This window comes from Amphiura filiformis, chromosome 5 (genome assembly GCF_039555335.1).
Source record: "Amphiura filiformis chromosome 5, Afil_fr2py, whole genome shotgun sequence".
In the NCBI taxonomy this organism is placed as follows: domain Eukaryota; kingdom Metazoa; phylum Echinodermata; class Ophiuroidea; order Amphilepidida; family Amphiuridae; genus Amphiura; species Amphiura filiformis.
Genome location: NC_092632.1, coordinates 10,208,298 through 10,330,193, shown reverse-complemented (window position 1 = coordinate 10,330,193; position 121,896 = coordinate 10,208,298). Strand labels below are relative to the sequence as shown.

Genomic DNA, 121,896 nt, shown 5'->3' with positions numbered 1-121,896 from the left:
ATGTACTGCCAAATAATAGGCCTATATGTTGCATATGTTTGGAATGAGATTTCAAACTTAAATTTTAGAGTGAACATTTTAAATCTTTGTTTTCAACTGGAAAGGATTTGTCCCTAATTTGGGACGGCAAAAGATTTTTAAAAAAATGAAAATCAATCCTTTCTACTGAAAATTCAATCGAAAAAGATTTGCCCCTAACTAAGAGAGCGGATTTGGGGTACAGCGATTTTTGTACAAAAAAAAAAAAAGAAAGAAAGAAAGAAAGAAAGAAAGAAAGAAAGAAAGAAAGAAAGAAAGAAAGAAAGAAAGAAAGAAAGAAAGAAAGAAAGAAAGAAAGAAAGAAAGAAAGAAAGAAAGAAAGAAAGAAAGAAAGAAGAAAGAAACCACCAGAAAAAGTGAAATAGCGCCCTCCTAATTTTTAGAATAGAAACGTTTTTAAAACCGCTGAAATTCTCATAAATTGAAATTATCAGGAAATTATTGCATGGTGGTGTGGTGCCACACCGCCGTGGGCGATCGCTATTTGGAAATTTACGATCAGCGTCTGGCGTCGACTGCTTGCTTGTACTGGGCGTATTCTGCTGTGACTTGGGTAAGTCTGGATGTTAAATTTAGCTTATTTAGCGTCTATTTTATTTGTAAAGAGGAGATAACTTATTGTATACATATTACGTTTCTTATGTGACATAAAACTCGATTGCCGTTCACTGATTCAACATATTTCATGCATTATTTTGCCCATATGACTGCAACAACAACAACCAGTCTTGCAATGTACAGAATGCATACTGCACAGCTCTGCACAAACACAGCAGACGCTAGCCCAACCCACTTGAACATGTACACTCACACGCGCTGAGTATTGACATAGCGAAATAACATGAATGAATTGATTAAAGAGATCTCATGAACGATTGTGCCATGAATATTTTGATGCATTTTGTTTTACAGGTACTCTAGTTCAACTTCAAGATGGCCCATTTTAAACAAGATTTTGATGAGATCAAAAGAAAATGTCTGCAGAACAATGAGTTGTGGGAAGATCCTTTATTTCCAGCTGTTGATGAGTCCATATTTCACAGCCAGAAACCTCCCAGGCCATTCGAATGGAAGAGACCAACGGTAAGATTATAGAGGATTTAGAATTTTACAGTGATTGAGCATTTTTAATACTGTCGTAATTATAGGCGTATGATATAAATTATCAGAGCAATTTAAAAATAAATGTACGTAGGGTTTTGTGTTAGCTATACGTAACCTATCTATTCTTTAGTACCGCTACCGGTATAACATTTTCCTGTAAACTTTTGAAGAGAGCCTAAGCATACATTGCGTATTTACAGCGTTAAAACGCACTTGTCTCTGATTGGCTGCTGATGTGATCTGTTGTTGCCGAGTGGTAATTTCTGAATGGAATAGAACGTCTTTGACTTTGGCCGTACCGGTACTCATTGTTTTTTATTATATATAACTCATACAAAGTTTCTTGTCATTTGATTGGCCAACTACCGTACTATTGATTATTTCCGCTATTTTTAGCGGCCAGTCTGCAAAAGGACTAATGCACTCCGCGTCAGTGCAATATTTATTTTTGCATTGCACGGACGCGGAGCTACCATAGCAACGCTGCGGGAGCATATAGCGCGAGTTTTCCACCTCGACTCGCCAATTATAGGTTCGGGTGTTGCTGCTAAAATAAATATGCATTTAGATATCTTTTAATTTATTTTGTTTTCCTGGTAATTTTTAAAATTAAGTGGAAGCAAAGGAACATTTTTATGATAAAACAAATATTGAATGTTTTTATTCGTTCAATGGAAAGAATATTTTCATGAGGTGAAATATGAACTGTTCCATTCAACTCGGCAAAGCCTCGTTGAATGGAACAGTCCATATTTCACCTCATGAAAATATTCTTACCATTGAATCATAAACATTCAATATTTGTATATTGTTAGCTCTGATTCTGTCGGTCGGCATGACGTCACTTGCAATAGACCGCTTCTTCCCATTGGTTGCTTTTGCCGAGGCCGAGATTTGGCTGTTCCATCTTGCCCCCTCGGACACGAAGGGGATATACTTACCGTTGCACTCAATGGGGGAAATCACAAAACATACCAAATAAATACCTCTTGGTGAAACAATTCCATAAGTTTGATTTCTAACCACGCAGGGAATCATGCTAATCATGGAAATCAACTTAAATAATTATCAAACTCAAAAACAAGACAAATTGGTATTTTCTGTGCTGAGAAAATTGACTTGAATTGAAATTCCCTGTACCAATAGGGATTTGGCGAGAGTATCCCCTTTGACATGAGAAATGGGTGAGTGCAATTAAATGGAACAATATTAATGGCCAAGAGAATCATGGTAGTACGCGCTCATCAAACAAGGTTAATGTACCGGTAATTTAGTCTAGTCCCTGCATTTTGTAACTAATTTGGTTTAAAAAAAATAAAACCATTGTAAAATGATATTTTGAATTGATTGATGGGCGATTTCTGATTGTTGAGGCCTACTAGAAATATAGAAATAAAATTTTATTTGCATGTGTACTGAAATTCCAACCCAATTTTACACAAATTTGAATCTAACCAAAAATAGTAGCCTATCTATCAAAATGAAAGAAAGTCAGGGCAAAAAATAAAATAAATGTGATTTCCAACAACTTCATCAGGATTTTGACACAGACGATTATTGATTAATTTTTTCCCAAAGTGGCATAATTTTATTTTTTGCACCACCAAATAACAGGGATGGGCAGGTTACCGGAAACATTAATTTATTTTATTTTGGCCTGATATTATACTGGCATACTGATTTAGTAAGACCGATACAGTACGTTACCGTATTTGACCAGCAGATTTGGGGCTCTTTACCTAAATTTTTTTATAAACTAATAGGCCTATAAATTAGTGCCCACTGTAATCCTAAAGTTCTAACTGGCTTGTTTTACAGATCTATCTGTTTTTAAAGCACCCCTTTTTAAATGCACTTTTAGATTTGGCATAAAATTGAAGGGAAAAAAAAGGATAAAAATGCCTACAGGAGTACGGTACAGAAGCATTCTGATTTTATTTAGGAAGATCATGCATTCCCAGCTGTTGCCAAACTCCATTGATTTCACAGCCAGAAACTGTCACTCCCTGGAGGAGACCAGAGGGATCACTCTGAGTAATTATATAAACTTCATTGTTCATAGGGTACTTATCTTTCTACTATTCTAGTGCAATTTATAGGCCTACTCCACTTGCACTGTATGTGTGACAAAATCCAGTGGCGGCTGGTGTTAGATTGTTGACTTGGTGCAAATAGGCGTGAAGCGCCGCCCGGAGCACTTGTGCGACGCAGGGGGGTGTCTGAGGGGGGGATGTGCCCCCCTCAGAAATTGAGAAATTTTGAAAAATGAAGTTAAAATGGTGCGATTTGGTGCATACTTTTAGAGCAAATTAAAAAAACAAAAACGTCTGGAATATGACAAACACTGAACATATAATAATAGGTTAATTGATTCTTCAAATAAAACTTACCTTATGATAATGTCATCATGTATAGAAATGTGATTTTGAAACAAATAGTCGACAGTAGTCATCTTGAAATTGAATAAATTTGTAAATTGGCTTGCAGAATACTAGTATATCTTGAGCTACACACTATAGACATGCTAGCTGGTATATTACTAGTTTCAATAGCATTTTTGGTGTATGATGCATGCATTTCACACCAAAAATATATAGGGTGCTATAAGTTCTTGCTTAGTGCTTAGTAGGTCTGCACGAGGATACATTATTATACAGGTTTAGTTTGAACAATATTTTGACATAATTGTGGCACTGACTCACCCTGAATGATCACACACCATGACACTTCAATTAAACTTAATCCAAAACCTTGAAACCACAATAACTTTCTTACAATAAACCACAGATATTCCATCTGTGAATAAACAAGCTGATGTCTATAGACTCCACAGAAACCTCAACTTTTTGACTATTGAGTACGGAAATTCTTCTTGACTCTGTGGGCCACATAAGATGTTGAACTGTGTTGAAGATTATGAAAAAGAGGAGCGAACCTATTTTCTGCACCACGGTGTAGTATAGGGGTCGCATAGAAGCTAATGGAAAAGTTTTATAGTCATTGCATAGTGGGTTTATGTGGGAGAGATAGCAACTGGAGGAGCGAAACTGGAATCTGAGCCATTTTGAGGTTGCCAGTTTACTTCTAATTATGCACTGGACAAAAACTTAAAAATCCCTATGATACAAGGGTAAGACTCACAGAATAAGCTAGAATAGCCATTTTAGTGGAATTTGTAGGGTTTTATTGTTTTTTAAGTAACATGATAATTACATATATTTGATCACATTATTTTTTGGAATTCTAGGGTGGTGCGCTGCACCACCATAACCGTATCAAGATCCGCCCCTGACAAAATCTGAGATTTTAGTATCTAGAACAACGCAATTTCAAATTAAATTCATAAAAAATATTTGTCTAATTTGATTGCTGATATCTTTTTTGTTCACAAGAATCATTGATGTCTAAACTACTGTTGCTTTTTAAAAAAACTCGGACAAAGTTGTACAAACGCCTCATCACTGATTGCCCGGTGTCTATTGCAAACTGCACAGAAGCTCCAACCTTAGTGAACGTCTGCCTAGTAACAGATTTGCGTAGCGTGATTGATGTATCGTGGGTGCGTTACAGCGTTACATGTGCATAGTTCAGGTGGTCATACAGTACCCTTGTGGAACATGTTTTTTGTTGTTTGCGAAGTATAAATGATTGATGGTCGATAGTCTGATACGTACATTAATTGATGAGATAGGCACTGGAATAGTAACCCGGAATAGTAATTTTCTTTGTTTTACCTCATTTGTTTGGCTCACAGTCACACTAGCTCACATATTTTGTAAGGGCATTTTGGCCCGAAGGCTCACCTTTCATGAATGTATTTCAAAGCTGGACTTCAAACCCCAAAGCAAGCCAAGGGAAATCCTTGCCAAGTCAAGTTGTAGGTTCCTTTCTTAAATGCCCTAGCCCTCATATGAAATTAAGATACGAATTTTGACACACTACAATCTTGGAACTATTATCCTTGGAACGCTTGGTACACTCTGTCGAAATTCCGTGCAGAATTTCATATGATCATGGAAATGACGTATATTTTACCTGGGAACAAGCTACATCTACAACAATGATTTACCCTTCCCCTCTCCCCATCAATCAATGTTGGAAGTTGGAACACATTGGGAAACCGCTGAAGACATTGGCACTTCTCAACATTGAACGGGGGAGAGGGGGTGCGAGTTTTCCGTTGTTTACACGCAAGCTTTCCTTTCCAAGACTTATTTCGATGATTGTAGCTAGCAACTTGTTTATGTAGACACATAGGATGTATACACCAGGGGAGAGAGTGCAACATGTATTTCTCAGGGGGCAAATTGTATTTCGCAGGGAGCATGTATCTGTATTTAACAGAGGGCACAACTGTTACAGGAGGGCACATCTGTTACAGGAGGGCACACGCCAACAAATATTCACTGTGGGGCCTAACATGTTGATACCTTGATAACCCAACACAAATCAAAACAAACTCCCAAGGGGTTCTTTGCTTAATTCAGATTAAATTTTGCTAAATGCATGGTTATTGAGTACCTCATATTGAACGCTATTGAAAAATTGCCTTAAAATGTTTGATTTTGAAACTTATATCATTGTTCCCATCTAAAAGCCATAAAGAGGTATTTTAACCAGAGGGAATGACCTAAATTGAGAGCTCTCTGCACAAGTATACTGAAAGCAAACAAAAGAATTGAAAAGATGGAAGGTTTTCTTTCAAAAGTTTACAAAAAGAGTTTAACAAGATTGACCCCCTCATTTTATAGGAATTTTGTTGATGTGTGTAGATGTGAAAGGCATTTTGTGATTTGTTGATTCCACAAACCACAAAGTTGAGTGGGTGTTGGGAGCAGGGTCAGACAACCCAGAGGTGGATTTTAATGTGGGTGGGGATTTCTGTAAACTTGTTGTGCTGGTTCTGCACAATTTGTGTGATTTTATTTTTGAGGGGCCTAAGAGAAACATGTAAAAAGCCACAGAGACTTGGCTGAAGTCAAGATACTATCTATTTTCCTATTCCGATTCAAACACTTCCTATAGGAAGTAGTTCACCGACTGATTTCACTCAGTGATCCTGATATCATTGATAGGCCTATTAGTACAATGTAATACTTCAATGAGATTAAGTCTAGAATATATGCAGGTCTTGTGGTTTATAATGCCCAAATCCAAAGTGTGAGGAATATTTAAACTTAGTATGCTTGAGTATGGCTTAATATTCACATTCATGGATTTCAATTCATTCACTTTGGCCTATTCTTTTAAATTTTCAAACTGTTATCATTTGAATGGGATAATCTTGGAATTTAATATTTTTTGTTCAACAGTCTTGCAATTTGTATGATTGCTTCTAGCACTGCATTGTAAAACAATATTAATTTCAAGTCAGATGATGAAAAAAAAATCCGCCATTGATCCTTCAATACAGCAGATGAATGACATGATACATTATAGTCTAGCACCGTGACACCGATATCCAATGCCAATATTATAGTTGGTTTTATGTTTTATAGTGGATGGACCTGAATGTGACCCAAGAAATAATATACCACAAACTGATAACATGTGCGGAGATGTGTCAATTGAACACTACTGTAGGCCTACACTTTGCAATATTACATCATCATAATTGAGCAGGTTATTTGCTAATGATCTGAGGCTTCCTCTACCTACAGATCATAATAATGAACCGATGATCCAATTCATGACCTTTATTGAAAATGTCAATCATTTCAGGTCAGTTGACCCCTGGTGCTGACCTGGCCTTACACTGAAATAGCTTCAGCTGCTACAGGCAGTGTGCGTTGCAATTAATGTAGTATAGCAGGTAGACAAGTGTATCATCTTCTTTACACCTGAAGTGCAAGTGCATTATTCCAAATCGAATGGGTGCATGTTTGTCTTCCGGTTTGTCTAAAATGGTACTAGATCTACATGTAAACTAGTTTTATCATGAGATGATTTAGTGGCATTTCAAGTGTAAAGGCAGTTGTCAGGTGTAATGCTAAAAGTTTAATTAAACGTGTAAGCCCATGGAATATAAATTAGTACTGTATGGATTTTGAATTGTTTGTGTGACAGCATGGGCCTTAGATGATCGTCAATTTGTTGGTATTTGCAAATGCTGAGAAAATTAATAGGGGAGATCTCCCCTTCCCCTATACATTTGTAGCTTGTACTTGTAAAACAATGTTACCTTGCCATTTCCCCTTCACATAGCTTTGCCTTAGCACTAGCAGACCATGAAATGCCAATGATGTGCAAGGCATCATAGATAGCTAGACCTCATACATTTTCAGTTTGGAAAAAATAGATTAAAATATTTGTGTCATGATCTAGATCTGTGTACATAGCGCTTGTGAACACTTAATTTTTGTGTGGTCCACCTTTTCATACCCTTAAATTTACATGAATTTGAAGCAGTTGAAGTTATGAATTTAAAACAGGTTTGACCCGATCAGTAGCCTCATCCCCCATGTCTGGCATCAAAACCGAGATTTTGGTATCAATATATTTCTCACCTTTTGACACCCGAGATATGTATCATTTAGATGGTGTGAATCATGGTGAATTGTGGTGACAATAACGGTATGTTCACATATGAGTTGCAGTTATCCAATGTATATGTGGTATTTTTTTTATTTGTGGTCAAAGGTCATTAAGGGGTCATTTCCGGTATAAAACGAAATACTTTTAAATGAATCTTCTCCTACAAATTACTGAGGACAGTGACACCACTTGCACACATGCATTGTTATTACCCAGTGCCAATGTGGTGTACACAGATTTGGGGTCAAAGGTCATTAAGGGGTCATTTCCGGTATAAATCCGAAAAACTTTCAAAAAAAATTATTAGCTAAGAAAAACATAGGAGAGTGATGGTATGTTCACACATGAATTGTGTTTTCCCAATGTATATATGGTATTTTTTTATTTGGGGTCATAGGTCATTAAGGGGTCATTTCCGGTTTGAGACAAAAAACTTTCAAAATGCCCCTTCTGCCACAAATAACATGGCAAAGTGGTGCCACGTACACACATACATTGACATTTGCCAATGTCTATGGGGTTTTCATATATTTTGTGGTCAAATGTCATTAAGGGGTAACAACACGGCTGTGTTCGTGGTCTTAGACCACAGCTAAGTCTAGTTAATACTTGTACTTCAAAGGGAAAATCTTAAAATTAGCCGTCTGAACTATCTGTGCGGTTAAACCCAAAATGTCCAAACTTCTGTGGTTTTTTTTCTCATTGCGCATTGAGCCGCATTCTCTATGTGCATTTATATTTAGGCCTACTACTACATCCATACATGTAGGCATTATACAATGTAGACGAGAAGCAAATATTCCCAGTTCATAAAATCAAGGTCCCATACAATTCTTTTTGTTAAATGAGAGAATGCCTTGATACTACCACGCCCCCTCATTTTACTTGGTAAACTGGCTTTTTGCTTTAAAATTCTCTCATTTCATTCAGTCAAGGGCAAAGATCAAGTTTTATTTGAACTGCATTTTGAGCTCTGTTTGAAGTGCCAGTTTTGGTTATTTTTGTTCTACAATGAAAACATAGCCACTCAAGCATCATGAACATTTCTATTAATGGTTTACTAATACTACATTGTATACAACAGATTTTCTTTGTACCTCTGTGTCTGTGTGATTTGGTTTGGGGTTTCGCTATGGTTACCACCATATGGTTGCTATGGTTACCATTATTAATTAGCCTTGAACCAGTAAAGTACACCCAAATATTCTGTGGGAATATGGAATTGTGGTTTATGTGTGGAAAAGTCCCAAAAATTCAATATTTGGCTCAGTAATGCCTTTATTAGGCCCTTGAAACTCAAATTCTGTTTCCTGTCACCCCACTCACGCATTGTGAAATTTTACCCGTGTTTGTGAACCAATTTTAGTGTTCTTCAAATTGAAAATGGGCCACATACACTTCAGTAGCAACAATTCCGTCTTTCAAGGGTCTTACCATTGTAGGGAACATCCAAAATTGATCTTGATAGTCAACATTTTTAGAAAACATTATCACTTTGAGGAATCTATTAAATTTAGCATATTACCAGAAAGTTATGCATCATAGTGTTGTTTTGTGCTTTTATTTTAATTTTACACAGTTTATTCAGTGTAATGTGCGGTGGATAAAAATATATTTGTTGTTGGAGTACTGTAGGATATATTTTTAGAAACGTGTCACCAATGTTTCTGCTTCTTTATTAAAGCCCTCAATGAAAATGTGCTTTCACTTGATATAATTTTTTGTTCCTTTAAATCTGGGGTATGTGAATCAGATGCCATGGGTGGTGAATATGAAGTAATAATACCAGCGATGCGGAGGGAGCGTGTCTGTCTCCTGGGGTTCAACATGTTAGCTCCCATAATTTGCTCAGTTCTCGCCCAGGTGATTTCATCTTCCACTGCATTGCACATTAATACCTATTACCAGCCTGTTTGTTGGTATAATTTTATAAATAAAGTACAACTACATCATGTAACAACAGCAAAACTGGACAACAGCAAGCAGGAACAAAAGCTGAGAAAAGTCTTTTTGAGAATTTTGTTTTGTGAATAATTGATATCAGAGAAGTACTCTTGAAAGAAATGGTAAAATTAAGAATTTACTGAAAGTGGCAACAGAAAACAAGCATTTCTGCACTTGTATACGTACTGCTTTACTCAGTGCCCATATACATGTAGGCAGTAATATTGCTGGATATCTATATAATGTATTATGAGACAATAAAAACTGGAATGCAAGAAAAAGCTTATTGCACATATCTCATAAATGATGAATCTGTGTTGAATTTGTTGAAAAGTGTAATTAGTTTACAATAATGGTCTAATTAAATTTTTTGATTTGAAAATAAAATAATCTACTGTTAATCCTGGATCTAAAGCCGACAGATAATTAATTGAAAGGAATTTGAAATTTATTGAGAATAATTAAAACAACAAATAGATTTGGACTCGTTATTTTATCATAATTATATTATGTTTTACAAGCCCTTTAGTGTAGTGTGAATATAGATGAGTTATTCCAGCCTCTCAAAACACCCTCAAGATCTTGATTTGGAAAGCTGTAAATAATTAATCAAGTTTATACCATTTTTGCATCATTATTCATGATACACCTGACCTGGCACTTAATTTAAAGTAACCTCTAGCTAGTAATAATCCAGCAAGATAGCAAGCACGACCCAGTATCTCTTAGCCCCTATGGATGTAATCGGTTTTTTTGGTCGGTCGACCACACCTTATCACTGAATATGCGGATGAACTAACAGGATTGAAAATTATTATAATTGTGTGGCATTTACTGCCTTGGGCAGCATCAGTATACTTAGTACATGCTTGTATATGTAACTCAATACAATATTTTTGTAGTATTTCAGTAGCAATATTTTTCTGATTATAAATGTTGTGGACATTATGTGATTGTGGGTAGCCTTATTCTGTAATAAAATTTTGATTAGGCAGCTGTCAGTTTTCATGGCCAATTTAGTATCATGCATATGTGATGCCAGCTTGCATTTCATATGTAAAATAAATTGTGTATTTATACCTACATCAGTACATGTACCAGTGTAGCCCATTGTAAGCATTTAGCATCACTGTGATTTAGCATGATATAATTGCATCTAGCATAGCATTTGATTAGCATATTTATGTGTTGTGACCATGGTGTGTTGTAGGCCTCCCCAGAAATTATGCTGCTTTCTGCTTTCGTGAGATATCCTTCACTATCTAATCTACACTACTATCTATGGTTAAAGGGAACATTAAAAAAAAACAGTTTAGAAAATAAGTGACTTTACAAATGTGCAACTTCATATTTGTACAAGATTATTTCATTATTATTTTTTATATTATTAATGGAAAGCAAGAAAATTGTGAGAAATCTCAATTTTGATTGGGCAATTCTGTGTTGAGTTGATGCCTGCTCACCATAGTGCACATATCATAGTTTATAGTATTTTGCTGTGTTGTTTATACTATCAAGGGGGAGGGGCTGCTGAACAAGTTGGTGTTTGGTCCATGTCCTTAAAATGAGGTCAAACCACAATTTCCTCAAAAGTAATGGATGCAAAAGATTATGTAAACATTATCTGTGGTGTCAAATAATATTGAGCTGTTGGTGGCCTTGACCTCAAACTCAGTGTGCTAACCAATGCATTAGCTGCCAGGCCAGCAGCAGCTCATCAATAGATGCAATGATATGGTGTGCAGAGCTCACAAATGAATGGATGGCTGGACTGGCCAACACAATACAATAATGATACATGGTATTTTGGCCTATGGGTACTTTTCACCATAATTCTTCAGATTCCTTTGTAATGGAATAAGCGTTTTAAAAATATCTTTAATAGGGAAGGGGCAATGTTGGCAATACCAGGGATACATGTTTAATAGTATTGTTTTCAATAGAAACATGGTAAATTTACTCTCAAGAATACTCCTGGTCCTGGGGCTTATAGTTCCTGACAACATTTGTTTTTTCTAGTGTTGGTCCACAGTGATACATGCCAGGGATACATGTTAAGTTGGGTTTTTTTTAATAGAAACATGGTAAATTTACTCTCAAGAATGCTTCTGGGGGCTTACGTTCCTAATACTAATAGCATGTAGCAGTAGTTGTGTTTCTAGTGTTGGTCCACAGTTTAAATTAAAACTGCATATAGATCTAGATCTATGATAGCTGCATTTGTCAAATCCTTAATCATGTTATGAATTTGCAACTTACCTGGATGCAGTGTAAATGTGTCTGATCATAACAACAACAGTACCCCTTTCTCTTAAATTAAATTCACTCCCTTTTTCTCCCAAACAATCATGCCCAATGCCAAGGATCACTGCAAGCACATAGGAAATGTGAATCTTTGCACTAGCAAGCTATATCAAGTTAAATAGAGATGGAAGGTATGCGTTGAAGAAAAGTGACAGCCCTTAATGCTAGGTACATTGTGTAGGTGCAAACCTTGACAGCAGCTAATTATGTGGACATTTTAAAGAGGCTGCAATATATCCAGGAAGCTCATTCTACACACTTGATTTAATCATCTCAGTTTGACTTAAAAGGACTTTATGCCTGTCGGTGTTTTTTTGACCCAATAATAGCTTCCTTGTTTGTATAGGAATGCCAGGATAACAAGACTTAGAGCTGTTTTAGATCCTACACTTGGGTTATGTGATGATCACCAGAAAATGTGGATGAACGTAAATGCAGGTGGAAAATTGTTCATGAACGTGTTGTTACTTTTCAAATTTGTGTACATTTTTAAATTGAAGGAAATTATTTTGGACAGAAAACACACAATTTCAATGTTAATTTAATGAAATTAAATTAAAATATTTGATTTCAGGACAAATGTTAGCATATCAATTATATTCCTGCAGGCAAACACTTCACACTTACAAAATGGATTTGCGAAATACATGCTGTCTTCACATTAGCAATAAAGCTCCTGAAATCAAGCTATTAAGGTGGCTGTGTACTCTCAGACATGCATGTAGTAAAAGTGCAATAACTTTGTAATTATTCGCATAAAACATATAAAAGTATACATTTTATGAAGGCAAGACATCAATAAATCTTAATATAAATACAGATTTGGGGTAAAACAACAATTTTGAAGAAAATCACAAAAAGTGAGTTTTTGGCAATATTTGTTAGGTACATCATAACAAAAAACACTCTTTCCAAAATATTTTATTTTGTTTTTAGCTCAATCTTGACGCTCCATTCCAAAAACGGTTTTTTATTTTTTGATATTGGCCTTAGTTTTTGAGATATTGACCATATAAGGCATCAAAATGAACTTTTTAAAATTCAAAACGCCTATTTGCACAAAATGATGCCCAAAATCGGAAATAGACCAAAATATAAAAAAATGAGAAAACCGTTTCTTGAGTCGATCATGCTTTTTACGATGATCATATTTGCTTACCTATAGATGCTGTATTTATTGAGTTATCGTGTACCTAAATCGTCATTTTACCGACAAAATGAACATTGAAATAATGGCCGCTTGAAGTTTAAAGTGGTCACATTTTGCACTTTCATCGAATCTCACAGGAGAATGCGACAGCTTTCGTTTTTGAAACTTATATTACGTGAACATCGGGTAAATCCACAGCCCCTTGAGAAGTTTGAGCGAATTCCATTCATAACTCGATATTTAAATCGGGGGAAAGAACTTGAAAAAACACACATTTTATCAGCTAAAACGGAGCCATTTGACCACTAGGTTTTTGTGAAATCAGTGCTTCCGTGGTGTTTCCATAAGATGCGCCGCGCAGGCAGATAAGCGTCGCGTATGCGTCGCGTATTTGTGCGTTAACAAATTGCGCGATACGCAACGCGATGAGTTGTTGCCGCGTGTACCTTGCTGGTACAACAAAGATTTTCTTTCCTTTTCAATTTCAAACACGAGTGGAATAGTGAAATAAAATCCTTAAAATATTGCAGTTGGAGTTTACAAATCTGGATTTTCATTCCTTGTATTTATAAAAAACATAACAAGGTACAAACATATCATAAAAACTCTATTTTGAGAAAGAAACAATGGCTAGAGTACACAGCCGCGTTAATATGGATGTTGAGACAGACAGGTTTGAATATGGCCAGAATGCTCTTGTTTTTAATATGCTGTTTTAAAACTTAAGGGACACTATAAAGTGTCAACATTTACTACTGATTCAGTTTCCGGGCACTTTTCAGTGAATTGAATATGGTCCACAAGTAAACCAATTTATTAACTTTAATCGTATCACATATTTTGGTGCTAAATAGAATCGATGAAAGTGCACTCTCTTTGCCTGAGGAGTGATGAGAGATATTGCTTCATGTAGCAACTGGAAATTGGAACATTATCAAAAATATTATCAAGCACAATATTTTCACAGAAAGATATTCAGCAATTTGAAAATTACCTCGGTAAAGTATTCTTTATTTTTCTCGAACTTTAGTGCATTGCACATTTGTGGAAGAGCTGTAAGAAGAGTAAACATTTTCAAGTGCCAATGTATGTTGAAAGGAAATTCATCATAAAAGTTTTACACACTCAAAAAACATATTTCTTTCATGAGTGGCAAGTATGCTTGATATTTATGGGTTGCAGTATGAATGCAGCATGTCATGCATTCAGATCTCCTACATTTGAAAAATGTCCATGTGCTTTATACAGATACACGATTTTACTGTATAAAAGTGGAAATTTTCACACTGCATTTAATTTCACGTTTTTTGCATTCCAAGCTGCTACTGCAAAAATAACAGTGCACAAATATATTCTTTTTAAGTGTAGTTCAATATATAAGGAAACTAAGAATCACACATTTAAAAATGAGAGACACCATTCAAAATTGGGAAAGTGCGAAAAATTAATCAGATGAAAAATTGCACTTTTACAGTATGTGTGATGCATTTTAATTAGCAGTGATCAGGGCAGTAAGCAATTTTTGTGGCGAATATGTTTTCACCCATTTAAAAATGGCAAGATATGAAATTTGATATGCTATCTCAATCCCAGTATGAGATCTACTAGGTCTATTACCCAGATGGAAAAAGGCTCAAGTCTACATCCGAAATGAATTATCATTTTTAGCCAGAGCATGTATGTGTATCACCATGATCACAGGCATTGAATATAAGTTTCTTGTATAGGGCTTATATATTAAAAATCTACTGTGATACATGAAAGTAGGAATTGAGTGATTCTTTTTGCAGTTCTAACATTTATTTTCAAACTTTTTGTATTCAAATGAAAATGCGCAATTCTTTTCGAAGTTTGATCAGGAATTGCAAATTCAAAACTACTCAGTAAAATTTTATCATCAAAATGCCATTATATATTTGTAGAAACTTTCAAATTCTCTATTGCAGCAAATTTTTATTGTAAATTTGACAAATATGGAACAAAAATAGAATTTTGCTCCAGTTTGTCAAAACTGTCTACTCCAATGACCCCTTTCTTCAAAATTTTATACCCAATGACCCCCTTTTTTCATAATTTTATACCCAATGACCCCCTTTTTTTCATAATTTTATACTCAATGACCCAACATTTTATACCGATATGCTCCTAGTTCCCAACAGTTTCATTGCTGTGTTTATATTCAAAGCAGTCTGAATATTTTCATTATTTATCAACAAAATATCATTTTTTTTCTTGTTTAATGTTCCATAGCTTTTGGCTAGTTGCTTATATAACAACTTTGATTTGAATGGAAGATCTCATATCTTGGGTTTATAGAACAGCCCTACCTTTTATCTCCGATTTGATTTTGAATGGAAGATCTCATATCTTGGGTTTATAGAACAGCCCTACCTTTTATCTCCGATTTGATTTTGAATGGAAGATCTCATATCTTGGGTTTATAGAACAGCCCTACCTTTTATCTCCGATATGATTTTGAATGGAAGATCTCATATCTTGGGTTTATAGAACAGCCCTACCTTTTATCTCCGATATGATTTTGAATGGAAGATCTCATATCTTGGGTTTATAGAACAGCCCTACCTTTTATCTCCGATTTGATTTTGAATGGAAGATCTCATATCTTGGGTTTATAGAACAGCCCTACCTTTTATCTCCGATTTGATTTGAATGGAAGATCTCATATCTTGGGTTTATAGAACAGCCCTACCTTTTATCTCCGATTACAAGTTGATATACCTGCAGTGGGCATAGCTCACATAGAAGCAAATTAATTGCATGGACATCTTACTCTTGATTCAAATCCCAGTTCTATCATGACATGTCTTGATTTGTTCAGGAGGCCAGGGAAGGGGCCAGAATGATTGATTCATTGCCCTTAATTTACTTTCACTCTGTGTGGTAGCACATCTGTATAACAATTTTTGTTTTATGAGAAAGGTTTTTAACACAAGTCAACACATACATAAATGACAGCCAGTGAAAAAATTTCACTGACCATCCAGGATTTGAACCTGGGACCTTCGGATCACCGGACCGATGCTCTACCAACTGAGCTAATGAGTCAGATGGAGAAGAGCACTGATGTTATTATCTATAGGCCTTCAGTTCAATACCCGTCTCTTATTTCTCTGTCTCGAATTTTTGTTTTGTTTTTGAAAGCATCAAGTAAGTTTCCTGGGATTGATCCTTTTTGGTCAGATAGATCCATAAGTAAAGAGGATTAACTATCAGCTTTATCCAGAAAAGGATCAAGAGAAAAGTAAGGCCCACATATAAAAAAATTTAAAAATTATGAAATGAGATGAAGGGGTCCAATTTGTAAACTGTTGAAAGATTCATCCATGCAGTGTATCTTCTCTGGAGACATGTTCACTACACAAATCAACACTGATCAGCAGTGGCGGCTGGTGTTAGATTGTTGACTTGGTGCAAATAGGCGTGAAGCGCCGCCCGAGCACTTGTGCGACGCGAGGGAATGTCTGAGGGGGATGTGCCCCCTCAGAAATTGAAAATTTTGAAAAATGAAGTTAAAATGGTGCGATTTGGTGCATACTTTTAGAGCAAATTAAAAAAACAAAAACGTCTGGAATATGACAAACACTGAACATATAATAATAGGTTAATTGATTCTTCAAATAAAACTTACCTTATGATAATGTCATCATGTATAGAAATGTGATTTTGAAACAAATAGTCGACAGTAGTCATCTTGAAATTGAATAAATTTGTAAATTGGCTTGCAGAATACTAGTATATCTTGAGCTACACACTATAGACATGCTAGCTGGTATATTACTAGTTTCAATAGCATTTTTGGTGTATGATGCATGCATTTCACACCAAAAATATATAGGGTGCTATAAGTTCTTGCTTAGTGCTTAGTAGGTCTGCACGAGGATACATTATTATACAGGTTTAGTTTGAACAATATTTTGACATAATTGTGGCACTGACTCACCCTGAATGATCACACACCATGACACTTCAATTAAACTTAATCCAAAAACCTTGAAACCACAATAACTTTCTTACAATAAACCACAGATATTCCATCTGTGAATAAACAAGCTGATGTCTATAGACTCCACAGAAACCTCAACTTTTTGCAGCAGTGCTGCATTAATTCTGAATTGGCTGGGTATTACTATACTGAAATTTTCGAATGTGAAAGGCATTTTGTACCACTGAAGTTTTTCGTACACATCGATAGCTTTATTAATATAAAGATTGACTTTTGTAGAATTTTGGTTGTGTATCCATTGATTTTATATGCGATTTCATTGAAAGAAGCGTTTTTTAATGCAATGATTTTCAACAACACACTCAACCTGGGCTCCTTGCATGAGGAATATTAGCTACAAGCATTAGCTGAGCATGCGTCCTGTCAATTTCTACTCTCACACCCCTGATTTAGCATAGGGATTGGGCTCGTTTGCATATGCATGAGTTCGTTGAGTTGGTCGTAGCGTCCTTGGAGATAGTACATTTCTAGTAAAATTGTATAGATAAAAAAAAAAAAAAAATGCGTGATGTATTTTAACAATTTAAACGTAGGCCTATGTTTTTGTAAATGTGCATAATTTCCAATCACGTCATGATGGCAACTATCACAGCACAAGTAATAATTTATCCTAGTGTATTGCCCCGGTAGAATACCTTGCATATGCCATAGACAAATTTTGATAACTTGGTTGGTAGACAGAGATGACGTCAGTGGTACTGATTTTGGTTTAGATCTGAAACCATATTATACCTCAGGTTTAGATTGAGAAAGTATAGGCCTACATATCAAGTAATTATCTGGTGGGAATTGTTTTATTGTTGTATTAATTGTGGTATACTGAACCCGACAACCACATTTGAAGAAAATAATTATAACTATGATTAATTTTATCATGGGCTATATTTTTGCCGGCGGAGGAATATGGATTTAGCCTGGGGAGTTAGCTTTCAAAAACTGTATCACGTGTCATTACATGTGGATGGGATGGGTGAAGTTTCGTGTTACCAAAGTATGGCGTGTTACCATTACAACAACAACTTACTTATTTACATAGTACATCCAATCACAGTAATAAACTAGATCTGGTTACAGATCTGGACCTAGCCGGGCTGGAAATGCCAGTCTTAACTTAAAGTTTGACCTTTGACCGGCTATTATGGACATCTCACACCATTAATGGTGCATCACTGTAGCATATAGGGGCTTTATCCGTTTTCCATATGCTGAGATACAGCTACTTTTCCGTAATTTTAAACATTTTTTTGCAAATTTGACGTTTTGACCTCCTTAATGACCTTTGACCCCAATATAAAAAAACCCTCATTTACACCGAGAAAATGCATTGTTACAGTTTAAATTTAAAAAATCTACTATGTTTAGTTATGGAGATAAAAATTCTTGAAGTTATTTAGCTTAAAACCGAAAATGACGTCTAAATGACCTTTGACCAAAAAAATAAAAATACTGTGCATACATCGGGTAACACTAATGCATATATGAAGTTTATGTCACTCTGGTCTGGTTACGTTTTGAGATAAAAAAAAAATGAACATATTTGATGATTTTTGGGTTTTGACCGAAGCGACCCTTAATGACCTTTGACCCCAAAACTGTAGACACCCCAAAGACCCTGGTTAGTAGCAATGCATGTGTGCTAATGACAGCACTCTGCTATGTAATTTGTAAAAACAGTGATTTTTGGAATATTTTTAGCTCTCAGACCGGAAATGACCCCTTAATGACCTTTGACCCAAAATCTGTGAATAAATTATAGACACCGACCAAAGTCAAGTCACATGACCTAAGCATGTCACCATCACATGTTATTTGTGGAAGAAGAAGCATTTTAGAGTAAAAATCACATTTTGCCATTGTCAGCAGGTCAAAGGTCAAATGGAGTTCAATGTCATGTCACATATGGGGACATGGTCAGTGGTGTTTGTGACCAAGTATGGTCAAAAACTGTCAAAGCATAACAGAGCTAGGCGAAACGTGGCAAGTCACGCACGTGTTGCCAGAAAGAAGAAAGATCCGATAGCATCAAAAGACCTAGCCGGTGTCCCGGCTAGGTAACAAAGGTTGTTCAGTCGCACAGTAACAGTGCATGCACGTCATTAGAGGCGCTGTAGTTTAATATGGATATGCAAACGAGATGGCCGGTGACCGTGACTCAACTGTAAATGATTATTCTTCGGACACCTTGACGGATTTTCCCGCAATTGACACACCGTGCTGTAAGCATGGTAAAGTGAACCTGTAAAATGTACCAAATGCAGTTTTTGATATTGCGGTACATGTCAGCTATTTTATGCAATTTTCGGCCGTTGTTTCGGCCTACAGTTTGTTTAGGACTTCTGTGTTGTGGACCATACTATTTTGTTTTTACGAAAGTGATAATTTCTCCATCATTTTGTTTCAGTGAGTTGCTTTATTTATTACTAAATAGCCTATTCGGTCTGGGTATTAAATTGATAGGCCTAATGGCGCAGTGTAAAGGACCATGCGGTTATAAGTTGAGACTCCCAAAAGACTGACGGCGTGACATTTTTCTTGAACAAATGAAATGATAATGATATTTTCAAAATGAATACTTACACCCCTCATAGGGGTCTATGTAAAACAGTCAATTATCAGAATTGCAAGTGTAGTCTAAAAGTGACAAAGAGATATTGTATTCTCTGGTTTGGAATGAGTATTTATGACTGAAAGCAGTTTAAGCAGCTAATTAGCACTAATTAAACCTTTTGAATAAATAATAAGGTCTGTTAATGAAGTAAATTTTGATCACCCTGTATACATAGAAGCAAACATCGCACCCAAAATAAAGTATATTTCTGGTTGGCTTTTTCAATTCAAGCTCTGTTTGATTTTGTGGTCCTCAGATTGAGAAAATATTCCTGAAAAGAAAAATATACCACATGTTCCTTAAAAAGTTCATTTTACACACTGTATATCGCCTAGTACACCCTGAATATTGATTTGAATTTTGGTCAGTTTAATCTCTGTTCTTAATGCTTTCCAGAAATAGGCCTACCTGTAATTGGTTCATAAAATGATATAACTATTCATCGCCAAAATTGAAAACAATGGCCATACCGATGTCAGTCAATGGTATATCCAAACCACAATATGAACCTGAAGACTCGTCATCAGACTTAGACACTATCCATGCTATCAATGAGGAATTGCTATTACCCCATACCACAGTATTATGTTTATAATCATTCCTAGGCCTTATTAAAGGCTCCGACCAGATGCATACAACTGTTTTAACTCATTTATGTTAAGTACAAACTTGAGAATATGTTCTTCATTTTAAGTAAATGTCATCATATGTTATTAAGTATACCAAGAAATGAACTAAGTACTCAGCATATAAATTAATTTGTGCCCTCATTGTGGGTTTTAAGACAAAATAAAATAAAGGAAACAAACATCATTCTCCTTTTTACAGTGTCGTTTCTAAAAGCTCATTTTTAAGCCAAAGGTCCTCTCAGTGAATGTGAAATCCAACATTTTTTCTTCATTCACTGCGCCGTCTTTTTAAAGACATTTCTTGTTGACTATTGAGTACGGAAATTCTTCTTGACTCTGTGGGCCACATAAGATGTTGAACTGTGTTGAAGATTATGAAAAAGAGGAGCGAACCTATTTTCTGCACCACGGTGTAGTATAGGGGTCGCATAGAAGCTAATGGAAAAGTTTTATAGTCATTGCATAGTGGGTTTATGTGGGAGAGATAGCAACTGGAGGAGCGAAACTGGAATCTGAGCCATTTTGAGGTTGCCAGTTTACTTCTAATTATGCACTGGACAAAAACTTAAAAATCCCTATGATACAAGGGTAAGACTCACAGAATAAGCTAGAATAGCCATTTTAGTGGAATTTGTAGGGTTTTATTGTTTTTTAAGTAACATGATAATTACATATATTTGATCACATTATTTTTTGGAATTCTAGGGTGGTGCGCTGCACCACCATAACCGTATCAAGATCCGCCCCTGCTGATCAGTCTCATGATGCATCAAGCATATTACACAACAAAAACAAAATGGTCTATAGTAAGTGTATAAAGTGTTTGTTCGCAAGGAGTGATGAGTATAGAATTATATCCAGCAAGGAATTCAGCGATTCTCTGATTGGTGAATTAACAATTTTCACAGAATTAAATGTGTTTTTATTTTTATATATGCAAAAGCAACAAACAAAAATAAAATTCATACCAAGCAATATCATATTGAGAGCAACAGGGAAGATTTCATTTAAACATTATATTCCTCATATGAAAGAAACTTTACATACATTGGATTGAGAATGAGCATTATAATTTACCTCTGCAGAATATTTTTGGTACACTGAATATGATCGGATCTTTTACTTAAGAGGGATTAATTGGATTTTAGCTGCAATCGGCTTTACCAGGTAATTTCATGCATGTATGATGTAACAAGGCCTTCAGATTTGTCCATACCTGTATACATTTACCATGCATTTATGATGATTTTATGCACATGAATGAATCAAATTGTCAACGAAAATACTTGGTTTGTTTACAGAATCAGATATTAGACTAATCTAAAGACAACATTGAAAGTGAACTTGAAACACGTGCTTGGGCATTTAGAGCCCTGTGGGGCATTGATCTGCTGAACCCTTGGACAAAGAAATAAATAAAGCAAGGCAAATTTGTTCATGTGTTGGTAATTTGTCTCTGTGAGCTTGTAAACATATATCCGGAAATGGAGAAAGGGGTTAAAAATTCCTGAGACCTGGAGAGGGGTAAAGGGGAATATCACCTGTATTATTATGTAGTAGTGCTTTCATGGAACTTGAGATTTAAATGGTTTGGTGTGGATCAACAGATCTAGAACTTGTAAATAGCCAATATACCAGGAAAATGCAGTGATAACCATTAAAGAGTTCACATTGTTTGACATTTTTATGAATACTAAAAGTAGCCTAAAAGTGAAGAATACTAGTAATATCAAGCTCCAATTGTGTTTTTGTATGAAAAATTGACAAAAAGTAAGAAAATATAATAATATGGTCCCTTTTTGGTAAAATCACAATCAAATTCGCTGTAGAAGTGATGTAATAAATCGGATTAACTACCATTAGCAATAGATGAATACAATTTTGACTATATCGCCCTGCACTACAAGCAGGTTGCACTCATCACCTGTGTATGTCTACAATCATAGATTGAATACAATACCAATGTTTTCAAAGATACTAAAATTGAATTGCATATCTAAATCAGCTTATTTCCATGCTTAAATTCATGTTGTAAAAGGGTCTTCATGCATACATCCTGCCTTGAATGTGGCCTTATGTCTTAACCTTGAAAATCTTATTTTCCTTTTGCACAGAACACTGATCATCCAATGCTATCTAGGGCCTCAAAAAAAAAAGAAGATGTTTAGATGAAGATGTGCAATGCAAACCTACTGTCAGAGCCTCTCAACAGTGCATGCTGACACGTACTATTTTCTAGATGACCACTTGGAGACATTCACATCACATATGATGTTAATTTTCAACCGTTGTACTAACACAATGTCCATAGTCAGGACAGGTTTTATTTACAGCTTCTTATTAATATTAACGGAATCAGATAGCAACATTTATACAGTATTTTTTGTGGGACCTGAGAGCACATCAGACATATCAAATTGCATTCTGAATACGAGGATATCAAATATATATTTTTTAATTTGCGATATAATACAACTCTTATGGCAAAATTTGATATTTTTGATATATATAATAGTCCTCGAAGTATAAATCTAATGATATATAATTGTATGTAGCTGCGGTGAAAAGCAGGCCATCAATAGATATACATTTTTTTACCAAAAAGACCTACAATTTTTTGGTGTTTTGGGGGGAAACTCTATATCTTCAAAGATATAAGAGCCCAATAGAGCTGCCACTTGCTGACTGGTGGCGTGACATGGCTCACTTTGCTCACAATATTTGAGGGACGTTTTTGTGACATACGAACTGAGCTAATTCTACACTACATGTACCTCGGTGCAGAGATCAGGTGGCACCGAGTCAGTGATAACACATTCATCCATTCTGTAACTGTGTGGGTTTGTGCCACCTCGCTTGGTACTACCTAATATATTTTTATGCTTCTTTAATATGTTACCTAATACACCAACAATAGAGAAACTCGCAAGTGTATTCTTCTCACTTTTGAACGTGACCAATTCAAAGCACAGAATATAATGTCTATGTTCAAAATGTTTGCAATATGTGGGGGATGTTATATGACATTTATGACTACCTGCATTATGATTTGCTTTTGATTCACAAACAAATGGTAATTTTGAATGTATTGTAGTTTTACAAATTTAAAGGAAAACCCAGGGACTGATTTCATGCCAATGCACACATAACTCATATTCATAATAACAAACAGTCAGTCTGAGAGATGTAGCTATACAGACCAAAATGTGCATAAATCATATGAAATAAAAACTGTTTTGTAGCCTTACTATCATGAATGTAGACCTGGCCTACATTTCACCACTCCAAAGAAAATCACACTGGTGCACCAATGACTAATAAACAAAATATTTTGCAATTTTATGAGTAAAAAATTCTGGCTATTGAATAAATAGGTTAATGATTCAAAAATGTTGTGGTGTTGAAACTATCCACCATCACCACCTACCTACTAACCTACATGACAAGAATACAATGCAGGCTAAAGATGCAATGCAGTGTTCATAATATGCTGCACCAGGTTAACAACTCAAGGATGCAACACCTTAACTACACAGTCACATAAATTTAAAACTCGATCCATAATGATTTAAAGGTATGTTTAAGATCAAAAATTATAATAATACTTTGAAATGAGACCAACTCACTGTCAGCAACAAATACAATGTTGTCATGTTGCATTCTGATGTAAAGTACAGAAAGAACTATAGATAATTTACCAAATTTCTTGCTCAGTTTTTTGCAAATGAACTCTGCTGACACGAGTGACAGGTACCTCACTTTGATGTGATCATGGTGATGGGCTCATCTTTCAGTTCCTCACTAAATTGAATTACTTGAAGAGAATGGTGTTTGAAAAGCATTCCATTTTTGTTGTTGTTGGTATAGTTGTAGCTGTATCCATATGGTTTTGTTCTGATAATTCAAAATTCACATTCATCTGCAATATGTGCTATGTTCATGGAAGGGAAAAATTGAAAACAAGCTTTCAAAATAAAAATCCCTTTAATTTAAAAGGGAATGTTTGACCATATATTACTATAACTTTATGGCAATAACTGAAAATGAAATTATGTATGTAGACGTACATGGTTTTTGGATGTAAGCAAAGTGTAGCCAAATTTAATAAATAGGGGATGTGTAGCACATAGTACAAGTTTGTGATTTTCAATCTTATTTTCTTTCAACAAATGAGTCATGATACAGAAAAGATTTTGCCATTTCTGGTGAAAAAATTGGAACTTCTTTTCAAATACTTGCCCTAGGAGCAGAATAATAGTAGTGATGCATAGAAATAGATGATAAACTAGACAGTCTTCTTGAATGAAGTATGAACCAAGTAGAGGAGCTTCTTGAATTCCTATCACAAATATAATAGGAGTCCCTGAGACTTGCTCTTGTTAATGCAGACTCTGCATTACTAGAACAGAGCCTCTCGCAATTCAGACCAGCCCCAATGGGATGCTATAGATGACTGTCTTGTTATTATTTACTGAAGTGATGTTGATTGGTTAATCTGTCATCATATTCACATAAATGTACATTTGGTGCACATTCATCTTATTGGATCATAGAAATATAGTAGGATAAATGGAGAACATTTTTAGGCATACTTTGTAAACTTAAAATTGATTTTCTGTGACTGAAAAGTGAAGGCATAGAAGATTTGTCATTCCATGGAGCACTTGGATCCAGTTGAGGGTGAATCAGGAACCAGTAAGGGCTGATTTAACATTTATTCAAGTTATTTCCTCCTGATTTTACACCATATATTTTCTGAGGGGACAATCTCTCCATCTCCTCTGGTTAAGAAGCTGCATTCAAGTATAACTGATACTATGTATTAAAAATATGAATCTTACTGTCAAAAAGTGAAGTCAGGGTGCATAATAATGTATTTTCTTATTTGAAATACCAGTACTATTGAATAATGAATCAATATTTGCTTCGAGTCCAGTTGCATGCCAGCAAAGGTGGTTTACAAAATGAAAGTCAGACAGATAAATTTGAATGTCTGATGGTGCTGTGAATATGCACACACATCCCCACACATCTTTCCAAGATGGATGTAGCATCAAACTTTGGGGGACAGTTACATTAGGAGAACTACGACAGAACATATTACCACTAATGGTCTTGCATGCTATAAATTGATACAAAATATGCATAATTGGAGTGGTAGATCTGAAAGGAAATGCATTTAGATGGTAGAGATCTGCTCATTGATAATTTGATGTATACAGACAAAATTTCTTGTTGATGGATAGCTGCTTAATAGATGGTAAAAGCATCAAGAACAGTTAGATGTATAATTGCATTGGTACAGGGATGTAGCCTTCCACAAATTTCAAGGTTGCCGGACATAGGGCACTGGAATGAACATGATTTATTATCAATATTTATCACAGCAAATTATTAATAAAATATCATTTCAAGTTACATCCAAGTGGTGAATGTAAAAATGTGTTCAGGACTTGTTGGATATATCCCGAACGTTACTCTAGCCATTAACCATTACCCTAAATCCTGATCCTAACCTTAAACCCTAAACATAAAATCTAACCTAGGACATACTTCAGACAGTGTGGTATACCATCTAAAGGTGTTAAATTTTACTGGGGTTGTGAGAAAAATATGAGCTTTCTTCTGATACCAAAATCATGAAGCAAAATGGAGGATGGGGCTATCGCTTGGGTCGCACCCCTTTAAATTCCATGACTACATGTAATTCATACATGAAGGTAGAACTGAAATTCACATCCAGGAATGTAAATATGAATAGTGCTTTCAGTCTCGTACATGTATTTGTAGTTGGTCTATTCTCATGTTTTCACTCATTGATGTGGAATGGAGCATTATTAATTTCATAACATTCACAACTACAATCATGTTGACAGTAGAACTGAAGTGGAAAAGATTTTGGCAAAGTGAATTTGTGTGACAATACTAATCTGTAGAATTTTGCAGACTCGCAAGGAAACCAGCCCCCGCTATTTATTTGATGTTCAAAGTGTAATGATATGAAAAAAGTAGGGAATCGTGAAGATATTTCAACATTTCTCATCTATTGTAAATTTGTGTTCTTTCTTCTTGTTATTAAAAAGGTAGTTTATGGTAATGAGTTCTCAAAGAAAGTCACAATCATTTGGAATTTTAGAATTGATTAAGCCCAAACTAACAGTTACATTAAACTTGCAACATGTTGATCGCATAAAGTCAAGAGAAATAATGTGAGAAGTTTTCCTGTGAGCATTTGGATTCTTATGGTACTGTGATCAAGCTTATTAAACATGAAACATTTGACATGCAGAAAGTGAAAATATAACCAAAATTTTAGTGATGACAGTTATTGTTCTTTTGCCCAATTCTCTGTGGAAATAGTGTATAATGTTGTTAAAATGGATTTTTAATTCTTGGGCTTTTGTATTTTAAAAGCTCAAGGATGTAAATCATCTTTATATCAATTAAGTCACTTAACTTTTATTACAGTGAATGTTAATTAATCCCATTGTTTTCACTGTTATATTCTCTCAAATGCATCTCATCTCAAGAATTATTAGAAAGTGTGGGTGCATTTACCAGTGTGTGAAGCATGTATTTTTTGTAGGAAGCATCACAAATATGTGTCTTCCTTTGCATTAACCCTGAATGCCGGCACATGAATCAATTATTATAACACATGTAGGTTGAAAGTGTCAAAACACCTGCATATTTGAAATATCAATATTTGTTACATAGGAAGAAACATGTGGTATTTCGGAAATTTCAAATGTGATTAACCTACTAGATCTCAAATTTATTTACATTTTTTATTATTTTCTTAAATTTGTATAATTAGCATATGAATACTTCAATTTTACACTCCTAATTATTATTATTATTATTATTATTATTGTTGTTGTTGTTATTGTTGTTGTTGTTGTTGTTGTTGTTGTTGTTGTTGTTGTTGTTATTGTCATTACCAGGAAGTGGAAAATAATAAGAATATAATTATGTACATAAATAGGCCCTATCCATATGTTGCCAGGAGGATCAAAAATTGTAAAAGCTACATGTTGGCCTGAATGATAAACAATAACAAAACTACAAGCAAGCAGGAATCTTGCATAAATTCTTGTCAACGCGCTGTCTCCCAGACTACTTCAGAGATTTGTATCTTGCATTATTTCTGATTTATAGTAAGTTTTTGTGAAATGAATGCTAAAAATACACTGCAAGCTATTATAGTTAAGTATGTTCTGCCATGCCATCTTCCATGCAATATTGCGCCTGGTGCAATCCTGCTGATCAACTAGCATTTTATGAGCATCTGCTTTAGCCATCATGATCTTTTGATATTTGAGTAGACAGGGATGCAACTAGACCTGGCATCCATTTATCATAACCCTGGCATGAGAGAAAATTAGACGCTCACATTTAGTCTAATTGATAAAACTTGCCCCTCCCAATTCCCAGATCGCTTCCTATTGTTGTATAAGTATTGTAAGTGTCATTGTAAGGCATATTACTATTAAATTTATTGTCATTATTAAAAGGAAATTTATGGGAATAGGAAAAGCTGTGCAGTTAATGATCCATTTCAGTGTAGTTATTTTTAACACGTTCATGTGCATATACAATGTAGGTAGCAACTATCTTTTTATGTCAAGCCCTCCGAGGTACAGTACATACACATGGTCGCAATTTATCACTATCATCCTGTAGTCCTATTCTAGACCGCAAACTCCTTGTCTGCATGCACATATGATTGGAAACATTCAGGTCACAGATATTATTCATTCATTAAAGGTGATGCAAGTTCTTCAGTTGAAACGAGCTCCCTGTGGCAGCACTGTCATTGAAGCCTGGGGTTTTCCTTGTATGGAAATGGAATTGGTGGTCAAGGGATAGGAAAGGAGGACCTCTATAGGTGGGCGTAAGAGAGGAATGTGGGTCAATCTAAACATGCAAATTGACATGCAAATGTTTATTTACTTGAATCTTGTTGTGGAAACGAGCAAAGTTTGAAAACAAATAGATATTGTCTAATAAAAGAAGGGATGGGTTAATTCATAATTGTACCAGCATATTTGCCAGGTTATTAAAAGTGCAAAAGTTCAGTGTATTAAAAGAATTCCTTTTGTCTACACCAGACTCTGATGAAATATCTATTCTAAATTTATGCTAGGAAAATGAAGGTTTAGGTTCAATTAACTAAAAGTGTTTTTCCTCATGTAACCATAGTAACAAGATTTGCATACTTTATACACTATTATTTTTTGCAAAGGTTTTATTTTCATAAATTTTGCGAGTGGACATACAGGCGTGAAAATAAGAACACTGGAAAATACAGGTTTTTTATATCAAGTTACTTTATACTTACTATAAATTTTGCGAAATAAGCAACTCACCCAATTTCCAAACCCCTACAATGCCAAAGGACATGGTGTCTTAGTATAAATGTGAGTGCAAGCCAGTGCATTCATGTTGATTTGTTGTTTCATGGTTCCATTCGCAATAAATTGACAAAAGAACAAGTTCATCTATATCAAGTCTACCATTTTTAGACATTTTCAAAACTTAGCATATATGGTGCAGTGCAATGCATTTTGTACTACAAATAAATTGTTTAAGCACAAAGAAAATGATGCAGTTTAACTTAATTTATACTGGCAGTAGCAATTTGTATATAATCACAATCTCTTTTGATTAAAATTATTAATAATAATTATTATTTAAAATAATAATCAATAATTAAATGATAATGTTACTAATTATAATAATATTAATAGGAACAATACTTAGTGAGTGATATATTGATTGTAGTTTACCATTTCTATTTTTCCCTGTGCACTGAACTGTAGAACCTTTAATTTCACAAGATAATTGCAAAAATCTGTGTTTTCTACCCATTTATATTTTTGGCAAAAATATGTTGTTTTCAAATTGGAATACTGACGTATTTTTCTTTGTTTGTGTGTTGTTTTACAGGAACTTGTACAAGATGCACAGTTGTTTGTAGGTGGGGCTAGTCAATTTGATGTAGCACAGGGAGAACTTGGTAAGTACTATTTTAATTCCTATATTATTATGTACTATTAATGGTAAATGGGAATAACTAAATGCAGCCATTCCAGGCCTACAGGACATATGAACAAAGGTTGCCTAAATTGTTGATGCTTTGGATTTTACAATGAAATACTATGTTAAGACAAAGCAGCTGTTAAAAGGAGGGGGTTATAATGTATGGTCCCCATCCTGCGGATAAATTGTCGTATCCTCCCACATCTGGAGTGTGAATTTGTTAAGTAAAGCTCAAAAACCACTGAAACAATTTAATTTTTTTTTGCTAAAGCAATAAATGAAAAAAAGGTGTTAAATGCCTTCAGAGTGCCATGCTGCTTTGATGATGATGTTTACATCAGTACGCAATCAGTTCAGCAATGCCAGTGGTGACCAGCAGCAAGCTGATATATTGATCACTCCACCACTTTACCCAAAGCAGTCAACTCAGAGGCGTTGCTGCTCTGACATATGGCACGGGATACAATTTTTGGCCAAGGAGCAAAGAGCGACAACACTAAATGAAGCGTCATTCCGCTTAGCGGCGAGCGGCTTGACAGTATGAAAAAAACAGCATCAGGTCGCTTTTAGTCTCCTCAGCCAGTCTTTTTGTACATCCCTTAATATATAATAATGGGGCCTTAATTTTTAACACAAAATACTCTCTCCAGAATGTAGAGAAAAATTGAGATAATTTGATAAATATTAATATTGAGTAATGCACAGTCTGGGACAACTAATTGTCACCATCATGTTCTGTAACGCAGTCGCAGGCATGGGTTTATGACACTTAAAACTAGTGAAAAACTCTGGTATATTTTATAAATGTTCTCACTTTGACATCTATAAGGTATTTTTAATGTATACCAAAAAAAGAAACAAAAAGACTTTTGTGGTTTTATAATTTTTTTACATTTTCCCTTCATGATTGATTTAGGTGACTGTTGGTTCTTGGCAGCTTCAGCAGGTCTTTCTCTCGACGAGCATCTCCTTTACAAGGTAGTCCCACCAGAGCAGTCTTTCCAGCGCGACTATGCTGGCGTCTTCAAATTCCGATTCTGGCAGTACGGCGAGTGGGTCGATATATTAGTTGATGATCGTCTGCCCACATATTATGGACGTCTCGTATTTGTGCATTCCGCTGAACAGAATGAATTTTGGAGTGCCCTGTTGGAAAAAGCCTATGCTAAGTAAGTGTTTTGGAATATCTACTAAAACTAAAAGAGTGGATTTCCAATGGAACCAGAGAGGTTCAACTAAGAGAGTCCAAACTCAATGCATTAAACAGTATGGGAAATCTGCTCTATTGAATTGTCATGCATGGTGACCAAATTAGTGCACTTCCAGCATTCAAAAGATACTGTGTAAGTTTTTTCACACTCCTCAGACACAACTACTGCATAAATAAAAAAAATACAAATGTGTTCTTTATGTAATGGTCTGTGCTGTAACTCAAAGTCACAAATTTAAGAAAGAGCAATGTAGCTCAAAATTGGCAAAGCACACAAAATTACACACTGCTACAGTAATGAATGTATACAAGTATAGTGCATTACAAAGGTTGCGAGTATACAACACATTACATGAAGAATATAAACAGGCACATACTTAAGTAATTCAACAAGTTTGTTGGAAGCATGGAGACAGGGCAGTAGCAAGCGGGGCAGCCGGGGATGCCATGGCCGCCCCACTTTTTGAGAAATTTGTTATGTTTTTCTTTATATCTTTATTTCAATTTGGTCATATATTTGTATTTTGGCTGCCCCACATTTGTCATGGCCGCCCCACATTTTACAACCTTGCTACGGCCCTGCAAGGAGAAATAATCAGGAGACCGTACATTATTTTACTCTCATTAAGTAACACACAAGCATGGCAGAGTCTGGACTCCATTCTAACCTCTTTGAGTGGATGATAAATCAAGAACAAATTAGAATTTGATTAAGGCAGTTACTATAATTAGGGTTCAGTTTTGTTTTACTTCATGCCAAGCATGCCTCAGGAAAATTGAAAGAAATTTCATTAACTTGTTGTGTGTGGAATGTGTTAATTTTGATTTGTGTAATCAAAGGGAGTTTTTGCAAGAATTGGTGTTCTAGATTTTGAAGCTTTTCATTACCTCCTGCTTATCTGTAGTTCCATGGATCTGCTGCAGTAGGCTGCAAAGTATAAAAATTCAAAAATATAATTTCCTTCTGGTGTTTTTGTATTTTTTTTTTCTTTCTTCTTGTTTTGTGTGTGTAATTGTTACACGTTCATTGACGAGTAATGTAGCATGATGATTAAACCTTGAACTTTGATTATCTGCTGTTTGTATTTTGATAAGTTATTACACATAGTAACCTTCATGGACCATTAATTTGAACAGGCTAAAGGATTACAAAATAATAGAATACAAATGTACCATTTACTAAAAAATAAACAATTTCATAAATAACATAGAATTGTAAAATCAATGCAAGTTACTGTTATAAATGAAACATGTAAAATCAATACTGCAATTTACCATGAGCAATTTACTCTAAATGTTATATTCTCTCGGTCTGAGTTGCTCCTTCTATCACACTTACCCAGGCCCATTTCACACTTCTGTCAAAAGGGACAACATACAGAAATCCCTATGTGTTTGTACTACATGGCCTTTCAGTTCCTGTCAATTTTCTCTGCAATTTCTTTTGTAATATTGGAAGTTAGTTGATTTACCTGATTTTCTAAATCCCCCCATGGAGTGCAGCAGAATCTAACAGCCAGTGTTATGAAGCAAACCAGTGCAAGTGACATCATGCTGACCGAGAGAATGTGTTATGTTTTCATATCTTGCCTAGCCACCATGGTTGAAAATACTTTAAAAAAAATACAATCCAAGAAAATTCCATAATAAGCACAAACTTGTAAAAGGCCAAGAGAAGGTTGTTTTCTTAGGTCACAGTAGGTGTGAAATGTACTCTTAATTGTTTGGATTTCATACCTTTCCACAGACTTCATGGGTCCTACGAGGCATTGAAAGGAGGCAACACTGTCGAGGCCATGGAAGATTTCACCGGTGGCGTATCGGAAGAATTTGGGCTGAAAGATAATGCTGACAAGCGTCTGTTTGGAATGCTCAAGAAGGCCTATGATCGTGACTCCCAGTTGGGTTGCTCCATTAATGCAAAACCAGGTGTGACAGAGGCAAAGCTGCCTACTGGTCTCATCGCTGGCCATGCCTACACCATCACAGATCTGAAGAGGGTAATTGAATATTCATCTATTATATCCCCTGATTTGTTTCATCCAGTTACATGAGCAAACACTTTTTCATTTCACAGAAAACAATAACATGTTAATTGAATGATTCAAACAAGGAGATGGTGAAAAACTTGTTTGGAGAACATTAACATGTTGCAAAGTTTTGCTCTTCAAAGAGGCACAATGAATTAATTTTTAAACATTATATATTTCCTTCAGTTTTCTTTAATCAGTCATTCTTAGTTCCTTTCATTTTGGTTTGATGCATAATTTCTAAAACTCTGACTGTTAAGGAAACTCAGTCTTTAGGTTTAGCCAATCAACAGGTGCCACTCAATTGTAACACAAAATCAAGAACACCTACCCTCGTCCCTGTAGAATTATACATTGTTTTCGTTGTCATTAGTCCATATGTAATTGTCAATAGTAAAGGTGTGAATGTGCATTGGACTGCAAGGGTCCTAGTGTTGCTGTGGATTCGTACCTGCTGTGATACATAGCATGGTCAATGAGCTGTGAGAATTACCTAAGATATACAACTGTTGCAACATTTGAAAATCTACTTATTGAGTAGTGCAAAATGTCAACATTATGTTGTGTTTATTGTACATGTAGGTCACTGTCAAGGGTCAGAAAGTGAACTTGATCAAGATTCGTAATCCATGGGGTCAAGTGGAATGGAACGGAGCATGGAGTGATGAGTAAGTGTACCAATTAAAAAACAAAACTATTTAAATGTTAAAATGTGTCAAATTATGGCATATTTTTGAATGAAGGCTTTTTGAAATGGGGTAAATCAGTATAATTGCGACAAAATGTCACTGAAAATCATCAGATGATCAACTATTAAATACATATCTGTTATCAAACTGTTGTATAAATCACTGGAGCAGTGTGCCACACTGGTTCCCAGGTTCAAAATCTCTGCAGGACCAAGAAAAAAATCAAATCAAATCTTCTCTCCCTGTGGCTCATCTGGAAAAGTTGATGCAGGGGATTCATGATGGACCTCATAACAGTTAGCCAAGAAACATTACAGAAATGTAAGTTCGAATAGGATTTATCCATGCAATTTTGTGATCCTGACATGCCAGTTTTGAGCTAACTTACAATGATTACATGATATGGCATAGGAATTTCTGCATTTTGGTCACTTATGTCTTTGAAAAAAGATGGGGGAGGGTCGTTTGATAGAAGAGACATTTAATAGAGTAGATCAGGGTTTGATTTAACTTGTGTCATGGAGCAAAATGCTTCCCATTTTGGACAACCTGCTTCACAAATTTCAGCTTGTATAGCAATTTTTACAATGTAAACATATGCTAATATTATAAGAACATCACCTAAATAAGGTTTTTGCTAAAAATTTGCTATGCACATTTTTTAAAATAAATCTAACCCTGGAGTAGATACAGTATGTCTAGTAAATGATAGCAGTTGATACTATTTAACTAATTCAGTATTCAGTGAGTAACTGTGTCATGGCATTGAATTCTTAGCTCTGCAGAATGGAATCAACTTTCCGCTTCAGAAAAGAAAGACATGGGTTTGGATGCAAAGGATGATGGTGAATTCTGGTAAGTGCAATACAATAAGCTATTTCAGTTGAAATCCATAAGCCAGGCAGTTAACCCTATTATGCATGCTCCTGGTGGGTCATTTCAATTAACCTTATTGTGCTCCAAGCAGTCCGTATGTGCTGCTATTTTCTAATTTAGGAATCTACTACTGAGTTCAGAAATACTCTTTACAAGAGCTATGATTATAACATCATTCATCAAAGGCAGTAATTTGCTCCTCCCAGGAGCAAACTGCCTGTCCAAAGTGACAGGTGGACAGGTGATTATCTAATGCACTGGTAAAGTGTGTTTGGCTTATAATTGGTGAAAAAAATAAGACTCATAACATCCATGACATAGAATGGTCTGCACACAATTGGGCACAGCACTTAAATGCTAGATGCGCATTGTGAATTTACATGAGTGTGAGTTGAGACTTTATTGACATGTGCAGTAACAAAAAACAAATAGGTGTAGCCAATTATAAGCTTCAACTCTTGATTGGATATTGAATACCATGGAAGATAGAACTTGGCTCATAGGGATTGACGATAAGTGCGGGAGTGTGTTAGCAAACTGAAATGAAGCTAGCATATAAAAGCTGACACGCTCAGATTAGAGAGGTCACAGGTTCGAGCCGAATCCAAACATGCTCTAAGGGCACAGGCACAAGACATTTCAATTTATGTATTTTTTATCCATATAATCTTGACTATTATCAAATACCAGTGGAGATTTTAAATTTTGGAAAACACAAGTTAATCACTTTTTGATATTACTTGTAACAAGTTTCTTGTGATTGATATGTTTACACAGGATGGCATTTCATGATTTCAAACGTCATTATGACCGTGTTGATGTATGCCATTTGGACCCAGAATCCATGTCCAAACCAGGCAAGAAGAAGTGGGTAGCAAACTACACACATGGACGTTGGCAGAAGGGTGCTACTGCTGGTGGCTGCAGGAACTTCCCAGGTATAATAACTACTAGAACCTTGTCTGTTACAATCTGAAATACAAAATAAATATACATATAAATTCATGATACATAGAGATGAATATAGGTAATAAAGCCTTGTATAGCAACATATTCATCTGTATTGGTATATAGATGTACAAATCGAGGGTTGAGAACCAAAAAGCCTTAACTCACAATGAAAACCAATTAAAGGCTTTCTAGTTATCAACCCTCGATTAATATTGATTTAAATACATAATTATTATGCTGTACGTATACATTCAGCTCAAAACACTGGTATGCTAATCCTTAAGGATGCAAAATTACAGTTGAAATACAAAAAATGCAATTTAAACAAGTCAGAGGGAAATTCAATTCAGTATCTTGAATAAGAAAGATCCAGATGTGCTGATTGTGATGTGTAAACTTTTGCTCACAACAAGTTATTCACCTGATTTTTGGGTTGTCATAGCTACAACCTTCTTAAGCAGAGTAATTCACTTCTTGACAGTATACAAGCAATATTGTCAACAATAATAATAATTATATGAAATAGTATGAATGCATATGACTTAAATGTAATTTTTTGCCAGTAACTTAGTAAGGTTGGTTTCCTACTCCATTTAAGAATGTTTTGATATACCAACGGATGACATTGTGTGTGCCTTCCTGCTGCTGCTTGTTAACAGTAATAATAAATCTGACACAAGTAGCATATATTTTTGCATGATCGTGTGGATTTGTAGAATTTGTTCATGCACTGGTATATGTTTGTATAGCTATATCTATTTGGGTCAAATACTTAATGACACAACAATAATTATGAAGAATTCCTAAGATAAGATTGTGATAATGTTTGCAGTCTATACATGTACATGTGCATAGACACACACCCGTTATAGTCATAGTCATAATAAGCCCAGGTCACACACTTGATATTTTGCTATTTAAATTGTAGACTGAATGAATATGCACTAACTAACATTTTACAGAAAAAGTAAGGGCTATTTATTATATGCTGGTACCCTCTGATCTTGGCACTTCATTTCGATGCACAGACTGCCAAAGATCGCAGGCACATGTTGATTGAAAACATGCCAGCAGTCTCAGCACGCTATGTGCTACCGTTACAATCGCACAATAAATTCCCTTGTTTAGGAGCACTTTTATGTGCAGACCCCACCCACACACATATGCATTCCATGTATTGCGCAATTATACAAGCATTTAATGAATTGACTTGATGTTTGTTTTGCCCATGCAGATACCTTCTGGATCAACCCTCAGATTGCAGTAGGGTTGGAGGAGGAAGATGATGATGATGATGATGACGATGATGATGTGCCACCACCAACCACCAAGGGATGTACCTTCATTGTGGCTTTGATGCAGAAGAACAGACGTAAGCAGATGAAGATGGGCATTGGCAACCTCACCATGGGCTTTGCCATCTATGAGGTATGGGCACTAAAGTAGATTTATTGTATGTAAATTGCAGGTGATGTGTCTGTCATGTACAATCTAGTGGGGGTGTGCCAAATCACCAGGGTGTCATGGATTGCAGGAATGCTGTACATTTTAAGGTTTCCTGATGTAGACCGACTTCCTTTGACAAAGCTTTCAAAGGTAGCCTTAGTTGTAGATATTGCCTGCAGTGAGAACAATGCACACTAATCTTTCCTGTTAAGAGAACTGAGAGGGTCAAGTTTAGGTTAAGGATTAGAGTTTGTATGATTTATAAGCAAGTACCCATTAACACCAGAGTGCCTGAAAACTGATCTACTAGTGATGTTCTGAAGCTAAACTAGGATTTGCTATATTTTTACAGGTGTTATTTCACTAAGTGACATATATCTTTTTATTGTATTGACAGTACAAAGGCACAGGGGAAGGCAACATGGAGAAAGATTTCTTCTTGTACAATGCCTCAAAAGCTCGCAGTGCCACTTTCATCAACACACGTGAGATCAGCGGACGCTTCAGACTACCCAAGGGGCGCTTTGTCATCGTACCCTCAACATTTGAACCCAACTCTGAGGGAGATTTCTTGGTCAGAGTATACAGCTTAAAGCAAGCCACGTCACAGTAAGTTGTAATTTCATTATTCTATTTGAGATCCATACACCCCTACCTCTGCACCCAATTTGAATAATGTGACAAATTCCATCCAGAAGCTAGCATTTACACTTTCTTGCAGAAAAGAACAGCATTTGTTTACCTATTTAGTACGTAAGAACAGAAGTGGGGCCATAATTGACCAATTCAATCATCCCACAATTATAACAAAAGACAGGATATCTGGTTGGCGATTACACATCAAAGCTTTGTTTAGTGTGCATGAAGGGTCGCAAAGACTTACCTATGTCACCCATGAACAGGGTGTGCATGTCGATCAGAGTAAGAGAAGGCTGTTCTTCTCTACAAGCTAGTGTAATCTTTCCTTTCAACCCTAACCCAACTATGTTACATCATTTTATTCTTCTGCTTTCAGGGAGGTTGATGAAGAAACAGGAGTAGTAGATTTACCCAAACAAGTAAGTCCAACCAAATCGGTTATCTTGATTAATTTCGACTTTAGATATTGCAGGCAAACTATGATTGGAGACATAGCTAAAGGTTATATGCTATATTCTTGAGATGTAAATGGATATGTTGCAGAAGAGATTATGAAAATTAAAGTTTTTAGATTATCACAGTGGTAGCATCTACAAATGATTGCTGGTAGAACAGCAAAATTGTGCCAAGTTAGGAGATGAAAGTATTTAATGCTGAATGTCATATCTAATTGATAAAGAACAGAAAGATTATTATGTGGAAACAACAGCATACGGTTAACACTGAATATTACTGGAATTATTATTCGTCTTGAATAGTAGTGTAGGTTTAAAAATTTCATGCTCTGTGGGAATGGAATATAATAGAATTTTGTTTTGACCATTGCACTTGGCAATTCCATTCAGTTCAATATAGCCTCCCATTTAAAGAATCTGGTTTATGAGCCTAAAAATGAAACAGATAAACTGCAAATCAATTTGTAATGAGAACAAATAAGTGATTTTTGCACTCAAACATATCTATATGCTGCTTTATATTATATATTATATTATAGCTAAGCTTATCTCATTCAATGCTGAAGAAGCTTTATTCACTTGGTGATGGAAAAAAATGGCAATACTTCAAAAGCTCTGCAACTGCTTCATACAAATAAGAATGTCATATATGACATCTATACTCAATCTGGCTGGAAGTAGGGAGTCCCCTCCCCATCCCCCCCAAAAAGATATTTTGTAAACAAGCTTTCCTTTTAAAGAGTCTGCAGTAAGTATGGGTATCCTAGCCCAAGAGGTGAATTAATATTCTTGTCTACCCTAAACCCTTGCCCCTGTGCTTGATATGCCAAACATCAATCTTGGCCCCTCCACCCGTCCCCAAAAAGGTGAAGGTATCCAAGGGATGTAAGTGTAGTGAGCCAGAACCAATGAGGTAGAAAGAATAGAGTGCCCTGCTCGCCGAATCTGTGAAGCCGGTTTGGGTCCCGGTTTGGGTGCTGTATAGATACACAAAGTTGAACAAATCATGTATTAAAACGCATTAAATTTCTAGTATACCATTGTTTTTATCAAAAATTGCTGAATTATAAAGGCAAACACGCCTGAATCTGGTATTTCAGCAGTGTTGCCACGCTAAACAACTCTACCACTTTACTTAAATTTCGCTTCAGTCGCCGTTCCTGTAGCGCTGCATGGCAACGGCGAATGAACTAGATTTAGGAGCGTGCTTGCCTTTATTATTCAGCAATTTTGTTGATAAAAAAATGGTACACAGTAAAGTTGAATATGCTAAAACGAGTAATTTATTTAATTTTATTAATCCATACATGCTAGAGTAAATTCAATTCCCATTTTAGTTGTATTTGATGCTGATTTTGTTAGGTCCCTTCATTTCATAATGGCTTATTCAGTGTGTGATTGTCAATGAAACGGCAACGTACCAGCTCGAGCTCAGCGATCTATGTTTTTCTACTTCATTGGCCAGGACATTTTGCATTTTATACTTTTATACTATATTTGTAAGCTGTTACAAACTATATTAAAAATATGTGCTTTTAACTGGTGTGCCATATTTTCGCATACTACATTTGAGCTGCCAAAATAGCTTGCCCCTGTTCCAAATCCTGTATGTTACACCTAATTATTGCAAGCTCATCACTCTTCCAATAAAAATATGCTACAAAGATGAGTGTCTTAAAAATGTCATTCTGAACTTCCTGCTTCCAGCTGAACATATATAATAAATTGATATTGCTTCTTTTTATCCACTTATTTTACATAAGATTTCCTTACTGAATTCCCTTGTATCCAAATTGTCCAATGTATTCTAGTGAATCCAACCAAAACGACACCAAATTGACATCAATTTTGATGGTTTTTGCATTCACAGCCAGTACTTCCATCCCACTACCGATATTCAGACGACAGATTTGATCTATATGTATGTCCATTGGATGACAATGTCCAAATTGCAGTTTGCACGACAATTTTGGAGTGGATAAGGCCAATATCCTCAGATTTCAATTTAGCCCCAGACTGATGATGACCCGTGCATGATATATATCCAGTGTGATTTAGACCAATGCCCTTCCCATTCTGCATCTAGCTTATTTTATAGTTCAGTTATTATTAAGGAATGGCTGACTTTTTTCCAATGAACTAGGTAGTGTTTTCTTGACAACAGGAAATGATCTAGTTCATTTAGTAAATCCAGGGAGTAAATCTTATGTCATTATTGACTAATAACTGAACAAATAAATTAGCTACCTTACTGACGACCAATGACCTTATTCTAGTATGCATGTCATCCAGAGTGAAAGAAAAACCAGTTCCTCTCCTTTTCCCAAAAATGATTTAACTTTCTTCTCAAATTAAATATATGGAAACTATCACCTTGCATACAGGCCTTGATCTCAAATTTATGGAAGAAATGACAATTGTACAACATGGTTGAATCTTTAAAGGAAGTGTTCGTCTCAATTTGACCTATTAGGCAATTGTAACATCTGCACTTTGCCCCATAAATTTACTTATTTTACAGCCTGGTCAGCCTGCTGCTCCAAGTGGTCCTGAATTCTCTGGTTTTGTATGTCAACTTTTCTTCAATATAAATTTCCTTCTTATTAATATTGTAGATTTGGATCCCGTTATTAATGTAATTTTAACTTGTTAACCACTTTAAAAGTCCCTGCCGAGTCCCCTTTGGCTGGCTGCTTTTGCATATTTGCTTTAATATTTAATATCAAGCAAAGATACCAATTGTTTTATGTTTGTTGTTATTTGCTTGCTATGACAAATTTGTGGCCAGGTTGGTTCTGCAAAACCAGCAAAGGATGATCCTGGCAAACGAGATGATATGCTGGCCTTAATGGCCAAGGTAACCATGGTAACAGAAGAGAGAGAAAGAGACGGGTTGACTAACTGCCTGCAAATTAACGGAATTGACTGATTTTTTTTCCTTCAGCACGTTTTATCAGACACATCATCAACATCAAATTAGCAATTATCATGTCAACGATCATTCCATTTTCATAGCTTCATGGTTTCACATTAATGTGACACCTTAATTATACTTATTATATCAGAACACACAAATCTAATTGTAAAGAAGTGAATAAATTGTACATTTTTATCTGAAACCTTCTCATTTTCACTGTCATTGTGATTTTGAATATCACCGTTCTTTTTCAAGAATTTAAGTTGCATAGTCCTTTTGATTTACACTATTCTGTCATTGTCTTTGAAATGTTCATTCTTACATTTTTTATAAATGTGTAGATTTAATAGTTTTCTTTATTTCTTAATCTTCAAATTAGTAGTGAGTTGGGTAGGGGCATATAAATAGTTAAGGTTGAAGGAGATAGCAAGTTGGCACATTAATTGATTGATCATAACAGATGATCTGATTTGGGTAGAATTTTATTTACATTGTCACTAGCATGTGCAAAGCGTCCAATTAACTGCATGCTTTACAACATTTTGCTGACTATTAACAGTTTGAACGAAGTTAATGCAGTTAGTTTTGGCTGATACCCACTGACATACAGATTAACGCATACATCAGTGTATGTCTGACACAATAACAGCCTGTGTATGTCGATTAGATTGAATGAGTATCTTTTCTCATATGTCTCATGTCTTGTTTCAATTTTCATAGCAATTTTTATATGCTTTTGTTCAAATGTCTAATCAATGTTATGTATTCTTGTTTTGATTTTCATCTCATCATGTGTTTGTGTTTTTACAATTAATTTTGAATTTACATCTATGCATGTGCTTTCTCATTCATTTTGAAAATCTAGATCCAAATTAGGTTATACAATAACAAATACAAATAGGGAATTAGGATTGAGATGTAATAAATTGTTCTTGATATGGTTAATTACTGAATGTTGAACATCAGACTTAATAGATAGTGTCAGAATGAAAACCGCACTGTTCACACAAATAGTTGATGTGATTCACCTAGGTAGAGTGGGAATTAAAGAGACACACTATTCACATGGTAGTATCAACATAATTGAAGTGAAACACTCTTCACACATAGGTAGAATCAGAATTGAAGAGACACGCTATCCATGTCATTTCACGATACAATACTGACTGCATATGCTACATTTGATATGTGCACAACTAAATATAGCTGATATGTGATCATAGTTACAAGATATGCAATTAACTTTTCATAGCTATCTCATTTCATGACCAAAGAAAAAACCAAAACAAAATTCACCATGCAGTCTTTTCATGACCAACGAAAAACCAAAACAAAATTCATCATGCAGTCTTAATCAGGTGCCTGTTTTCAGCCCCACTTTCTCTGTTCCAGCATCATGTAGGTATAATTGTTACCGTCAGTGTCAATGGGATGCTAATTCACAAAATGTGTTTTTATTGCAGCCGGCTCCAGTTGATCCCAATGACCCACAGACTGGCAAGTTCCGTGAATTCTTCAAGAAATTGACGGGAGATGTGAGTATTTTTGTGTACTCTAAAGAATATGAAATCATAGGATGTTGTTCAGTACTCTGTTGACAGCATTTGTTTGGTTTTATATTTTGACCATGTTATAAATGTGTACTGAAACAACACTGAAATAACTTCCAAATTATTTTAAAAATACTTATCGTAAACAAGCAATTAAAATGGAAGGTACAATCTAAATAGATCAACAGAAAATGTTACCAGTGTTTACCAATGTAATGTACTAAGGCCAAGAAAAAATAATCATCGATCAGTTAGAAAGGTGGCATTTATGCTATAGTGCCTCAAAGTAGAATAAGTTAAATGTCTAGGTTTTCACCTAATTGAAGTAATATACTCCTCTACATCCAAAAAACATAAAAATGTTGATCATTAATTAGACTAGTTTTTCAGTAGCTTTTTACCAAGACTCAACCCTTTTATGTATTGTATTGTGTTTAGGATATGGAAGTTGATGCTTGGGAGTTACAAGAGATATTGAATGCAGCTATGCAGAGAGGTGAGTATACTATAAACAGGTTGTCATGATTACACCAACAAGAATGTTGATTCCAATCAGTTCTGTTCCATGACATTAAGACAAGTTTGTCCTACTTTTGATCAGTACCAAATAGGCAAGAGGTATAACATTGCAAAGTAGATGGAACACAACTTATTGATGAGTTTCATTATTATACATTAGTAGTAAGCAATGCTGAAGACGAGATGGACAGATGTCATGTTTTATATTTGGTGTTACCTACAAGTGTCAAGGAGACCTAAAAACACTAAGTTTGAGTTTGAAAGCATTCAACATATCAATTTACTAGATTTCCTTCCATTTATACCAAAAAAAAGTACAATACAAAAGAATCCAGATGTTTGAGGGCCAGTATATAGCTAGACATTTGGTGCACATTTTGTGACTAGTGAACGCAAAATGCATAAACTACATTTTATTGGATTGTACAATGTATTGATGCATTTTACATAAACCGGTGGCAAAGCACACACACAACATCAAACTTGGTCTGTAGAAGGCAAAGATATGAAATGTGACAAAATTGAGCCATCATACGTTTTAGCATTGCTGTAACATTTTAATATGATTATGTAGTTTACATGCATCATTTGACATTAATTTGCATCATATTTGATTGTTTTCATACTAATTAATTAGTTCCATTTACAGCCTGTAATAATTAGTGTGACCATCTAAGACAGAATGATGTGACTACAGCCTGACAGGTTGCCTCATAGTTATCTATGTATGTTAACTCTTCATTAGATAAATAAACCTAAATCATACTCCCATCCCTCTTTATTAATTCATATACTAATCATATAATATCTAATCTTAGGATCAAAGACTTATGGCTGACTTTGAGGAAAGGAACACGTTGCCATCATATTTAAGTTTGATCAATTCTTTTAAATAAAAAAATTAAAAAATTACGAATTCTTTTAAATAAAAAATAAGCTAACAGCAATTTGTGGAAAGCAGCATTTGGTATTTGCACAAGATATGTTTTAATATTCAAATAAAAATGTGATATAAAAAGGATACATATTTTTTACAAATTTGTTGAAAAGAAGGGCATTTTTTGGTCCACAGTAGGTTGTAAATTGAAGTTACTTAAAGCTGGAAATGAATCTCATTTATTTTATACTTTAAAAATCTTGCAAATGATAAAAGTACCATTCAATTTATGTCATTTGTTGCTTTCCACAAATATTCTTTATGTTGAATATATTTTAAAGTTAAATTGTATTTTCAAATTAAGTTGTAATTTATATAGTTACTAATCTGTAATTGTCTTAATTTATATAGGAAGCAGCAACATCTGCAGTTATTATTAAACAAACAAAAAATGTTTACCCTTTGTATATTAGCAAGTGTAGAGTGAACCAAATAGTTAACAAATCCATAAGCTATGTATCTATCCATTTGGGTAGATTTCCTTGATCTCTGCGTACCAGATTTGTTATTCAATATAAATATAAAGTTTGGAGGTTGCTATTAATCTAGTCTCACATTATGTAAGGGTTTCTGGGTATGATGACAAATATCCCAACATCGATTTTAGGTTGTTCAGTACTTGAGTGAATGTAGTTTGTTGGGCTAATCCTGGTTGTGGCAAACACACTGCCAGGTCAGGGTGGATAGAAAACCTCCATTGGGATGCACACCAGACTAATTATGTGCTTGATAAGGTTACCCAGACTAAGATGTATTAAATCAAGACTCACTCTGTTTGCCAAGCAAACAAACCTCATGGCATGAATGCAATACTCACAGAAATACTTGATACTAGGCTTGCCTAGGCTACGGTAACTTGTACTTACCATAATGATATTCAACAAGACCAGTGGCTAGTTTTGTGTAATAAAATTCAATACAAATGGTTGCATAACTTTTATAAGTTATGTATTCACAAATAGTTCTTGCACAGACACAATAAAATTATTTTAATCCATCTTCAGAAAAATTCCTGTCAGGAATCATGTTCACTCTGGCCTGTTGTTTCTAGGTGTTGGTTTGGCAAAGATCTTGTTTGGTTTTAATGACAAAACCAAAGTTTTGTTTGCTGCTTATAGATTTAATTTAGTTTGTAACCCCAGGAGCAGGGGATAATGCAATGAATAAGGATTATGGGCTTATAAACTGGATACAATTTACGTAAACTGAAAAGAGTTTGATTATATTATCTGAACCAGACATGAGGCTTGCCAACACCAACATCTAGAAACACTAGCCCAAAGAAAACAAGGTTCCTGACAGATTCTGAACAATTCAGAATAAATTGGGGAAATTGTGTTTAACAGATTAAAAATTTGTTGAGTGTAAATATGATATTGTGTTATTAGGAATGAAGGACCATCAATCAGCAACTCATCTATTTGCAATGAACTTATTCTTTTGAATGAAGCTCATATTTGTTTTTCTATAATAAGTACCATGACAAAAGTTGACATAATATTGATAGTGCATAAAATTTGACTTGTAATATTAAATGTTTTCAACTTTGGTATATTTCCAATACTCTTGCAACTTTACACACACCTACAGGATTGTTGATGTTTTCTAAATAAAACTTTCTACACAAGAAGTATCTTTTCTTCACTTCAAATTATCGCACTGCTAGGATACATTTTTTTCCAAAGATTAGAATACAAGACTTTTCCTTTGCTTCTTGCCAAGTGCAAACTTCTACATCTATACTTAATTTATTCGTTCATTTTTCATCAAAAACTTGTCATTCATTCACTCATATCTTACAAGTTGTTTAGATTTTTGTTGCTGTCTATTTTGCAATGTATGTGTTTTCTTCTGTTGGTTTTATTGATTCATTAATTGTTGTCTCACCATTGTCTGTCTGTCTATCTATCTATCCTCCCATCTATCTATCTATCGCTCACTCACTCGCTCGCTCTAGCAGAAAACAACTGCAACTCAAACATCAGACGGTCGTATAACTTCCCAATTCTCTCCTGTTGGAGACAATGGTCATGTAGGTTTTGAAATCTTGCATGTTATGGATCGAACACTTTTCAATTCCATTTCCTTTTAATTGATTTCTATGATTTTTTTCCTTTCCTGGAAAATGCAACAATTTTTTTCCTCCTTAGTGCATGATGCCAAGTTTACCCAAATTTTTGGATCTTTTTCTAGATTTAATTTGACAAAACTCCAAAAACTTAAAATGACTTAAGCAAATTCAAATAAATTAATAAATTTCAACTAATTGAAATAAATCAACATAATACATTTAATAAAGTATCATCCATGATTTAAACTGCTGATTTCAGTGTTGGTAAGATAGTTTAATTTCATTCTGCATAACTTTGGAATTTATGAAACATTGTTAGAATTTAAAGTTTAAACTTCATCAGTGTAATATTTGCACATGGGTTAAACCAGGAAGTATATGTAAAGAAAATAATATAAAAAAGACTAATTAACATGCATGCTTATCAATGTGATTTAATTTAAACCCTCATGTTCTGAATGGAATACTCACAGTTAAGTCATACTTCATAATTCTCTACCACTTTTGTATCATTAAACTAGCGTAAATATTTTGAGGCTGTCAAAAAGCATAAATGTCGCTGGAATTTCAATCGCTCCATGTGTGCTAGCACTTTATTTATAATCATTTTAATTTTTACCTTGTCTAATTAAGTTTAATTCAGTTCATTGAGTTGGTTACTTTACTTTCCCCCTCTTTTACAGATATCTATAGACATATAATTTCATGATATGGTGATTTTATTTTTGTGGTGGAATGGATTTTATACCTGCAGCTTTTTTGTGATTTGAAATATGTCTAATTGATTTTAAATGGATGTAAACATTTCTTCAATTGTGGGAATAAGTTAAGCTATTTTTTATGACTACCTTGTTTTGTCATTGGGTGATTGAGAACTTTTTTAGCATTAATTGGAACAAAAGAATGTGCAGATGTACTCGTGATACCACAAATGATGACAAAAAATAAGGTTTACTCTGAATTTCTTGTGCAAGCTTCTCGTGCAATGGCGAACCGTAGACGTTACAAAAGAAACTACCACACTCCACATGTTTATGAAGGTAGAACACAGGGATATGAGTAGACAGTTTGACTTGCTCTTAATAGATTGCAGAATGTTAGAATATTTAAAAGAAAATTTAAAGACACAAAATGAATGTTGCTAATGATACTAGGCATTAATTAATGCTCTTTTAGTGGCAGCTTGAAAATGCAAGTTGATTAGCTAGACATAAAAATCTTATCATAAGTAATAGCTGGACTTAACCAGTTACTTGCAAAAAAATGTGTCTTTGAAAATATAATTTTATTTGAAGAAATAGCTGCATTTTGGCTAGCTTTTGAACTTTAGAATAGACATTGCCATTAGGAAAAAGCTATGGCTTGCAGTAGCAAATTAAATAAGCTGTTGAAAAGTTATTACGATTGAATGCAATGCTTACCTGCTTTTAAGTTAGCAGATCAGGTTTTGATAATTATTTGCTCACATGGCACAAGAACAATATTGATGAGCAAATGAGCAATATTGAGCTCTTGGGAATTGAAACGCATACTGAGCATGCACAGTTTTGCAGAGCTAAAATAGCATATAAGCACATGTTCTTTTTGTGGCAGTGCAATTATCATATGGCAATGCTTCATTTGCTTGGTGCAGGAGTGTGCATTTAGAACATTAATGAAAGTCTGTAATGGCTCAATAAATTGTAATAGTTCATTTTCCATATCTTCTAACAGTGCTAACAAATGTAGCTTTTCTGAATCGGAAGTATTTGGCTATGATTAGTATAGGTTTTAAGGCTGAATTCAAATCTTTTGCTCCTATTGCTAGAAAGGCTTGCATACATGACTTTTAGCATGTAACTATTGATTGAGATGCGATAAGACAAAAACTCCAAAGATTTTAAGTGATATTTTGCAAGTAAAAATGTACAATTTTAACTAAGTGGTAATTTTTGTGCAGTTGATATTTCACATTTCTGGGTTCACAATTCAAAATGATGAACTGTCTACATGCATTTTGTATGTCTACACATCAGATATTTGTTTCTTCTATATTCAATTTGCCTGCTAGCTAAAAGATGAACAAATAGGTGAACATTGACCTGGCACAAAAATGTCTACTTTATTTATATGATATTGGTAATTTGTTGCAGTTATATTGTTAACATCTGGGGCATCGTTTACTGGGAAATATGTATATATTTTTCAACCACATATATAAAGCAAGCAAGATACATTTTGTTAAAGAATTCAACTAGCAACAATTGAATTGTGCAATTATTTAATTAGATTATATTTGTAACAGCAAATGATTGGCATATCTTTGAGTTCAGAGTAAGACGAAATGATTCACAAAACTTAACACCCATAATTATCTCAAGAAAAATCAAACTTTTTTGAAGGTTTTTATTTGCAACATTTGCATATTATGTGTGATATAATCATCATGATCTGTAATGGTAAAAAAAAGTTTTAAAATGTTATTTATTTGTGTCAAATGATTCTAATTCTAAAACAGATTTATGACTAAAATATATAATATTATTATAGAAAATTTAAATTGTTTTCAAATGTATTTTTAGGGTTATCCAAAGAGAAATAAGATTTGTTAACGAGTAAATATATTGTGATTTTGTAGATTGTGCCATGATTGTATGTTGGCATATTACTACTGCACTTAGTTTTATGATCTGTTGAGCTCAGATAGGGATGCCATACATGCTAGGGATGTTTTTATGATTATACAAGTCTGACTCATAAATACATTGACCTCATTAAAGGCATCTAATGAATTTAACACATGACCATTTTAATCTTGGTTCTTTTATGTAATTGACTTGTTTCGGAGCCTAAAATATTTGATCATATGTGATTATTTAAAACTTTTGGCTTCCTTTATTGATTGTCACTTTTTCAAGTCAACTATTCTATGACATTGTACTATTTTCTGAGCTCTACAATGCACAGTACAACCTTGCACTTACAAAGTAGTGCTTGATCAATCTTGACAGAAAAAATGTTTCCACATGTTATGTAATATTTGCAGATTTGTTGATACACTAACGCATGTTGGTTTTCTCTTTTCCTATATCATCACTGGTTCTACTTCCGCCGATTTCCAAAACAAACAAATTTTACCATCCACGTACATTACTACCTGCATGTCCTACTATATAACTGCGGGCCTGCACCGCCTCATAAAACAAATTCACTCATCGTCCGTACATTCCGATTGATTGACGCGCACTCATCTACCTCCTAAGACTCGAACAAAGTTGGTGAGACACTAATACATGGGCTATGAAAATACACTTATATTATGTCAAATGCTGTGCTATATTTGTAGCTCTTAGTAATGTAGTAGTTAGAAATGATTGCAGTGATGTATGTAATTTGTCATGCAGTAAAACAGTTTGCAATGTGTTAGACTAGTAGCTGTAAGACCATGCACAGGCACATTTTTTCCGCAGGCTTCTGCCATGAGTGTTCTTTGTCTGCTGTTTATACAATCTGCATAGCATAAGAACCTGATGAGATGCAAAATGGGCCGCCAAGTACATTTACTTTATTTATTGCATTGGAAAGATACAAGTTCCTAGCCTCAAGATGGTGCAGTGCAGATTACTTCTATAAACAAGCAAAGAAGAAGTGTTAGAATATTTGAACCAGCTGTGTTTGTGTCTACTCACGACACTCACATCATTTTCAAATGTTTTTTTCCTGCATTTTGTCTTATATGTTCATGTAGCTGGCATCTTTCTTGTCTATGTCTGAGTGTTAACACTTGAATCGTGTGTTTAACTTTCTCAATGTCCCTGTTGAGTACTTCCAGTAACCTGTAGAGTATATTCACTTTGTTTTAGTCATTAATTCAACTCATCTTTTATTTGTTTGTTCCGTGATTTTTTAGCGAACATCTTACATGCTCAGCAGCCAAATGCTATGGTGTCAAGCAAGCATCTTGTAACATGTTTTTGTAGTGTAGTTTCCGTTATACTGACACAGATCATGTTTTGTACCCCATAAACTACATTTCACTCTAATAATAACATTTTTGCAGTTTTAAATAACTTGTTAATAAAACTGATGTTTTATATAGATTCACTCATGTCATTTCTCATGTTGCGTTATATTGTTCAATGTGACTCTTTCGCTCGCCTCATGGTCTTATCGTGTAGACTTAATGCATCCCTTGCAAAGTGTAAAGTTAGTAAATTAAATAACATTCAATACACAAAATGTTCTTGTGTATCAAAAGGGTAAGGCACTTGAACATTTTGTGTACCTGCCTGCCCTCCCATACAAAAAAAGTATCGACAAGTAAATAACAGCAGATATTGTGTTTTATCACGGAAGGGCAGATATGTAGACTGCGTATTGCTAATCTCATTACACAGAGGCGTAGCATCATGTATAGGGACATCAGCGTTGCACGCTCCCCTTCAAAATTTTACATTTGAAAATATCCATTGAAACATTTCCAGTGTCCTTAATCAGCCTCAATGCCCCACAATCTTCGCCTGCAGTGGTATACTAGGCAAAATTTCCGGTGAGGGGAGAGGTCAATTGCAAAATCATCCCACTGACCTGGTCCCAGAATGATTTTACCAGGTCAGGCTGTGTGCTTTCACAAAAAAATGCAATTTTAATACTAAAGTGGCCCAAAATTTGGCTAATTTTGGCCTATAACAAACCCAACTAAATGAGGGTGCACATTGCAAATTTTCAACAATTTTGTCTTGGTATTTTTGTCCCCCAACCCCTGCTTTCCCAGTTGGTATGGTACTGGTTGCCTGCCCTACAATCAGATAACATGCACTACGCCTCTGTCACTTCAACTATCCAAACCTGGATATCACTATGGTTTAATATATGAACTATAACAATATGGGTGGACACGCACATATATCTGTATTAAGGTTAGGTTTGACCACTTTATTGGAGAAGTTCTGTATCATACCATTTTGATATGCAAGTCATGGAACTGTTGCTTGTGGTATGAGAGTATCAGCTGTAAATAAACTGCACTGTTAGTTTGTCATTATATAGCATAAAGTGTGAAGTGATTGTTAGCTGTAGCACTAGATTTTGTAAACAGTTTGTAGCTTTGTAACTCTAAATTATAGATCTATTTGTAGTGAAATTAAAGCAGTCATTAAATTTGTAGCACTGTATATAGTTGATAAAGGTAAAATTGCAGTCCATTGCATCATAGGTAGCTATATAAATAATCATTTGCCTTCATATTAAAGGAGACAAAACACTCATTTAGTGATATGTTTTCCTTAGCTGTGGTAGCTTGCATGAATATTCAAAAGTATCCTTTAGATTGTTGTGAATGGAATATATATCAATGAGCCATTCCCAACTTAGTGAATTCTGTTTGTTTAAAACATGAGATAATATGAGAAAGTTGTCCGCAATTCACAATGAGGAAAGTAAGCAATTGTGATATAATAGTTCTCTTGATTTGGATGGAATTATTTCTAAAATTCTTTTTGGATTGTAAATATGAATATTCATGCAAGTTGCATTTAAAATAAATACATGTTAATTCATAAATAATAACCCACAGCCTCCATCTAAATCCCTTTTCATTTCATGTTAAAATTAAAGTGTTTTTCACTTTCAAAATAGCTATAAATCCTATAATATCCCATTTCATTTCATGCTAAAAATAAATTGTCTTTTTTTGCACTCAAAATAGCTGTTAAAGCCAGGCTAAATAGATGTTTAACTTGGATAAAGTAGCTGTTAACCTGGATAAGTAGGTATTAAACGTGGATAAAGCAGCTGGTAAACTTGGATAAGTGAGCCCTTTTCTCCCACAAGATTGGATTGAGAGCCTAGGGATGATTCACCTTTATGTTGATTCTAATACATGGTTTTATTCTTATTTTTCCAGAACTGAAGGGATCTGGCTTCACTCTGGAGTCATGCAAGAGTATGGTTGCAATGAGTGACGTATCCTTTATCATTGTTACAGGATTTAATATTAAATACTGTGTATACTCAATTATTTGGGAAAGAGCTCAATAGTTATTGCCAAGTCACCCACCAGAAATCTATATCTATATGCAAGGCCTGTCCATAGATGTCTTGAAAGCTTGACAGCACAATACTCTCTCCCAATGAATAAGGAGTGACAAGGACCATAATATTGAGGAGTTGCAAGTGACCTGACTAAATGAGGGGTGTTTAGGGTTTAGGTGTGGGAGGGTAGGGGACTAGGGATTGTATTCCAATCAGGATTGAGAGCCCCCTGATCTAAAACCACTGATTTTTGATTGAGTTGGTAACAGGCCTCAAAATTAAATTTTTGGGGGCATCCATTTTCAAGGCAGCTAAGCAAAGACAAAAAAGGGCACTAAGGCCAACAAGTGATGAAGAATTCCTTGATGTTGGGGTACCAAGGCCAGAACTGAAAAAAAAACCACCCAAAAACAGGCAATGGCCTTGGTGGCTTCCCTGAAATTTGAGTCTGGTTGATAATGCAACCAGTTCATTACTGGTTGAGATTAGCCACTTACAAAGGGTTTTTCCACCTTGGCCTGTAAGTCATGGAACCCTCTACCAGATGCTGCCAAGAATACTCCCTGCATAAGTTAATTCAAGAACCTTTTGCCATCTCAAAACTGCTTATTCATTGTAACTTTAGTTGCCTTGTAATAGATAGATAGTAAGTTGATTAATTTTCAATTTTTATAAATTGATTTCTTGGAAGAATTACTTGATTATTGTATAAAATACCTGACAAACGGACAAACTAGCAGGGATAACCCTGCTAGCCACGCTGGTCGTGGTCGGTGCCGGTCGGGGGTAACCGACAAATGTTTTATTTATCATAAAAAGAGTAAAAAACCAAAAACATTTTTGGGGGTATACCCCTAGCCTATTCCCAGATCCCTTGTGTTTGCTAAAAAGATTGTACCCCAAGCCAGCCCTCTAATTGGATAGTAAAATTAGCCGGCACTCAACTTCAATCAATATGAAAGTTTTTTGTGTGCAATAATTGAGCTCCCTACCAGTGCACTACTCTTACCTCTTTGACTTTTTATGAATTTGATTTAAATTGTGTTTTTATAATTCCTTTTTCTTTTAAATATGTTTTTTTGATGTAGTAATATATTACTTTGAAATTGTACATAGATATATATTTTTATGTTGTATTAACTAATGTGTAAATTTTGATGTTTATAAATTGTAAATTGTGTCGCAATTCAGTGTTTTAATACTGCTATGACATTTAATAAAATATACCTGAAATATACCTGAAATACTTGTGCTAGCTATAACCCTGCAAACTAGCATGGAGGAATAAAGGCAGATTGAAGATTTCCCAATCCATGTTGACAGTAGCAATATGTAGCATGGATACATGAGTGTGTGATGTTCTCTAATGTGGTCACTATTAAGTAGGCCTATATGAATGTGATGATTCCTTGACCATTATTTTCTACCAGGATGATCGCTCTGGCAAACTTGGCTTTGAGGAATTCTTGGAATTGTGGAGGGACATCGGTACCTGGAAGGTCAGTAGCCAGTGGGATCTAATACTTTCACACACACAAAGGACAGTTCAAAGGACATGATGAGAACAATGCATTGAACATAATACTTAAACACAAGAGGAAGCAATGTAAATCTTTACTAAATACCCTGGAATTATTGAAACATTCGGGCCTCATACCTAAATTATTGGTCTAAAGTATATAAAAGTATACATATTTAGAATGGCAAAGACTTGATAAATTCATCTGTGAGATCAAATTTGGGCCAAAATGCTCATTTTTTTAGAAAATCCAAAAAAATGTTTTTTGGCACAAATTTTTTCGGTCAATGTAACTAAAAAATTCTTTGGCCAAACATTTTTTTTCTAATTTTTTAAAAACTAGATAAAAATATCTAGAAACTGTAATTTAATTTTTTTGAATTATGACCAACTTCACCAAAAATATTAGCAATTTGGGCGAATATCAGGAAATGAGCGACAATTTTTGATGCAAATTTCTCAAAGTTGGTCAGTATTTAGGAAAATGATTCAAACAATGCCACTTGGTAAAGTGAAGTTGAAATCGCTGGTTTTATCAGATGTTTTGGTGAAATTTTGAGGTAAAGATGTTTCAAGTATGGTTGAACTATATTTCTGTAATCCTTACCCTTGATGTTGATAAATTTAATGAGATTGCACCCGATTGACCAGCATAATCTTGTTTTCTCATTACAGAAAGTCTTTAAGAAGTATGACAAGGATGGTTCTGGAACTTTCAATGCCTATGAGCTGCGTTCTGCTCTCCGTGCCGTTGGTAAGTGTCAGTGGCATAGCCATGGCTTTTTCAGAGGGGGAAGTGGGCAAGGCAACTTTCAAGGAGGGGATTTGATGAAAAGGTGGTAACAAGTACAAAAAAGGCCTAAAAATCTTACATATAAGGGTGGCCAACATCTCACTGGGGGTGGGGGGAGACACATCAGGGGGAAGTAGCTGCCACTGGTAGGTGTATCTGTATCTGTAGAAAGATTATTTTGTTTTGTGTATCAATTTACAATTGCTGAAAATGTGATTTGAGCCCAGTCAAGTTCACATAATTTAGGACAAATTAGAAAGAATGAGATGCTATACAAGGGCTCAAATTTGATTCTTGTCCTTCCTTTGGAAGCTTGGAGAACTTATAAATGCCCTGGACAGTGGACAAGTTGCAAACATTGGCTCTTTATAAATTTGAGCCTTGTACCAACATTTTACATTTGTCATGTAATTCCTTGAGTAAGATTGAAATCTGACAAAAAACTAGACAAGTTGAAATGATGCTGGGCAAGGTGTGAAACATTGGGCTATTCCATTTGAAATCCATACACCCTATGGAAGGCATTATCTTACTCTTCCACACAGGGAGTGTAGATTTCAAATGGAGTCCCCCAGCTCCATTTGAAATTTACACTCTTTTGTGTGGAAGATTAAGGTCATGTCTTTCATTAAGTGTTTGACCCTTTCCAATGATGGTTTATTTTAGACAGATTTTTCTATACTTTGATCAGCGAAATTAGTGGGTCTCATAGGTTTTTTTGTGGACCAATATCATTATCATAGTGATATTTAATCCTTTATTTATGTGTCTGGTTTACAATATATTGTTATTTTGTTATAAGGTTACAAGCTGAGCCAGAAGACGTTTGGAGCCATGGTGCTGCGTTATGCTGACAAGGAGTCACAGATTACATTTGATAACTTCATTGCATCTGCTATCAAGCTTAAACACATGTTCAGTAAGTACCTTCTCAATATTGCCTCTTTGTTTTTACAATTTTAACCCAATATTGTACGATTTCCTTCACATTTTTAATTTGTTATTTTATACTCAACTGTTGGGAAGGGTTTCTGTCCATTTTAAGCTGAAAAAACAAGGTAAAGTGAAAGAAACTCCAATGGTTATTTTGGCCGTTTAACATTCAGTTCTATGGGAGGACATAAATTCATAATATGACTTTATGTCGTACTTTGCTTTGTTGATCTACAAACACAACAAATTTGAATTATTCCATATAGGTGCAGGTTGGGACATGCTTAAACAAATATGTTGAAAAAATTAACCAATTCCATATGATAAGATCGTACATTATGGCTTTATATGTCAGAGTGAGACTTTATTGTGATGTTTTTATGTATAAAAATTAACTGATAGTTTTGTAATTTTCCATCCTTGCAGCCACCTTCAATGAAAACAAGAGTGGTAATGAAGCCCAGTTTAACCTGGATAAGGTGAGTTTTATTTGCATTATTTTTAGATAGATGTGAAGCATATAAAATTGTGAGCCTTGATAATACTGGAATGAATTCTGGAGGGTTGAGGCCAACCACCACCTGAGTATAATGCTATCAGGGAATTGGCCACAACTCAGGCATAGTAAGTCTGTTTACATTCCCACCATGTAATGGTGTGATGGGGGTGCAGCCATCAAAGCTTTGTGGTAAGGCTGCTCAGTATAATGCTATCAGGGTATCCCCACGACTCAGGCATAGTAAGTCTGTTTACATTCCCACCATGTAATGGTGTGATGGGGGTGCAGCCATCAAAGCTTTGTGGTAAGGCTGCTCAGTATTATGCTATCAGGGTATCCCCACAACTCAGGCATAGTAAGTCTGTTTACATTCCCACCATGTAATGGTGTGATTTACACACCTGAGTTAAGAGCAGCAATGCACTGCTGAGGATTGTACCCACAACTTTGTGATCATGAAGCCTGTCATCATCATCATCAGAAGTATGCTGTGCCCAAAGTCTTCTGTCTTTCATCAGTTGTTGAATCTCTGATGGTTGTAGGCCAATATCACACTTGATGGTGTCAGGGTATTGAAGTGGCCTTCTGCCTCTATTTGGTGTCCCATCAGAAGGGGTCCAGAAAATGAGTTGCGAGACAGGTTGGTCAATTGTGTGAATGCAGTGACGAGCAAATCATAAGCAACATTTTCTGATCAGTGATGACACCTGTGCAGGTGCTTTACTTTGTCCTCTCATCTTGGGATGACTCTGGTTAGACTCTCCTTTTACACCTGCTACACCAATCTGTCAATTATGTAGGTAACAGCAGTTGCTCATCCTTTCAAGTTCTTTCATATTGCATCAATATTAACCTCATTTATTCCTTTTCTTTTGTTTCAACAGTACCTTATGATCGCCATGTATTCATAAGCTGTGCCTACCAAGTTTATCGTCATGGATGCCACACCCCATGATATCGGGTGGATAAGATGCTACCAGTCAATAGACGACTACAATAAGATGCACATTATTTGAAAGAAAACTGTCATGTAGCTAAGAGAGAAAAGCCAGTGGTGGCCCTTATAGTTGACAGCTTTTACATATCTCATTATAGTAGATTTGCTCTTAGTAAAATATATTGTAATATATTTACAGATAAAGATAAGACAAATAATCCTAAACGTATTCACAAACCAATTCCAGTGGTTGGTTTTAATGCATTGGACAGCATTGTTTTAAACACAAAATCAATAAATCTTTTGAAATCTTTACTTTTTTGTACAAAAAAAAATTCTAAAAATCAAAAATCTTTTTAACAATGTAAAGTAACTTATTTCAATAGTAATCATGAAATCCCCAAATGATGATAAAAGTTCACAATAATTGGACAAAAACTTGATTCAACTTATATATTTAAGAAAATGTAAATGTACATTTAATGGAAGTCAAATTTGGTTGTGTTCATATTGTAGTATGCCATCTTCCCCAACCTCACCTTCTTATATACCTACCTGTACCCATAACAATTTGATCTGTCTATTTTTGCTTGTTTTTGTGTGGGTGTCTAGTGCCTTGGAGGGGGGCTGGTGCAAATCCTTTTACTTCTTATTTTTATCTTATAGATAAATACATCAATAAAACCTTGCTGATTTGTTTTATCAAGATGGGAGGTGTTTAATGGATATTATGATCAATCAACTTTTTTGCATTGTTAATAAAAGGAATTTGCTCTAAGGATATCTCAGGTTTATATGAAAAGTCGCCAACATTTGTTCACCCGTAAAAAAACCAACTAGAAGTTTAAGCTTGCTAATGCATCCCCAATCACTATGCACTGGATTTGTTATTTTTCTGTTTTTTCTTCACATTTTTATCTTCAGGTTTATTTGTTTTCATAAAAAAAGAAAAAGTATCTATGTTGTACGATGTTAATAATGATAGTCTGAAATGTTGTGTAAATTATGTCAATATTAAAAATTGCTGACATTGTTGCCATGGAAACCATTGCTATGATTTCTTTACTGGGATAATGTGACCATGATAAGTTATTGATAAAGTGTAGTTGTAAGTTTATTATAGACAAAAGTTTTATCAATTGGAAAACTTCAGTTGAGCTAAGTAAGTGTGTAGAAAAGTGTGCACTATAAATTATTTTATGACTTGTAGAATGGCTATACTATTTGTAGTACCCTCCCTCGCTCCCCCTTCCCCAGTACTAAACGTGCAAGTTGCAATTTGAATCCAATACCTCGTCCATCCTTGCGTTATTTTTGTATGGTGCTGGTGACTTATTCTTCCACTGAAACAATTCTGTGAGTTCCATCCAATATTCAACTTTCATGACATTGTGGCACTACTGAAGTGTTTTATCGTGCATAATGACAAAATGAAACTAATATCGTCTGTGGCATTGTACTGGTGGTCCATGTCTTCAGAAAGTTGACTATTGTTTGCAAGCTTATGAACTGATAAAACACATTCACAGTAATGTTTATTTGTTTTTTAACCTTTGTTAAAAATTTTGAAATGACGAAAATACGTTTTGTACGAAATATTGTAGCGTATGCCAGATAGCAGCTCTAGAGGGAATATAGGGAGTAATGAACAAATGTTTGCTGGTGAGGTACTTTAGGTATCTCTTTTAATTGATTAAAATTGTAAGCTTGCTTTTAATTTTAAAATGTTCTGGGTTTTTTGTTTTGTTTTGCATGTGATGTAGGAGACTCTGTAATCCAGTGTTTCTGCCAAGTAGTTTTACAGATATAACCTATTGTATGTACAAATCAAATTTCTGCTTCCAAAACGGGCCAATATTTAACCAACATGTGAATAATGATATAGTCATTTACTGAAACTTAATAGGCCCTGAATATTTTGATCTTGTGCAAGCAGAGTGCTATAATAGTCTATGTAATACTGCCGTAATATTTATAGTGTATAACGTCAACTCCTTTATAATCTACAGCAGAGATAATTGCTGGTCTTCGATCAACAAAAGCTAATAAAGTCAAATGTCCAAATTGTACTGTGTATGCAGTGAGCCTTCACAGTTAACAAATGCAGTGAGCCTTCAATATGGATGTAATATATTTCAAACTGTGTATGGCGGGGCTTCACCAAGTATGTTTGCAAGCAAGCAACTATGTAGCAAAATAACCCATGCAGTCAAGTGTTCCTGTGATCACTAAAGAATTATATATGAACTGCACAACAGCAAAGAAACAATCCAGTGATATCAAGAATGACCTCAACCTGTTTATTTGTACAAGAACTAATACTCATCCATTGTATAGTGGACTTGTATCGTTATCATGACAGATGTTCAATCAATTTACTGTCACCTGTATTGTCATAAAAACAAACACTGGATACATGTGGACATCTTGATTATCAATGATACTGGATTATTATTACAAATGCAGCTCAAGAATAGCACCATTTTCAGTGTGCCTTCAATCCCTAACTTTCTTTACTATCATATCAATTTATACGAACATAAGAGAACTTCAAAATAGTAAAGTCATCAATGTGTCTATATAGCAAGATAATTTGGTGCTAACTGCTGACTGAAGATGATAAATTTTTAATTGCAAATACTTGTTAACCACACAGTGTAATGATAAGCATAAAAAGTTTATCTGGTTTTTTAAGTATTCCTAAAATTCCATATATCACAGTTTTACAATCTATTCAGACTCACACCTTACCCATTTTTTTCTTTGTTTATGCACTCAGAATAAAAAGTAGATGTTTGCTCTTGCAATATTGTAGCCATAATATTTGATGTTACATTTTAAAGTTAACATTTATATAAAACTCTACAAATGTCAGTATATTATGGTAGTTTACATGCTTTCAGTGGGTGAAGGAACAATAAAGAAAATCTAAATCAGGAAAAAGAATTACTTTTGCTTGACAGTGATGTTTTTTAAGCTTGTTAGTTGTGAAGTAAGCAGGGCTCAAATAACACAAGCCCTTTACTTTTGAAATCAAATGTTACTGGTCTATATATGACACTATCATAAGACTTTAGACTCGCATATCAACAACAGGGTGATATGGCATTGATGACGTCAGCATCAAGTCCACCTTGCCGACTTAGGTGAAAATAATCCCTTAGGCCCACAAGGTATTGTATTAATGGACCTGCAGTGATTTTCACTTTTCGGATTTTTGGCCTAAGGGCCTGTCTTATTTCAAGCATGCGAGATACATACACTTGTAGTTCTTCCTCTATGGGCCGGTGGTTCTTGGGACAAAAAATTATGAAAATGGTCCTTTGTTTTAAAATCCAAAGATGACAACCAAACTAGCCTCCCCTATCTGGATCTTGTGTAGAAAAACATTTTGTCTTAACAGAATTTTCCTTGGAAACTTGACACTTATAATGAGATTTTAATAAATTGTGCACTGCCTACCCTTTTGGGGTTCATCTTTAGTGTTGTTCCTGCTGAGCTTGAAGTCCGGCGGTATAGGACACGCAACACATGACGTACGAGGCTGACAAAGATACAGGGCTCACAGCCCCATTCAAAATAGACAGTTAGCAAAATACAAATGGAAAATTAACATACTTACAGTGGGGTACTTTGTCGAACCCCAACGGTTTTAGAATAACATAATTTTGCTTGGACACCACATAACACATATAGACTTTCATGATTATGTGTTAATCCAATGGCGACGTCAAAAATGGCGAGATCGCATCCGCCACCACCTGCTTGAAGTCAAAGAACCACAGGCTGCCCTCTAGCAATTGGCAATTTTCTATTAGGCCTATTACAGCCATTTCAACATCCAAAATGTAAGACCAGCATCGATATTGTGATAGAATAGGTAAGTCATTGTTTTGAAAAAAAAAGCAGACTCTGTTACTAAATTTGAACTTGATTTTCTTCATTTATTATTAAATAAACTAGAACACATTCAAATAAATTGCATGTGTGCCATAATTCCAGTTGAAATCTATATACCCCTATGGAATATATGGCCTTAATCTTCTTCACATGGAGTGTCAATTTCAAATGGGGTTACCTGAATGGGTGACTTCATTTGAAATCTACACCACCTGTTTAGGAGATTGAGGAGAAGACCCTCAAAATTTGTCAAAATTCTGTTTTTTACACGATTGTATTATATGTATTGTAGTAATCTAACATATCCTGCACAAATCAAAGACTAAGTGATGTAGTTTTGTCAAAATCTGAGATTTTGAATGATGGAAACATTAGTTGAACGCATACGCGGTGTTCATAACACAGTATGTACATGGTGTTCAGGACAGTCATACACACATCAAAGAATCGTACCCTAGCACAACCTTAAACATTTACGATGGAAACATTAGTTGAACACATATGCAATGTTCATAACACAGTATGTACATGGTGTGCAGGACGGTCATGCACACATCAAAGAATCGTTACTCTAGCACAACCGACGGAGTGACATGCATTGGTATCATCGGCGCTGGTAGTTAATTCCAATTTTCTTTGCTTTACCTCAGTTGTTTGGCTCAAAATTAAAAGGGGACATCTGACAGTAAAAGCTAAAATTTTATGGAAAAGAAATTCTAATCTACTTTTTATGGAAATGTTCTATTTTTGAAGTAGTTATGTAACTGGATTAATTACCATAGCAATGGGTGCACACAATCTTTGAATGTATAATTTGAATTACACTGTTCAACAGCATTGCACATAGATGATCATAGAACAGGGATAAAGACCTGGATTGTAATTCTATAGAATTATCACTCATGCCTGAAAGATTAGTACAGGGTGAGTAAAAAAAGTGCAATAGAGCAAAGAATCAATATTTATGTAAGAACCAAGTTCAATTTTCCCATTCTTGAAAGTTTCTATAAAAGTCATAATTAATAGTCGCCTGTGAAAAAATGAAGTCAATCACAACTACTGTTTCATTTTTTATGAGTCCTTTTGCTGCAATACCCAATTTTATTAATTGTCCACAAGGCACCATGTATTTCAAATGAGAGCACACAATGCACAATAAAAGCACCAGCTTTAAGGTTGATTTCTTTGTTCTTTTAATTTCAAACAAACTTTCTTAAGTCCTTCCAGGTTTGGTTTTTATTAAAGATGTCAAATGGAAGTCTATTTTGCTGGTAAAATGACTGTGTATCCCATTAACGTGTTTAATTAAGTATTTAACTAAAAGCCTGTCATAAATGTTCATGTATCCCTACCAGTAAATGTTTCTAGTGTGGACAGGGTTGTGTGGCTGGGCTTTTGAAACCATACCCCAAAAATATACCAAATTGACAAAAAACAAGAGATCCACAAATTTATTCTGTTAAAAAGTCTGGAAACAATTTGCAAATTTTGCTGAAAGTTTCACAAATTTTGCTGAAGAATCTGCATTTTTTCCAGATTGGGGGATTTGAAAAAACAAAAAAACACCACTTTTCTAAACCAGTTTGTCTGAAAATCGTACCCAAAGTTATACCAAAAAAGGCTGAAAATGCACCCAAATTTGATGCACATCGCCGCACCCACCTTTCCACTAAGACCCCCAGGTTAATTCACTCTCATAAATTAGTTTGAACAGAAATATCCTGATTCACTTTTATCTGTAATAAACTTCACTGATAAATTCCATGTTGAGTTCAGCTTCAATTTGCACAACAATTTTCACACCTGACCCATAAACTTACAAATCAATCACCAACTTTAAATTCTAGTGACATAATTATGTTTCTTACATTAATTTACACAGCATATTATTGTGAATTCAAAAACTGAAAATAGTGAACAAAACCTGATCATGGCAGTTTGGTTCACATCAAGGTGACACATGGGGTCATCTTTCTAAAGTAGGCCTATAATATTGGGTTTTTTTCTGGGCACATTTCCAAACAATTACCATACATACCTGACCTCTGGTTTGCACATCCATAATTTGGTGTGATATTAATAACCATTGATGCATACTCTCTCGTATTGATCACTTCACAAAAATAATATGGTGAAATGGTGCCTGGGATTTGTACTGTATTGTTTACATAGCAAATAAATGCCTTGCATAGCATAGTTAGTAATGGTTCTGTTATTTATACCTTTGAACTTTCATTATCAACGTCTGGGAGCATGAAACATAAGTATAATATTGGTACAGTATTGAAAAGGCAGCAGGTATAGCTACAATGGCCTATGATCATGAAGCATCCTGCAGCAAGGTAAGGATTAGGAATAATATTTAGGCTTCACTGACAGACTGAAAGCATATCATTAGGCCTATACTAATATAATAACTCAATTTATCCAACCAAGTTTATGCCCTGGTGGTAACTCAATATTGAATGTGTGACTGTATGATCATTTGCAATTGGCAAAGAATTTTTTTAAAAAGGGGGGAGGGGTACATTTCCAGTTGGATATTTATTGTCAGTGATGCTCACTTTGTAACTGTTTTTATAAGAAATATTTGAATAATTATACCTAATTATGGAGTTGACCAAAACGGGATGAAAATGAACTCTGAACAAAGTTTTGACAAACATTTGTGATGCCATTAACTTCCCTGGTTTGATCCTTGGGTTTGGCAAACTTTGCAGCAACATATTAATTACCATGATTATGGTAAACCATGGAATGTTAAATAACATGTGACATAACTAGGCTTTCACAATCGAGGGGCTTCCTGTGGCTGAGTCTGGGAATGATCTGCTACCAGGGATGCCAAGTGGGGGCCAATATACCTCCACTGACGCATGTACAAATGATCATTAGGGGCTGCTGTGGGCCCTGGTGGTAGTGGCATAGCCAGAGGGGAAGGGGGTAGCTCAGTGGCGTAACTAGGGTTGGTAGTGCCTGGGGCAAGAAACAAAATTGGCACCCCTACGCCCCCTCCAGAGAATATCTTAGGCGCGGGGGTGTGGGAATGGCATATTTTTTAAGTGACACGCCCGGGCACGTTGCCCCTTGCTCCCCTAGTTATGCCACTTGGAAAAGCTGCCCCTAAGTCTTGCCCCCCCCCCCATGGGATGCTGGCCACCCCCTTATTAGCCCATGTTTGACTGAAAGTTGTCTTGCCCCTCCCCACCTGGAACATTTTCACCCCCCCGCATCAGCAGGTTATCCCAGATAGGCTCTATTATTGCATAACCTCCAACTCATTTGTATCATGGTAATTAGTGCCAATCTGGCTTGAAATGTGGGGGACAGTCTGCCTGAATTGTCAAAAAGTGGCTGTAAAGAACAAAAATTTGGTCATTCCCCCTTCCCTCCAATTGATTCCCATGATGATGGGAAACAGGGGGCAAAGCTTCCAGTGCCCCACTACATGTGTTCACACATATACAATGCATGCAGTGGTGTGTGTGTATGTCTATCTGTTTTCAGGTACAACTTCCATATACAGTGCAGCCAGTTTCAATTGATGTCCGTGTCCATGCTGAAGAACGCAAAAACAGACTGTACATTGCCTTCAAGAGGATAGCTGGTGAGGTAAGTTCTGGGAGAGGGGGATGACTTGTAATTCTCATGTGGATATTATGCTCAAAACATTTTTTGAATATCAAACCAAAATATTTTCCCGAGGCTGCCATATATTAAACTTGACATATTTTGGTCATGTTGCACTTTACACAAAATAGCAGTTATTTTGCATTTTTTAACTGTCAGGTCCTATCAAACCAATTTCAAAATGGGGTGGGGGAAGAAATTTTTGCGATATCATGAGGTTAGGAGGGGCCTGATTATAGGTTAGGAAGGACCTGATTGACCCATGTGAAAGCCCTATGTCTTGGCTACATGCAATCTCAGGACTGTAGGCCATCATAGGCCTTCAAACAGGGCCTGTGAGGCCATATAGCAACAGGGCAAAACAAAAAAATGTGTTTTCTGACAATAATTTCTGTAGTGAAATCTCGGACTGTCCTGTTTTCTTGGGTACTTAACTGTGTGCCAGCTAATTACATCATGATCATGATCATGGTACTTCCCCACCAGTCATGTAATCAGAAACATGTGGTGGGTATACTTACCCCAAGTGCGAACACTCTCTGGGCTCCCCTATTAGACAAACAGTGTAATAACTGTTCCTTTTCCATGTTTTCACAGGATAATGAAGTAGATCCATGGGAACTTCAGGAATTACTGAATACTGTCGTAAAAAGAGGTTTGTTAAACTTATCAATACTTATTTTTATTTTAGTAACACCTCTCCTCAAGTCTCTTCACTGGTTGTCTGTTGCCCAAATTACTCTCCTTCAAATACACAAAGCTTTCTATCTTTCTGTTCCATCATAAAATATTATGTCATTCAACATTCTATTCTCTTCATTCAGACACTGCTGTTATTTTTGATGTCCCTCATCCGTAGCGATTACCTGGTGATTGGGCCTTCTCTATTGCAACCCCCGGCTTTGGAATGAATAACCCACTCCGGAGCCCACTAATATCCGTAACCAGGACATCATCACCACCTTCGGATGCCTTCTTAAATCTCACCTCTCCCCCTGCTAGCAGTTTTCTCTATTCACTATGAGCTTCTAAATGCCTATACCAAAAAGTAATTACCCCACTTTATTACAAGATAAAATTCAAAATCTACGCATCAAATTTAAAAACGACAACGACAATGATTGACTCAAACTTGTGGAAATTTTAAAGAGATGTAATCTTTGTTATAACATTGGTTTTTCATTTGTTTTGTTTTCAGATCCTGAGTTATGGGACAATCAATTTAGTTTGGATGCTTGTAAAAGTATGGTGGCAATGACCGATGTATCCTTGTAGACAATACTCAGAGGCGTATCCAGGGTGGGAGCCGGGGGACAGTAATCCGACTACACTACCGTGGCTGGAAATACTGTACTAACCAAAGCTCTCAAATTTTAAAATGTCAAGAAAATTTTATACAGACAAAACATTTTGTCTTCTTTTATCATGTTTTTAAATGGGGTAATCAAATTCCCCAAAAGATAATTTTCTTTAAAGCCCCACAAATTTCCCAGGAAAACAGCAGAGACAGCAGTCCAGTCCATGGTCTGGTAGTAATATACAAATACAACATGTTTTGAGAGGAAGTTGTCAAAACTACTGGTCCTGAGGTGTTGGATGATTTGACTACTTCCCGACATGTCAGTGGAGGGATGTAGTCAAATCATCCAACACCGAGGGACCAGTGCGTATCATGGAATACTTCCCGAAATGTAACATGTTATATTTGTTTTACTATATATACCTCATATAAATATTTTCACTAACACAAGTAAAAGTAAACAAAAGTCAAAACACGCTGCTACTGGACAGCGTGCCGACTGGCATGGTGAATAAGCTTAATAATTTGCTTACCTGATTTTATTGTAGGATATCTGTTCAATCAATTTATATTTTTCTAATTTTCTTTTTAACACTCCATAAATAACATTTTGTTCCAAAAAACGTCAAATGCGCGTGCATGTTATTATCCATTGGTTATCTTGGCAAAATAACTGCAGCAGACATTAAATGCATCTGCAGAACTGCTGTTGTGTAGCATAATGCTACGTCTGAACTAGGAACGGTGACACACAGAATGAGACACCATGTGGAAGTTTATACTACTTCCCTGTGTGCACGTAATTGCACAGTCGTGTGAAGTATTCAAAATACCATACTCTGATACTGGTGTTATTAACCAATAAGATGTCTGGATTACCTAATAAATATTTATGAGGTATAGTAACATGAGTTTATTTCACCTTGAAGGCATGGACAATCTTGCAAAAATGGGCTAACTTTTCCCTAGGGCATCTGATATTACTTGTATCTACTGGTCAGTTTATACTCACATTTCCGCATCTGTTTTTTGAAAGTGCTGCTTTAAATCGAAAGCATGAGTGCATGAAATGATACCAATATACCACTATTCATATGATTGTACTGAGCACAACTGGGGCTGTGATTTCCCAAACTTGCCAACCATATTTTTCTAATCGTTCCCACTTTCTTTAACCATCTAAGTATAGGCTGACAGATCAGGGAAACTTGGTTATGAAGAGTTTGTGGAGCTATGGAAAAGCATCATGGCATGGACGGTAGGTTTATTTTCTATCAAGGACAAGATACACTCACCAGTGTTCCCTGAAGGATTTCAGTTTGGGCCAATTTGCTAATTTTTCTCCCAAATTAGGCCAATGAGCCATAAAAATTCAAATTCTTCTTTTTTCCCTTAACTTCTTGTCAAATTCTTTTGGCCAATTTCTCAACTTGCTAAACCAATTGAGTGCTATGGCATCTTATCACCATGATCACTTCATATAATTATTTTACAAATGCTATTGAAGTTTGCTATGCTCTTCAGAATATATGCTCCTCTTTTTCACTCTTTGCAGAAAATTTTCAAGCAGTATGATCGTGATAACTCTGGAACTTTCAGTGCCAATGAACTACATTTGGCATTTAGTACTCTTGGTATGTTTTCTTTATTGTTTATTGGTACAATAGAACAAACAGAAAGACTTTAATCATCAGGCCAAAATTAGACTTTAGTCTCTGAGTGTTATATCTTCAAAATATCCCAACACCTAAATCTAGAAAGTGCTTTATTGAAAAGTGTATAGACCATTCCTATAACCGGCACCTTCCTGCCATTGATGGGGTGAACATTGAAAACAAGGTCAAGAAGGGTATTATGTGATTGCAAAATAATAAAATAATCATGTGATACCCTTCTTGACCTCACTTTCGCTACCTATCAGCGTGTTTATACTGAGCACCTCTCGTTACTGCGCTTTCACCTTCACCCGCATTTTAATCCTTTCACCTTCATCAAGTCGTTTCTACTGTGCTGTAAATGCAGGGTAACAATTCACTACCCACATATTTAGTGGGGAAGGAGGAAATCCTTCAAGGTTAGAATTTGGTGTCACCCGCAAAGTCATCACCTGAACTGTTTTTACTGCAAAGGTTACCACATATTCATCACCTCAAAAGGTGGTTGATGGATTCACTCGCATCACCCCAAATTCACCACAACCGTTTGCTCAGTAGAAACACGCTTTATGAATGAATCTATATGAAGAAATTTGTAGCAGTGTAAAGTTGCTCCTTTTCATGTTTTATATTACCAGGCTACAAGTTGAGTGGAACAACTTTTAAAGCTATGGTGCTACGTTATGCTGATAAAGACTCGCAAATAAAATACAACAGTTTCATTGCTGGTGCTACCAAGCTCAGACACATGTATGGTGAGACTTTTTTTTCTTTTGTCTTAGACCTTTAAAATTCTAGTGTAGACTTGCTTAACTGTGTCAGCTGTGACAAAGATTATTTTAAAAATGCTACAGCAAAATGTAATAAAATAAAAATTCTGGTTGTTTTGAAGCTGCTGTAATACCAGTCTCTTTGCAATCAATGGCCAGTGGCTGACATGTGAAGTGTGGTCGGACTTCCAACATACAGTGGCAGCGCCACTAGAATTTTTTTTTTGGGTGGGGTAAAATCATAAAATGTGGTATTCCCCTTACCAAAAAGTGTGATTTTCTGTTCTGACTGGAAGGACAGCCCAAGCTAATATGGCTAATATGGATGGCATGGAAGGGGATCAAAACTTTGTGTCTTTGTAGGGGTTGGGTTTGACCTCTAAATAAATTATATAATGCCTTAACATTTTTGACACTCCCAGAAGATCTTTTTCTATTCCACAATTATAGGATTCGTTTTCTTTTCTTACAGAAATCTTTTACAAACATGTCGGCAAAGACAAAAAGGCAACATTTGGATTTGACGATGTAAGGAAACTTCTCTCAAATTAGTATTATAAGAAACAGCAAATAGCTAAGATAAAATGATCAGAAGCACACACACCAAAAGAATATTAAACAAACATATATGCATTATTACAATTCATTTCAAATTTAGAAGGTAGCCTAAATATTAAAAAGGCTTCACCCTAGCATGACATTTTAATATTTTGAATGACAACTGCTGATTTTTGTTTCATACAAATGTACAAAATATACTATTAAATCTTGCAATGTTTTCCTTATCTTGCAGTACATACGAGCTACCATGTATTCATAGCTTCAACCATGCTACAAGGTGCATTGCAATGGTTCATCAGAAACACACAAGCAGCAGTGAATTTAAATCAGTCTTAAATAGTCATGAAAAGCTGAATCATTTGTGACTTGCAATCTCAAAGCCTGATCTTTATGCCATCTTCTGTGCCAAACGTGAGCTTATAATGGAATGGTGAAGAATTTCTAAAAACTATGAAGTGTTATGTCCTGTGATAAATTTTGTGTGTGCCAAAACAGTTTTCAAACTTTGCAGCTAAATTTCAGCTTTCTTATACAAACATGTACATATGTGACCCCTCGGCACAACTGAGCCCGGATGTCGCCAGTGCCACTATTGAGATATGCTCCATCGAACTTAACAATAAACAATAAGAAACAAAGGATTTATTGACTGTTTTATTGATTTTTCACTACTTAAATGTCAAGTACTATAGACATGACATACATCATTTTAAAGCTAATTTCAAGCAGAATATTTTGGTTGAATATCTCAAAAATGATGATTGGCGACTTCAGGGCTCAGTTGTGCCGAGGGGTCACATATTACTACATTTCCATGCAAAAAATGCTAGCCTGCAGAGATAAATGCAACAGGGTAATATTGAAAGGAAATCCTGCTGATTACATCAATGATTTACAACAGCTTAGAAGAGGCAGAGAGCTCTTTGCTACATCATGGTGTTGAAACGAGTTATTGATGCACGTGTCTCTTTTAAGGTCAGAGCGCCATTGTCGCTTGCCTATCTGGACTGTTCCAGACATGGGCGAGATGATCATAGAATTCTTTAGCCTACAAATTCGAGAGATCATGGAGGTATATAACCTCCATGAAAAGATGATATAAGTATATTTCTGAGTGCTTCTTTTCTTGCTGGATATTTGAGTTTTGGGTGATTTTACACAGGAAGAGAGTCCAGATAAAATATAATAATGACATGTAACATAAGAAGGATTAGTCCAGCATATAATTTCTGATTATAACAGAAGTTAAACATTAGTCCAAAAGTATGTTGAGCATTGAACAACTTTAGAATAGTGGTCCCTATCCCAAACAATCCTAACCTTAATACCTGACCCCAAATCCTAACACTAATTTCTTGTGATAGTGGTAGTTATTCTAGTTTTGTTAGCACCAATATAGCACATGCAGGGGTCATTTATATGGATGCATACCCCTGGGTTAATATATATATTTTTTTTATAGTTGCATTTATATTCTTTTTATGTAAATATATGCAGCCAAAAAGTTAAGAAAAACTAAATATCAATACTAGGAAATAGATGACACCCTCAGTCTACATCCCTGAAGGTGGCACACCTGCCTGTTATATCCACATCTGGTCTGCAGGGGAGTCATTATGCTGTCTGATTAATTGTGTTTTTGTTCATTTGAATATTTTATTTTTGCTTTGTGCTTAGATTTTGTTCTTCAATTCAATATTATAAGGAAGATTTAGTTGATCTTGGGATTTTTACGTTAAAGCGGCAGAAATTAATTACTGACTGTCATGTACTTTTTACGACAAATCTAACTGTATATTAAAGCCATATTATAACATTTGCTGAGGAGGATGCCCTCACTGAATTTTTTTAATTCATTTTTTCACACGATTAAATTGTACTTTATTAAACCAATATAGCCTGCAAAAATCAAGACTCTAGGTGCTGTAGTTTTGAATAAAACGCCGGATTCTGCGCTTTATTATTACGATGGAATTATTAGTCGAACGCATACACGATGTTCATAACACACAGTACGTGACAGCGTGCGGGACGGTGATATACACAACAAAAGGTCGTACTATAACATGACCGAAGGAGTAGCACGTATTGGCGACATGTGCGCTGGTAGTAAATTCAATTTTCTTTGCTTTGCCGTAGTTGTTCGGCTCAAAAATAAAAGGGATATATCTGACAGTAAAAGCTAACATTTTATGGCGAAGAAATGCTTATCTATTTTGTTTGAAAATGTTATAATATGGCTTTTATTAGTATTTTTCATGCAACTTCAAACATTCATGCTTGTGTTTAGTTTCGATAATTAACACAATAACAATTAATACAATAAACAATGAAACTTATACACTACAGAAACAGTTTTGCAAATTTTTGTTTTGTCCAAGCTAAAAATTTACAAAAAGTATGAAAATTAAAATAGTGTAGACATTGTAGTGTCATCATTTACTTTCCAGTATCATATGGGAAAAAGTGGCACTTAGATAATCCATTATACGATATCTTGATTACTCAGAAAACAGGACTGGGAAAAGAAAAGCAATTCTGGAAAAGTAGATACTATTTTTTTCTGGGAACATAATATGGTTTTGTTACACAATCTTTCTGTATCATCATACATTTAACCAAGTTTTCTAATTAAAATGTGCAATAAAATAAACAACAAAAATATGACATGAGTTTTTGTGTCTTTGTTTCTTAGGTTTTTTAGATACAATGGACACCTTGGGAAAACTAACATTGTAGCAACAAAAGATAAATGGTTAGACCAATGAGCATTCTGTTCTGTTTATGATTCACCAGAACAGAATAAATTATTTGTCTCCAAGTTTGTGATGATTCTCTGGGTGGTATGGTAGTGTGATTATATTGTCATTATTGTGGTACTGATGATGGAACATGATGAGCTAATAACACAACAAACACAAAATGTTTTGCAGTAAAGATTTCAATATCGGGTTATATGGACCATGGACCAGATCGTGTCACATATATGCCTCTAAATGAGGGTGTTTTTTTTTTGACAAAAGGTAGACACCCTCCACAAAAACAATATTTGGAGTTCGAGCAATTATATTACCGATGTAGGGTTCTATAAATAAATATTATTGTAAAGCAATCTATTGGAATGTTTTTGTGGAGGGTATGTGCCTGTCTTTTATCTATTTTTGTAAAAAAATAATCCTCATATAGGCATATATGCTTGTTGAAGGAATTCTATGGTTGTCCAAGAATAGGCCTTATTTATTTTTTGATATCAAATTTGGCCTAAAACACAATTTTTCATAGAATTTATTTTTTCAATTTTTTTCAACTGCTGTCATTTCAACAGGAATGATTGCTCATGTGTTATGTACAAGTGACCTACAAAATGGTACTAGTGGCGGTGATTAGGCCAACTAAATGTTATAATTAATTTCAATGTACTGTTTACATTTTCAAAGAAATATTTTTATCAAACTGATAAGATTGTTTACACAGACCATGTTAATATAATTCACGATGAATGAAAATGTGATAATCTACAACTTTAATATGTGTAGGTCATAGTCCATACGCTCCTTCTTGTGGCTATAGTGACATCGTTAATCTCAAACGTCCAATGTATAAATCAATATTTGTTGAATGGCTAAGACTCGTGTATACCATTTGCATTTAAGTTTAATTATCTATGAGATGCTAGTATTTGTTAATTAATATCAAACCATATGACCTTTGACCTCATGGCACATGTAATGAGTTGAAACAAAACAAGGAGGACTGACAACAGGTCCCGGGAGCTAGTATCATATCATCATGGCACAATACAGGGTAAGACAATGCTAATTATGTTCATATTAATTTTCTTCCTCAAATCAAACTTGTATTCAAAAATTTCAAACAGTACTGAAAATGTTCATTAACAGCACAGCAGGGTGGCAAGTAACAATTTCACGGATATACTATTTTTCACCCTGATGTGGCAGTGACATCAACTTGTTGAGGCAGCTGCGTCTTTAAGCGTGTGCATGTTTATGTCAGCCCTTTGAACGAATGACAAATTGAATCTGCACCCAATGAAATATGCAATGATATCACTGCCACATCAGGGTGACATGTAAATGCCCCGGGGTAAATGCCATTTATATCTCTGTCATATTTCCTACTATAACATCCATCACATATTTGGAAGATGCCTGTCATGTCAATTTGACTCCTTTTTATAGAGGATGTATTTCTCACTCTTTGAATCATTTTTCATTTTTGTCCACTAACTTCATTTTCAATCATCTACCACCCAATAACAACTTCTATTGATGTATATAGTAAGAAAAGTCACATATTGATCAAATTCATAAAATTGCTGCACAATTTCTGAATTTCTCTGTCCCTGATAGTATTATGTTCTAGTAGGAAAAGGTACACACTTTTGAAAGCCCATTACACAAAAGATATTCGGAATGTGAGAAACTATTTGTAACCCTGTATATTTTAGGTTGTTCATGCTTTTCTTTTACAGTCAACAGGCGATGCCAAAAAAGACAGATTTTACCAATCCTTCAAGCAACTGGCTGGAGAGGTAAGCTCATTAAACTAAATCCAACACTCTAAATATGTTGGCTAGTAAATTACAAATAAAAAGATCAATTTTGCTATATCTGATGCAAAAAATAATGCCCGTTTTATAAGGTAGAGATGGAGGAAGGAGAGAGGATTGGGCACTATCTTATTCTGTAGGCCATAATAGCATGAATGTACAAATTTGCTCTAAATCGACATGATATCATTCCTAATAGTATACACCGTTTGACATAGGCCATTCAAAACTACAACTATATCTGCATCTCTGTGTTTACAATTCAGGACAATGAAATAGATGCTTGGGAGCTGCAGGATCTTCTGAATTCTGTCATGAAAAGAGGTAACTACCACCCACCTTAATAAATTCAAAGTGCCATTGTGTAGATTTTAAAGTAGTTGAAACACATGTCCCAATCAGACTTATGTCTGTATGAATTAACACTATGTTTTGCAGATTCCTTTTACAATCATTAGTCATACTGCTAACTATCCAGCGCATATTATTTTGCATGAGGTCCTATGCACATGCTTGACGTCATACACATATGTGACTGTCCTCCGTAAATCCCTCGTAAAGTCGGCAAATTGTATTCTGAGTTACAGTGCAAAATGTGCATAAAGGTTGTATACATATGTACCTCGATTTGGTGCGACATGTTTCTCATTTTGCCAGTCAAACACCTAACTAGCATTAATCCTATTGTTGAAGAAGATAATAAGCTTAACCTATGTATAGAATTCATAAATACCTCTAGTCTTTGTTTGCTTTGGCTAAATCCTATTCAAGTGTTGGGATAACCAACAATTAATAATAAGAGGACATTCCTGAACCTCGTTGACTTGGAGATGATTTGAAGTAACCGCCAATTATGACTGATTGATATTTATTATCAGCAATGTGGAAGAAGACATCAATTACTAAAAATGCTCCAACTCTTTTGACAAATATCAAATGCTCAGCAACTGTGTGTATATTAAGCTTAATGGGGGTACCAGGTGCTATAAAGGTATAGACATCACAGATTAACCCTAACCGTACCAAACACCAAAAAACCTAAATTCACAAAACATCTGCATGCACAGGTATCCAATGTGATGCGATTGCGTCATCATGCAAACAGTCATATGGGCACAGAAAGCAAGGTAGACCTCTGTGGCAAGGTATCCATGTCCATGTCAAAAAGCACCTGGGGTATTAGGGTTAACTGCTGTTGTAATTCAAATTTACAATGTCAGCTGTATGCCTGATCCAAATTCAAATTTTTTGTTTGTTTGTAATTTCAGATTCAGATCTTGGGGATGCCAATTTCAGTATCGATTCCTGCAAAAGTATGGTGGCGATGACAGATGTATCCTTTTCATTATGCCAATAATTGACATAAAGACCTCATAAAAAGTAATGCAACCATTATAAATACACCTATAGCCTCAGAACTATTAATCCTATTTACAATTTTGTAACATAGAAAGAAGGGTGGTTTATTTATGTCCAATGTCATTCAATATTAACAATTCAGTAGTGTTTTTAAAGAATAAAACCCAAATTTAAAAGTTACAGTCATTTGTATTGATTTGAATTTAGTGCGAATACAATGGCAGATTTTACATACAATACTTTTGTAATAACCACTGATCATTGTAAACGGCAACTTTTAAATTTGGGTATTTTTCTTTAAAAACACTACTGTGTTGTTAATATTGGACAACATTGGATGAATGGGGTATCAAAATACGCGTAAATAAAGCATCTTCCTTTCTACATGCCTACATTTTTATATACTCTAGATGTTGCTAAAAATAAAACACACACACACACACACACAAATCTGATAGCATTTTTGTATACAACAGAACATAAAGGAAAATAAAACTGAAAGCTGATTTAACGCTTAATCATTCTGCCATAGCCATCTGTTGCTTTAGATTATGTAACAGATTGATTGCAAGCTGTGATTGGTCAAATGACATCACTCCAGAGTCTACATTTTTAAAATGGAAAAAAAGTGTCAAAGTGATCTATTGTTTTCAAATTATGTTTTTAATATTCACTTCACTGGGGACTTGTGAAAGGGCATTCACCATTTCATTTTCAATGGCCATAGACTATACTTGATTGTTCTATTTCTGAAAATGTCACTGAACTTTGTAAAACTGTTAATGCAGTGTTAAGCTTTGTTTGTGTCCAACTTTTGATAAAAAATAGTTGTTATTTTCCTTAAAAATTAGTAAAATATAGAGTGACCGATCTGGGAAACTTGGTTTTGAAGAATTCATGGATTTATGGAAAAGCATTCTAGCTTGGAGGGTAAGCGTTAGTAAATAAAAAACATTGTATAACAATTAAATATTGTATAACAATCAAACCAAAGCAAGTAGAACCTAAATAGAAACAAAAAGATAATTCAAAATACTTTTATCCTTTACATGGAAATATCCGTCATTAACCGATGTATACATAAAGATCTCTCTGTGCTGTCATTTTACAGAATGTTTTCAAACAATTTGATTGTGACAACTCAGGAAGTTTCAGCGCCAAGGAATTGCATCTAGCTCTTAGTGCTGTGGGTATGTTCTTTACTATAGTGAAATTGTATTAAATATAAATTTACTTTGTCATTCATGAACTTCATACACAATTTCTAATATTTATTCATTCCCACTTAAAATTTACTAGAGAATAGAGGTACTGTCTTCAGCCGCTGTTGTGTATCTATCGTCTCATACAACATAAGCAAAAGCATTATTTTAAGTAAAACGAGGTGAAGCCAAGTTGTTTAAGAATGTTCAGTAGATGTTGACTTTAAACACAATTATGTCTTAATCGTAGGTTATCAGCTGAATCCCAAGATATTTGCTGCAATGGTGCTACGTTATACCAACAAGGAATCTCAGATCACATTTGATAATTTTATGGCATGTGCAGCAAAACTCAGACATATGTATCGTAAGTAGCCCATAAACACTAATGTTATTGTTGACCATTCAGTGAATCCAGATTCTCATTCACGGTTTACCCCCGTGGCAGATTACCTTCGCGGCTACACCTGGTGTAGCCCTGAAGCTACACCTTAATAGAGCTACTCTGAAGCTACTCCGAAGTAGCTACACCTTAGCAAACCCCATAGTGGATACACCATATCAGAGCTACTTCGCTGTTACTCCATCCATTGTCTGTCTAGAAGCCAATTCCGGTGCTACACTAGTGCCAACTTCTGGATACGCCATATCGGAGCTACTCCAAAGGTACTCTTAAGAAGCTACTCTTAAGTACATCTGATACCTGTCAGCCACGAGCCAACCCTGGAGTAACACCGAAGTCAGCTCCGGTGTACAACCGCAGCCAAACGGGTCATTGACCGGCAGCGGTAAACAACTCGCCGAACGCGTAATCGGCCGCGTACTAGTGCGCGTACCTAGCTATTTTTAGCAAAGCGAACGTTTGTTGTTTTGATTAATTGATTGACCATGTTTGCACGTTTGCATAGGGCGTCATGAATCGTTTTCAGCCACACGGAGCGAGAATCACCGTTGTCGATGTCACAGAGACATTTTGTTTCTATTTAGTGGTTGTTTCCTTTGTAGAAACTTATTCTTTTGTTTAACAACAGTACGACTTCTTCTCAATTTGTTTTTAAAATCATTTTTAATCATTATTTAATTTTTGTGTTTCTTGTTATGTTTTTAGTTTTTACTTGGTTGTTATTCATCTTTTATTTTGACTTACCTATTTGATATGTGTTTTTTCGTTTGTTTGAGTAGGCCGTATTTTGTTTGTTTTTTAAACATTTTTTTTTTGCTTATTATACTTGAATGATTGGTCACTTATTAAAAAGTAAATACTTAAATAACTTACTAAACAATTAAATAGTAAATAAGTAAAATATAATACATATAAAGAAATAATAAATATAAAATTAATAATAAATTTAATAAAAGCGTAAAAAATAACTGAATAAAAGTGGGGTCCTAAAATAAATATTAGCTATAAAATGACCAATCGTTCAAGTATAATATGCAAAGAAAAATGCTTAAAAACATACAAAATGCAGGCCTACTCAAACAAATGAAAAAACAAGTAAGCATACAGGTAATCAAATTAAAAAGCTAAATAACAACCAAGTTGATGACAATCATTATCATTCTATTACTGATTATTTTACATAGGCCTAGGCCTACGAGTACTATTCATTTTTTTAGGCCTAAATAATGCACATGTTTACTTATTTACTTTCTTATTTGTGTAGTTTTTACTTGTTAATTTAATTACCTATTTATTTACTTGTTTATTCATTGATAAATTTATTTAGTCAATTATTTACATCATTAATTTTACTTACTTGCTTATTTCTGAACTTGTTTAGGTATTTATGTAAGCCTATTTACTTTTTTATTATTATATTATTATATTATTAACATATTTGAAAAATAATAAAAGAAAGAAAGAAAGAACAAAAATCCCTAATATATCCTAATAAAAGCATACAATAAAGCTAAATTGAGAAAATAGCATTAAATCTGGCAACAGATCATCACACATTTTTTTACGGAGTACCTCTAGAGGTACTCCGCTATAGTCTGTCTCTACGGGTGGTACACCGTGGAAAACCGGATAGGAGTAGTCCACGGATTTTTGACTCGCGTTACTGTACACCGCTACAGAGTAGCCCTGGGGGTAATCCGGAGTAGCTCCAGAGTACATCCAGTGAGAAATTGGATGTGTATATAGTTTACTTTCCTTTTATGAGTCTGCCAATTTTTGGTCATATATCAATATTGCAACTGGTTTAAATAAAATATGTTATCATATGTTGAAAGAACAATCAATGCATAATTTAAAGCAAGTTTGAATTACCATTTAGCTGAAAGTGATGTCAATGTATAAGGCTGGAATCTCAGTATTAAACTTGAGAAATTACAATGATTGAGTATCATGGATTATATTGATATACATCAATGCCACATTTCTCTCACAACTTGTGCTAATTTTAGCCCTTTTAATAATTTACCTTTCTCACAATTATGGTACAAATACATCATCTCAACTCTGCTTATCTCCTGTAGATGTCTTCAGGAAATACAAAGGTTCAGATGACAAAGCTTCACTGGGCTTGGATGAAGTAAGTAACTTTGGTTTTGATTTAAATAAGACAATTCAAGTAACACATGTTGACTAACCTATACATTTGAATTTGTTCAATCTTGACTTTGGTGAGCATTTGTTCCACCTTTTTCTGTACCTGTAACCAGTGTTCGAAATAAGCACTTATCCTCTTGTCCAAAAATCACTGGGGACAACCATATTGAGCATGTACTTATCCCCTGGACAACCACTATATTTTACTTCCAAAAGTATGACACATTTTGGGGACAACCAAAATGAAGTGAGGACAAGCAGAATTTATGCTTTAGTTATCCTCGGGATAACCTCCATATTTTCCTTATTTCGGACACTGCCTGTAACTATAGTTTTCAAAAAATGTCAAGGATCAGAAACTGACAATCCTGATTGCATTCTATTTTTTCTGTTCTCATAGAGATGGTCAAAGTGTTTTTCAGTGTCATGGAAATTCAGTCATCAGTAGTATTGAAGTGAATGAAATGACATTTATCTGATTTACAATGTTCGTTTTTTTTAATGCCAATAATCCCATGGCTCTGTTTTAATGATTTATGATATTAATGTATCACCATTCACATTTGACACTTTTTTATATTCTTATTTCAGTATCTAAGAGTCACCATTTACTCATGAGCAAACAGATAGACATCATGGAGATGGACCAACAAAGACACTTACTGAAACTTGTGTTTTAGTCACTGGCAGAGATAATCTTGGATGTTGTCTGATGTTACGTTACTTGTCACAAAGTAGAAACATGCTATGAATGTTTGTCTCCATGATTGACCTAACACATTATTGGATCTGGGTCATGCATACCAAAGACATCATTTGAGTGCATAAATTTACCACTCTCAAGGATGACTTCAGACCATGGACGAAAGAGATAACAGACCGCGTACCACCAGTCAAAGTCTCTGCATCATCCGATAATGAGGGCCGATTGTTCCATGAAATGCGACAGGCGAGACTGCTACGCAATTACTGCGTATTTTCATGGTCTATCGCGAAAACACGCAACGCTCTATCGCGTACGCGAAGGCACGCAGCACTGGCATGATTGTTAGACATGGCACGATCGAACAATCGGCCCTCATGAATATGCGAGAACTGGTAGCATACAATACACGGGGACTTTGACTGGTGGTACTTTCTCTGTTATATCTTACTCCTCTGTGCTTCAGACACAACATTCTGAATTTATCTCTACTAGTGACTATTAACTGTGGACATCTGTTAACAAAGTACAAGAGCTATAATAGTCACATTTGCAAAGTTTTATAAATAGTTGCTTATAAAATAAACACATAAAGAGTATCATATAGTTTTGTATGAAATAGTTTATTGACATACCAAGTGCTTGTAAAGCTAACATCGCAAGAAGCAGTAATAAATCACAGGCGTTTTATGAAAAACAGATGTCGTATTTAACATATTTGTTTAAAAAGAGGACCAACTTGGTCTTGGACAGTGGCATAGCACCACATTATGTTCAATCCAGCTGGAATATTGGCCTAAAATTCGACAATTTTGTTGGAATTCCAAACTTTTCCATTTTTATGGATGAAAATGATTGGATCTGGAATAATTCAAACTGTTTCAAAATCTTGCAGAGGGTTCAAAAGGAATAGCCCAATTGAATTCATACTTCTTCCTTTCTGCCAACTACCAATGTTTGGAAACAGTAAAACAATTCAACATGGCTCTCTTCTTGATTAATCTTGTTCGGAGAGAGAGGGAACAAAAGAGTCTCGTCTGGATGAATGAACTAATTCCAACTTAAACCAAGGACATATTTTTATTGTAGCATTAATGGAACATACAGGATGAATGAGTTGTACCGGATATTAGAGAGACTCGGTTCTGATAATTTAATACACACCTATGACGTCGCGCTATTGTTTTACCGCTCCATTATTTTCCACGAATGGAGCGATGATTACAATAACACGCCATTCGTAAATGCCTTTCTCTTTTTTCTGAAAAGCAAATACTTTTCAGGGAAAAAGTACTGGCATTTACGAATGTAGTATTAATAACAATTGCACTTTCGAAAAGCATGTATTTGCGTAAAGTGCAGTATTGTTATCATCACTTCATTCATGCAAAACAATGATACGAAAAACAACAAAACTATGATTTTCATTAATACAATAAATTAAGGAAGCGGATAGCAACATTTGCACATTATTGTTATGGGACATGAGAGCACATCAGACATATCGAATTACATGCTGAATACGAGGATTGTCCTTCTGATATAAAAAAAAAAAAATTTGATTTTGTGAAATTCGTGATATAATACAAATTTTATGGCAAATTATTAAAATGTCATATTTTTTAATTTAACAGTCCTCGAAGTAAACTTTATAAATCTAATAAATGATATGTAATGAAACTGTAGGCCTATGTAGGCCTAGCTGGGATGAAAAGTCAATTGAAAATTTTGACCTTTCATATTGAACATAAACATTTTTTCCAAAAAGACCTACATTTTTAGTGTTTTGAGGAAAAAATCTGTAATAATGAAGGTCAAAATTTTCATATGATGGACAGCTGTTCATCCCAACTTCATAATCTTTAGGTGCATATCGTTAGATTTATACAATTTACTTTTTTACAATTTACAATTTTTAATAATTTGCCATAAAATGTGTAATGTATATATCGCGAATTTAATAAAAATCAGAATTATTTGATATCAGAAGGACATTCCTCGTGTTCAAAATCCAATTCGATGTGTCTGATTTGCTCTCAGGTCCCTCAAATATATTATATAGGCCTACACGTGAAAACGCCGCTATCCGAGCCCTTAAACATAAATTTACAATGCAATCTGTGAAAAGTAAGGCAAGATCAAAACGGGCAGGTTAAAAGTTGTATATACTTATTATGCAAGATGTGTTTTTACCCTCACTTTGGTGGAAAATGCTTATTTAGGCTTAACTTAGTAAGCCCGTAACTTTAAATTATTTGGACCTTTCTTTCTACGCTTAGTGTTTTTTATATCATTTTTTTTTTTCTTTATATTTTTATACGCTTTCAGTGGCTTGGGACCAACGTTTAATTTGTTACATTTTGGGCAACATTGCTACATAATACACATTATGTATCATGTATTTAGGCCTATGTATCTGTTTATTTTTAAATCGTTTGCTTTGGGCATGTTTAATAATGATAAAAGCCACAGTAGGTCTATTTTCGGTATAATTTTTATTTCACTTTAGTACATCTGATGTTTCATCTGATAGTATTTTGGCATGTTTGAATATTTACTTACATCGATCAGTAGGCCTATCCGATAATTAAATATTATAGTGTTAGGGACGCTCCAGTTGATTTCGGAGGGGACTGGAAGTTGAGCTTTTATTTCGCGTAGGAAGCGGCGAAGTTTGTTTGATGTTTTTTTGCATGAAGTTCAGGGACATAATAGGCCTAGGTAAAATGGGTTGCAATAAGGCCAACCAAATAAAACTAAGTTTACACATTTAAAATTTTCGTACATTACTACGACTTAAAGTAGAATCATACCTGATTTAGGTCCTTGCTGCGAATCAACGATATATATCCTCGGAATGATTCCATCACAAATTATAATTACTAGTATCCAAGATAAATAAATAGTGTCCATATAATTGCAAGGTTGTCCAAAATCGAACACTCGATTCATAGAGAAGAATATCATTGCTCATGATAGCGGCAGGTCTACCTTTCTTGAGGTACAAAACTGCAATGATCTGCATTTAACTATTTCATATTAACCTATGACCAGTTTGCCAATTTTCTTTATTATGCAAAATACAGACCTAAACGCAACTACTTCAATCATGTCAATAGTTAACACATTAGAAGTGGGCATAAAGAACTATTGATTGTACTTCTAATCACTTTAATGATTTTACTTTAATCTACGTTTATTCAATTTGGGTAACAAACATTTTAGATCTTTATAATTCAAGAACGTGGTTACGGATGATTTAAACTAAACACCTGGATCGTGATATGATGGGTAATTCTATAGAAATTTTACATAAAGCTGAGTCCGTGTATTTTCACCCGCACCTAGTACGATCATTCTATTAGTGTATTTGATAGTGTATTCAGTGTGAGCAATTGATCAATTTGTAAAGAGCATCAAATTTCAATAACACTCCATTCGTGGAAAATAATGGAGCGGTAAAACAATAGCGCGACGTCATAAGTGTGTATTAAGTCGGTTAGAAATCGGATTAGAGCGTGAGTGGCTAAGAATGGCCTAGGGCCTCCGCCCACGGCCATTCTTAGCCACTCACGCTTCTAATCCTTGGCCATTATCCTATACATAAATGAACAAGAAAAACATGTGTTTTGGTACTTGCATTGTACTTTATCATGATGTAAAATAGCAAAGCATTTTGACTGATTGGATAAACAAAACTGTTAACAGCTATGGCTGTTTGGGCCCATGTCTAACCTTAGACGCTAACCTTTTGGGCTCTAAGCACCCTTAGCAGTTACAATTTTGGTCTCCAAGCAGTTGATTTAACAGTTTTTCCATCACCCCATTATCAAATGTGATATAATGTTCTATCCAGAGAGCCCCCAATAACCTTCAACCCAACCAACTGTTTACAAGCTGCATGGAGCTGTTTGATACCCGCACCATGCAATGCTAACAACAAATTGATGGGATCTATGCATTACTTAGTCATGACAGCTTGAAAGTCTCTTAACTTCCAATCTTATTTCACAATTTGGTTGTTAGTTTTTCAATATTTGAGCCGGTGAGGTAATTAGCCAGACCGGGATACGGTCTGCTATGTATGATGTATGAATGTATGTATGGAATGTCGTCCTGGTGCATCACCTACTGCAATTGTATCCTCAGTACATATGACTCTGATGGCTCAAATGTGATCCCTATTGCATGCCTCCTACTTATAAGAATTTTTAAATAGAAAATGCCTGCTCACATTACAAAGTGAGAGAGTTAGCACCAAACATGATAGTTACCATGTTAAATTGGATGGAGATAATAAGTATGCAATATTTGCAGCAACACATACAGTACACATCTTTCTCAGTTGTTAGCAGTTCAATTGAAATAATTTGTAAAAAGAGGCTAAATGTACAACAGATAAATTACCAAATAAGGTATTTTGTCTCCCCCTTACATGTTTCCATATTCCACATCAATCCGAAGCATAGAAGATTCCCAATCACATGATGCTCTACAAAGCTTGCAATCCATACCAAATTTGCTCTTTTGGGTATTTGCAGCTCAAACAATTGCATACTGGTCATATAAGAGTTCTCTTACTCTGAAGTAATCTTCACCCAAACAGCCTTCTAAAACTATTCTCCCTGTTTCATTCTGCAGAAGAAAATAAAGAAACAAAAGAATTTTTCAAGTTCAAATATATACACACACAGGGTGGAATCTCGTAAGGATAAAATTGTCAGACCCTCGGATTTTAGTTCATGTTAACGGGATTTTTCATTATCAGGTGTTTTATAATGTATAAAATATGTGACTCATTCCGATAAAACCAGGAACAAGTCGCATTTTGGACATTTCACGATTTGAATAAAAATGCAAAATTATGTACATAGCATCAATACTTTTCAAGATATGGATTATTTTGTAAATGATACCTTGATATTTTTGCAAAATTGCTTTTCTGATAAATGGGCTAGTTAGTTGCCTGTTTTACACAGGATTGAATAGGGATTATCACAGTTCAACTGTCAATTATTGGTTAAATAAAGCTCTTTTTAATAAGTACTTTCAAGGATTTGCAAGTCCACTTGGTCCAAAGGTCAAATACCATGAAATTAAGAATTCCAAAATTAGATTTTTTTTTATGGGAATGTTATCTTTATAGGGCCTATAACTCAAAAACATGCCTGGTGACTTGTTCCAGGTTTTGTTGGAGCTGGTCACATATATGCTTAGTGAAATCAACCCAGATGTGCACCCAATATACCTCTTCAACCTTTGCTTTGGGCATTTCTAACCTTTCACTTAAATTCTATGGAATACATGCTAATGATCTTACCTTCTTGATTGCCACTGAATTATTACAGACAAGTGCTCCTCCTGAGAACTCTGCCTGTAAACCATGTCTTGACATCACCTGCTTCAAGTCTTGAAATCTGGGTGCATTGATGAATACTTGGTCATGACCGGTGATCTGCCAATGAATAGAATGAAAGATGGTAGTCAAACTCAGGTTAATCATATGCATTCTGATAGTATAACTGCACACTTAAAGTTATAATGTACGATCTTATAATATGTGACCCCTCGGCATAACTGAGCCCGGAAGTCGCCAATCATCATTTTTGAGATATTCAACCAAAATATTCTGCTTGAAATTAGCTTTAAAATGATGTATATCATGTCTATAGTACTTGACATTTAAGTAGTGAAAATCAATAAAACAGTCAATAAATCCTTTGTTTCCTATTGTTTATTGTTAAGTTCAATGGAGCATATCTCAATAGTGGCACTGGCGACATCCGGGCTCAGTTGTGCTGAGGGGTCACATATGAATTTGGTTAATTTTTTCAAACCTGATTTTTTGGCGTATTTGTAATGTTTACACATGTCACAACTTGCACCTAAATGGAATCAGCAAAATTTGTTGTGTTTGTAGGTAAACAGAGCAAAGTTCGACATAAAGTCATAATGCAAAGAATTATGACTTTATGTCCTCCCGTAGAACTGCGTGTTAAACGGTCAAAATAACAAGCAGTGTTTCTTTCACTTTACCTCGTTATTTCAGCTCAAAATGGACAGAAACCATTCCCGATAATTATTAGTAGTATTATTTCAGCATTTTGAGTATATAATGACAAATTTGAAAGAAATCGTACATTAAGCCTTTAATAAAGCACTACAGGGAAGGATTTGTTTAGTACACAAAACGTTTTGAAAACATTTCAATATTGGGTTAAAGATCATGAAAACATTTTTAAAATAATGTTTATGAAAAACAATTGTGCAAAATATTTTTTCAACACTTAAAAAACATTAAGTTCAAATTTGTCAAAATCCCTTATATAGCCTAACCTTTACATAAACTGATATTTAAATGTTTCATACCTCTGCACTAGTTAATGCATCTAGGGTTGGTATCCTTTCTTCTACTGCCTTCTTCTTGTCACTCTCAAGACCTGAAAGTAGAATAACAAATAAATCAGCACTTATGGTTCACAACTTCTTTCCTCAAACTCAATCCTTTTTGTCCATATCTTGATATACCAACCTAAATGATTTTGGTGCAAAATCACTGCAAATACATTTCCAATATACATATCCCAAAACTACACATTAGACTAACAGTTCTCATAATATTTGTCCCTTATACTTAGCAAGAAATTGGTCTTGCCCATTTCTAAAGTATAAGGGACAAATATTTTAATATTTAAAAAAAATAACTGCCAACATCACAAGAAATCTGGATTAGGGTTAATTTATAGATTTATTATAGTTGGTTATTTCAAGTTTAGGATTCAAATTATGTAATTGCTCCCAAAATTCAGAATACTGAATGCTGTATTTTTATGGAATCAGGAAAGGAATGAAAGTGTGACTGACCTGGTGCTGATGTCTCATCCTCCATGTCTTCTTTGGTATTTTCCTTGTTGACATCTTTATTCTTGTCCGATTCTTTGATGTCCAAGATGGCATCAATCCATGCTAACTCTGCATCCCTTGTCTTGGAGAATTCTATGGAACTTACTAATGAATCTAATAACCGCACCTAGATAACGAATAATTATAAAGGTAGTATTATAGCATGTGCCCCTATAGCTATCATTCCAATTTTTGACAATATTCATGAAATGAAACCTTCCACTGTAGATGTTCAAAATCTGAAATCTAAGGACACTACTAATTATATAAGCCATTACCCATCTCAGTGAAAGACATTTTCTATAATTTAAAAATATATTCAAAAGAGTCCAGACTCCAGTTGCTAATGTAGGGCAAAATAGTACCCCTACCAATTATTTTGCCATGCACCCCGCAACTTAAAATGCACGGCTATTGGCTTTCTGCATGTGGAGCATTATGATAATAAGACAAATTAATGGCTACATGTGCAAACACTCAAGCTTAAATCCACAAATTGTTTTATTTAGAGGTTTTGCTGATAAATGCATGTGTAACACTCCATACAGCAGAGGGCAGTACACACAGAGTCAATTGAGGTCTAAATTTCTTTGATGATTTAGAAAAAAAAAGGTATAACTACAGAGGATTGAAAGACAACTTGAACATTTGGCCTTGTGGAAGCTGGCAGCATTCAGAATTATAATGTATGGTTTCTACAACAGCACATACACATATGTTACCTGATAGATGTGGCTGTCTGTGGTGGCATCAACTATCTCATTGACTCTGGGTGTAAATACTTTGCCTCCTGGAAGATGAAGTCTGCAGTATTCAGCCATATGCTGTGTGGCTTCTAATACACCATGAACTAAGATCTGCAACAAAAGGTATAACAAATATATTATTACCTTCCTCATATTCTCTCAAGATCTCTTATTCTTTCTTGCATTCTCTTGATCTCTTTATTTGTTCCTCTCTGTATCTGTCCGTCTCTCACTCCCTTCTATACATTGAGCAGCTTTACCATGTGGTACATTTGGCCAAGTGCTCCGTAAATTTAAAGAAGATAACCTAATTTGTGTCTACTCTATTGTGTGTCTCGTCTCAAGTTGAGAGTAATGCCATGTTAAGCGGCAGAAACTTAAAAGCACAGGTGCGTTTATGTGGTTGCATCGGCAGTGTACGGACAAATCATCCTTCTAGGCGTGTGTATACGCCCCGTAGGATTAGATTAGTGTGTGTGATTCTAATCTGCCATTCTGAAATCCAACATGGCGTTACTCTCAACTTAAGACGATACACACTATAAAATACACCGAATCAGAAACTTAAAAGCACAGAATTTATCTATTTCTGTGATATCATCAATGCACAGTGAGAATGTTAGGGATGATCTTACCAGTTGCCTTGGTTTGACCTGTGTAATGAGTTTCTTCATAGACTCTCCATCTGATCTGCCTTCAAAATCTATAAAGGTTATTGAAGCTCTGGAGGAATAAGAACACCAAAGTTCAAAATCAAATGAAGTACTTTAACTTTGAGTAAAAAAGAGAATAAAATAGAATTTAAAAACGTGTCTACCGACCCACACAAGGGAATTCTGGATCTGTTTAGCAGCAACTGGAACACATTTAGCCCACACAACTACTTTTACTTTTGCTTTAATTGAATCATGTTTATGATCACTAATTATTTTTAACCGATTATCGGTACTGCAAAAATTAAAAGACATGCCTTTTTGTTATGTTGTTGACAATTATTATTATAGTATTACTATAGTATGGTATGATAAATTAAGATAGAAATATAAGAAATAAAAGAGTTCTTACGGAGAAAACAATGTTGCTGTTAAAATTTGAAGAGTTTAAAATGCAAAATGTCAGAGGCTGCCTTGGGTACTTTTGTATTAATATTGTTATAACGATAATTTATTTATAATAAAATACAAAAGGCAACAATGGGCGTATATTGCTCTTGTACTGTACTATCGACTGTTACTTGCCTATTGGACAGTTGAGAGTTATAAATGCATTGGGCAATAATTGTAACATAACTGTTGTGAAGTTGTAAATTTGAGTTAAGTAATAAAATATTTCCTAAAGGCACTTATTAAACAAAACTTGAGTAACCAATCAGTTTAAAACAAATATGTGACCCCTCGGCACAACTGAGCCCTGAAGTCGCCAATCATCATTTTTGAGATATTCAACCAAAATATTCTGCTTGAAATTAGCTTTAAAATGATGTATATCATGTCTATAGTACTTGACATTTAAGTAGTGAAAAATCAATAAAACAGTCAATAAATCCTTTGTTTCCTATTGTTTATTGTTAAGTTCGATGGAGCATATCTCAATAGTGGCACTGGCGACATCCGGGCTCAGTTGTGGAGGATGGTCACATATTTGTAACAACATTTTTATTTTTAATAATGCACATAAATTTGTGAAGCACATCAACTGGTCTAATCTGGCCCATCATGCAGGTTGAAAAGTTACTTGTTAACCCTTCAAGATAATGGCATCAATTGTAATTAATTCTAACTTACTTGATGTCAACTGTGACTTCTTTGGCAACACATTTTGTAGGTACATCTATTTCACCTGCAATACAGAGACATATCAACACACATTAATTACACATTCTAAGGTTTCTACAGTTTGGAAAAGTAAATTTATTCTTGACTTCAAAACATCTGATCATCCAAGATTGATTGAATTACTCATTCTTCTCAAGCCTGTAGCAAATAGGTAGGTATAGTACTTTACCAAGGCATTGATCCACACACAGAAACATCACAAAATTATGTGGTCACTGGTATTGTCAACTACAGAAATTACACAGAAATATCAGAACACTTAGCTTCAAATACTTTTATTTACAGCTTTTAAAAGGAGTTACTGAGATACAAAATTGAAATGTTATTGAAAAAGCCATTTCACACATAATTAGTTATTGGTTGAAGCAGAAATATGGTAGGGGAAGTTATCACCACATAGTGGTATATCAGGGTCATGTCAACAGGTTTACTGTTGTGAAACTGAACACAGGATAATTCCCAAATTATATCAAAGCTGAATTTATCATACCACTATGTCATTCCAAAATAATTTAATAATATGTTTTAAGACAACTGTATGATGTCTACTCCATTAAATTTCGCTAAACAAATATATAATGTTGATATAAATAGATCATAGATCAGACCAGAGAACCTATTTATACATACTCAGTGACTAGATATAATGCATAACTACATACAAGATATCTTGTCTTGGTCTTAGTGGTATGATTAAATACTCACCATCTCCCTGGTCATCTGTATCCATGCCTTCTTCATCCTAAAAATATGAACAAATACATTGTGGTTACTTTATAAACTACACCTGAACACAAACACATTTACATAAGTCACACATTTCGTATTTCCAATGTTATAAGTCATGCCATTTATAAGATGAATAAAGTATAAAACTTTAAAGTTTAACAAGTATTCCCAATTTGTAATATATTGGCAGACTCCATATACTTTGCCAAACTGTTCTTTTCTGTTTTCTGATTCTTTACAACATTACTACACTCAAAATGTTATCAGTCATATTGATAATTTCACATATAACGGTTTCAAATCTAGATCCGAGAGGTACCTATTACATGTAGCCATGACAAGGCAAGGTCACAATCAAATTCATCTTGGTTCCTACTTACTGTTTTGGCTTTATCCTCCTCTGATTCTTGATTGTCTGCAACCATGTAGTCTTCAGGTTTGATGATTTCTCCATAATCGTCCCATCTTATCCGTTCCTCAAGAAATGGGAACATTTTGAAGGACTTCTTAGCATCTTTGAAGAAACTTGTTCCCTTTTTACCACTCTGAATGTAAAAATAATTGATAAACAAGCAGTAAATTTAACATGCAGTCATTGCAGTGTTTTCCAGAGATGACCAGCAGTCAGGGTCCGAATTCGGCTTTATCGCATAGCAGTTTGCTCCTTATTTTGAAGCAACTGCTACCCAATTTTGCATTTGTATAGCACTTTTTATACTGCTTTAGTAATGGAAGTATCCCGATTATGATGAATTACCCAAAAACTGCTATGCAAAATTTTTAAACGAATTCGAACCCTGCCAGCAGTGTGTCCTGACTCAGTACAGACACAGATATAAACAGGATAGACTGGTAGACAACACCCACAGTGTCTAGGTTTAATACCTGTTCTCATCATAAGGTCATGCAAAATGTCATTCCATTGGTTCAAACAGATGGACACCTGTAATCAGATAAATGTAACTTTGCACTTTTGCCTTTGTTATGTAATAGATACACACACATTTCATGTTCATACTAATTTGTGAGAATAACAAGGATTAGCTAATTACTACAGTAAGAATCACAAATGAATGAACACAGCCTGTCATTTTTAACATGCGCAAAATTGCACGCATCCACTGTAAACATATTGTTTTTGTTAAATTTGAACGCTTGCAAAAAAAACACAGGTAATTAAACAAACACACAAATAGAGAGAAAGACTTCAAATCTAGATAGAATGTCAACTTACATCTGTTCTCATCATAAGGTCATGTTGGATAGCTTTTCCTTTACTCTTGTTTAGACTCATTCCCATTTCATCTCCTTCCATTTCTTCTTCACTCTCATCACTGGATTCAGCCTCCAACATCCTGATACAGAAATAAAGAAACAGGTGAATATTTTGTTCATCTTGTTCAAAGACTCAATCAGATCTAATAATCTGACCTAAGTGATAATTGACGATGATAAGACTAAAACCAAAGTGAATGTTTGGGTTTTTTCCTTGTTTTTTTTTAAATTAAAGCTTAAGAGGTCTCTTTCTCAGTGTTGATACACTTTCTATTTCTGGAAGCAGGAAACGGTCTCAAGTGGTCATTAATATCTTTATGTCCGTAAGCTTACATTAGTGTCTTTGCCAGATTACCATTACAATATAGAATGTGAATTAGGTCTTATTTTCAATGATTTGAAGCAAATTATAATGTTAGCAGTACAAGTGTAACAATATAAACTTACTTTTGTTCAGCTTCCGCTGCTTTCCTCTCTTTTTCTTTCTGTCTGTATTGGTCTAATTCTTCTTTTTCTAATTTCATCCTCTTGCTCACCTAGATTAGGGAAAGGGAAGATTACAAATACAATAGGAAATATTATGAACACAACCAAGATCAATTATCTAATTAACTAAGATTACAGTAATGCTTCATTTCAAAACCGCAAGCTGTCTTCTTATTTATGCTTCTATTAGAGGGATCAATTGAGTGTTGTGTTCCTTGCTATGGACAAGACAAATCTGATTACATTATTTCTACACTACACACAACCCATTCAACCTATAAACTACTTTCACTTTATATAATGGTATATATATTCATATGTAGTGGAAAGTGTAAATAAAAAGCAAAATTAAACTTGTACCCCACCCAGATCTGGTACCCTCACCGGAGAGCTTTCACCGTCTCAACTGGCGTCTGCAGCAAATGTTATTGCTCTGAAGATTTGTTGTTGCTAGTGATGTTGAGATACCTCCGATGATGTCACAGATGTAGATGACATCAAACAACAAGATGTTGTAGCACCTCCCTGATTCCAGAGGGTCAGGAGGTTGTCCCAGACAGGGTCAAGGACAAAGAGTTAGGTCAATGAGATACATCGGAATAATTTCACTTCAACAAGGGCATGACCCTACATGCCTACCACACCTCCTCTGAGCACTTGCATTGTTTTGTAATCACCCCTAACAAACCATTAAACCTAGGTGGGGTGAGGCAAGAGAAGTAAAGCTCATTAGCCAAATGTACAACATGCTGGCACTGCAAGGATTCAAATCCTCAAGCAAATCTGTGATTATGAATCCATGGCTCATATTCCTACCTTCAATGTCACCTTGTCTTGTGTTGGGTTATTGATAAAATTCCTAGCTAATGTTCCCGGTGATGTTCTGCATGTCAATACTATGTGGTTCTTGGGGTCCCCTGCCCAGTCTACAAATAAATCTCTGGAATATCCACTCTCTAGGTCTGGTACGCTGGCCAATACAACCTGCACACAAGGAATAGAGGGTCAATTTGTTATACAATAAATGGTTCTCTCTGTTCTATTTCTCAGACTCTCCGTATACCTTCAAGCACTCTATTCATCAGCAGCATTATCATTACCATCATCTGCACCACCTAGCAAAATGTTTAAGATGTTGGGAAAATGTACTTCAAGACAACTATGCAGTTGTTGTTTATCAGTTATGTTTTCTATCTAAGATACAAATGATAAAATGTCATGGTGTTTTTTTTTAAAATAATCAAAACATAGCATCCCGTGGATCCAGCCATGTTAACATATCAGCCCTCAAAAATAAAAACACATCTGGTTTGCAAAGTATTAGCAGAATACTTTGTTTTACTTTGAGTGCACACTAATTAAAAACTATCTGACTCCCAAACTATACAGTATTTGCTGGGTTATTTACTTATAGATACTCCCCCATGTTTTCTTTGGGAGCAGACCAATTCACACAAGAAAAAAATGCAGGGATTCTTAACGTGTAACTTATATCCACCGAGTAGATCACAAGGTGCTGTTGTGAAACGCAATTTTGATGCAGCTACAACACAACGAGGTGAATTGAACAAGAAGGGGTAAAGTATGACTTTAGAATGCAGACTAAACCAGAGTACTCGGGGGAAAACCTGCGAGGACATTCACCCATCAGCAACCATGCTCACTTACAGCATTGTGGGGAATCGAACTGGGGCAGCAGTGGTGAGAGGCGAGTGCTCTGACTACAACACCAACCCATCCTCACAAAGATCTACTCTACTGCATTTAATCGGTGCTGATTTTAAATTATCTTACACTCTTTGTGTTCACATTTTAAAAGCATCAGATTTCAAGAGGGGTAACTAATAATACTCTTACCTTTGGAGCAGGTACTTTAGCCAATTCTTTAAGAGAATGACATAACTTCAGATGTTTAAATTGGAATGGATTATTTCTTTTGTCTTCAAATGATCTCATCACCTTCTCACTCATCCACTCCATCTGAAAGTAATTGTAAAGAAATTATCAAATGTTATGAATTGCTGATAGAATCTGTTGTTCCACAAGTGATGAAAAAAAAGAAATATATCCAAAATTGTAATGCTTTTGAGGAAGACCTTTGTTTTCAAAAACTGTCTTACGTACTTGCACCTGAACAAAAGACATACATACGGCTAAAAACAGGTTTTGTCACAGAAACATAATGCAGTATGGCATTCTGAAAGACACAATTTTGCTTTTATATCATGTTTGGCACTTTTTTGTGGTAAATTTTCAATGCTATGTGCCCGGGGCTATGTGCGCAATCTACTATGTCTTAGTAGATTGCTTGCATATAAGTTCTGAGGCAACCTTTTATAGTCTAATAGCGACAATATGATTTTTGCATCAAATAAAATCTGAAGTCTTGATACGATTAGTGTTGTCTACCATTGTGTGGTTCCTCAGGGACAACATGTACACTTGACAGTATTGATGAATATTTACAGATAAGTTTTGTTTTGGTTACTTGTTAAATGGTCTTACCTGTGACTTGGCAAATTCCACTACATTATAGCTGACATTGTTGAGCATGGCTAAGGAATATGTACTCAGACCCGAGTCTGCATTTCTCCACAACTGATCCTGTTCAAATAAGATAAGGGAAAACTATCTGTAGTCAGATTTATTCTTGATTATATTAAATACAGTTTTTATTTTCACAAAACTTGAATAACTTTTTGAAGGTCAGTAAGGGTCAGAAAGGGAACAGACACAGTTGTTAGGCTGTGTAACGTTTAATAACAAAATAAAAGCATGATGAACACTTTTTGTACTCAATTAGGGTGACAATAATGACAATTAAATTAAGAAGCTTACCAATAGTAAAGCCAGCTCTACCACTCTACCAGCAGTGTCAACCGATACAAGAACATTGCCATCATTTCTCATGGTATTTAATATAATAGCTGAAAATTAAAAATAAGTATAATCGATAAGTTGCTAGCATGCCCAAGCATCACGTTTTAAGCCAGTTGACTTCAAGGCAACTTTGACGCCCCATTACATGCACGCTGCTAGCGATTGTATGTTGCAACTGCTAGTATGATATGCCCTTTATAAGCTTTGTCATTTAGTATATCCAGCAATTTTGACAAATTACATTGTATCAATACATCACCTGACGAGATTAAGATGTCAGTTAGGTTTTAGGGTTAGCATCAAGGGTAGGGCTAGGTTTTAAGGTTAGGATTACGATAAGAGTTGATAGCATTAGGGTTATAATGGAGAGATTATAGTTATGGCTGAGGTGGTGACTTACTCATCAATTGTTCATCTCTAGCTCTCCTCCTTGCCTGCAGGTAGGTAGCATTGAATGAATCTGTGATGAGTACAGAAGGACGACTCAGTGCCTCTAGTACGCAACCATTCAGATGGCGCTCTTTCTTGTGGTTATAATCAACAGCATAAACAATTTCCTCTTCTCCATCCTTCACTATCTTCCAGATTGTTCCACCAATCATGTGACCAGCTGGAAGGGGTGTTATGGTCAAACCATGTCCTTTTCCTGTTAAAAATCAGTAACATACACAATATTGATTACGATTTAGTTGATATTGTTCACAAATAGTTTATCCATGCTGAAAGACTGAAACATTGAGAATGGCAGAATAAGCTATAAATTCCAAGGGCTACATGAACCCATAGGTCTGAATTTCTATGGGCTCATGACAAATTTTGATGAGCCCGCAGTTTAATACTTACTTGTGATATGGTGATGTTGAACTTTTATTGAGAGGTCCTTCTGATTTTTTTGTGACATCTCAATTTTTTTAATGATATGTTCATCTTACAACATTTGATAAGATTTCATATCAACAAAATGTAAGGGCAGACTATAATAAGTGTGCACAGAAACTTTCATATTTGAAAGGGATTGAAGTTGAAGTATAAACATTAACAATGCACATATCTACACTATATCTCACTCACACCTCATGGGCCCTGTGGGATGTAACAAGCAGGCCCATGGTGATTTTTCACAAGCATTTTGCTCAAGGATCAACTTTATTTTGAATGCTGAAAATGTCCTTTTAATAAACAGCAACAAGCCTGACTCTTTTGTTTAAACTTGACTGGTCTGCAAATGTCTATGTACTTAATGATGAAGTTCAATTATAATATTACCTTACCTTTTAAGCTTACACTCTGAGAATATTTCAGTTGAGTTATTTTGTCAAAGGCTGTGTCAACATCATCCAATGTAAATAATGAAAAATCTTCAGAATTGTGGCGAGACTGAGAAGAAAAATAATTAAAAGAAATACTGACTTTAATATAATTGGTTTGAGAAAAATTAAATGTTGCATAGCAAATCTTTATATTTTTTAATAATTCCATTCCATTGTGAGGGCACGGTGGCGCAGCGGTACGGGCTCTACCTCGCAATCGGAGGGTTGCGAGTTCGAGCCCCGGCGGTGCCATCGTGTTGTGCACTTGGGCAAGGCGCTTTACCTCAGTTGCCTCTCTCTACCCAGGAGTATAATGGGGAGCTGTTAGGAATAATGTCCATTGAGCGCCGCCCAAAGGTATGAGCATGCCTTGGGCATTGTATGGCAGCTGACATATTCTAATGACAGCGGAATAAATGTAAAGCGCTTTGATATATGTGAAAGGCGCTATATAAATGTCAACATTTTATAATTCTAATTTGGCTTTGCCAGAAGTTGATCTCACTCTCGCTTTCCCTTGATTGATAGATATACCAAATCAGGGCTAGAATTTTAGCGAGAATCGGAAAATCTTGATTCTCCAAGAGATACTCCAAAACAAAATTGTGTGAATCCAAACAGATTCCCGTAAATCTAAACAGTAGCCAAATGAAAGATCTAAAGATTCCTACAAGTTCTGTTACCAGAATCCCCAAATGGATTCTCACAATGTGTGATGAAAATCTACCCCAGCAAATTACATGTTAGATTCCCCATGACTTAATTGGTAACAGTCCTTTGTTAAGAAAAATTATGTACAGTCTTCTTACCTGGTATAAATCATACATAAACATCTGCCCCATTTTGTAGACTGGGATAGTAGAATATATGGGACATTTCAGACCACATTTGCCCACCAAGTATGGTAAAGAACCAAGATGTAAATGGTCAGGATAAGATATCAGCACTGCATCAATTTGATTAATATGTCTGCAAAAAATTATCACAAGTAATTGCACTAATTGTTTCATATAATATGTACCGTACTACAATTTATTTTTTTGGAAAATTTGTCATCTTTAACAAGAGTAAGTTAAAACCTAAGGTAAGGCTTGCCAGGTGAAATCAGTAAATAGTGGTAAAAATGGCATTTTTTGATTTACTTGTATATTGAAAAATGTAGACTGTTAGCTTTCAAATGTTTTTTGTTCCATTGAAATCCGATGTAGGGTTTAGAAATGGCACCCAAGTGAAGCCAAATGTGTGCACACAAAATTTGACGAAACTGTCAATTTTCCTATACTTTAACATGCGTTAAATTTCTTATGTATTTTATTGTTTTGGAGAGGCAATTTTAAACATTTTTGTAGAATTAAGTTATTTAAAGGTGCAATTTGGCTAAAATTTTGACTAATTTGTACTGATTTGTCTTACAAATTTTTTGACACTTTCACAACTGGTGAGTTAAACAATTTAACTAAATTTTTAAAATTTAGTGTTTCTAGACTTAATTTATGCAAATTACGCAAAATGTCAAATTTCGGCTATTTGACCCTTGCGCGCAGTTTTTATAGTACTTCTTGTCATCAGATCCTGATAAAATTTGGCATAGTTGCTCACAATAACTTATTCCAACAAACAATGAAGAGATTTTTTTGAAAAATGTTCAGGTCGTTAAATATGGATAATTTTCTGCAAAATTAACGAGCTCGTTAAGGTTATTAACTACACTTTTCTTGCAAAATCTCTTCATTGTTTTTAAGATTGATTCATTTGGGCCACGCGCCTTCCTGTGTATTGGAATTTCAGTAAAAGGCCTAAATATAACTGCTAACTGTTCTCAATACCCATTGTGGGACTACTCACTGTTTAAGAGTCTCCATGTAGTTCATATCAAAGTGTTCATCCCATCCACAGTCTAAGAGGAAGCGGAATTCATCCACCTGAAGCATGTAGCATGGTGGTGTTTCATCCAGGGCTCCAGAGTACGGAGTCAACTTGATGATGGAAGTCATCTTGTTAACTGTACCGGTAATTAGAAAGAAAATAATCTTCTTTACCAAACTTAATGGCAGAAAGCATCACTCTTTAAACAACATACTACACACCAAAACCTGTGTAGTCAGAAACTGTGCCAACACTTTTATCTTCACACATAATATACATTACAAACCTTGTTACATTTAGCAAATTTTGATAGAGCACCATTCCTGAAGCAGGGGTGTCTATTCTTCCGTTATTCGCTCAAGGGGAGGGAATAATTTTACCCCTTTGGGTAAGAGAGAATTGAAAAGATGCGTTTTCATCGCAACAGAAATTCACACAATAGAAATTAGCATATCTCATGAATGCGCTACCAATCTTTAGAAATAAGAAAACCCACTTTTAGACGAAATGAGCTCGTGTCTGCATGAGACCGGCAAGCGAGTCTAGTGCAGACTTACTCAGAGAACTCTAGCTTCGAATTTGCACACAATAGTTACGCATTCGATGCTAGAGTGTTTTGCTATCGTTAATATTGAAATTTGGATGAAAGTTAATATTTCGATGTGTCTTGCCTATTTTGTACAGTCTAAAATTTTGCTGAAGTGTAATTTTAGCAACATTTTTGATGCAGAGCCAATCCATGTCAACTCCAGGGATGTGCACCTCTTCAATTTTTTTCTTTTTTCCGTGTGGTGCTAGATATTGGTGAGAAAGTAAAATCCTGAAAATTTGAGCTTCATACTCCATTTCGTTTTCCGTGGCATCAAGTTGAAATTTAGAGGGGTCAGCTTAAAAATGTGTCGCTACGCGGAAGACGATGTTTGGAGGGCCACAAATATATAAAGGGAACCCATACAACTTTGCAATCAGCAAACTTGCAAGTCCTTTACTTAAAAAGATATAGGGCCCTCAAAATGCAACTTCAACCATCCAGGACCAACTTCGGGGGGTCAGAACTCCAAAAGTAAAAATAATTTTACTGTCCATTTTTTGGTCAATCAGAGCCCTTTGTTGGGACATTTCTCTTATCCCATATTGAGCCGTTTTATTAATACGATGGAATTATTAGTCGAACGCATACACGATACGATGTAGGTATGCCAGGGCCAGGCTATGAAAATGTTAAACATGTTAAAGCAGGCTTTAACCGCGACTTTGCACATGACCCCCCCCCCCTAGTACAAGGAACTTATACGATGTCCTCATTCACAAACTGATACTAACTGTCCATCATATAAGGTTATTGCCGTACGGCAATGTGGTGAAGGAATATTACACAGTCAAGAATTGGCTTCGTCATTTTTGTGTTATGATCCCTCCCAGTCTCCCAAAACATCAAAAGCGTTGCACATTTACTTACTTAAGACTGTCCTTTTTCATATAACGCAGACAAAGTAGGGCCAAGCTACCTAGAAATGGTCAAATTTTGGCAAGAAATATCTCTGTGTAATCATGTAAGTCCCATATCACACTGTTTGTCCGGCACGCTTTCTACAGCGTGGGGGTTGGGAATTCTGAAAATCTGTAAAAAGGGTGGGGGTTAAAATTTTGCTGTATAAAGAGTGGGATTCTAAAAAGCGTGGGAGCAATATATAAAGCGTGTGGGTTACGATACCAATTGAAAAAAATATAATATAATAAAGTAATTTGATGATCCGTTGAAAAACATTCATATTTTCTTCATAAATCGCGAAAGAAAATGTCATAAATTAATTTGCTGATGTTTTCGATTCATGCGATGTCACCCATAGTAGAATCGAAGCGCCGTAAATTTTATGAATGAATATAATTTTCAGCCTCGTCACCAGCTGCTTTGGCCCGCTCGCTGCACACAAGTGGGGCGATCGGAACCACAGCGCCTGTGTAGATCGAGACTGATTTATCGGAAATTCAGAACCGATTCAGGATGTCAGCCATGTGCAGAAGTTTACGCGTGTTGTTGTCATCTGATGAATGAAACGAAATTGATGATGAAAATGACTTCGAAAAAGCGACGCACAGTTCGTTCAGGGACCTTTTGGGGCGAGTAATTGTGCCAATATAATGTTGCAAACACGGTTCGATTTAGAGGGGTTTTACATGCACATATGCATGTAACTTTGGCTCTGTGCATGTAGAATTTTGCCTGTGCATGCAAAATTTTGTGTTATTTGGCCCATTTTGAGGGAAAAATCGGAGTTGTGCATGTACATTTTATTTTCTACATCGAACCCTGGTTGCAAATGTTTCAGATGATGAATAAAATCATGAGTGTTTGTTAGATGAGGATAAATTCTGCATCAATTCGGACTCTGAAATGGACAATGTCGGGTGCAGATTGTGAGAACCCGGAAGTGACTAGTATGTAATTGCGACGAAGCTTCCGAATTTGACAACTACAATGTTGAAAGCTTTGGTCACAAAAGGGTGGGGGTTCAATTTTTGGAAAAAAGGGTGTATACCTAAAAAGCGTGGCGGAAAAATAAAAAGGGTGGGGGTTTGACCCCCTGACAAACAGTGTATCACATCGTTATCGGCGATCGTGATTTTTTTCTTCTGAAGTTTGGCTGGTACCCACTAGCGTCATGCACGTGATGTGACACAGCTAAAATAATCGACAGGAAATCGGGGATCATTAAAACGTCAATAAATTTCAAAACACAGAAAGCAGTAAACTTAATGGCGAGCGGTCCGAATTTTGAGCCATACAAGTTTACGTGGTGAACTAACCCCCCCCCAACGTATGCGACAACCAGAGATGGTGATTGTACGTGACGCAACAGATACAGATACATGCATTTACTTATCAAAGGCGTGCTGCGAGATTTGTAAAAAGTGATTATGGACGCACAAGTAGTGTTACAAACATGCTTCAAGAACTTGGGTGGGACACCCTGGAAACTCAGAGAACTCATGCTAAACTCATCACCATCTTCAAGGAAACTCATGGACTCATCCCAAGCAATATCAGCCATCTCCAGGTCGGCAATTTCCCTACCAGTACTATATGTACCCGTTCATCACATAATTTGAATTACAATATCCCCCAATCCAACAAAGACTGTTACAGAAGATCTCTTTATCCTTGCACCATCCCTCAATGGAACTCTCTCCCCCCTGAGACAAAAACAGCAGCTTCAGTTCAGTGCTTCAAGACTATGCTGCAGGACGCCACCAGTAACACCAAGTAATGCATGGTGCGGAACTGCACGTCAACAGCCACTACTGGGGCGATTTGTGCAGCTACCACATCAAGATGTAAATACTGTACTGCAGTAATGGGGATGATACGGTTCCAAATTCTGCACCTGGTTCATTGACATATGCCTGACAAAGAAAACATACCTGGCTGTCGCCTTCGCCTGCGATTCTAATCGTACGGAGAGAGTTAAATAACGTGATTTAATTCTCAGTATAATGAAGAATATGGGACATTTTATGAGCCAAAAACTGAATATTTGTAACAATTTTAACTGACATGCGAGCAGCGCTGAAAATAAAATCTATTTCTACACATTTTCACGAACGAGGATACAAAAATAGTTCAATAAAAAGGTATTTTTGTACTGCCCAGACGGACGATGTAAAGAGATACATACGACTGTGAACTGTGACTGAACTACACTAGGAATGAGGCTGAATATGTAATTTGACCACGAGTTTCGATTAGCTGTATGACGAGCTTGCAGTAAAATGTGCAGGAGCTGAGGCAGAAAAGGTGAACTTTATATCTTGTTTCTTACTAAAATAGCGGCCTACGAAGTGTAAATTTATTGAAATTTTTGATATGAAGGGAAGCAGGTGGTTACTTATCGAATTATAGACCTTGCCCTTCAAATTTGAGATAATTTTAAGCTTACTATAATTTTTATATACATATTTAACCATTACATTTCATGACATAAGTCATAACCAGCGTTCGAAATTTTGGTTGTCTGTTCGCCCCGGACAACCAAAATGAACGTCGGACAACCCAAAATGCTGACGGCAGTTGTCCGAGGGACAACCATAAAAATGTGTACCAATGAAGACCACGTATATTAAAAGCTTAGCTAGTGGGGATTTTGTGTTGTCAATATTACATTCGCATGGACGGACATTTTTTTGCTGGCTCGCTAGGATTCTAGCGAGTAGATTTCTTGCAATATTTGGGTTATTTACCATTCAACTTATATCCTTCAATGTACCTGTATATCGTTAGCATATCAAGCGCGGTCAAAAAAGTTGAGGTTTCTGATCGTCACAATGAAACATTTAAAAAAAAACATGACTTTCTCAGTTCTCCCAGCCATTTTGTTTACTCGTTGTTATCGACATCACCAATTAGTCTCGACCTCACTTGTGCAACGTGGCTGTATCGCGAACACGACTTGACGACAGAAACCGGCTCTAAATGAGGTGGGTCATCTCGTGACTTGCATTGTTTCACCACCGATCACGCTCGTCGGACGTAGGGGGGTCGACGGCTTGGAAATTATAAGTATCAGAAATTCCAAGTTTAATTTACTTGGATACATTGAATAAGATAACTATGATTTGGAGATCAGATATGTGAGTACCAATTTCATATAAATTGACTGAATTGCAAAAAACATTGTTGAAATGTTTGAGCTATAAAAGCGTTAAGTGTGTCCCATTGACACACAAAATGGCATACATAAGCCAGTCTCAGTGTACAAACGGCGTACACGAGACTGGCAAGCGAGTCTAGCTTAGGCCAAGAAAAAAAAATTGTTTGTTTGCCCTTTCCCGACCAACCATAATTCCCATAAAATCACTAAAATCTTGGGGCGCATTTTTATTTTATTTTATTTAAAAAAAATTATACTTAAGATATTTTTAAGCTTTTTGAAACCTAGACTTTGGCAAATGATACCTCATGATTATATTTCCATGACTGTTCTTATTTTTCTTTGTTTCTGTTTTGATTTTGAAACAAATGTGGGACTTTAACATGCGCTGTTTACATCACACACAAAAAAAGATTTTTAAAGAAATCAACCTACTGACCCTCCTGATTTTGTTCATGAAATTGAAAGGGCAAACAAACAATTTATTTTTCTTGGAAATTTTATTTCAGCACAGACAACAGTTGTGGAGTTACAGTCAAAAATGAGGGAACCAATATTTGATCAATACATCAATAACTACTTGCTCTGAGTTACTGAATTTTCAGTACAGTAGTTGTAGTCCTTGCCCCTATAATATACATATCTTACTTGTCACAAATGTGCTATAATTTTTGAGAAAAATGCAAAAATAGGCACAAAACTGTTCAAAATGCAACCTTTACTCAAAAGATACAGTTGACTCATCAAAATAACTTTCATACAAATTTTAACATTAATATAATAAATAACACCCTTGCAAAATATTGACCGAAAAACGACAGCATTGAATGCATGTTCTATCGTGTACAAATTCGAAGCTTGAGTTCTTGAGTAACATAAATGGTAAGAAAAGAAATTTTTTCTCATTTTTGCTTTTTGCCTTAAATTCTCTTTTCTTTCTCCTTTTCTTTTTGTCCTTTCTTGTTTTCTTTCTTTCTTTTTTCCCCAAATTTGATTGACAAATATTGGTTGTAGTTATTGATGTATATTATTGTGTAATCAGGGTTATAGAAATTGAAGTAATTTGGGTAATTTATTTCACCAAAGATATCAAGGATAATTTAAAATCAACACATTTTCCAGACATAGTGGCATAGCATAATGGAAAATGGGGGAAGTGCACCCAATCAATTTAGAAAATCCAGGAGAAAATCCCATATGAAAATTGCCTTTAAAAAATACCCCATCGCCCACCCCCTCCCACACACCCCCATGCCCTCATAGAATGAATCAAGAGCTACACCAAGTTTCATTGTTTTGTGCATGTGGATCGATATTCTATTATATTATAAGTACGCTTGAGTTCATTCTTTTCTGCATGACTTTTTCAGATATCAAATTACATTTTCATTGTGTGTCAGGTCAGTTGACATTTTCATAATGATGCAAATATTTTTGCTTCCAATCCATTGATATGATACAATTCCAAAACTAAAATGTTTTGGTATTGGACTCATGTAAGGTGAGAAACATTCCACAATAAAATCAGACCATCCACCTTTAATCTATGTACAATGTATTGTAATAAAACTAATATGTGATATTGTTTTTGTGTCTTTGTTTTAGGACACCCAAGAGCTGAAGTAACATCTAAATGAGTTGGTATTCACTGCTTCATTTAGTATTCTACCATGTCTAATCCATCCAACCCAAAAACATCTCTTCAACCAAAAGTCAAATTGGATGGTCCTCGCCGTGGTAACCCAAACCGTGTTTTCCTTGTTGCTGCCTTAGGTCTTGGACTCATTCATTTGGGTTGGTATTACATGCAGAAGTCAGGCGCATTTGCAGCTCCTCCTAATTACCACCAGAAGCTAACTCAGGATCCAAGTTTTATGCCAGTATTTACTGATTCTCAGCCGGGTACTGGTAAACAGGATTCCAGAAAGTAAACAAATCGGATGCTATAACAGAACTGCCTTGGTAAGTAAAGCAGTAAAAGGACAATTTCATTTGAAGCTAAACTAAGGTAGTCAGATAAACTTGAGATTATATGTCCAGGAATGTGACATGTCTGTTAATGTCTGTCGAAGTCATACCTTGTAGTGTGTAGAACTTTAATATGTGATATTAAGGGAGGAGTATTGGAAGAGAACTTTTCCGACTTCATTCATGCATTATCTCTGAAATTAAAGTCCAAAGTATATAGAACTGTGGCGGGACGGCCGATTGCCGAGAGAAAAGCACGAGAAATGTCTCAATGTGTTTTTAATGTAAACCTGATTAGCTCAGTAATGTTGAATGTGAAAGTCAGGTGGCCGGGTTGACACCAGTTCCCAAAATGGGAACACGAAAGGTTTTGCTTGAGGCGTGGGTAAGTCGTGGGGCAGAACCCCACTGTTAGAGTATCTCTTACAAGCAGAAATGCATCCAAATAATATCACGTAGTAGTTCTCTTAGTTATCCACAACAATATTTTATTACTCCAAACTACAGCATACAAGACTTAGTCACACCCATCCTATACTTTAGCTTCCTACTCCCACACTACCCCTGCAGTACCACACAGCTGACAGCAAGGATGAGAATCAATAGGGAAAATGTGTTAATACAATTTAACATGAAAGGCCTACAAAAGTCGAAGTTATTTTGGTACTAAATGAAAAATTGGGCATAGTAGCCCCGCTCAGCGCATGCTAATAGTAATGACACTTACGAACACATGCAAGCATGCATTGGTAAAATATCATCATAAAATCTATATACACATAATAAAACAATATGATTCCAACAGCATGTGCACTAATCACGCACATAATAAAAATAAACATGACTCCCCAAATAAAATCCTCTCTTGTTTATACAATATAAAACTCACCAAAATGATATCCTCTCAAAAGCCACAATACTCCTCAGACTTAGTTGACGTAACTCTAAGGAATACTACTCCATTTATTTGATACTCCACTCAGGATTAACCCCGGGTAACTCACAGGGCCGGCGTCAATCCCTACTTCTCCAGAGCAGTCGATAATCCTCTCAGGATTAACCCCGGGTTCTCGCAGGGCCGGCGTTAATCCCTACTCTCCATATTAGTTGATAATCCACTCAGGATTAACCCGGGTAACTCACAGGGCCGGCGTTAATCCCTACTCTCCATCTTAGTTGATAATCCACTCAGGATTAACCCCGGGTAACTTACAGGGCCGGCGTTAATCCCTACTCTCCATCTTAGTTGATAATCCACTCAGGATTAACCCCGGGTAACTCACAGGGCCGGCGTTAATCCCTACTCTCCATCTTAGTTGATAATCCACTCAGGATTAACCCGGGTAACTCACAGGGCCGGCGTTAATCCCTACTCTCCATCTTAGTTGATAATCCACTCAGGATTAACCCCGGGTAACTCACAGGGCCGGCGTTAATCCCTACTCTCCATCTTAGTTGATAATCCACTCAGGATTAACCCCGGGTAACTCACAGGGCGGGCGTTAATCCCTACTCTCCATCTTAGTTGATAATCCACTCAGGATTAACCCGGGTAACTCACAGGGCGGCGTTAATCCCTACTCTCCATCTTAGTTGATAATCCACTCAGGATTAACCCGGGTAACTCACAGGGCGGCGTTAATCCCTACTCTCCATCTTAGTTGATAATCCACTCAGGCCTGTAGGCCTAAGTATATCCTACAAAGAGCAAACATATGCACAGAGTCCGTTGGAATCAATAAAAATAAATAATAAATACTGCCCATCACTTACCACGTAATTCCGTGAACGCTAAACCTTCACATAAAAAGATATATGAATATTTAAATACTTTTTCACACAACACATAGGCCTAAATAAGATTATAGGCCCTGTACATGACAATCTCATAATACAAACCTAACTATTCTAGCATTTGGGTGTGACTTGTACATAAATACTATGATCTAAATGTTAAAGCCTCTATGATTTGAAACAATTTGTAATTTAAGTTTACAAGACTACTTTTGGTTGAGGCCTATTGCATATTGGATAATAATCGTGAATAATGTCAAAGGTCAGGCAACATTGCAACACATAATAATTTGTGAAATGTGAGAAAGAGAGTGTGAATATTATTTTCCAAACGAAAATAATACACAGCGAAAATATAATGATCACTAATAATTATGCACAACATACCAAGTCTAAAATAATTAATTAAATCTAAGATGCGAAAATATAGAACGGGGAACCCCCCGTATTGATGCAATTAGCACATGTACATTGTATATGCACTCCCAGTAATGTACCCGTGCTGTACACGCACCTATGACCTCGAAGAAAGGTCATCCATCACCTTCGCACGTAAGCACCCACACAATGATGGAACCCATATTTAATTACAAATATAAAATAATACACAACACCAAACTAATTCAGCTCTTTCTCACTTCCCACTTTACCTAGAAAGCTGAATTGCACACCATAGCAAGGGCAAAGGTATGCTGTCTGGTTTAGGACCTATGATGATAAAATACTAGAATGAGAAATCATGAATTTGGAGGTGCATTTGAAACCATGACGACAAGAAATTTGGATGCAGCGCTATGCACACCGCTTACACGTGCGAAACAACATAGCCAAATCACCCAACTTACGTATGAAGAAAATCGTCCAAAACACATTAAAAAAAATTGATTTCACGATCTCAAAACCACCTCCACGCGTTCTATACACAATATCCTAACTTAATTTGGAACGCTTTAATTCCGAAAACATAATAATGCTCTGAAAATAATAATTTTAAAAATACGACAAAGAAAAGCTGTATATATTCACCTGACAGCAAGGATGAGAATGACACGAGGTCGCCCAGCCGGCTAGCATGTCGGACGCTCTAATTGGCTGAACGGTTAATTGATTGGATACGTCACGCGCGCTAATTGGCTGAGCGGTTAATTGATTGAATACGTTACACGCTAATTGGCTGACAGAGATAATTGATTGAACACGAACGGCACGCTGATTGCTGGCGGAGATAATTGATTGAACACGAACGGCACGCTGATTGCTGACGGAGATAATTGATTGAATACGTACGGCGCGCCCATAAGGACATCATGCAGGAATGAAATTTAAAGGGTACTACGCGATTTGGGTAGGAAAATGAAATGGGAATTACCTAAGAATAATATTATGTTTTGGCTTGATTTACCAATACCGTTTCAGAACTATACATTTTTAGAATAAAAACAAGTTGAGCAATACTATGGTAGCGTCAGATTTAAAAATATTTTGGAGGTGTACATAGTTTACAACATCATACACTTGTGTGATACACTTGTTGCTTTCAAGTATAGTATGTACATGTATGTTCTGTTTGCGAATTAAATACATTTTGTATGACCAGTCCATACAAGGACAATGTTGACTTAACAAAAATTACTTGATGTCATAGGTGCTGTTGGTAATAATGTTAGTTCTATGATAATTACATTATTATTACAATATTATTTTACAGACAAATATATACATTGATCAACCAACCTTCCCTATGGCAGTGCTTAAGTGGATATCCAGACACAAACTTTTGACAGTAGGCATAGCCTTTGTTTCAGTGCATGCGTTCATATTCACTTCTAACAAAGTGATTCATCATAAAGCTGCTAAAGCTTTGAGAGTGAGACGTCTTCAAGAGCAAGAGGCTAGACAGTTGAAGGAATAAGTAACTAATAATCAAGGTATGTATATAGTTTTTAGTGCTTTTTTCAGTTCTTTTTTCTGGTTATTTTTTAAGTATGAACTAGCAGCAAAGTAAAATGTCTAGTAATAATTTCATGAGATAAGGCAAGAACAGTGTGTTGCTCTTTCCTTTCATTTACATTGTATGTTGATTATAGGGGAGATAGGTTAATTACATTACAGTACCAAGGTTTACAGAGGTTGGTGCTATTCAGACCATACACAAGTGAGTCAAAATTCCACTTGATATGTAGGCTGCAACTAATCTGCTTGTGACAACCTAATAGCACTCCTCATCCACAGCTCATTACTGGATGTGTGAAGAAATAGAGTACATGTAGACAAAGAGAGGAAGGAAGGAAATAGGGGAAGAAAATATAGACACATACACACCCGAGGTCGGGCATATCATCAGGGTTTTTAGTGGATATGTTCCACTGAAACTGGTGGTTCTTCGAGGGATGTGAACTGTCAAAATCAAGAGTCTTTCTTGGCTTTCTGGTTGAAAATTGCCTTAAAAACAGAAATTAGAGGAAGGAGCAATTTGGGGTCTTTTAGAGCAGTCTGTTTGGTAAAATTCAGGGGTCTTTCGGAACTGTACGGTCCAAAAATGGGTCTTACAGGGGAGCATAACTGTATTAAGTGCCCCCAGGCATCTCTACACCCCCCCCCAACATCCCACACACACAGATCTAAAGTATCAGTTCTTGTTGTTTTCAGATGTGTGCATCATCTCCTGGTCTAGGTCACCGATCTTTACCCAATCAGCAAGCCAACATTAAGACTTACACATTGAAGAGCCAACAAGTTCTATTAGCTATATCAACCTTCAAGCAGATCCTTCAATCTTGCTATGGCCCAATGGGTCATGCAAAAATGATCCAAAATAACAGTGGAGGGTACATGACAACAACTTCAGCTTCCAGTCAACTGCTGCAGAATTTGACAGTGTCGAAGCCTGTGCTGAAATTAATGGTGGCTGCTATACAAGGACATTTATCAAGGTTTGGTGATGGTGGTTTGTATTGCGGATTACTGATGTCTAGTCTAGTAGACACATGTATTGGTACGGGTCTTCATCCTGTACTTTGCTGCACCATCAATGAACACTTAGCTCAGAAATGTCTTCAGCTGTTAGACTCAATCAAAATCCCTGTTGATATTGCTGATATGAAAACTATGATTTGTATTGTACGTTCTGTGATTGAGACTAAACCTCTGTGTAATTTGACTCATAAAGAACTAGATTACATAAGTGCTTTAGTCCTAGAAGCTTTCTTGAAGGCGGTGCCAAGCATTGACTCATCAAACACTATGTCAATGTCCCATATTGAACAACTATCAGTGGAAGGATTTCCTGCTCATCAGTCTAGAGTACTTGATGGTGTGCTATTAGAAGCAACCAAATTTATGACTGTTTTATCCAAGACAGTCACAATGCCACAGGTGCAATCAGGGCCACAGCAAGGTCAAATTCGAGTGGCGCTATATGACATATCGATGGCAGGAGATTCCCAGAATTTTGTGGATGTGGACTACGAGTTCATGTCGGATGTGAGTGCTGAGGATGTAGTGGTTTCTGAGATGATGAGGATGGCAGAAAGACTTGTGGCTGATGAAGTAGGTCTGGTGGCATGCCAGAAGGTTATTCACCCAACTGTGAAGAAGTTCTTCAAGGAGAGTGGAGTGTGGACACTGGATAGATTATCTAGAATGCATATTGATGCTGTTCACAAAGTTACCGGTATGTTTATGTATTATTGTGTTGTGCTGTCTTTATAAGTTATTTCAAACAGTTGTTTCTATGCTTTTTGTAGGCCAACTGAAAAGATTTGTGTACCATTTAACCTACTATTTTCCCCATCAGTATAAATAAGTGAAATGTCACAGAAGTATGTCCATCAAGTAGAGTATAGTAAAATATTTGCATCCAACAAAAAACTTTTGACCTTTGCACGGCTCATTCATTTTGCATGGGTCTTGTGTGTGAATTTTTCATGGACCTTATGGATAGATAAACAAACAAACAAACAAACAAATAGTAAAGCATAAATTTGAATGGTACATTACTACTTGTATAAACTTGATGTGTATGCGATGGGAAGTCTGTATTGTTTTTTGGATGTGTGACTAAGTATGTTGGTCTTTTGTTTTTGACATGAATGACTTACCTATAATGCAAGATAACATCGTTCATTTCTGTCACTCACAGGTGCCCAGATAATAAGTACATTCAACCCAGATCTCTTGGGAGACACATATGGATATCTCACTAGTGCCAACATGATTGACATGTATAATAAGAGCTATGTACACCTACTAAATCACAGCCAGCCAATATGCACAATGGCTTTATGTAGTAGGACTGGGGCTGTCTTGGAAGAATTGAAGGTGAGATTTTGGAATTACCTTTTCAGTAAATCCCATAAGCCTTTGCGAGTACATCTGAGATGTCATCATATGACATCATGCCGATCTGCGCCAATGCGCACATCGTTTATCAAACATCGGTACTGCGCATTGCAAATCAGTGTGATGTCAAATGACAACATCTCGGGTGTACTCACAAAATACAACCTCTTAAGACTTATGTGCGGGGTACTGAATCTTGAAAGGAGCGAAAATACGACATGAATGGGAATATTATATAAGATGAAACTTACTTTGGCATCTAGCATGCATCACTTTGTAAAACCTAATGAAATGCTTCATTCCTGGTCCTTCTTGTCTTTGAATATAATAATTCTGATTGACTGTTTACAGAATGTGTGCAATGTAGCCAACCAGACATTGGGCCTTATCTTGTCTAATCCTATGGTATTGCCAGGAGCAGGCTGTACAGAGACCTATATAGCCAGCAATCTCAACAAATATGTAAGTTATTGCATAACATACTTCTTTTTCTAGTAGAGATAGCTTTTTGTGCTGAAATTATTATTATACCTCCTGAAACTGTTCCTTACTGTTTGATTCCATCACCATTCACCAAGATGAGGAAAAGGGGGAAAACTGGTATTTTTTTAAAAATGTATTCAGAAATTGTTGATTTCTGTGATAAGATCTAGAAAATGGAATAGAAAATTACTGTACCATGATCCCTGACAATTTTAGCCGATGAATTGAGAATTGAGGAAGATTCAAATACAGATGCATAATGCATATTGCTCATAAAGTGGCAATAAAAAGTGTTCTCAAAGCAGGCACATTTCAAGAAAGCAATGAAATTTACCCCTTCCTCCCTATCTGTAACAAAAACCCAACTTTAAGAAATATATCATTTGTGGTTACACAGAGGGCATCTAATACCTTCACGATACATTTCGTTCTTCTTTTGTACTTTAGTTCAATCCATTTTTTTAGTAAGTACTTGCTCACACCCTCTCATCCTTAGTCTTCAGGAGCCATAGTTTTACTTCAACTTCATTCCTTCTATCTTAACTATCATCCTCGTGTTAAATCGGATCATCTGTTTTGTGTTTGTCTGTCTGTCTGTATGTCTGTCTGTTTGGTAACTATTTAAGAGGGCCCTGCACCCCCACGCTCCGCGTTTAGCAGGGTCCTTGTCAATCACCTGATTTAACCCTATTTTTCAGGTTGATTCAATGTTACTATTGTTATTATATTAGTTATTTATTACCATGATTTTATTATCATTATCACTATTATTGCTTCTGCTTATCATTATTGAATTACATTTGTACATTGTATTATTGATTGGTGATTGGCAAAATAAAATATGAATGAATGAATGAATGAAACTGAAGGGGAGAAAGGCATCAATGTTTACGAGTATATGCGAGTATACAAGAAACAAATTTGACCGAGGCTTTTATAACCCCGGCTGCCCCAAACTTTCGGTGTGTTACTTAAATAAAATTGTAAGTTATTTTAATGTTTTCATTCACAGATATCTTCCACTGATGAATCTTGTCTTGAAGAACTAAGATGTACTCGTGCCCAATACCTCACTGTCGCCAACAATTTTGCCTCTTGTTTTGAAGCTGTTGCCATGTCGCTAGAGCATGATAGAGGAAGCCATGTCACAGATCCCACCAATCACCATAGATACTCCATCCCACCTGGGTTATCCCAAGACTCTGATTGGTTGAATGTTCATAACATTTGCGCATGCGGTATAACTACTTTCCATACCTCAGACGAACCCCAAAATCACATGACAAGGAGATCTGAATATTGTGAGTTACCAATAGAAAAGGTAGGGAATATAGATGAGTCATCTTCACCAGTCACCTCTCTATTTGAGGCAAATAGAATTGAAAGCAATAACATTGGTACAGACTCGGACAGGCAGGCAAGTAAGAAGACTGTTGTCTTGGACTGTTTCTCAATCAAGAGAAATGCTCTATGCATTGCTGTGGAGACAGCTAATATGGTACTTAGAATTAAACATACATTGGAAGACACTAACTGATGCTCAGATATATCATATATCTGTACTAAAAAAAGCTAGTAAGTACTCCACTGAGAAAATGGTTATGTATGGCATCTTGTCCAGATGTCTCATTGATTATGCATAATTTATGTGTGCAATAATTTAATTTAAATTTTCATTTTGAACTTAAACCTTTGCACCAGTGATAACCTTTGGGACACAATCAACATAATAATGGGAATAGTTAATATAAGATATTTTGTGTATCATGCATTAACTTGAATCATTCTTCAATATGAGAAAATCAAGATCCCTTTTAAAAGGGATATTGAGGGAGTTGTTATTGACACACTTTCTTCAAACTCTCCATTGTAATATGTGTTACAAGATGAATATCAATAATTTTTGTACATTTCACTTTTACTTGGTGTCTCTCTTCAGAGACAAATACAGTCCAACCCTTTTATCCAGACGTCTTTGCTATTGGAATATCTGTGAGCATTATAGGAAAACATGTTTTGAATGCTTTGACACTTTAGTTTCATGCTCTGAGGCATTTAGAATGACATACCGATGTTGCATACAGCACTCAAATACCATATGTCAGTGTTTTTATTACCCCATATTTTTCATTTATTGGCCATAAGATTCACTTATCTTGATTTTTTACTTATCCGGACCGTGCCTGGTCCCATCAAGGCTGGATAAAAGAGGTTGAACTGTACAGGTGTTTCCTTTCTCATCAATATGTTTCAGTTAATTGGGAAAAATACACCAGCATTTCAAAGTAGCTTTGTGTATAAATAAAATGTATTGAGAAATGTATGTCAGATAAAAAGGAATATTGTACAAAATACATAGATTTTAATTGCAAATATGAAGAGTTTTGATAATGAATCATACATATTGTCCTGTGGACACATCTTTTTTATCGCTTGATTTGTCTTCATTAAGTTTGTGTATCAAGTTTAGCCTCAGTTTTAAGTGGAACTCAATGAATGAAAGTTCCATTCAGTGATTTGACCTTTTAGAACACCTTGAAATTCATCATACAATGTGTTAATTAACCATGCAAAAAGCAAACTTGAAATCAGTGGGCTATTTTTCGTTTAAAGTTTTTACCATGGAAGGCATGACTTTAATCTCCCACACAGGTGTGAATTTTAAATGGGGTTACCCACATAGGTGACTCCATTTGAAATCTACATGCCCTGTGTAGGAGATTAAGGTTATGTTTTCCATATGGGTGTATGTATTTCAACTGGTATAGGCCAATGTAATATGGTCAGAATGTAACATTTAACATGAAGTTTGACTAAAATTATGAGTCTACTTTATTCTTTCCCAAGCAAGGTAGTCAATTTCAAAAACCAAGCTTATGGGATGGTTCCATAAGTTAACATTATTTATGCCAAATACAGCCTGAGGAATTTTATCACACTGACCTTTTTGTGCTAATGAATCAAATTTGTGGAATAGTGTGACAAAATATGTTATACAGTAAATCAATGAATGTGGACTTTGATAGTTTTTGTTGCTTCTCAGATACTCATTCTGCCATTGACTACTCCCCATTCCAGAAAAATACAGCACTCATTTTTTGTTCTGCCTAATGAAACATTTATAACTCAATCCTAAAAATTCTTTTAGCACTAACTGGAGAGGAACAAAAAGGAAAAATGAGCCGAAAACATGCATTTTCGGCACATTTTCTGACAATTGAGTCACAAAAAAGACTTGGAATGTGAGTATATGCCGAAATGGTGCTCTAATTTTCATGTTTTTGTGTTACTTTAATTAAATGATTGGTTGTAAGAATGAAACTTTGTACAAGTCTTTACACTTGATTGTCACAGCATCACCCTAGAAATGATGTTTTTGGCCCGTAATTCATAAATTTGGCCAAATAGTGAAATTTAACTTTTATTGCCAGTTTGTACTAAATGAAAAATTTGGATTGAGCTTTGTTTCATTAAATTTGAGGGTAACAGGCATTTTTGCTGTTTGCCCAGTTCTGTGTAATAAACTCACCCACTATATATGTCAAGCCCACGCACTTGCAACCTTCAAATCCTCTGCATGTTAGATTGTATGATTACTTTGATATTTAAGTTTCACTTTTCTAAATGTCAAATTCTGTGTTTTTGAACTTGAAGATGCCTTTTGCTGAATGTGTATCCAATATTTTAGGTGGAAATAAACTTAATTTTGCAAAATTTTCATTTTTTCTGATTTCTACTCCAATTCTGTGATTTTTTTCTATATTCTGTAAAACAGAAAACTTACAACTTAAATTTATGGTTGGTTGATTGCTATTGCAAGTATAGTATATAAATATTAACTGCCTATGAGTGTCTAGTAAAAATATTTTTTAAGTTTGGCATGTTTAAATTCATTGTCAATGGTAAAGAGTGATGTGGATTATATAACATAATATAATCATATACAGAGGTAACTTATTACTTCAGAATTGTGTGCTGAATTTACTTGGTTTTTATTGTCTTCATATATAGGCCTACATATGACAAAGTGGTGAGGGTGAAGCATATTGGCTGCCTCCTTCATTATTTAATGTTATATTTGGCTGCTTAGACACAATGAGAGAGTTATCATGGGGACTTTGGTTGAAATTGTCTGAGTACCAACTGTGAACTCAGGTAGTGCAATGGTTAAGACTCTGGACCAGTAATCCAGCGACCGGGGTTCAATCCCCACTGAGTTCTGATTTTTTCTTTCTCAAATGTTCATATGTCAGTTTGCTCGAGCCCCAAACACATCATTTAAATCATAATTTCTCGGGCTTGCAATGTTCATTTCCGATCCTCGCATATATTAATTGTGTCTCTCATTGTCTTACCCCTGCTAGGGTGAAGCATATAGGCCATATCCTTCTTCATTATTTAAAATTAATGTCATACAAAATAACCAAAACCTTCTGCAGGACTAGTTAACTTTTTTTCCCCAGAATCAAATGTATCTTTCATTTATACAGAAATTACTAATTTGTCAGAAATTACAATATGAGACAAAAAAAACCCTGTTGTGTGTGGACCTTTCAAACAGTCAAGGTTGATTGGGTTTTTTTCAATTGTCAACAAAATGACCTTAACCAACAAAATTGCTTTTTTCTTTCTTTCTTTCTTTTTTTTTTTTTTTTTGCACACACTTCGCTTGTGTTTTTTCAGGTCAGGTTTGTTTTTCTGTATCCTTAAGGGATCTAGAATGAGCGTTTATGAGGCGTTTCGACAGTATTTTTTGTGGGACATGAGAGCACCTCAGGCGTGTCGAATTGCATTCTGAATACTGAAGCATGTCTTTCTGATATCAAATAATTTTCATTTTTGAAATTCACGATATAATACAAATTTTATGACAAATTATTAAAATTTGATATTTTTCAAATTTTGATATATAACAGTCCTCGAAATAAATTTTATAAATCTAATGATATATTCTTAAAGTGTATGTAGCTGGGAGGAAAAGCCGACAATCAATTGAAAATTTTGTCCTTTTATATTGAAGATATGGATTTTTTTCCCAAAAATACCTAATTTTTTTAGTGTTTTGGGAAAAAAAATCATATCTTCAATACGAAAGGTCAAAATTTTCAATTGATCGTCGGCTTTTCATCCCACCTACAAACATTTTAAGTATAAATCATCAGATTTATAAAGTTTACTTCAAGTACTGTTAAATATCAAAATATCAATTTTAATGATTTGCCATAAAATGTGTATTACATTGCTAATTTCAAAAATCCAAATTATTTGATATCAGAAGGACATTCTTCGTATTCAGAATGCAATTTGATATGTCTGATGTGCTCTAATGTCCCACAATAAATACTGTCCAAACGTTCATACCCCTTCCCTTAAGGGAACAAGACAAAAGTTTGATGATAAAGTATGAAGGGGGTCAAGAAGTCAGATTGTGTTTGGAAAGAACTGCAACTGTAGTTAAAGTCTTGGTCAAAGTTGGAAATGGAATTGTCAACATTTTACACTTACATTGGAGTGGGAATGAGGTCAAGCCTTCTAACAAAGTACTTTCTTTTATAGGATATCATCAAAATTTTGGTTTGATCCCTAAGAAAATTAAAGTGGTATTAACTACAATAATTTGCACTGTGAATCAAAGAATAAAATGTTTACATGCTCTACATATTTTGTGTGTGATACTGATTTAATAAGTTCCTACACATCAGCTTGTATTTTGCCAATGGTTGTATTTCCACAGTAGGATCTTTAGCTCTCTCATCCCAAGTTCTCATATTTAAGATGCCTTCAAATGCTGGTAAGGATTCAAATGTTTGTGCTTCTTGTGGAGTCATTGGTCCTCCTTGGTGTACTAATGTCATCTTGCTGGCATCTGAAAGACCTGCAGAAAAAAAGTTCCACAAAACAAAAATGTTTAAATGTGGGTGTGCTGGTTGACAGTAATCCCTCACTTCAAACCACCAACATTGAGATTTAGGCATGTGAAGAAAACTCATATGTTTCTCATAACCCCAGAAATATATTAGACCTGTGATATGTTTACTTTAGATGGTATGAACCAAAAAGTGATAGCCCTCATAAATTGCATCACCCCATAGTATGTACTGCTCTATAAGCCTCTGTGATACACATTTTTGGTACTGGAGCAAGATTGTTTGGTAACATGAGGCCTCATGGGGAGGCTTGAGAGACTTTCAAAGGGGCTTTCTGTGAGAAAAATCTGGCAGATATGGGGACTTGAGTGAGAGATGAACATTTGGATCTTATTTGGGGTTATCAGATGAGAACTAAAATAGCACCACAATGGCCCTGCAAAAAATGAAACCGTGAAGGAAAAGAAAATGGGAAAGGCTTCCTGTTTCCCACCAAAATTCACCCTGATCACAGGCCAAAAGAGTGTAAAATACACATGCACATTGGTATATGTATATGTATATATTCCACCAAAGTTATGCAAGCGGGAAATGTTTCCGTCTATACACCCCCCCCACCAAAACTGGTAAGGCATTGCCCCACCAAGACTGCTGGCTACTCCCCCCTGTTTTAAGTTGCTTCAAATAGCTTTGTTATTTAAAAACAAGTAATCAAAGCACTGTTGAATGGAAGTTGCTCTTCTAGTTGAAAACTAACTGGTCTTTGGGTGACATATCTAATGAGAAATAGAGGGTCTTTGAGTGACAGATTTATCAAAAAATATGGGGTCTTTGAGTAATGGTAATGCTGAAAATGGGGCTTAACAGCCCAACATACACACAGTGGCGGCGCCAGGAATTTTTTTCGGGGGCATTGGGGGGCAAAGTGAATTTCAGGGGGGGCAAAATTGGAAAATTTTGCGCAAAATTGCCGCAAAAAGTGGAAATTGACGTGATTTTGGGGGTTTTGCCTCAAAAGTAGGAGGGGGGGCAAACTGGGCGCCACCACTGCATACACATAATAAGTAATGAAGTAGTTATTGTTGAGCAGTGGAGCAAAAACCTTCAAAGTGCAGATACAAAAGCAGCGTATCCATTTTCAACAATTTATAATGGCAAATTTTATCAAATATTATGAAAATATATGCTACTTTTGTCTATATTTTCAAAAATTAACCTGTCACTTTCAAGTCGGTATAACAAATGGGCACATGTTGGTGGCCTTTGATACCTCAAAAGGTTTTAAAATGGTGTTTATTGCATTTTGCATCTGAACTCTTCAATTGTTATAGATACTGCAATGAATTGTGATTGCCAAACTTATTCATAACTTACCATCATGATAGACTTGGTCCTTATATACGAGGTATCTCTTTGCATCTACATGACCTTTGACCATTTGGCATGTGATCTCAGGCAGCCCATGTTCTTTAAGGAATTTTGCTCCCATTTCTTCATGATTTTGTATGCCTAGTTGTATGCCTTGTGTCTCCATACGAGGTAGATTCTGTTCTAAACCAATCAGATGACCTATGTCGTGAAAGAGAGCACCTAAAATGACCTGTTTGAGGTAGAAAAGGTGCATATATGATATATATTTTAGAGCATTTGAATTAAAGGTAAAATATGATTTCCATCCAATTTTAATATTGTTATTCTTTGCTTAAAATATTGAAATAATAATATTAGTAGTAACTGTCAGGAAAGGTTTCTGTCCTTTTTAACCCAAAATAACAAGGTAAAGTGAAAGAAACCTCACTGGCTATTTTGGCCATTTAACATGGAGTTCTAAATGCCTGAATATGACATTATGTCAACAATGTCAAAATGGCTTTAAAGGTAAAATGTTACAATGGTGTGCATTGCGTATTATCATGCTGATGCTTCTCTTTGCCTCTCAAACCACACTTTTGTATCTTTTTCACTAATTTGTTCCTTTTTTACTGTAGAAAGTGCAAATAATTTACCAAACGTTTATGGGGTTACCTGAAACTGAGCGGCATCATCACTTCACCTTAATTTAGTAAACCTAAACTTAATGTTCATTAACTCTGATTGCCAATGTAAAATAAATCCAAGTTACACAGGTAACAGACTTAGACCTAAAAAAATTGTTTGATTGGCGTAACATAGGGTAGGTAGCTAGGGTTTTTTTTTAAAACTTTTAAAGCTGTAAATTGCATTTTATAAAGTCCTTGGAACTTTTTTTGTATTTATTTATATATATTTTTTTTTGTAACAAAAGGTCAAGCTAATTTTAGGGTAGGTCGGGTTACATCAATCAAACAATTTTTATAGGCCTTAGGTTAAAGCCAAGAATTTTCTGCTTTACAAATGCTAAATTCCGCTTTTCTCCGCTTTGTAATTTTATCACATTTCTGACATAATAAAATTTCACAAGAATTGGGTATCATGGCTGCAATGGGAGGTAGGACAGGCGTTGTACGGTAAATCTATGACGGATTTTACTTTATTTTGATGAATTTTGAAGACCCATTTCATTTAGTATTTTATTTATTTCTTTTCAATTGTATTTTTTTCTTTTTCTATGTCATTTTTGCTTATTTTTTATATTTTTTCTCAGAAATGCGTTTTCCGCTTTACCTCCGAATTCCGTGATTTTCGCGGAATTTCCGCAACGCGGAGAATTCTTGGCTTTACCTTAGGTTGTACACAGTTGTATAACTAAAACCAACCAATTTACCAAAGTAGTTAATGTGTGCTCACCTCATTAGAGCAGCCTTCAGCTTCTGCCAGCATAGCACATTGTACCATGTGTTGAGTCTGACTCACACATTCTCCTATGTAGTCACCTCTACCATGCTCATCATAAAGCCTGAAAATGGCTTCAATGGATTCATTGATTGAATCCATCACTAGATCATTCAAATTGCTTCAAATGACTGCATACAAAATGAAAAATAACAATAACAGAATAATAACCAAATGACAGTGGAAATGTCAGAGGTATATCAAATGTAGTTCCACATGATTGTACCTAGCCCTGTTATCAGTATTAATCAAGTTTAAAGGTCAAAAATCATGGTTATGATTGTCTGTGGTCATGTGATTCAAAGTTTGTTAACACCACTGCACTGTGACACTCTACTTGTGGTACAAAATGTAGTGTATGCACAGAGGCTTTAAAGTTATGCTATATTTCTTAATTTAGTAATTTAATGTTTTTTTCTGAACCAAAGGGAAACCTTTATTGCTTGTGTTGGTATTTTTACCACATTTAAGCGCCATGTTGGGTTTTTTTTAAATTCACATCATTGTGGATAGTTTACTATCAAGAGATTTCTTTTAAATTTTGGATGTGTGTTGCAAACACTTTAGAGAAATAATATTGATATGTGAAATGGGAATAATTTATTCCCGAATTCTTTTATGACTTCATGGACTTGATGATTTTTGGTGCTCCCCACCTGACAAAAAAACAAAAACAGTTGGTAAAAATCCTTGAATAAGTTCATCAGGATTGTAGATATCAATTATTGGTAAATTATGCTTTACAAATCCACTTGATTACTCACGTTTTTAGACGTTTCATCTTCCTACGGAAGACTTCATCAGTAATGTGATGAACCAGCAACACTCCTACTCTCATCTCCAGAGGGTGTAGTTCTTTGCAATAGCTGGTCATATACATGTAAGCAAACCAGATGGATTAGAGAAGCAATGTGGATCAGAAAACGGGGGGCCAACGTTATCAACCGCGATGAAGGGACATACTCACTCAATCATGTATATGACCAGCTATTGCAAAGAACTACACCCTCTGGAGATGAGAGTAGGAGTGTTGCTGGTTCATCACATTACTGATGAAGTCTTCCGTAGGAAGATGAAACGTCTAAAAACGTGAGTAATCAAGTGGATTTGTAAAGCATAATTTACCAATAGTTGGTAAAAATGCTTTTATTTTCAATGTTTAGCAATATTTTGTTTAGTTAAATAGCCACATTATTTCTTCCAAGTAACAGCTAATACATGCCTATCTAGATTTCTTGAATCATCTATATAATTTGAAATAATATATTTTTAAAAAAAACATTTTGTTTTTGGTACTCACGTTTTCTGCATTTTCACAGCCTCCTTATGAAAATATTGTAATATAACCAAGTACAGTGCTCCTGTATACTAATTATAATCCTTATTGCATGGGATGTATCATTATTGATTTCTACAATAAAAGTAGAAATTCAGAAACTTTTGGCAAAAATTCCAATGTGGATGCAACACATTTAGCACCACATGTTTATAATGTATACCAAACTTCTCAGGTCACAGTGTTACCACTTGGCAAGGTGGAACATGAAAAGTTCACCCAATATACATAAACGCTGGCAATTGCACATGTACATGGACCATACAATTTCAAAGAATAGACCTGTTCAATTCTAGAAAAAGGCTCAATCCCACAATGCATACACTGCATAAACTAATAATCTGTACATCAAAGCATAATACCGGACATTCTATAGAATTACAATCCAGGTCATTATCCCTGTTCTTTGACATCTACGGTTCAATGCAGAGGTACCGTGTGAACGTTGTAGCGCAGGGCAATATATTAAAAAATTGTATTCATCTATTGCTATGGTAGTTAATCCGATTATTCATTCATTCATTTGTTTATTTCCATTATATAGAAATATACAACAACATCAAAAAATATATCATTACAATTTACAACAAAGTACAAAAGAGACACACACACAAATTATATATGGCGGAAAAGGCAGAAGGCCAATAAGGCCTGAGAATTGCCTTTCCCTGACGAAAAAAAAAACAAAACAAAGATTATGAAACCAACAAACATAAATAAAAAGGACTAACAGACATGACAAATTACGTTGCTCAAGAATGGCCTAATTGAATACCTGTGGAAGAAGGGCCCAACTCCCAATTTTTTACAAAAATGAGTTAGACCCAGCATTTTATTGCCACCAGACTGTTCTTCCTTGTGTGTGAATGATGAACCAAAATCCACTCTCTAAATAGCCTTCCACGTGCACTTAATCATGGTTTTCATGGAAGAAAGGCCCAACTCCATGCAGTTGGGCCCTTCTTCCACAAATATAGTGTGAAAGATGAATTTTGTTCATCCATGAAATCTGCTTTTCACTACAATAAACTTTCTTTCTAGCATATATGTAATTTACATGAGTTCTACTTGTGCATAATGGTTATTACATAATTTCTGAAGCTATTTATAACACGGAACTGGCACTTGCAGTATATTAGTGGAAGAAGGGCCCAACTCCAGCTCGTATTAAGACCTGTACCGTTGCCATGGAAACATCATATATAATTTTGAATGTATGTAATATTGTATGTTCATGTATTAAAGGTCCCCTGAAGACAAAATCATTTTGTCTATAAAACGTTTCCAAATATTAGGTTTTTTCTTAATATCTCAAAAACAGTTTTGATGGAGTTGGGCCCTTCTTCCACTCAGGTATTCAATTGTACTTGAGCCCTTCTTCCACAAAATCTTATCTCTAAGTACAATTGAATACAATTGTACTTAGAGATAAGATTTTGTTGAAGCTGTTTGCGGAAATGTTTGCGGAAATTATTATTATTGCGGAAAACATCACCAAGGATTGTAGCAATGAATTGTGGTAGGCACTGGATTATGTTCTTGGTCATTGACTCATGACCTGCAGTAGTAACCTTTGTCAGAAGATTCTTTTGTAATTTTGACAAACTCCTAAGCAACAATTAATCAACAAGAACTTGGTAGTCTCTTGGTGGTGCCAGATATCTTGGTCTAAATTTGAAATACTGAAATGTTTAATAAACACTTTGTAGATACAATTTTTTCAATCTGCATCTATGAGGTGTTTAATAAATTTTTGTAATTCATGAATTAAAAGTAAAAACAAATGACCAGTTGAATGGAATTTTGATCCCAATTGCCCTTAAAAGGGACATTCATATATTTGAATAATGTTTTTAAATTTAACTTCAAAAGATTAGCATAGATTTCCTGTACAAAATATTTATCTAACAGCACCAAATGATAAACAGGTCAGTTTGTCTTATCAGCAGTAGATAGCTGCACAAGGTAGTTTATCAACACCTCTTATCAGCAGCAGATAGCTGCACAAGATAGTTCATCAACATTTCTTATCAGCAGTAGATAGTTGCA

General features: G+C 35.4%; 6 protein-coding genes across 12 annotated transcripts; 4 read left to right on the top strand and 2 right to left on the bottom strand.

Annotated features, from left to right (window-relative positions):
• Positions 1–468: 468 nt before the first annotated feature.
• Positions 469–59,307, top strand: LOC140152602 (calpain-9-like). 7 transcript variants are annotated; one of them, XM_072175008.1, is made up of 21 exons: positions 469–592; positions 952–1,122; positions 29,286–29,355; positions 30,295–30,547; positions 32,336–32,588; positions 33,201–33,286; positions 34,085–34,162; positions 34,961–35,121; positions 36,369–36,562; positions 36,978–37,189; positions 37,596–37,638; positions 40,463–40,531; positions 42,055–42,126; positions 42,580–42,637; positions 48,911–48,925; positions 51,553–51,611; positions 53,111–53,179; positions 53,875–53,953; positions 54,795–54,911; positions 55,352–55,404; positions 56,309–59,307. In XM_072175008.1, exons 2-21 carry the CDS (start codon positions 973–975, stop codon positions 56,333–56,335), a joined length of 2,118 nt encoding a protein of 705 aa, XP_072031109.1. In that variant the 5' UTR covers positions 469–592; positions 952–972; the 3' UTR covers positions 56,336–59,307. The 7 variants fall into 7 exon arrangements, with proteins under 7 accessions (XP_072031109.1, XP_072031113.1, XP_072031112.1 ...); XM_072175012.1 differs by lacking the exon at positions 40,463–40,531 and adding an exon at positions 40,196–40,240; XM_072175011.1 differs by lacking the exon at positions 40,463–40,531 and adding an exon at positions 39,545–39,595.
• Positions 59,308–62,449: 3,142 nt separating this feature from the next.
• LOC140152603 (calpain small subunit 1-like) lies at positions 62,450–70,322 on the top strand. Its single transcript, XM_072175016.1, has 9 exons — positions 62,450–62,603; positions 63,769–63,873; positions 64,489–64,546; positions 65,090–65,154; positions 66,381–66,449; positions 66,747–66,825; positions 67,485–67,601; positions 68,089–68,144; positions 68,410–70,322. The coding sequence occupies exons 1-9, from the start codon at positions 62,571–62,573 to the stop codon at positions 68,434–68,436; spliced, it is 609 nt and encodes a 202-aa protein (XP_072031117.1). The 5' UTR covers positions 62,450–62,570; the 3' UTR covers positions 68,437–70,322.
• A 103-nt stretch (positions 70,323–70,425) lies between these two features.
• LOC140152604 (calpain small subunit 2-like) lies at positions 70,426–78,719 on the top strand. Its single transcript, XM_072175017.1, has 9 exons — positions 70,426–71,981; positions 72,670–72,729; positions 73,014–73,071; positions 74,016–74,080; positions 74,968–75,036; positions 75,218–75,296; positions 75,559–75,675; positions 77,793–77,848; positions 78,457–78,719. Exons 1-9 carry the CDS (start codon positions 71,967–71,969, stop codon positions 78,481–78,483), a joined length of 546 nt encoding a protein of 181 aa, XP_072031118.1. The 5' UTR covers positions 70,426–71,966; the 3' UTR covers positions 78,484–78,719.
• Positions 78,720–82,774: 4,055 nt separating this feature from the next.
• Positions 82,775–96,755, bottom strand: LOC140152601 (cleavage and polyadenylation specificity factor subunit 2-like). Its single transcript, XM_072175007.1, has 19 exons — positions 96,578–96,755; positions 95,542–95,701; positions 94,694–94,799; positions 93,823–94,068; positions 93,381–93,469; positions 93,048–93,146; positions 92,400–92,522; positions 91,359–91,526; positions 90,504–90,592; positions 90,016–90,136; positions 89,162–89,326; positions 88,758–88,794; positions 88,002–88,056; positions 86,853–86,940; positions 86,194–86,328; positions 85,433–85,598; positions 84,938–85,008; positions 83,889–84,023; positions 82,775–83,203 (listed from the first exon to the last, which is right to left on the bottom strand). The coding sequence occupies exons 1-19, from the start codon at positions 96,724–96,726 to the stop codon at positions 83,111–83,113; spliced, it is 2,295 nt and encodes a 764-aa protein (XP_072031108.1). The 5' UTR covers positions 96,727–96,755; the 3' UTR covers positions 82,775–83,110.
• A 3,536-nt stretch (positions 96,756–100,291) lies between these two features.
• Positions 100,292–111,378, top strand: LOC140152600 (molecular chaperone MKKS-like). Its single transcript, XM_072175006.1, has 7 exons — positions 100,292–100,394; positions 102,853–103,209; positions 106,718–106,937; positions 107,659–108,682; positions 109,151–109,329; positions 109,702–109,812; positions 110,846–111,378. Exons 4-7 carry the CDS (start codon positions 107,659–107,661, stop codon positions 111,368–111,370), a joined length of 1,839 nt encoding a protein of 612 aa, XP_072031107.1. The 5' UTR covers positions 100,292–100,394; positions 102,853–103,209; positions 106,718–106,937; the 3' UTR covers positions 111,371–111,378.
• Positions 111,379–115,236: 3,858 nt separating this feature from the next.
• LOC140152598 (2-amino-1-hydroxyethylphosphonate dioxygenase (glycine-forming)-like) lies at positions 115,237–118,727 on the bottom strand. Its single transcript, XM_072175005.1, has 3 exons — positions 118,467–118,727; positions 117,075–117,300; positions 115,237–115,708 (listed from the first exon to the last, which is right to left on the bottom strand). The coding sequence occupies exons 1-3, from the start codon at positions 118,611–118,613 to the stop codon at positions 115,488–115,490; spliced, it is 594 nt and encodes a 197-aa protein (XP_072031106.1). The 5' UTR covers positions 118,614–118,727; the 3' UTR covers positions 115,237–115,487.
• Between the last annotated feature and the right edge of the window lie 3,169 nt (positions 118,728–121,896).

Excerpts from the sequence above, each read along its gene's own strand:
- LOC140152602 (XM_072175008.1), top strand. The coding sequence starts at position 973 with ATGGCCCATTTTAAACAAGATTTTGATGAGATCAAAAGAAAATGTCTG. Across the intron at positions 34,163-34,960 it reads AAGGATGATGGTGAATTCTG|GATGGCATTTCATGATTTCA; the intron begins GTAAGTGCAATA and ends ATGTTTACACAG. Across the intron at positions 53,954-54,794 it reads TTCTGCTCTCCGTGCCGTTG|GTTACAAGCTGAGCCAGAAG; the intron begins GTAAGTGTCAGT and ends TTTTGTTATAAG.
- LOC140152603 (XM_072175016.1), top strand. The coding sequence starts at position 62,571 with ATGGCCTATGATCATGAAGCATCCTGCAGCAAG. Across the intron at positions 66,826-67,484 it reads TTTGGCATTTAGTACTCTTG|GCTACAAGTTGAGTGGAACA; the intron begins GTATGTTTTCTT and ends TTATATTACCAG. Across the intron at positions 68,145-68,409 it reads CAACATTTGGATTTGACGAT|TACATACGAGCTACCATGTA; the intron begins GTAAGGAAACTT and ends CTTATCTTGCAG.
- LOC140152604 (XM_072175017.1), top strand. Across the intron at positions 75,297-75,558 it reads TCTAGCTCTTAGTGCTGTGG|GTTATCAGCTGAATCCCAAG; the intron begins GTATGTTCTTTA and ends TCTTAATCGTAG. Across the intron at positions 75,676-77,792 it reads AAAACTCAGACATATGTATC|ATGTCTTCAGGAAATACAAA; the intron begins GTAAGTAGCCCA and ends TATCTCCTGTAG.
- LOC140152601 (XM_072175007.1), bottom strand. The coding sequence starts at position 96,726 with ATGACTTCCATCATCAAGTTGACTCCGTACTCTGGAGCCCTGGATGAA. Across the intron at positions 85,009-85,432 it reads GGATGAGACATCAGCACCAG|GTCTTGAGAGTGACAAGAAG; the intron begins GTCAGTCACACT and ends TTCTACTTTCAG. Across the intron at positions 83,204-83,888 it reads ATTCAGTGGCAATCAAGAAG|AATGAAACAGGGAGAATAGT; the intron begins GTAAGATCATTA and ends TTTCTTCTGCAG.
- LOC140152600 (XM_072175006.1), top strand. The coding sequence starts at position 107,659 with ATGTGTGCATCATCTCCTGGTCTAGGTCACCGATCTTTACCCAATCAG. Across the intron at positions 108,683-109,150 it reads TGCTGTTCACAAAGTTACCG|GTGCCCAGATAATAAGTACA; the intron begins GTATGTTTATGT and ends TGTCACTCACAG. Across the intron at positions 109,813-110,845 it reads CCAGCAATCTCAACAAATAT|ATATCTTCCACTGATGAATC; the intron begins GTAAGTTATTGC and ends TTTCATTCACAG.
- LOC140152598 (XM_072175005.1), bottom strand. The coding sequence starts at position 118,613 with ATGGATTCAATCAATGAATCCATTGAAGCCATTTTCAGGCTTTATGAT. Across the intron at positions 117,301-118,466 it reads CTGAAGGCTGCTCTAATGAG|GTCATTTTAGGTGCTCTCTT; the intron begins GTGAGCACACAT and ends TACCTCAAACAG. Across the intron at positions 115,709-117,074 it reads GGACCAAGTCTATCATGATG|GTCTTTCAGATGCCAGCAAG; the intron begins GTAAGTTATGAA and ends TTTTTTCTGCAG.